We start from the raw sequence: 129,144 nt of genomic DNA, 5'->3' as shown, positions 1-129,144 counted from the left end.
TTGCTAAATAAGAAAGGAAATGGTAACACAAAAACAATGAGGCTATATACAAAGAGTACCAGTACAGAGTCAATGTTCAGGGGTACAGGGAAGTTGAGGTAATACCGTATGTACTTATGGCTAGGGGTAAAAGTGAGTAGGCAGTCAGGATATATAATAAATAGAGTGGCACCAGCAGTGTGTGTGGCATCAACGTGTGTGTGTGTGTTGGAGTCAGTTTAGTATGTGTGAGGGTTTGGGTAGAGTCGAGTGGGTGTGCATAGACCCATTGCAAGAGAGTCAGTGCAAAACAGTTAAGATAAATAAATAATATCAAATCAAATTTATTTATATAGCCCTTCTTACATCAGCTGAATAAAGGTGGTCAATGTAAATAGTCCTGGTAGCCATTTGATGAACTGTTCAGCAGCCTAATGGCTTGGCGGTAGAAGCTGTTCAGGAGCCTTTTGGTCACAGACTTGGCGCTCCGTTACCGCTCGCTGTGAGGTAGCAGATAGAACAGTCTATGGCTTGGGTGGCTGGAGTCATTGACAATTTTTAGGGCCTTCCTCTGACCCCGCCTGATATAGAGGTTCTGGATGGCAGGGAGTTCGGCCCGAGTGCTGTACTGATGTCTGAAGTGAGACTCTGTTTTCTCCAAAAGGTGATGTATCTGAGCATCCAACACGCGTCGTTGCCACGGTCCTAGGAACAGCCAGAAAGGGGTGTATTTAGGGCTTGCCTAGACCCAGTCACTGCTGATCCAGCCACAGGACCCACAACTCACAGCGCCCAGTCCACCTCCACCTGACCCATGGTGGACATAAGCAACATGTCTGGCAGGGACCGCACCAACGAGTTCCAGTCAGTCTGCAGGTCACTACAGGCGAGACAGGTGAGTCAAATGAGCAACATAGAAAGGCCATGTACAGTCGTGGCCAAAAGTTTTGAGAATGACACAAATATAAATTTTCACAAAGTTTGCTGCTTCAGTGACTTTTTTTTGTCAGATGTTACTATGGAATACTGAAGTACAATTACAAGCAATTCATAAGTGTCAATGGCTTTTATTGACAATTACATGAAGTTGATGCAAAGAGTCAATATTTGCAGTGTTGACCCTTCTATTTCAAGACCTCTGCAATCCGCCCTGGCATGCTGTCAATTAACTTCTGGGCCACATTCTGACTGATGGCAGCCCATTCTTGCATAATCAATGCTTGGAGTTTGTCAGAATTTGTGGGTGTTTGTTTGTCCACCCAACTCTTGAGGATTGACCACAAGTTATCAATGGGATTAAGGCCTGGGGAGTTTCCTGGCCATGGACCCAAAATATCCATGTTTTGTTCCCCAAGCCACTTAGTTATCACTTTTGCCTTATGGCAAGGTGCTCCATCATGCTGGAAAAAGCATTGTTCGTCACCAAACTGGTTGGGAGAAGTTGTTCTTGGAGGATGTGTTGGTACCATTCTTTATTCATGTCTGTGTTCTTAGGCAAAATTGTGAGTGAGCCCACTCCCTTGGCTGAGAAGCAACCCCACACATGAATGTTCTCAGGATATTTTACTGTTGGCATGACACAGGACTGATGGTAGCGCTCACCTTGTCTTCTCCGGACAAGCTTTTTTCCGGGTGCCCCAAACAATCGGAAAGGGGATTCATCAGAGAAAATGACTTTACCCCAGTCGTCAGCAGTCCAATCCCTGTACCTTTTGCAGAATATCAGTCTGTCCCTGATGTTTTTCCTGGAGAGAAGTGGCTTCTTTGCTTCCCTGATTGACACCAGGCCATCCTCCAAAAGTCTTCGCCTCACTGTTTTTGCAGATGCACTCAGACCTGCCTGCTGCCATTCCTGAGCAAGCTCTGTACTGGTGATGCCCCAATCCCGCAGCTGAATCAACTTTAGGAGACAGTCCTGGCACTTGCTGGACTTTCTTGGGTGCCCTGAAGCCTTCTTCACAACAATTGAACCGCTCTCCTTGAAGTTCTTGATGACCTGATAAATGGTTGATTTAGGTGCAATCTTACTGGCAGCAATGTCCTTGTTTGTGAAGCCCTTTTTGTGCAAAGCAATGATGACGGCACGTGTTTCCTTGCAGGTAACCATGGTTGACAGAGGAAGAACAATGGTTCCAAGCACCACCCTCCTTTTGAAGCTTCCAGTCTGTTATTTGAACTCAATCAGCATGACAGAATGATCTCCAGCCTTGTCCTAGTCAGCTCTCACACCTGTGTTAACGAGAGAATCACTGACATGATGTCAGCTGGTCCTTTTGTGGCAGGGCTGAAATGCAGTGTAAATGTTTTTGGGGGATTCAGTTCATTTGCATGGCAAAGAGGGACTTTGCAATTAATTGCTATTCATCTGATCACTCTTCATAACATTCTGGAGTATATGCAAATTGCCATCATACAAACTGAGGCAGCAGACTTTGTGAAAATGAATGTGTCATTCTCAAAACCTTTGGCCACGACTGTATGTATGTTCGGAACTGCTATCAAATGTTGAGAATCAAATCATTCTCTAGCTTCCCTACAATGTGTGTGGATGTACTTTACAATTGCATACCACCCAGTTTAATTTCACTGATCAATGTTGATTGAGGTTCCGTTTTCTCCAGGATGGGGTCCATTCCAGTAAGCCAGCCCTCAGTGCAATCAGACAACACAGTGACTTTACCCTCATGGCAAAGTTAGTAGCATTACACTGTGTTATAAACACAAATTAATTATGAGAACAGATACATCTTTTTATATACAGCCCGTCTATCAGTATCCATATAGCCTACTCAACTGTTTGTTTATTTCTATTTAACAGGAGGATTGGGAAGGACTTGAGTAACACTTTTTCCAAACTAGAAAAACTCACAATACGTAAGGAAGCAACCTTTTTAAAGGGATTTTTTGTTGTTGTTGAATGTAATTAGTGTCCACAATATGGTTATGGATATGTAACTTACTGATTCTTATCTTTCCTAGTTGCCAAAAGGAAATCCCTCTTTGATGACAAAGCTGTGGAGGTTGAGGAGTTAACCTACATCGTTAAACAGGTGAGGAGAGACATAGGACTGTATTAGAATCCGTCGTTATGCAATGTTATACTACAGTGTTTATACAGTGTATTCAGAAAGTATTCAGACCCCTTCTCTTTTTCCACATTTTGTTACGTTACAGCCTTATTCTAAAATGTATTTAATTGTTTTTTCCCCTCATCAATCTCCACACGATACCCCATAATGACAAAGCAAAAACAGGTTGACATTTTTGCAAATGTATTACAAATAAAAAACTATCACATTTACATAAGTATTAAGACCCTTTACTCAGGACTTTGTTGAAGCACCTTTGACAGTAATTACAGCCTTGAGTCTTCTTGGGTATGATGCTACAAGCTTGGCACACCTGTATTTGGAGAGTTTCTACCATTCTTCTCTGCAGATCCTCTCAAGCTCTGTCAGGTTTCATGGGGAGTGTCGCTGCACAGCTATTTTCAGGTCTCTCCAGAGATGTTCGATCGGGTTCAAGTCCGGGCTCTGGCTGGACCACTCAAGGACATTCAGAGACTTGTCCCGAAGCCACTCCTGCGTTGTCTTGGGTGTGTGCTTAGGGTCGTCGTCCTGTTGGGAGGTAAACCTTCGCCCCAGTCTGAGGTCCTGAGTGCTTTGGAGCAGGTTTTCATCAAGGATCTCTCTGTACTTTGCTCTGTTCATCTTTCCCATCAATCCTGACTAGTCTGTCAGTTCCTGCTGCTGAAAAACATCCAAACAGCATGATGCTGCCACCACCATGATTCACGGTAGGGATGGTGCCAGGTTTCCTCCAGACGTGACGCTTGGCATTCAGGCCAAAGAGTTCAATCTTGGTTTCATCAGACCAGAGAATCTTGTTTCTCATGGTCTAAGAGTCCTTCAGGTGCTTTTTGGCAAACTCCAAGCAGGCTGTCATGTGTTTTACTGAGGAGTGGCTTCCGTCTGGCCACTCTATCATAAAGGCCTGATTGGTGGAGTGCTGCAGAGATGGTTGTCCTTCTGGCTCTCCCATCTCCACAGAGGAACTCTGGAGCTCTGTCAGAGTGACCATCGGGTTCTTGGTCACCTCCCTGACCAAGGCCCTTCTCCCCCGATTGTTCAGTTTGGCCAGACTATAGAAAGAGTCTAGGTGGTTCCAAACTTCTTCCATTTAAGAATGATGGAGGCCACTGTGTTCTTGGGGACCTTCAATGCTGCAGACATCTTTTGGTACTCTTCCCCAGATCTGTGCCTCGATACAATCCTGTCTTGAAGCTCTATGGACAATTCCTTCGACCTCACGGCTTGGTTTTTGCTCTGACATGCACTGTAAACTGTGGGACCTTTATAAGACAGGTTTGTGCCTTTCCAATTCTTGTCCGATCAATTGAATTTACCACAGGTGGACTCCAATCAAGTTGTATAAACATCTCAAGGATGGAAACAGGATGCACCTGAGCTCAATTTCGAGTCTCATAGCAAAGGTACTGAATACTTATGTAAATAAGGTATTTCTGTTTTTATTTTCAATACATTTGCTTACATTTCTAAAAAACAATTTTCACTTTGTCATTATTGTGTGTAGATTGATGAGGATTTTTATTTATTTAATCCATTTTAGTGTAAGGCTGTAACGTATCAAAATGTGGGAAAAAATCAAGGGGTCTGAATACTTTCCGAAGGCACTGTATTTACAGAATGCTATTCACGCACACTTTATTAAATGCCTTTTGAGATGTAAAAGTAAACTGTCTATTTTTGTTTTCTTTGTACAGGACATAAACAGTTTGAATAAACAGATAGCACAGCTGCAGGGCCTTGTGCGCTCCAGACAAAGTCAGAATGGCAAACATCTACAGACACATTCCAACACCATCATTGTCTCCCTCCAGGTAACTTCCATGCTCTGGCATTCTGATAGGCCACTGGTTTTATCCAATGTCGACTTTTACATGTAGCGTTCCTTTTCTAACAGCCTTTTTCTGTTCTAGTCAAAACTGGCATCAATGTCAAATGACTTTAAGTCCATGCTGGAGGTCAGGACTGAGGTAAGGCATGCTGACACACACACCTCTTTTCACAGTAAATCTTTTGGCCAGACTAGTTTCGATTTACAGTGGGGTACGAAATTATTTACACCCTTGAGAAAGATCAGCGAAAATGACTGTATAAAATTAAAAAATGAAATACTGAGCTACAGGTAACTGCCAAAATAAAGGAAACACACGGGTGTTAAGTTAATTAAGCAATTAACATCCCATCATGCTTAGGGTCGTGTATAATAATGCTGGGCAGGCCATTATTTAGACTACTATGGCTATGCCCCCATAAAATGAAAATGACCTATCCACAGGGCACGAGTGGTCACTGAATGGTTTGCTGAGCATGAAAACAATGTACACCGTATTCCGTAGTCGTCTCAGTAGCCAGGTCTCAACCCAATTAAACACTTATGGGAGATTCTGGTGCAATGCCTGAGACAGCATTTTACAACACCATCACAAAACACCAAATTATGGAATTTATGGCGCCTCCCTCCTATAGAGTTCCAGACGCTTGTAGAATTTATGCCTGGGTGTATTGAAGCTGTTCTGGCTCGTGGTGGCCAACGCCCTATTAAGGCACTATGTTGGAGTTTACTTTAGTTTTCGCAGTTACCTGTATTTTGTATGCAAAAAAAAAGAAGGGAAATGTTATTCTTTTAAACTAGTACAATTGCTCAGAGAAAGAAGTAATAATTTTTATCTCAAAAAGGAAGGGGTCAAAATTATTGACACCCCCGTTTTCAGTACCTTTCAATACCTCACCTTGCGAGGATAATTGCACTGATACTTTTTCTCTAATGTTTTATGATATTGGAGAACACATTGGGAGGGATCTTAGACCATTCCTCCATACAGAATCTTTCCAGATCCTTGATCTCCTTCGTCTGTGCTTATGGACTGCCCTCTTCAATTCAAACCACACATTTTCAATGTGTTTCAAGTTCGGTGACTGAGATGGCCATTGCAAAATGTAGATTTTGATCTAAGCTTGGGGTTGTTGTCTTACTGGAAGAGCCACTTGCGGCCAAGTTTCAGCCTCCTGGCTGAGAGAACCAGGTTTCTGGCTAAAATGTCCTGGTACTAGGTAAAGTTCATGATGCCGTTGACCTTAACAAAGGCCCCAGGACCAGTGGAAATAAAATAGCCCCATAACATCAAAGATCCCCCACCATATCTCACAGTAGATATGGTGTTATTTTCTGCTCATGCATTCTCATTTAAATACCAAACCCACCACTGGTGTATATGGCCAAAGAGCTCTATTTTCATGTCATCTAACAAATGTAAACGCCTGGAGTTTTCTAAACGGCATTGGCACTTGGATTGGAACCGGTGCTATGGTCAGATGACATGAAAATAAAGCTCTTTGGCCACATACACAAGTGGTGGGTTTGACGTTGAAATGAAAACCCCTACCTTTTTGAGAAAACACATTAGTTGTTAAACAGCTTGTTGTTTTATAAGGATGTCAATACTTTTGGACCCCACAGTATATTTGTTGGTTCATAAACGGTTTTAACATTGATTTTCTTCTCGCCCCCACACTCTTTTCCCTTTGTAGAACCTCAAAGAGCAGAAAACTGATCTCTTCTAGTTTTCTCATGCTCCAGCATCCTCCTCCCATCTCCACGCCAGCAACTTCAGTGAGGAAAAACTCGTATCAGCTCTAATGTACAAAACAACAGGAAACAGTACAGCCTGACTTACTACTCTCTCTTGTAGGTAACTCATTGTTCATTCAGGATGACTCTAAAAAGACAGCTGAGGTCTCTGTAGATATGGAATTCCGCGCCAGTCAACAGCTGCAGCTCATCAATGAACAGGTATTACCTCAGCTCCTCTTGACTGTGGCGTTAAAGGGATGGTGACAATAATAACAATTACATTTAAAGCTTGACACACTGTCCGCTTTAAATACAAACGCTTTTATTGACTTGTTCCTGGATTCATGTGTAAATCAATAATACTGGTTGTTGCTAAATTATTGGCATTCATGCATGCTAAGTGGTCTAACTCTTGTGGCGTGTGTTGTACAGGACTCGTACATCCGGAGCCGTTCAGACACCATGCAGAACATAGAGAGCACCATCGAGAGCTGGGCTCTATATTCCAACAGCTGGCCCACATGGTGAAGGAGCAGGAAGAGACTGTGCAGAGGTGAGGAAGAAATGGAAAGATAGACAGAGATTATCAAGCTGCTGGTAGAGATGCTTTGTCCCTGATATGACATAGTTGTTCCGGTGTTTTGTTGAGATCACATATCTAACTGTGATCAGATGGGGTGTGCAGTGGTAAGCAGGCTAGTGGAACCTCTGACACTCATCGTCCTCCCCTTTTCCCATCCTCTTTCCTGCGGAATTGATGCCCACGTGGAGGACAGCCAGCTCAACGTAGATATGGCACATTCAGAGATCCTCATGTACTTTCAGTCTGCCTCATCCAACCACTGGCTCATGGTCAAAATCTTCCTCATCCTCATAGTATTCTTCTTCGTCTTTGTGGTCTTCTTTGCCTGAGGACCAGGAGGCACTTGGGCTAAGAATGATAGGAAGGAGGATGAGAAGGGGAGGAATTGTGCTGGAGGAGAGTAGAGTGGGGAGGAAAGAGATGAAATAGAGAGGATATGTGGGAAACAGAGGAGTAGCTGGATGGGTGGTGTTCCCTCTTTGTTTCTCCTTTGTTTTTCACACTTCCTCTTCTTGTTTTTTAAAGGAAAGACCACTACTAACAAACAATTCTATATGTGTCAGGATGCAGTTATGTTAATAATAGCTGTATGGTAGGTAGAAAGGAGATGAAAAATATTATTATTATCCTCCATTGTATGGAGTAAATAGATGAAGATGACGATGATGATGGCAGGATAGAAGACTATTGCAGTTGGATCTAAACTCTTTTTTTTGTTTTCAAATCAAAATCAAAAATGTATTTTATTTTTATTTCACCATTTATTTAACCAGGTAGGCCCGTTGAGAACAAGTTCTCATTTACAACTGCAACCTGGCCAAGATAAAGCAAAGCAGTGTGACACATACAACAACACAGAGTTACACATAAACAAACTTACAGTCAATAACACAATAGAAAAATCTATGTACAGTGTGTGCAAATGTAGAAGAGTAGGGAGGTAAGGCAATAAATAGGCCATAGAGGCGAAATAATTACAATTTAGCATTAACACTGGAGTGATAGATGTGCAGACGATGATGTGCAAGTAGAGATACTGGGGTGCAAAAGAGCAAGAGGATAAGTAATAATATGGGGATGAGGTAGTTGGGTGTGCTATTTACAGATTGGCTGTGTACAGGTACAATGATCGGTAAGCTACTCTGACAGCTGATGCTTAAAGTTGGAGAGGGATATATAAGACGCCAGCTTCAGTGATTTTTGCAATTCGTTCCAGTCATTGGCTGTAGAGAACTGGAAGGAAAGGTGGCCAAAGGAAGTGTTGGCTTTGGTGATGACCAGTGAAATATACTTGCTGGAGCGTGTGTTACGGGTGGGTGTTGCTATGGTGACCAGTGAGCTGAGGTAAGGCGGGGCTTTACCTAGCATAGACTTGTAGATGACCTGGAGCCAGTGGGTTTGGCGACAAATATGTAATGAGGGCCAGCCAATGAGAGCATACAGGTCGCAGTGGTGGGTAGTATATGGGGCTTTGGTGACAAAACAAATGTGATAGACTACATCCAGTTTGCTGAGTAGAGTGTTGGAGGTTATTTTGTAAATGACATCACCGAAGTCAAGGATCGGTAGGATAGTCAGTTTTACGAGGATATGTTTGGCAGCATGAGTGAAGGAGGCTTTATTGAGAAATAGGAAGCCGATTCTAGATTTAATTTTGGATTGGAGATGCTTGATGTGAGTCTGGAAGGAGAGTTTACAGTCTAACCAGACACCTAGGTATTTGTAGTTGTCCACATATTCATAGTCAGAACCGTCCAGAGTACTGATGCTAGTCGGGCAGGAGGGTGCGGGCAGCGATCGGTTGAAGAGCATGCATTTAGTTTTATTTGCATTTAAGAGCAGTTGAAGGCCATGGAAGGAGTGTTGTATGGCATTGAAGCTCGGTTGGAGGTTTGTTAGCTAAGTGTCCAAAGAAGGGCCAGATGTACACAGAATGGTGTCGTCTGCGTAGAGGTGGATCAAAGAATCACCAGCAGCAAGAGCGACATCATTGATATATACAGAGAAAAGAGTCGGCCTGAGAATTGAACCCTGTGGCACCCCCATAGAGACTGCCAGAGGTCCGGACAGTAATACCTCCTCTAGGAGTTTAGGGCTGATTGACAAGGCCATGTGAACGCCCTTCTCTCCTTTGATGGTTAGAAAAGCTGATGGGAAATGTTTTGGCAACACATAACTTAAACTGTACATGCGTTGTGTTGCACAATGCTGTCACGCACATGAAAGGACATCCATCATGACCGTCATCTTGACGTAGTTGACCTGAGATAAATGAATGTACTGTGTAAGTGAAGCATTGCCAGTATTTCTGACGATGCTTTTATTTTCTCTAGTCAGATCCTGTATGTGCAGAACATGCAGTTAGGAGAGGAGAAAATGTGTGTCTTTTTAAAAATAAAATAAAAATGGTTTGAACGGTGACCTCGGTCATTTGGCTGACCAATAACGTCATCCAAAATTCCATGACCATTGCAGCTCTACCGGTTATTAGAATTATGTTAAATCATGGTCTGCACATAACACCTGATGAGAGATGTTTTACAGATAGTGTTCTCCATTTTCTACCTCCTCCCCCCCACACATCTCTTGAAGAGAAAAAATATATACATTATTTATGGATGTTCAGTAAACAAACTTTCACATGAACATTTTTCAATCTTGGTTGTATCTGTGCCTCTGAGGTATCTGTAAAATGAAATTAATTAACGCTTGAAAAAAAATCTGATTTGTTGTCTCCAGAGCAGAGGATGCTGGTGGGAGGAACTATAGGAGGACGGGGTCATTGTAATGGAATAGGAAAAAATGGAACAGTATCAAACATATGGAAACCACATTCCATTCCAGACATTACAATAAGCCTGTCCTCCTATAGCTCCTTCCACCAGCCTCCACTGCTCTAGAGTCCTTTTTGTTCAAGGCAATGACTCAGAAAGACACTGAAAAAAAATATTCTAATATACAAACTCATCTGCTTAGCTGAAATTATGGAGCCAAGAAACATTGGAAAGGACATTTTCTGGATTTTTCCCACCCAATGTATTTAGCCTGCACTCATTGTACCACTTTTCAGTTACTGTTTTACTAATTTGCTCTGTCTTTGAACATCTTGGAGGAAGTATTGTAGGTCATAGCAAATGTTATTTATACCACTCATTTCTGTATTTTGTCTTTCTGTATTTTAACGGTTTTTTTCATTGTCAATGGTAACTGCCAAAATAATGGAAACACTTGATTAAATGATGGATACAAAGTATATTGAAAGCAGGTGCTTCCAGACAAGTTTGGTTCCTGAGTTAATTAAGCAATTAACATCTCATCATGCTTAGGGTCATGTATAAAAATGCTGGGCAGGTCATTATTCTGGCTACTATGGCTATGACCCATAGGATGACAATACCCCCATCCACAGGGCACAAATGGTCACTGAATGGTTTGATGTGCATAAAAACTATGTAAGCCATATTCGATGGCCGTCTGTCACCAGATCTCATCCCAATTGAACACTTATGGAGATTCTGGAGCGGCGTTTGAGATAGCGTTTTCTACCACCATCAACAAAACACAAAATTATAGAATTTCTCGTGGATGAATGGTCTCATCCCTCCAATAGAGTTCCAGACATTTGAATCCATGCCAAGGTGCAAGAGGAGGAAGGGAAGCGCTACTAAGGTACACAGTAGTACATTTTGGTAGACAGAAGGTGCTCTTTGGTAAAAGGGGTGAATTAGTCATTAAAAAGAAAGGAGGACCAAGGCACTCTTCATATAATTAATTCAAATGCCTTTATTTGTATGGCATGTTCAATAGAAACAAAGTTTTAAAATCCGACGCGTTTCGGCTGCATGGCCTTCGTCAGGGAGTACCAAAGTGCGTTGAAGCTGTTCTGGCTTGTGATGGCCCAACACCCTTTTAAGATACATTATGTTGGTGTTTCCTTTATTTTGGCAGTTACCTGTAGGTTTAGCGTTATCAGGTTTAGGGTTACTTCTAAATTAGTCAGAAACCGTTTGTTTGCATCCTTTGGAAGCTGAATAGTTTATTTACATTTCAGATTTATTTCCAGAGGCATCTATTTCAGAATAATGAAATCTTCCATTAGGAAACATAATATGTAACTGTTGTATAATGGCACTATTATAAGTTGAGTGAAATTTGTCTTGTAGCTCTGATAATGAGGTTTGCTCCCAGTTTGACTTATTGTCTTCTCTCTCCTGTTATTTCTCCATCTGTCCCTCCTCAGCTTTCACCCATCTCCACAGGACATATCTCAAGCCAGCCTGGTCTCATAAACTAGACGTAACATAGTAAATGTAAACCTCGGGACACTCAAATTAGAATGATATGTTAAGTTTGGTATGGTTACAAAAGATAGGTTACTTTAAAAAAAACTAAAGTAGTGTGTTTGGTAGGGCATATAACGCGAACATCTAGCAACTGAAAGGTTGCGTGTTTGAATCCCATCACTTACAACTTAGCATTTTAGTTAATTTCCAACATACCTCTTTTTTTTAGCTACTTTGCAACTACAGTACATAGCATGTTAGCTAATCCTTCCCATAACCTTTACCCTTTTACCAAACTCCTAACTTTAAACCCTAACCCCTAGCCTAGCTAACGTTAGCCACCCAGCTAATGTTAACCACAACAAATTGGAATTGGTAAGATATCATACGTTCTGAAAATGTGCAACATATTGTACGAATTGCAATTATTAACATATCATGCAAATTGTAATTCGTAACATATCATACAAAATGGATGATGGACATCCACAAATTAATACATACCAATACGAAATGTAACATATCAAACTAGTTGGAGGGAACCAGATTTACATTTACTATATTATGTCTACCCCTGAGTCCAGTTTTCTCAAGCATGCTCCTAGACCTCCTGTTGACCTCTATGGCTGCCTCTTCTCTCTCCTCTGGACCACCCTTCCTGTCCTGTGTTCCCCTGGCCTGCTGCCCTGCTCCACATGGGGTCGATGCAATTCTGGAAGGTGATGGAGGAGAGTACCTGCTCCGTTTCAGACTCCAACGGGCGGCCCCTAACTCTCATGTCCTTGTCTCCCTCTACCTTGTCCAGGCAGTCACACAGCACTGAGCAGAAGATACGGGGCACCTCGCCCACCTTTGGCTCCAACTCTGTCACCAGCTTCCTTGTCCTAGACATGACAAAGATTATGTATGGAGAAAAAGAGAGAGAATGGTGAGTTTTATAGTTCATGGCTGTGATGACTGGAACTGACAATGTCTGTCAGGACTGTTTAGAACCTCCTGCTACCTCAGTATGACAGGGCCACACTTGTAGGAAGGGATTTTGGCACAAACGTCCTGGAGCTCCATTAGTTTCCCAGGGGTGAGAGTGTGTGGGCGCGTTCGAGCGGATCAGTATTGTCAAGTCGGTGACCATCGTTGGTGACCATCGCCTTTCAGTGTGTTGCGTTGTGGGTAGAACATTTGTCCGACTTGAGACTGCATGTCGACTGCATGAACTTTACAAAAATCATGTGATCAAAGGTCACGCTGCAGTTGCTTCTCACCAACTGCACCATGCAGCCATCACCTGCATTGTGGGAGGCACTGTACGTCAACCAATCATTAGTGGGGGGTTTAGCTCACGCAAACGTGGACAAAGACATTTGAAACAGGAACCAACTTTACTGTGATTCTAAAGCTACAGGGGATACAAATGAAGGTGATATTTAGGACCGCTCTCTATTCACCAATTAATTATACACACATTATGTTTTCAGTTTGGAAGTGTATCATATGGGGGTATAAAAAGTTTATTTCGACATTTATAAAGAAAAACTTTTATAAACAATCGCAACTGCCATGTTTATCTGAGCCTTGCTGTTGGAAAATCACTACAGTGTCAATTAAAGTGAGAGTTCTTATCTTAAAAATATCCAATGAATACCGTAAATTCCGGACTATAAGCCGCAACTTTTTTCCCAGCTTTGAACCTCGCGGCTTAAACAATGACGCGGCTAATATATGGATTTTTCCCGCTTTCAATTTTTTTTTCTCCAAAAAAACATTCTGTGACGTGCTCAGTTTTTTGGCGGCATGAAGCTTTCATTAGACCAATGAAATTGCCGAACGGGTTAAGGTCAAACAACTTTTTTGTTTACTGTTTAGATTAAATCGAGCGCTCTCAAACTTCCCATCATTCTGATTACGGTAGTCATTTTGGCACGCTCATCATGGCAAAGACACGGAGAAATGCATATGATGCAGCTTTCAAGTTGAAGGCGATTGACCTGGCTGTTGGAAAAGGAAATAGAGCTGCTGCACGGGAGCTTGGTCTTAATGAGTAGATGATAAGACGTTGGAAACAGCAGCGTGAGGAATTGACTCAGTGCAAAAAGACAACTAAAGCTTACTGCAAATTTTTTATTTTTTGTTACAAGCCGTGTTTCGTTAACCTCTCTAGGGTCGGCGGGACGAAATCTTCCCACCTACGTAACAGCCAGTGGAATCCTGTGGCGCGTTATTCAAATACCTTAGAAATGCTATTACTTCAATTTCTCAAACATATGACTATTTTACAGCATTTTAAAGACAAGACTCTCGTTAATCTAACCACACTGTCCGATTTCAAAAAGGCTTTACAACGAAAGCAAAACATTAGATTATGTCAGCAGAGTACCCAGCCAGAAATAATCAGACACCCATTTTTCAAGCTAGCATATGTCACAAAAACCCAAACCACAGCTAAATGCAGCACTAACCTTTGATGATCTTCATCAGATGACACACCTAGGACATTATGTTATACAATGCATGCATGTTTTGTTCAATCAAGTTCATATTTATATCAAAAACCAGCTTTTTACATTAGCATGTGACGTTCAGAACTAGCATACCCCCCACAAACTTCCGGTGAATTTACTAAAAATTTACTAAATTACTCACGATAAACAGTCACAAAAAGCATAACAATTATTTTAAGAATTATAGATACAGAACTCCTCTATGCACTCGATATGTCCGATTTTAAAATAGCTTTTCGGTGAAAGCACATTTTGCAATATTCTGAGTAGATAGCCCGGCATCACAGGGCTAGCTATTTAGACACCCAGCAAGTTTAGCACTCACCAAAGTCAGATTTACTATAAGAAAAATGTTATTACCTTTGGTGTTCTTCGTCAGAATGCACTCCCAGGACTTCTACTTCAATAACAAATGTTGGTTTGGTTATATCCAAATATCCTCTGTTTTGTTTGTGCGTTCAAGACACTATCCGAATGGTAAAGAAGGGTGACGAGCACGACGCATTTCGTGACAAAAAAATTCTAAATATTCCATTACCGTACTTCGAAGCATGTCAACCGCTGTTTAAAATCAATTTTTATGCAATTTTTCTCGTAAAAAAGCGATAATATTCCGACCGGGAATCTGTGTTTAGGATAAAAGACGAAAGAAAATAAAAGCATGGGGTCGACTCGTGCACGCGCCTAAGCACATTGTCCTCTGATAGAGCACTTGCCAAAAGCGCTAGTGTGTTTCAGCCTGGGGATGGAATTACATCATTCAGCCTTTTCCCGCCTTTTGAGAGCCCATGGGAGCCGTAGGAAGTGTCACGTAACAGCAGAGATCCCCTGTTTTGGATAGAGATGATCAAGGAGGGCAAGAAATGGTCAGACAGGCCACTTCCTGTAAGGAATCTTCTCAGGTTTTTGCCTGCCATATGAGTTCTGTTATACTCACAGACACCATTCAAACAGTTTTAGAAACTTTAGGGTGTTTTCTATCCAAAGCCAATAATTATATGCATATTTTAGTTACTGGGCAGGAGTAGTAACCAGATTAAATCGGGTACGTTTTTTATCCGGCCGTGTAAATACTGCCCCCTAGCCCTAACAGGTTAAAGCCTATTTATTTTTGTTACAAGCCGTGTTTCGTTAAAGCCTATTTATTTTTGTTACAAGCCGTGTTTCGTTAAAGCCTGTGTAAAGTTCATTTGTTTCAATGTACCGGTAGGCACCTGCGGCTTATAGACACGTGCAGCTTATTTATGTTCAAAATAATATTTTTTTTTTAAATTCAGTGGGTGCGGCTTATATTCAGGTGCGCTTAATAGTCCGGAAATTACGGTATAATACATCATGAATAATTAGATATCTAATAATTACAATGAAAGATCCAATGGGAGACACTGTACATGATTTATGTAACATGTAATAGCTTCTGTGCCAAGTGAGTAGAAAGGCGGATGTCTAAATTCTAATCTGCTATTAGTACAAGTCTGTGTGAGACCCTTATTGATTGGACCAGCATTTCCCCAGCCAGTGACAAGTCATCTGAGCAGAAGCACAGTCGCCATCTCCGGTCTATTTATTAGGGGGATTTTAGAGTAGAAAGAATTAATGTTAAAGTAGCCAAAACAGTAGGTGCGCATGGTTAAAGACAGATGATTACAACGTAGGCTCTGACTGCTGTCACTACCAAACAATATATCCTCCTGAGCACTACATCTCTCATATGGGGATGCACCTCTTTCTGTCACTACTTTAATCCAATTACGGTTTTACAGAAATAATTACTGTGAATAAAAATGATTAGTATTGTAATGACCTAAGTAAGTAATACATGAAAGAATGTCCAGAACAGAGGATTGAGTTCTCAAAATTAAACTGTTTATTCTCACACAGGCAACTGTATGGCCGTAGCCGACGCTCACTTTTTCAGGACGTAAAGAGGCAGAACAATAGACAGCATGGTCATATTACAGAAGCTACTGTGCCCTGCCCCCCTGCCTAGCCTCCCGCGCCTCCACCAATCACACCAGACATTCCTTTGATTTCCAGACAGCAGGTTGACTGGCATGCTGGACCCCGCGAAACCTTGATTAACTGGTAAATGTGCACTGATAACAGCAGAACTAAGTTCAGCCACAATTCCATTAGGCCATACACTGGACAGACTGGAGTAGTTTGTGAAAAAACATTCTGAAATGTAGTTGATACTGAATAAATGTTTGCCATTGGCAAGCTTCATTTGATAGAAATGGTGAAATGAAGTCTGAGTTTATAATTGTAACCACATTACCACAGGCTACTTCGTTGACAAAGAGGCTACCAATCACCGTTTCAGTTACTCTGTTGTTCCTTTTTTACTAAGCTGCCTTTAAATAATATGAATGATTTTTATAACTAAACCAAGATAGACCACAGCCTGTAGTTTAAAATGGGAACACACGATCCATAGTGGGCAGAACAATCAAGGAGGTGGGCAGAGCCAAGCAGGAGCTAGCGAGATCCTATTGGTGCATTCTAGAATGAATTTGCATATTTCTGTAGGAGAACGCCTGCTCTGTGATGTGTTTATGTGCAAAAACTCAATTCGCCATTGCGTGCCTTCTAAACAAGGCCATTTTTTAAAACTTTGGCAAAGGGTAAAGTCTACAAAACTTTGTCCACTCTATTTGTAACAGCTTGTAGTTTTGGGTACAGAAAATTATATTGAGATGAAATGTTTAATCGATGAGTAAATTAGCAGAAAGTTGGCCAAAATACAGTCGTGGCCAAAAGTTTTGAGAATGACACAAATATTAATTTTCACAAAATCTGCTGCCTCAGTTTGTATGATGGCAATTTGCATATACTCCAGAATGTTATGAAGAGTGATCAGATGAATTGCAGTTAATTGCAAAGTCCCTCTTTGCCATGCAAATGAACTGAATCCCCCAAAAACATTTCCACTACATTTCAGCCCTGCCACAAAAGGACCAGCTGACATCATGTCAGTGATTCTCTCGTTAACACAGGTGTGAGTGTTGACGAGGACAAGGCTGGAGATTACTCTGTCATGCTGATTGAGTTCGAATAACAGACTGGAAGCTTCAAAAGGAGGGTGGTGCTTGGAATCATTGTTCTTCCTCTGTCAACCACGGTTATCTGCAAGGAAACACGTGCCGTCATCATTGCTTTGCACAAAAAGGGCTTCACAGGCAAGGATATTGCTGCCAGTAAGATTGCACCTAAATCAACCATTTATCGGATCATAAAGAACTTCAAGGAGAGCGGTTAATTTGTTGTGAAGAAGGCTTCAGGGCGCCCAAGAAAGTCCAGCAAACGCCAGGACCGTCTCCTAAAGTTGATTCAGCTGCGGGATCGGGGCACCACCAGTACAGAGCTTGCTCAGGAATGGCAGCAGGCAGGTGTGAGTGCATCTGCACACACAGTGAGGTGAAGACTTTTGGAGGATGGCCTGCTGTCAAGAAAGTCAGCAAAGAAGCCACTTCTCTCCAGGAAAAACATCAGGAACAGACTGATATTCTGCGAAAGGTACAGGGTTAGGACTGGGGTAAAAAGCTTGTCCGGAGAAGACAAGGTGAGCGCTACCATCAGTCCTGTGTCATGCCAACAGTAAAGCATCCTGAGACCATTCATGTGTGGGTTTGCTTCTCAGCCAAGGGAGTGGGCTCACTCACAATTTTGCCTAAGAACACAGCCATGAATAAAGAATGGTACCAACACATCCTCCGAGACCAACTTCTCCCAACCATCCAGGAACAGTTTGGTGATGAACAATGCCTTTTTCAGCATGATGGAGCACCTTGCCATGAGGCAAAATATATAACTAAGTGGCTTGGGGAACAAAACATTTATATTTTGGGTCCATGGCCAGGAAACTCCCCAGACCTTAATCCCATTGAGAACTTGTGGTCAATCCTCAAGAGGCGGGTGGACAAACAAAAACCCACAAATTCTGACAAACTCCAAGCATTGATTATGCAAGAATGGGCTGCCATCAGTCAGAATGTGGCCCAGAAGTTAATTGACAGCATGCCAGGGCAGATTGCAGAGGTCTTGAAAAAGAAGGGTCAACACTGCAAATTTAGACTCTTGGCATCAACTTCATGTAATTGTCACTAAAAGCCTTTGACACTTATGAAATGCTTGTAATTATACTTCAGTATTCCATAGTAACATCTGACAAAAATATCTAAAGACACTGAAGCAGCAAACTTTGTGAAAATTTATATTTGTGTCATTCTCAACTTTTGGCCACGACTGTACATCTCATTCCCTTATCACTGCCGGCCACTGGGCTTCCTCTCAGTACCATATTTGGTAGTGAGCGGAAACACCAAGGGGATGCTTCACATTTATACATCCGGTGAAATATCTGTCTCTTTGTTTTATCTGTGGTAATATTTCACTTCTGGTTTTCATGTGTGGCAAGCCCATCTTCGACCAAATGGGACAAAATTGCAGACGTTTGCAAACAAATCCATTTCCAGACCCAGAAGTCCATGCATCATCAGAAATATGGGATAAAGGAGGCTTAGATGCAAAAATGCCCTAATTGAAAACAGTGCTCATGATGGAAGTCAAGTGATCATCCACCTCTTCTTTACTTCTCTTATACCCCCTCCCTTTCCTCCTTTTCTCCCATCACCACCACCCACTCTCTCCTTTTCACATGTAATTGCTGGTCAGGGTTTTCACTCCATCTATTGCCCATCCCTTGTAAATCTTCCCCTCTCTCTCTTCAACTCTCTCTCTCTGAACTCTCTCTGCTTTGTCTCGCTTCTCTTTGTTTAGGTGTCTCTTGGAGAGACAAAGAATACTAAGATACCAACTAGGAGACGAGTAACTGGGAATCTGAGTCCTGCAGTCATCTCTGAGGGAACCGAAGGAAGGACTCTTACATTTTCTTATATTGGCCTTGTAAAAATTATAAGATAAGTTGCGATGGCCTTGATGACATCACAACAACCGTGTTTGACAGTATTGACATGATATTTCAGTTTTTTTTTAATAAAATGGTTTTCTCTTCTAATTCAGTCCTGATTTTCATGCTGATCTCTTGAAATTAATCAGGGGCTGTTTCAAATCCAACAGATTGAAGTGAAATCTTTGACCTTTGATATTCTGTCAGAAATACATCACTATTTTACCCCATCAAATATCTAGAGTTTAATACAGGGTAGGGTGCTTTGATTGGGTGGTCAACTGGCCACTGGTTGGCTCAAATGCATACCACTGCACTTTTATTTCCCTCCTTCCCTCTTCTGTACTTTTCTATTCAAATGTCCAGTCTCCACTCAGACCAGATATTCTGATTCTTGTCAGCAGTATATGGATTATTGTATATTCCTGTTCTTTCTCTGATTAATCGGTTTCTCTTTTATGTTTACTTCAAGATTGTCAGTATATGCAGTATATCTCCTCTATGCCCCTGTCTGTGCTTGGCCCTGATTTACAGGCTCCCAGCCCTCTGAGTAATAAGACTCCTGTTTCATAGCAGTTGGACTCAGTTCAGTTTTTTGGTGAGCAAAGGGAGATCTGCAAGCTCTCACAGATTGAATTGACGAAGCTAAATGTGCATTAAAGTTACTTTGGTGGGTATTTGTACTGTAACTAATCAAATTCTCATTGTCTGCCAGTGTACCATACCAGCAGTACAGTATAGAATAAAGTGCTTTTCAAGATTGGTATAACTTCCAAGGATTTTCTTGATAAAAAGTCTTACCATTTGCATGCAAGCATTATATTTGTGCTAATTCTGCTTAAAACTGGGTTGCATTTTAACATAGTGTACATTGATGACTACAGTATATGCAGTGACAAAGGAAGAGACCACCCTGGGAAGATGATCTGGCCTGTGAGAGAGGGAGAAAGTTTGTGTTTTGCTGTCAAAGCCTTGTTAAACTGAGTAAGCGACTAATATATTTCATACTCACTGACAATGATGGCAATGGGCCCAGAGTTAACAACATGGAGGTACATCAGTTAATTGCAAATTTGACTTTTTAATCTTAGAGACTACTCCGACAACCAGGGCCACTCTGGGGGACACAGTCCACAGTCTCTGAAGGTGTCGCATGCTTCATCCAGGGGTCAACAAAGTGGTATTTTTGGTTAGTGAGACCTAGGTAAGAGTCTATTAGAGAATGTAGGATTTGAATCCTATGAGAACACAGTACAGAAGTCTCCCCTTAAAAGATTTATACAAATTCAATGCTTATACACATCATTACTAACATTTATTTACATTTACATTTAAGTCATTTAGCAGACGCTCTTATCCAGAGCGACTTACAAATTGGTGCATTCACCTTATGATATCCAGTGGAACAACCACTTTACAATAGTGCATCTAAATCTTTTAAGGGGGGGGGGGGGGTAGAAGGATTACTTTATCCTATCCCAGGTATTCCTTAAAGAGGTGGGGTTTCAGGTGTCTCCGGAAGGTGGTGATTGACTCCGCTGTCCTGGCGTCGTGTACATGTATTTAGTTTCTTCAATCATCAGGTCATTGACATCGAGATCGAGAGAGAGATGGCTCCTGAGAGTTGGGGAGAGAGAGAGAGAGACATGGCTCCTGAGAGTTGGGGAGAGAGAGAGAGAGACATGGCTCCTGAGAGTTGGGGAGTGAGGGAGAAAGCAGATGGAGAGAGAGAGAGACATGGCTCCTGAGTTTTTCTGCAAAAAATATAGAATTACAGTTGGCTAAATGTAGATAAACTCAATTTTTTTTTCTCAAAAACTTATACAGGATACTAACCTCAACATTAAAACCTTCAATCCAAAATCAAAATTCCAGACCTAAAACCTTGATTTGGGACAAGATTACCTGAATAGACTATTACTACCAAGGACTATCAAGGAAAAACTTCTAACAAGCCAAAACCTGCAGAAGCAACTCAGAGGAACCTGTAAACACCATCCAACACAAAACTGAGTGAGTAATATTCTGAAGCTACTTCTGAAGCCAAAAAGTAAAAGACAATCTGTAGGTCATTTTGTTATATAAAGCTAAGTAAATAAGTATACTACGCTACCAAGCTGCTAGGACAGAACAGACCTGGTGGCACCTTCAATTAGCACTGATGTGTGAAAACTCTTGAGCCCAACAATGGCAGGAGAGTTTCACAGCCCCCACCCAAATGCAGAGGTCTTTGAAGCCCCAATGGCGTATCCCTGTCCAGAGTCCATTACAATACAGTGTATTAAAAATAACCCTGCAAGGAATAAGTACAAAAAAAAGCTCATCAAGGACAATCCAGAGACACCATTTGCTGACTGCTACAAAGAGGGGGACGTAAACAACTTAATTTTCCACACAGACCATCACAGTGCTATAAGAGTACACTACCCCTATGTCAATAGAGAGGGTATTGGCATAGGGTGTAAACTCAGAATAATAGACATTGAGGAAATTGAAACAACCTCTGTCAACCTCTACAAGTCTTGGACAGTAATGGTGCAGGGCTTCCTCATGCAGTTCCAGCGAGACTTTTACGGGATCAAAGAGAGAGCAGAGCAGGAAAAGCTCTCTCTCTGTGATGACTCCCCCATCCTGAGTGAGTCTGATCACAACTCTTCAAACTGTCCTGCAGACGAGGATAGTCACCCCCCAGCACTGAACACACCCAGGTCCCATAACTGCACTGCTCCTCCATCATTGAGAGGGATAGATTCACAGAGGTGGAGAGAGACATGTTGGAGCTCAGAGAGCTGGTCCACACAATCCAGAACAAACCCACAAAACATACCAGCACAGCAACACCCCCCAAACAAGACCCAGAGGGCAGAAGGTGGAGATGGACGGCTGTCAGAGAGCTGGCTGCTCTATGGACTGAGGGGAGAGAACTTAGAGAGGCACACGTGGCACTGAAGGACGAGGTCAGAAAGCTGAGGTGTGACAGAGAGCAGGACACTCCCCGAGACAAGCCAGCAGAACAGCCCACCTCAGACCCAGACCTAGACCACAACCTCAACACCACAATGGGACAGACAACATAGGACCCACCAACCCAACAGACCCCACCCCCTATTAACAGCCCTCCTGTCAGCTCCCCCGATAGCCCTCTTGACAACCACCCACACATCTTTTTCTAATCCAAGATGGCGTAGCAGTTCAGACGTCTTTGTCTTGTCATGTCCCGTGTATATATCTTTTTATTCCTTTGTATATATTTTGTATTTTTTTTCTTCTATTTTTAACCTCAGTTTCAACAGTTTCAACTCTCCTGCAACCCGCCTCATCCAATGTGGTATGGATCTGCCATTTTCTATACTTTAGAACCGGAACCCCCAACAGAAGCTAGCCAGCTACTAGTCAGTTAGGCACTGCTAGCCGTCATCAGCTAACCTCAACCCGGTCAACTCCTGCCAGTCTGCACAGCGCGATTCAACCCAGAGCATATCGGACTGCTTTTTCTCCACGTCTAGTGTCCTACCATAAGCTCTGAACCTTTTCACCTGGATCATCACAGCTAGCTAGCTGCTATCCGAGTGGCTACCCCCTGGCTAACGTCTCTGTCCCGAAGCAAGCACCAGTGAGCCTGGAACTGCCCATCTCCCGGCTAGCTGAAGAGGTCCATCAGCCACTCCTTGGGCTACAATACATATTTTGCCAAATGGCTTGGAGCCCTTTTGCTGCCGACACGGAGCCCTGCCGATTCCATCACGACTGGTCTACCGACGTAATCCGCCCGAGGGGTTTCAACAGGCTCCTCCGTCGCGATGTCCCCTGAAGGCCCATCCGCTAGCCTGCTAGCCGTGGCCCGCTAGCTGTCTAGAGCATATCGGACTGTTAGCTGAAGAGGACCATCAGCCAATTTCTTGGGCTACAATACATATTTTGCCAAATGGCTTGGAGCCCCTTTGCTGCCGACACGGAGCCCTGCCGATCCAACACGACTGGTCTACCGACATAACCGTCCGAGGGGGCTACAACAGACTTCTTCCGTCGCGACATCCCCCAAGGACCTTCTGCTATCCTGCTAGCCCCGGCCCGCTAGCTGTCTAAATTGCCGTGTCTCCAGCTCGCCTAGCTATCCACTGGTCCCTATGATCACTCGGCTACGCATGCCTCTCCCTAATGTCAATGTGTCTTGTCCATTGCTGTTTTGGTTAGTGATTACTGTCTTGTTTCACTGTAGAGCCTCGAGCCCTGCTCAATATGCCTTAGCTAGCCCTTTTGTTTCACCTCCCACACATGCGGTGACCTCACCTGGTCTCAATGATGTCTCTAGAGACAAAACCTCTCTCATCGTCACTCAATGCCTAGGCTTACCTCCACTGTATTCACATCCTACCATACACTTGTCTGTACATTATGTCTTGAATCTATTCTTCCGCGCCCAGAAACCTGCTCCTTTTATTCTCTGTTCCGAACGCACTAGGCGACCAGTTCTTATAGCCTTTAGCCGTACCCTTATCCTAATCCTCCTCTGTTCCTCTGGTGATGTAGAGGTTAATCCAGGCCCTGCAGCGCCTAGCTCCACTCCCACTCCCCAGGCGCTCTCATTTGTTGACTTCTGTAACCGTAAAAGCCTTGGTTTCATGCATGTTAACATTGGAAGCCTCCTCCCTAAGTTTGTTTCACTCACTGCTTTAGCACACTCTGCCAACCCAGATGTCCTAGCCGTGTCTGAATCCTGGCTTAAGAAGGCCACCGAAAATCCTGAAATTTCCATCCCTAACTAACATTTTCCGACAAGATAGAACTGCCAAAGGGGGCGGAGTTGCAATCTACTGCAGAGATAGCCTGCAGAGTTCTGTCTTACTATCCAGGTCTGTGCCCAAACAATTCGAGCTTCTACTTCTAAAAATCCACCTTTCCAGTGTTGGAATCGGCTAAACTTTGAACATTGAGATATTAAATAAATGATAGAGACAAGGCTGTGAAAAGAAAGAGTTTGTAAAAAGCCAGAAGGCATTGGAATGTTTTTGATGGAGGAGAGGAGAGGAGAGCGATGTGTTGATATAGGGAAGACAGATGGATATCTGGAGGTGAGTGGTGAGGTCAGTTCCCCTTAAGGGAGTAATCAGGGTTGGTATCTGGTTACCTTCTTTCCTGTGGAGCCATAAACTGTAAGGAGGAGGAGTGTCTTAAGTAGGATGCATATAAACTGTGATGTCTGAAATGTTTTTGCTGTCTGAATTCAGCTGTACAGAACCCTTGGGAAGAATAAACTTGGTTAAAGCTTCTCTAGTGTCCGTGGGTTATTTACTCTGAAAAATAAGAACCGAACACCAGAAACAAGTCTCCCACCGTTGCTGCTTGTTATAGATCACCTTCTGCCCCTAGCTGTGCCCTGGACACCATATGTGAATTGATTGCCCCCCATCTATCTTCAGAGCTCGTACTGTTAGGTGACCTAAACTGGGACATGCTTAACACCCCGGCCGTCCTACAATCTAAGCTAGATTCCCTCAATCTCACACAAATTATTAATGAACCTACCAGGTACAACCCCAAATCCGTAAACACGGGCACCCTCATAGATATCATCCTGACCAACCTGCCCTCTAAATACACCTCTGCTGTCTTCAACCAGGATCTCAGCGATCACTGCCTCATTGCCTGCGTCCGTAATGGGTCTGCGGTCAAACGACCACCCCTCATCACTTTCAAACGCTCCCTAAAATACTTCAGCGAGCAGGCCTTTCTAATCGACCTGGCCCGGGTATCCTGGAAGGATATTGACCTCATTCCGTCAGTAGAGGATGCCTGGTTATTCTTTAAAAGTGCTTTCCTCACCATCTTAAATAAGCATGCCCCATTCAAAAAATGTAGAACCAGAAACAGATATAGCCCTTGGTTCACTCCAGGCCTGACTGCCCTTGACCAGCCTGACTCCAGGCCTGACTGCCCTTGCATTAGCATCGAACAGCCCCCGCAATATGCAACTTTTCAGGGAAGTTAGGAACAAATATACACAGACAGTTAGGAAAGCAAAGGCTAGCTTTTTCAAACAGAAATTTGCATCCTGTAGCACAAACTCCAAAAAGTTCTGGGACACTGTAAAGTCCATGGAGAATAAGAGCACTTCCTCCCAGCTGCCCACTGCACTGAGGCTAGGAAACACTGTCACCACCGATAAATCCACGATAATTGAAAATTTCAATAAGCATTTTTCTACGGCTGGCCATGCTTTCCACATGGCTACCCCTACCCCGGTCAACAGCCCTGCATCCCCCACAGCAACTTGCCCAAGCCTCCCCCATTTCTCCTTAACCCAAATCCAGATAGCTGATGTTCTGAAAGAGTTGCAAAATCTGGACCCCTACAAATCAGCTGGGCTAGACAATCTGGACCCTCTCTTTCTAAAATTATCCGCATCAATTGTTGCAACCCCATTACTAGCCTGTTCAACCTCTCTTTTGTATCGTCTGAGATCCCCAAAGATTGGAAAGCTGCTGCGGGCCTCCCCCTCTTCAAAGGGGGGGACACTCTTGACCCAAACTGTTACAGACCTATATCTATCCTACCCTGTCTTTCTAAGGTCTTCGAATGCCAAGTTAACAAACAGATCACCGACCATTTCGAATCCCACCATACCTTCTTCGCTATGCAATCTGGTTTCCGAGCTGGTCATGGGTGCACCTCCGCCACGCTCAAGGTCCTAAACAATATCATAACCGCCATCGATAAAAGACAATACTGTGCAGCCATATTCATCGACCTGGCAAAGGCTTTCGACTCTGTCAATCACCACATTCTTATCAGAAGACTGAACAGCCTTGGTTTCTCAAATGACTGCCTCGCCTAGTTAATCAACTACTTCTCAGACAGCGTTCAGTGTGTCAAATCGGAGGGCCTGTTGTCCGGACCTCGGGCAGTCTCTATGGGGGTGCCACAGTTCAATTCTCGGGCCGACTCTTTTCTCTGTATACATCAATGATGTTGCTCTTGCTGCTGGTGATTCTCTGATCCACCTCTACGCAGACGACACCATTCTGTATACTTCTGACCCTTCTTTAGACACTGTGCTAACTAAACTCCAGACAAGCTTCAATGCCATACAACTCTCCTTCCAAGGCCTCCAACTGCTCTTAAATGCAAGTAAAACTAAATGCATGCTCTTCAACCGATCGCTGCCCGCACCCTCCCGCCCGACTAGCATCAGTACTCTGGATGGTTCTGACTTAGAATACGTGGACAACTACAAATACCTAGGTGTCTGGTTAGACTGTAAACTCTCCTTCCAGACTCACATTAAACATCTCCAATCCAAAATTATATCTAGAATCGGCTTCCTATTTCGCAACAAAGCATCCTTCACTCATGCTGCCAAACATACCCTCGTAAAACTGACTATCCTACCGATCCTCGACTTCGGCGATGTCATTTACAAAATAGCCTCCAACACTCTACTCAGCAAATTGGATTCAGTCTATCACAGTGCCATCCGTTTTGTCACCAAAGCCCCATATACTACCCACCACTGCGACCTGTATGCTCTCGTTGGTCCGCCCTCGCTTCATACTCGTCGCCAAACCCACTGGCTACAGGTTACCTACAAGTCTTTGCTAGGTAAAGCCCCGCTTTATCTCAGCTCACTGGTCACCATAGCAGCACCCACCTGTAGCACGCGTTCCAGCAGGTATATTTCACTGGTCACCCCCAAAGCCTATTCCTCCTTTGGCCACCTTTCCTTCCAGTTCTCTACAGCCAATGACTGGAACAAACTGCAAAAATCACTGAAGCTGGAGTCTCATATCTCCCTCACTAACTTTAAGCATCAGCTGTCAGAGCAGCTCACAGATCATTACACCTGTACATCGCCCATCTGTAAGTAGCCCATCTGTAAATAGCCCATCCAACTACCTCATTCCCATATTGTTATTGTTTTTTCTTCTCCTTTGCACCCAGTATCTCTACTTGCACAGTCATCTTCTGCACATCTATCACTCCAGTGTTAAATTGCTAAATTGTAATTACTTCACCACTACGGCCTATTTATTGCCTTACCTCCCTAATCTTATCTCATTTGCACACACTGTATATAGTTTTTTTTCTATTGTGTTATTGACTGTACTTTTGTTTTCCATGTGTAACTCTTTGTTGTTGTTTGTGTCGCACTGCTTTGCTTTATCTTGGCCAGGTCGCAGTTGTAAATGAGTGCTTGTTCTCAATTGGCCTACCTGGTTAAAGAAAGGTGAAATAAATAAAATAAAATCCACTGAGGACACAATGATCCTCATTGACTCAAATGGCAAATACATTCAAGAGGCTAAACTTTTTCCCAAACACAAAGTGGCTAAACTCTGGTGCCCAATCAATAGGCATGCCATGGAGCTGTTGTCAGAGGACAGATTAGGGTCCCCCAGCCACATCATAATTCACACGGACACAAATGACCTGAGAGCCCTGTAGGAAGGGTAGCAACAGCACTCAAGGGAGTGACTGAAAAAGCTTCTTCCACTTTCCCCAACGCACAAGTGGTTATCTCCACCCTGCTACCACGAAAATACTTTCACCCTGCCACCATACAGCGGGAGAATGGAAGCATTTTGCGAGACTGTGCCTCAAAACCTAATGTCTACCTGGTCTACCACTCCACCCTGGACTTAAACAGCCTTTACGACCAGGTCCACCTCTACAAGGCAGCAATCCCAACTTTTGCCAGGAGCCTGAAGGACGTCACCCTCAACCGTAGCCCCGGCACCTCACACAGGAGCAACAGAGCAACGGACACCCCGCCAAGACCAGCGAGACCCCCTCCCAGACCTGCACTGAGAGAATCCACGCCAAAAGGACCTACACCCAGACCACAGCATCACCAGCCACACCCCTACCAGCTAAGACCACCCCAAGCAAACCCTGGCCACACTCTATATAGCACCCCACCATATCAGACCTATGCCCCTTCTGCCCACCCCATGCCTCCCGCCCCTGCGGCAAGGACCTCAACATGACAGCATATGCTGTCAATATGCCCAGGCCGTGAGCAGAGCAACAGGCCCAACCTGCGACCTAAGAGGTATGTATCAGATGCTCAACATGTTCTGCTCACACCTACTGTGATGGTCTGAGCCTAAACCACACAAAATGGAACACAGTGTTCCACAAAACTATGGAACACAAAGTTTTTACTATCTCATCCTGGAATATACAAGGTCTGAGGTCATCTGCCTTTGTACTAAAAAGCAGGAACCCTGACATACCGACATTGTCATCCTACAAGAAACATGGTATAAAGGAGATGGACCCACTGGTTTCCCTTGTCCCATCCACCAAACTACCAGGTGTGAAACAGGGAATAGACTCAGGGGTTATGCTAATTTAGTATAGAGCATACCTAACCCACTCTATTAAATTAGTCAAAACAGGAACATTTTACATCTGGCTAGAAATTAATAAGGAAATGATCGCAACAGAGAAACATTTCCTCATGTGTGCTACCTATATCCCCCCAATAGAATCCCCATACTTTAACGATGACAGCTTTTCCATCCTAGAGAGGGAGATCAACAATTTCCAGGCTCAGTGACATGTACTAGTCTGTGGCGACCTAAATGCCAGAACTGGATAAGAACCCGACACCCTTAGCACACAGGGGGACAAACACCTGCCTGGAGGTGACAGCATTCCACCCCCCATATGCCCCCCTAGACACAACTACAACAACATAACCCAAAAAACGTGTCACAACTCCTGCAGCTCTGTCACACGCTGGGTATGTACATAGTCAATGATAGGCTTCGAGGGGATTCTTATGGTAGGTACAACTATAGCTCATCTCTTGGCAGTAGTACTGTAGACTACTTTATCACTGACCTCAACCCAGAGTCTCTCAGAGCGTTCACATTCAGCCCACTGACACCCCTTTCAGATCACAGCAAATTCAGTCTCCTTGAACAGAGCAATACTCAATCATGAGGCATCAAAGCCAAAGGAACTGAGTAATATTACGAAATGCTGTAGATGGAGGGAATGTAGTTTGGAAACCTACCAAAAAACAATTAGGCAACAACAAATTCAATCCCTTTTAGACAACTTCCTGGACAAAATGTTCCACTGTAATAGTGAAGGTGTAAACTTGGCAGTAGAAAATCTTAACAGTATATTTGATCTCTCAGCTTCCCTAACAAATCTAAAAATGTCAAATAGAAAACCGAAGAAAATGAACAACAACAAATGGTTTGATGAAGAATGCAAAAATTTAAGAAAGAAATTGTGAAACCTGTCCAACCAAAAACACAGAGACCCAGAAAACCTGAGTCTACGCCTTCACTATGGTGAATCACTAAAACAATACAGAAATACACTACGAAAAAAAAAGGAACAGCACATCAGAAATCAGCTCAATGTAATTGAAGAATCCATAGACTAACCACTTCTAGGAAAATTGGAAAACACTAAACAAACAACAACACGTAGAATTATCTATCCAAAATTGAGATGTATGGGTAAACCACTTCTCCAATCTTTTGGGCTCTATAACAAAGAACAAACAGCAAAAACATATGCATGATCAAATACAAATCTTAGAATCAACTATTGAAAACTACCAGAACCCAATGGATTCTCCAATTACCTTGAATGAACTACAGGGCAAAATAAAAACCCTCCAACCCAAAAAGACCTGTGGTGTTGATGGTATCCTTAATGAAAGGATCAAATATACAGACAACAAATTCCAATTGGCTATACTAAAACTCTTTAACATCATCGTTAGCTCTGGCATCTTCCCCAATATTTGGAACCAAGGACTGATCACCCCAGTCCACAAAAGTGGAGACAAATTTGACCCCAATAACTACTGTGGGATATGCGTCAACAGCAACCTTGGGAAAATCCTCTGCTTCTGTGCACAGGTGTCTTTTGTACAGGTAACAAACTGAGATTAGGAGCACTCCCTTTAAGAGTGCGCTCCTAATCTCAGCTCGTTACCTGAATAAAGGACACCTGGGAGCCAGAAATCTTTCTGATTGAGAGGGGGTCAAATACTTATTTCCCTCATTAAAATGCAAATCAATTTATAACATTTTTGACATGAGTTTGCCTGGATTTTTGTTGTTGTTATTCTTTCTCTAACTGTTGAAATAAACCTACCATTAAAATGATAGACTGATAATTTCTTTGTCAGTGGGCAAACGTACAAAATCAGCAGGGGATCAAATACTTTTTCCCCTGACTGTAAGAGAGAGAGAAATAAAGGAGAAAGAGAGAGAGAGAGACGTACAATAAGAGAGAGAGAAAGAGAGCTACTGGTTATTATAGTGCTTGTCATTGTTGATGTGTTTTTGCTGTCACCGCAGTCTGATTTTCTCATGAATAATGAAACAGCATTGATGCATAGTAATCACATATTTGGTGTTTAATGTTGATCAAGCGTAGGTTTGGTAAATTGCGTCAGTCCCATTCCTGATGCTTCACCCCTCCTTGTGTTTGGAAAATTCCATTAAATTTCACCCATTATTTTTGCTCAGCATTCTGTTTGGTAGTGCTACACCAATCAAATCTATTTGATAGAGCACTGGAAAAAAAATAAGACAGCTATAAAAAGGTAATCTAGTCTACTTAATATGCCACCTGGCACCTGCGTGTGTAGATAGTCCAACTGTAGTACAAAATGCATACCTCATAAACGTATTTCAAAGGTTTCATTAACGGTGTGGATGCAGAAATAGACTGGCACTCCTCCAATTGGGCTTCACAGGAAGATAAAGAGGAGGGGCAGGACAGGGAGGGGGAAAGCAGTGGTATGGAGGAAGAAAGATATACAGGAAAGATAGGAGAGGGGTAAGAATGAAATATTTGATTGGGGAATTCTGGGAGCTCAGTCCCATCAACGGGATACCCCTGGGAAGCATAACCACAACCCTGCTGCTGCACACACACCACACACACACAAACCCACGCACACACACACAAACACACGCACACACACACAAACACACGCACACTGCATATATCAAACACAGCAGCAGCAGTTCCAGGGAGTGGCTGGATTCTTTGGAGGGGGTCTGCTGAGGGTAGCAGAGGGGGAGCTTGCTGCCCATTGCAGAGTCGGCAGTGTACCGCTAGCAGACCTCTAGTAAACTCCACGGAAGGAATTCATCCTGGCACTGTCAGACCGAGACACTGATACTGATAACTGCTCATGCACATGGAGTCACAGAGCTACACTACTACAGTATATTGCACAAGTAGCAATAAGTGTTACAGTGTAAGTCTGAAGAGTGGAAATGCTTACTACCACACTCACATGATGTGGACCACAATGTGGTAATCAGGTTAGTGGGTGCTGCTTAGCATATTCTATATCTTTTTTTACTCTATGCTTATTGCCTTGGAGAAATCAAGCAATCCAAATCAGGGTAGAGGAAACAAAAAAAAATCCCATTCTTGCTCAGTGTATCTGCATTGACCCCTCCCTTCATCTCTCTCACTCCCTTTCTCCCACTCATTCCACTTCTCCCTCTTAATTCACCTCTCTCCCTCTCTTTTCTTAGCGTCAGTTTGATGGAGTATCTTTTCATTTATTTGGTTCTCAGCAACAGCCTATCCCACACGCTTATGCACACTTACTATCCTAGTGTCTGGTGTCTAGTGTTTTGTGTCTAGTGTGTGAAAGAGACCCTGCCTATAGCTGCTGATACCCTGGATTTTTAAGATCGTTCAATTTGAGGTAAGAGATGACCACAGGCTTCACCCCGTTTGTTAGAGACCCCAGAATCCTGCATTCATTGGATGAGATAATTAATGTTTTATTGTTTGATAGATCTTATGGGCCGATGGGGACTTGCTGTTTATTTGTGTTAAGCATTGTAATTGCTTTTGGTTGCAATTGTTTCATTGGAACAGATAATTTACCCCATTTCAACTGCAATCTGTGTGATTTAAGAATGTATTCTCAGGCATTCTGACTGTATTGTGTGTGAAGTATCTATACCTTAAAAGGGCCATGGCTTGGTATCACGTTGAGCATTAAAGCCACTTAACTTCAGTATCTCAAGGATGACATGTTCACACGAGAGTAAGGTACTACATATGTTCATGTACGGTTATGTTAAAATGGAGATTGTAATTAAGAACAATTAAAAGTAAACCTTGTTAAAAGTTTCAAATTATTATTTGGTGGCACTGAAAAGGCCTTTCGACATCTTTGGTAATTGTATAGAAATGTGACTGTCACCCTAATAAGGAAGATGTCAGCTAATGCACATGGCCAAAGGGTTGAAGGGCAGTTATTTTGATCTGTGTACATGTGCAAAATAGCTGCACGTAAGGATGCAGGCTTGTCTGTCTGTGCATTTGTTTGTGTATCCTGAGCAGCTGCTGAATTTGTTTGGCTGGGTAGTGTACATTTCACTGTGTGGGTGACAGACAGCCTATTGGTCTCAGGTTGAATCAGGGCCAGAGGAGCTGCTGACTGCAAAAGCAATGTTACATCTAAAATGAGAAGGAGAGATAGCACAGATGTAATATATTACAAACACACAAATACAATACGTACTGTAGGAAAGGCTTACTACTGCACAATTTCAGTAAAGAAAGTCAGACAGAAGAAAAATATTGCAACTAAATGACACCTACATGTAACTGTACAGTATTAGTGTGCCCCTGGGGTCTTTAACCTGGGCTGACTAGAAATCTAAATGACTAATTTTAATGACTAATTGACCCAACCATTCACCATTAGAGGCGGCTTGGGAATCAGGTTGACGTTTATTGTCATGAATCTTGCCCTGGAAACAGAACTGAGTGTTTTCAGCTAGATGGGTCAGCTACAAATTCAAAATCAGCTATATGGTAAAAATGAATGAAAACAAAAATGTGCTTTTTGATCTAGATTTAGGCTAGGGTTATGTTTAAAATCTGATTTGATGACTTTGTGGCTGTGCCAGCTAGTGACCACTCTGCAGAGCCGCCTCTAGGGCAGGATTCATGACAATAAATACCAATGTGCTCTTGGGAAGGACATTACACTAAATCAACTCTGTCACGTCAGGGTCCTAAGAGTCATGGGGTATTCCTTCTTCACACAGTCTGCTAATAGTGTGGCATGCCTGGTAGAGAACAATATTTCTCCCCTGTGTTAATGGGCAGACATAGCTCCCACACACACACACACACACACACACCTACTTCATGCTCTACCCCACCCTGTTGACGCACACCTCTATTTGTCTTTTTAATGTTTATTGAATGTGCATTTTGTACATTTGTGTATCTTCCCCGTCCACCCTTACAGCGGCTTGATGTTCTTTTCTCTCCTCAATGTGATCCATTAGAGATGGAGCAGATGCATCTTTCATACAGGGTTTTGGTTGACAGCAAGCACCTACACGGGTGTCTTGTTGCAGCGCATTGTCTGTCGTCGGCAACGTTATGTTCACAACGAAGAGCACAATGTACCAGTGGAAGCCCATGTTTTCATTGGCAAACAGTAATGTAGGGAATCTCTTTCATCAATGGAGAACATACAATGAACTATTCTGAACAGGCAATTGTTGTGTTTGTAGTTTGATGATCTAACCTTTAATATGATCTTTGTAATGTTGTCATGGATGAATTGGGAATCTCTTCAGTGCCTGTCAGTCCAGTTACATAATGTTTATTTTGTTCGACACCAGGCTCTGAGTTTAACGGCCACCCCCAGCGGCTACGGGTCCAAAGACTCCATCATCAGGCGCAGCTGGAAGAGGCAGAAAGACAAGTAGAGAGAGAGGTAACCGAGTGGTGAAGAGGAATGGGGTGGATAGTAATGATCATTTACGCAGACACATCTCTGGTAGAGTTCATGTCCATTCCTGGTTTGAATGTATACTACCTCCCTGACGCCACCCGAACAACACTAGGTTTGTCAGGTTCCTTCCTGCTTATTAGACAGTATACAGTAGCCTATACATGTAGTGTAACCATTAGCAACATGTTTATAGGTTTCCGGTCAGTAATATGGTAGGGGATTCAGTCTGCATTATGTTTCGTTTCCCGGTTAATAATTACCTTGCAGTTAAGCTAATGTGGATCTGTTTCCATGAGGTCGCTGTGTTGTCTGTTCTGCAGCTGGGCTCCAGAGCGCACCAGCACTGGCAGCGGGGGGAAGGAGCGTTCTTCTCTGGGGCTGAGCGAAGGTGCGAGCATGCGCTGCTCCACCCTCCTATGTATCCTGGCGGGGGTGCTGCTGTACCTAGTGCTGGGGGCCGTGGTGTTCCAGGCCCTGGAGGCTCCTCGTGAGCAGGACCAGCACACGCAGCTGCAGGACACACGTAGATCGTTCCTGGAGAACTACACCTGCGTCAGCCCAGACATCCTGCAAGCTCTCATAGAGGTACACTACACTAAGAGAACAAATAGATTCATATGACGGGGATATCAGGCTTTCAGGTAGTCATTCCCTCTCACTTTAACTCACTTCCTGACCTGACTATGTCTCCCATCCCAGGAAGTGGCAGATGCCGTGGGAGCGGGGGTGGATCCTAACAGCAACTCCTCTACTTTCACCAGCCAATGGGACTTGGCTAGTGCCTTTTTCTTCTCTGGGACCATCATCACCACCATCGGTAGGTCAGCAGCCTGATCTCCCCTATGTTTACTCGATTGTGACACACTGACTCTACCTATCCCAATCCTAAAGCTCTACAACCCATCATCCTCAGGTTTTGGGAACATCTCCCCGAAGACGGAATGGGGGCAGCTGTTCTGTATCTTCTATGCCCTGGTGGGGATCCCTCTGTTTGGTATCCTGCTGGCTGGAGTTGGAGACCATCTGGGGACTGGGCTGAGGAAGGCCATCCTCAAAATAGAGTTCATCTTAGCGGTGAGACACTCAACAGTAGCTGTTTGGCTGAACGTGTTTCCTCTGTCTTTTTCAGTCTATCAGTATTTCAGTCTCTTAATTTCTTTCATTCCTCTTTTTCATGTTTTCCTCTCTCTCCCTCAGAAATGGAAGGTGAGTCCTACTATTGTTCGTGTCATCTCAGCTGTCCTCTCCATCCTGTTGGGGGTAGCCATTTTTGTTGCTGTGCCAACACTGGTGTTTCAGGAGGTGGAGAAATGGACTCTCCTGGAGGCTTCCTACTTTGTTGTCATCACCCTGACTACAGTGGGCTTTGGAGACTATGTTGCAGGTACTTTCACCACTGCATTTTGGGATTGGGTCAAGGAATCTGTCTCAAAAGGTCAAAACTCTCTTTTCATTGTTGAAACTTTCTTTTCATTGTTGAAACTCTCTTTCATTGTTGAAACTCTTTTCATTGTTGAAACTTTCATTGTTGAAACTCTCTTTCATTGTTGAAACTCTCTTTTCATTGTTGAAACTCTCTTCATTGTTGAAACTCTCTTTTCATTGTTGAAACTCTCTTCATTGTTGAAACTCTCTTTCATTGTTGAAACTCTTTTCATTGTTGAAACTCTCTTTTCATTGTTGAAACTCTCTTTTCATTGTTGAAACTCTCTTCATTGTTGAAACTCTCTTTCATTGTTGAAACTCTTTTCATTGTTGAAACTCTCTTCATTGTTGACTCTCTTTCATTGTTGAAACTCTCTTTTCATTGTTGAAACTCTCTTTCATTGTTGAAACTCTCTTCATTGTTGAAACTCTCTTTTCATTGTTGAAACTCTCTTTTCATTGTTGAAACTCTCTTCATTGTTAAAACTCTTTTCATTTCACAGACACATACATGCCTGCTTCTCCAGATGTAGTTCCCACTGTTTTTATTTTAATTTAACCTTTATTTAACTAGGCAAGTCAGTGTTAGGGCACTAAACAGTCCAGTCAGGAGTGATAAAATACAGTCAGTCAACAAGCTGGACATTTAATTCATTAAATTATTCACAATCGTCCTACGACAGTTGAATTATTAATTGGCTCATCTGTGTGGTTTCATTGCCCCTAGAGTTTTCAGGCAGCGCAGTCTGTAATGTTCATTCTTGTGAGATTAACAGCACGTCTTTCACATGTAAACTAACCTGTAGATGTGTAAAGTTGCTGATTCTCCATTGTCTACACTTATAAACCCCTATCTATCCCTACCCTGTTGTTTATCTCTGTCAGGTGATAGCGGAGATGGTGGTAAAGACCACTGGTACAAGCCCTTGGTGTGGTTCTGGATCCTGCTGGGCCTGGCCTACTTTGCCTCTATCCTGTCCATGATTGCAAACTGGCTTCGGGTCCTGTCCAAGAAGACCAGGGCTGAGGTGGGGGGCCGGAATGGGAGAGTACAACCTTAAAGCAAATGGGCTGCACTATACATTTGATGTCACCTACAGCCACCTGTTTTCTTCTATGAGCCTCCCTTCCTCTCTTATCAACTCTCCTTTTTCTGTTGTGACTTTTATTAAATGCACTTTAAATAAATTGTGACTTCATTTGATCTCTTTCCTCTCTCTCTTCCCAGATGGAGGAGCTCAGAGCCCGTACCACTGACTGGGGTCAGAACATCCAGAACATGTCCGTGGACTTCCGCATGCCAGACGACCCCTTCAAACGACGCAGGCGAAAGCATCGCCATGGTCCTCGCAGCCGGGGCCATGGGGCGGGTCATGTGTCTGGGACCAGGGCCCCTGGGGAGGGGGACAGGGTGACGGGGAATGGCCAGCTGAACAGCCAATCAGAGACTGGGTCGTCCTCATACTCTTACTCCTCCAACGATTCCGAGTCGGGGTCAGGGTCTGAGACAGGGTCAGAGGCCACGCAGTCGGAGCGGGTAGTAGAGGGTAAAGAGAAGGATGTCGATAAGGAGAACGCCTTCCCAGAAGCCCTGTATTCCCAGCCTCTGGACTACTTTGGAGAGAACCTGGCATACATTGATGAGTCCTCAGATGCAGTGAGTGGGAAATTACATTTGGATCCCCTATTGGATCCAGCACAGCCCGTCTCTGCACGCTCACGGAAGCCCAAGAGGAGACGGCCCGGAAGACCACCCCCAGAGAAGATCCCCAAAATCAGCCCTACCAAGCCTGAGAAGAAAGAGCCAAATGGAGACATACCCCCTGAAAATCCCCCGCCCCCTCCACCAAAGGATGGATGAACCAAATGCTCAAGCGTGAGTTTGTATGTCAGGTAAATGAACAGGAAGTCTACTGGTAGCAGCCAAACTCTCCCCTTGGAGAGTTTAACGATCTGACTAACCGGGGGGGGGTGTTTCCAGAGCATGTTGAAAGTGGATGGAAGGGAAGAAAAAGAAGAAGTGTTGTGAGAAGAACTGAACCTGATCGATTATGTTTTATTCACGGCACTGTTCATGTTTTATGAAACATAGTTTGAGTGTATGTATGTCGTATATGCCTGATTCTAATATGGAGTGGGCCTTGATGTAATAGTAGAGTGACTTATTCAAATAATTCTAACAAAACTTAATCACCATCACTGCACTGACCTGAGGTTGCCTTGGTAGGGTTTTAATCATGTTTTAAGTGCCCCTCTCACCCATGTTTGTTTGAGCGCTCCCTACTGGGCAATCATGGAACTGCACAGCCCTGTTTCCTCTGGATAGAATCAGCAGTGAAGTACACCAACACAAAGGGTTTCTAACTCTGAATCAATCCCTATTGCTTTTGTCTTTACGGAAAAAAAGGCCTTACGACAATGACTCTACCATGATGAATTTGCCCCAAATGTCTGCAGACCAAACTTTTGTAAACAAAGCTTTTGGTCTATAATAGGAAAATTCAAGGCAGGAGTAAATCCTGTCTCTGCCAATAACCACATCAGGTCTTGCCTAAGTATTACAGTACTGACTTTATTCATGTGTGCACTGTGTACAGCATATGCCATTGTATAAATTGTTTTGAGTATTATTCTTCAAATGTATTGCACAAAACTGTCATGTAAAATAAACAACTTTTAAAAAATATATTTTAATATTATTTTGTGTGTGCATGCGTGCGTGAGAGATTTTCCGGCATTTTTATTATTTTCCTGAGGAAGACAAATAACAACAGTCATTGAGAATGATATTGCAGACATCCATCTTCTCTCAGTTCCTCAGTTAACTAACTACATACGTGAAATGAGAAAAACATATATTATGTCTTAGCAACCATTTGCACTCATGAACACTTAAAGGGGCAATCTGCAGTTGAAACAATAGCCAAGGGGACCTTCCCGCCTCTGTTTTTGGCAAAAAACAGAGATGCTTGGACAAAACAGAGATGCTTGTTCTAGGTCCCAAGAAACAAAGAGATCTTCTGTTGAATCTGACAATTAATCTGGATGGTTGTACAGTCGTCTCAAATAAAACTGTGAAGGACCTCTGCGTTACTCTGGACCCTGATCTCTCTTTTGAAGAACATATCAAGACTGTTTCAAGGACAGCTTTTTTCCATCTACGTAACATTGCAAAAATCTGAAACTTTCTGTCCAAAAATGACGCAGAAAAATTGATCCAAGCCTTTGTTACTTCTAGGTTAGACTACTGCAATGTTCTACTTTCCGGCTACCCGGATAAAGCACTAAATAAACTTCAGTTAGTGCTAAATACGGCTGCTAGAATCCTGACTAGAACCAAAAAAATTGATCATATTACTCCAGTGCTAGCTTCCCCACACTGGCTTCCTGTTAAGGCAAGGGCTGATTTCAAGGTTTTACTGCTAACCTACAAAGCATTACATGGGCTTGCTCCTACCTATCTTTCCGATTTGGTCCTGCCGTACATACCTACACGTACGCTACGGTCACAAGACGCAGGCCTCCTAATTGTTCCTAGAATTTCTAAGCAAACAGCTGGAGGCAGGGCTTTCTCCTATAGAGCTCCATTTTTATGGAATAGTCTGCCTACCCATGTGAGAGACGCAGACTCAGTCTCAACCTTTAAGTCTTTACTGAAGACACATCTCTTCAGTAGGTCCTATGATTAAGTGTAGTCAGGCCCAGGGGTGTGAAGGTGAATGGAAAGGCTGGAGCAACGAACCGCCCTTGCTGTCTCTGCCTGGCCGGTTTCCCCTCTTTCCACTGGGATTCTCTGCCTCTACCCCTATTACGGGGGCTGAGTCACTGGCTTACTGGTGTTCTTCCATGCTGTCCCTGGGAGGGGTGCGTCACTTGAGTGGGTTGAGTCACTGACGTGGTCTTCCTGTCTGGGTTGGAACCCCCCCTTGGGTTGTGCCGTGGCGGAGATCTTTGTGGGCTATACTCGGCCTTGTCCCGGGATGGTATGTTGGTGCTTGGAGACATCCCTCTAGTGGTGTGGAGGCTGAGCTTTGGCAAAGTGGGTGGGGTTATATCCTACCTGTTTGGCCCTGTCCGGGGGTTTCATCGGATGGGGCCACAATGTCTCCTGACCCCTCCTGTCTCAGCCTCCAGTATTGATGCTGCAGTAGTTTATGTGTTGGGGGCTAGGGTCAGTCTCACATCTGGAGTATTTCTCTTGTCTTTTCCGGTGTCCTGTGTGAATTTAAATATGCTCTCTCTAATTCTCTCTTTCTCTCTTTCTTTCTTTCTCTCTCTCGGAGGACCTGAGCCCTAGGACCATGCCTCAGGACTACCTGGCTTGATGACTCCTTGCTGTCCCCAGTTCACCTGGCTGTGCTGCTGCTCCAGTTCCAACTGTTCTGCCTGCAGCTATGGAACCATGACCTGTTCACCGGACGTGCTACCTGTCCCAGACCTGCTGTCCCAGACCTGCTGGAACCCTGACCTGTTCACCGGACGTGCTACCTGTCCCAGACCTGCTGTTTTCAACTCTCTAGAGACAGCAGGAGCAGTAGAGATACTCTCAAAGATCGGCTATGAAAAAGCCAACTGACACTTACTCTTGTGTTACTGACTTGTTGCACCCTCGACAACTACTATGATTATTATTATTTGACCATGCTGGTCATTTATGAACATTTGAACATCTTGGCCATGTGCTGTTATAATCTCCACCCGGCACAGCCAGAAGAGGACTGGCCACCCCTCATAGCCTGGTTCCTCTCTAGGTTTCTTCCTAGGTTTTGGCCTTTCTAGGGAGTTTTTCCTAGCCACCGTGCTTCTACACCTGCATTGCTTGCTGTTTGGGGTTTTAGGCTGGGTTTCTGTACAGCACTTTGATAAATCATCTGATGTAAGAAGGGCTATATAAATAAATTTGATTTGATTTGGATTTGGATGGGCCTGGAGAAATGTGAGCACTCTCAAATGTATAGACAGAGCTAAGAATGCAAGGACTGACCATCCGAAATATCAAAATTCTAGTTTTCAGCATGTTTTGAGGATATACTATGTTTACATTTACAATGTTCACAAACATTGGAGTAAAATAAGCTTATATTTTGGATTATGATGGGGTATGACAGTTGAATGAAGCTCATGAGGCATTTATAAGTATATTCTTCAAGAATCAATGGGTACATATCATTCATTTCTATGTCCAAAAATGTATGCAACAGGAAATTCAAATTGGGAAGTAAATTGTAAAGAAGATATACATAATTTATCAGACCCCATGTAGTTCATACTCACTGCACTGATATACTGTAGGTTGTTGATCCTCTGGATGTCAGACATATCCTGCCTCTGTCCTATGTTCACAGAGGAGTCAGGAATGAGAAGGGTGTTTTTTTCCCCTTTCTCAATTGAGAAGGCAGTCCTAAAATAGAAAAGAGACAAAGTTGATGTGTACAAAACCTTCAGACATTAACCATTCAAACCCTCTCCCTGGCTCAGACTTAAAAGACAAACTTTGTGACTTCTTACAGCTGAGGTAACCCCCAACCTCAACCTGACCTTACTGTCCAGGGATAGAGGACAATTCCCACCTCTGTTGTTAGGGGTCTTTCTGGAACTCTCTCCAGGCCTGAGCTTGATCAGCTAATTAAAGGCTCTACTAGCGAGCAGCAGAACCCCCACTTTGACTGTGCTTTAGTTGTTCCCAAGAAGGCAGGTTGGGGTCTCTGTAAACTCCTGTCCTCCACTACAACTCACAACCGGACCTCTCACCCATGGACCCTTCTGTCCACCACTCTGGACTTCCCAACTGGTGTTAGTGCATCACTGACCATAAAACCACTATTCACCTTCGATTTCCTTCTTGCACTGTTGTGTGTGCGTGTCTGTCCTGTGTGATGTGGCAATAAACTTGTCACCTTGAGGAATATATTCCCAATTGATCTTGACATACTGGTCTCTGTCGCTCCTGGCGTGTTCGTGGTAGAAGCCCAGTGCGTGGAGGAGCTCATGAGGAATGATGCCGTGGTAGACACAGCCGTACACATCCAGAGAAAGCTCCTGTTATCCTCCATTTCTCCCCAGCAGAGACCAGCGTCTACAAGGGGAGCGAGATCCATTTTGGAGCTCAATAGCATGCTGCAGTCGAGCCTTAGACTGAACGGTTTTTACATCAGTGTACAGCTGGGTTTTGACCTGCACAAGTGGCTCTCAACTCACCCAGTTTTACTTTGAATGTCGATGTAGTCTGACTGGCCACTCCAGGTAACGCAGCGAATGCAGGTTCTAGTGTGAAATGATTTCATGGCCATCAATAATAGCCTTTTCAGAGTCATGTGCGATGAAGAACATCTGTCTCACTTATGTTATTACATCATAACTTCAGGTTATATGTGTTCATGCCTTAACGCGCTTTATAAATACAACTAAATAATGATTTTCCCTTACAGATGTAATAGTCTATGACAGGGGTAGGCAACCCTGGTCCTGGAATGCCGCAGGGGATTCGTTTTTTTTGCTTTAACAGACCTGGAAGAGGTGTGTTGAATTTGGGCATTCACTGAACTGATCAATTAGCTCAGGTGGTCAGGTGGGGAGCCTAGTTGGAACAAAATCCTGCAGTACCTGCAGCACTCCAGGAACAGGGTTTCCTACCACTGGTCTATGATATATGGCACATCCTCCAGTCCAGATGAGGATTTGCTCCATCTGAAGTAGTTCCTCCTGTCCCAAAACGTCATCACGTTTCCGGTCCATCTCCCTCCATTAGCATGTGGCTCATCCCTTGGTGCAAAGAGTTGAGTAGATCACATAACGAAGATATGGCTTGTAGATGCTATCTTAATCAGATACTGACTTGTTAGCTTATGAGTAAATCATATTCGTTTGCCTCAAGGATCTGTGTAGTGATGTCTAATGCGTTTCATTTTTCAGTCGTGACATCTGAACAGGGGTATACGGTTATATATGGCAGCTGAGTCACCGCAGTATTTCAATCTTTCTTGCTAGTTCAGCATTGCATCTAGTGTTTGTAATTTGGACCAATCATATGTAAATGTTCAATATACAGTAGACTTGATTGTTATATAGCACCGAACAGTATGGTACATTTAGAGTGAAGACTTCCTCAATGTGCCATTCCTGGAGGGGAGACAATCTCAGAGTGAGTGAGGGATTCTGAACACAAGAGTGAGTTGAGAGTTAAGATAGGAGCTCAGCAGTGCTGAAGGTTCCAGCTCTTACCAGGGGAGAGTGGGCCTGGGAGAGGCCCAGCAGCAGGGTCGAGATGGCGAAGACGAGGCTCTGGTCCATGTTCCCTCAGTGTGTGGAGATGCTCAGAGAGGATCAGGTGTAAGCAGGTGTGTGAGATAGACGATAGATTTTATACAACCACACAGGGAGTGGGCTTTGGGCCTAAAACAAGCCTTTCAGTAGAGGGATAACTGCAGTAACCTCACTTATCCATTCAGTCACTGACTCAGGATACTTTAGGACAGTGTTTCCCAACTCCAGTCCTCGAGTACCCTCAACATCACACATTGTTGTTGTAGCCCCGGACAAACACACCTGATTCAACTCATTGAGGGCCTGATGATTAGTTGACAAGGTGAATCAGATGTGCTAGGCTGCTGCTGTTGGGGGTACCGCTGTTGGGGATACTGCTGCTGGGGATACTGCTGCTGGGGGTACTGCTGCTTGGGGTACTGCTGCTGGGGGTACTGCTGTTGGGGGTACTGCTGCTGGGGGTACTGCTGTTGGGGGTACTGCTGCTGGGGGTACTGCTGCTGGGGGTACTGCTGCTGGAGGTACTGCTGTTGGGGCTGCTGCTGTTGGGGGTACTGCTGCTGGGGGTACTGCTGCTGGGGGTACTGCTGCTGGGGCTGCTGCTGCTGGGGGTACTGCTGCTGGGGGTACTGCTGCTGGGGCTGCTGCTGTTGGGGCTGCTGCTGCTGGGGGTACTGCTGCTGGGGGTACTGCTGCTGGGGGTACTGCTGCTGGGGGTACTGCTGTTGGGGGTACTGCTGCTGGGGCTGCTGCTGTTGGGGGTACTGCTGCTGTTGGGGGTACTGCTGCTGGGGGTACTGCTGCTGGGGGTACTGCTGCTGGAGGTACTGCTGCTGGGGGTACTGCTGCTGGGGGTACTGCTGCTGGGGCTGCTGCTGTTGGGGGTACTGCTGCTGTTGGGGGTACTGCTGCTGTTGGGGGTACTGCTGCTGGGGGTACTGCTGCTGGGGGTACTGCTGCTGGGGCTGCTGCTGTTGGGGGTACTGCTGCTGGGGGTACTGCTGCTGGGGGTACTGCTGCTGGGGCTGCTGCTGTTGGGGTACTGCTGCTGGGGGTACTGCTGCTGGGGGTACTGCTGCTGGGGCTGCTGCTGCTGGGGGTACTGCTGCTGGGGCTGCTGCTGCTGGGGGTACTGCTGCTGGGGATGCTGCTGCTGGGGCTGCTGCTCCTGGGGGTACTGCTGTTGGGGGTACTGTTGCTGGGGGTACTGCTGCTGGGGCTGCTGCTGTTGGGGTACTGCTGCTGGGGGTACTGCTGCTGGGGGTACTGCTGCTGGGACTGCTGCTGGGGGTACTGCTGCTGGGGGTACTGCTGCTGGGGCTGCTGCAGTTGGGGGTACTGGAGGACACCACCTTGGGAAACACTACTTTAGGATGTATAGTTCTATAAGGACAGGTTGTGGAGTTGTGATAGCTATGTTTTTCTTGAATAGTCTTTAGATGTAATTCATCAGATTACAAACACTAGGCATCTACAATTTCTAAGTAAAGTTGGACATTTAGGAGTAGGAAGTTGGCAAAGCTTTCATTCAGACATTAAAATATTACTTAAAGAAGACACAGCTAATGTGTAGAATCCATTAGTAAATGAACTAAGTGCTGAATATTTTACCTGAATTACGTGCATTAAACATATTAACATAAATCTGAACTGTAAAGCAGCACTTTACTGATTAAAACACCCTAGTCTAGGATTGTAATGTTAGTGTTGGTGAGAGTCATCTTTCCATAGAGGGGTGATAATTGTTTGTACTAATTATTTGTAGGCCAAACCGTTCTACAGACGGTTTAGTGAGAAGACTGATTTTCAGGATGTCACCTTTCACTGCATTCGCATAATAATACAAATCCCCATAATAATCCGTCAATTTAAGCTAGAGATATCTGTTCCTTTGCATTGGATGTGTCTCAATCCACAGCATCTGCCGATGGAGCACTTTCACACCTGTGGTGAAAGATAACAGAGCTAGAGAGTGTTTGTCAGACCATGAGGCAAATAATTGTTTTATATATTTTTGATAGGCTACTTCAAGGGGTCTAAAATTACAAATCAAATAGCAAAATTATCCTTAGTATGACTTTCTTAAAACAATTCCATATAGCTTAGTAGAATCTCCCGTGTTAGACAGGGCTTAGACTGTAATGGGTTAATGGTCCAAACGGTCCAGTTTTCAGCAAGGGAGTACATTGTGGATGTACTGTAACACCCTCCCTATATAAACAATTCCTTCTTTTAACAGTACCACTTTACATTACGGTATAGATAATAAACTATAGATAATATGTAGTTTATTATCGTTAACAACCCGTTTATTGTAAGAGATTTAGCCACAACCTACATTCTTCGTATAGAAAAGAGTTGTAAATAATGTGTTGAAAATCCCTTTCTATAGCTTAATCATGCATCTGACACACTGGGTGTACTGTAGACCCAAAATTTCCTAAGTAATGTTTCACTGTTTCGTAAATAATGTCCTAATATTTTAGTAAATGGCCTTTGTTTTTATCATATCAAAAGTCCCTTTAGAAATGATGAACCAACCTTATTTTATAGGCTAATGCGCTAAATTAAAACTTTGCCCTGACCTGCACCAGAATTGAATTAGCTGCTATCCGAATCTATTCGGTATTCTGGTCTAAAGGTTGCCGACGTGTGGGATATTAGGCTCCACCAAAATGACTGATGAACTCTCGGACTTCGTGGTGGCTCTGATAAACCGTTGAGCCTGCATGCGCAGTAAAGTCTGTGACCTTGCGCTCGACAACACGAACGTAGACGTCACCTCAGACAGGCTGGCACATATATTGGCAATGTAATCAAGATACCACCAGAGAGCGCTGCAATATTAATCAAATCGAATCAAATCAAATTGTATTACTCACATGCGGCGAATACAACAGGTGTACCTTACAGTGAAATGCTTACTTATGAGCCCCTAACCAACAATGCAGTAAAAAAATAAAATAATAATACGAATAAGAACTAAAAGTAACAAGTAATTAAGGAGCAGCAGTAAAATAACAATAGCGAGACTATTTACAGGGGGGTACTGGCAATGTGCGGGTGCACCGATTAGTCGAGGTAATTGCGGTAATATGTACATGTAGGTAGAGTTATTAAAGTGACTACAACTAATAAATACTACAACTAATAAATGCAGCAATTCAGATTCCCCTGACTTTGAAAATCTAAAAATAAATGATCAAATATGTCGGTCTTCTTTTGAAATATATACCATTGATGTAGTTAAAATTGTTGGCACTCAAAATCAATGCTGACTGTAAATTGTGCAATGGTGACAGGTGACAGCAGGTGTCATCTTCCACAATGATCCAATAATAACTAAGACATGTCATGTGACATGCCATGTAAGAGTTATGTGTGTTTGGCTATTGGATGACTAAAATTAAGATTATGCTTTCTCCATCTCGACAGGACAGGGTTGTCTCCTATAGAGAGGTTTTCTGTCTTCAGAGACGCGATGGCATGGAGGAATGGGAATCCTAGGATTGTAATGTTCTGCTTTCCGGTTGAACATTTCCTCAGGCAACAAGGCCTTTTTCAAAACTTGATCACTTTGAGGGTCTCTCTCTTTCACCCGTTTCCCCATTTTAACTATGACCCCTTTCCCCATTTGTTCAGTTCACTCTTGGTTATTTAACCTTAAATGGACAAGAAAAGGCTGAAGACACCCTGCCAATTAAATCAGTAAATAATGAAAGTCCTTTATATCTCTGCACTGGCCTATAACCATTTAGCAGCAGACCCCCAAACACTGACCCACAAAAGCCTCCCTTGGCTATACAATCTCAGGAAAAAGGCTTCCAAAAGGCTTCTTCAGCTGTCACCATAGGAGAAAACTGTTTGGTTCCTGGGAGAACCCTTTTTAGTTCCACATATAATCATTTTGGGTTCCATGTAGAATCCTCTGTGGAAAGGGTCCTACATGGAACCCAAAAGGGATCTTCAAAGGGTTATTCTATTAGGTTCTAGATCGCACCTTGTTTTCTACAAGCGTAGGGGGTGGGGGGGATTAAAAGTATTGACAACAATTGGATGACTGAGCTACAGTAATAAGACACATGAGGTTGACTTAAACATCATGCATCCCTTTTCCAATGTAGCACATGAGGAGTCCATGTATGACCTTGAATCCAAGGTCAGTGGTTTTTTCAATGACATGGGAACACTGTTGCCATCATCCTAAATCTTTCTGCAGTGTCTATAGGTTAACAAAATATCGTCCAAACATACCATATAGGCAACCGTAGTGCTTCTAACACATGAATGTACATTATTATAACGTAATTATTTTATGATTGATGGGTTTGATTAAAACATATTTAATGTCAAATAGGCCTATGTGTTATGATAGGAGACTACCACATATGGTGTTCCTCGTGGTAAGCTATTTTAACAAATACTACTCAATAATTCCAGTTTTCAACTGATCTGTGTTTTAAAAGGAATTTTCCGAGACAGGGGTTTGGCGAAACCATTGCACGAGCCCAGGGAGAACGCGCACCCCTCTCCCTTCCTCTCTGGATGCCAGCTGTTATGGTCATGTTACCAAGCGGATTCGAGACTCCGGTTCTAGCTCTTCTCATCTCCTCACAGTCATCCACTGACCCCCACTTCTTTCGCCTCGATCCAAAAACTCTATGTACCAGTTGACGAGTGGGGCCTGTAGCGGAGTGAGCCGGGTCAGTGTCACAAGAACAAGTTGACTGAGCGTGGCTGCAAACATTTCCCATGCCATCCTAAACGCTGTGCGATTTACTATGGAACATGAATTCCACTGCATTACAGAAAAGTACGAATATAGGCCTAATGAATTTTGTAAATTAGCGTATAACAAACCACTTTAAGCCTATTATTAATTAGGAACTCCGGTATGACAGGACTTGGAAGAGTGCAGAATTGACATTGTGTAGCCTAAGTAAATGCGGATTGCATAATCAAATAGCCACCTCAGAAATGAAGTAGACCTACAAATGATCAAACTGCATAGGCAATCCAAAGAGCAGCCTTTATGGAAGTTTGTTGGCCTAACTACGGGGTAGTTCTAGGCATTATATCGATCCAACTATTAACATTTCAAATGTAGGCTACACATTTACATTTCTATTGAAATCCCTGAAACCTGTTAATTAAACAAATGATGGCATTATTACTGGTTTGCATTGGAGTCTAGAGACAGTATATCATTCAATATTAGATACAAGAATAAACCAGATAATCTTACTGTGCTGTCTCATGTTGGTAGTGACAATGATCTAAATAGCATAGGACCTATATGGCCTGGGTAATGATCACATTTATTTTTTGAATACATGCGTCTTATTAAATAAAACTACACCAGTGAGTCAGGCAGACGCTACATTAGACTACGGTAGGCCTAGGATTTCTAATTGTTGTAACGCCGATTACGTTGATAGAAGGAGGCTGGATTGGAGGGCGTGCACGGACGTAACGGATTACGGAGACACAGCAGACGCAAGCGGAGAGAGGGAGGAGAATGGATAAGGGATATACGTAACTAGAACCTCAATTGTAGCAGCGGAGATCATATAGAACACACAGTAGGCTACAGAAAGTAACATCAATATGCGGGACTAGGCTGGATAAGAGAATAGCCTATGGATTAAATAGCCTACCAAATTGGGTTGACCAATTGTATCACCTGCAATCAGTCTTTCAACGCTGTGTCCCTTGATACATTGTTTTTATTTTCAAGCAATAATTTTGGAAACATTTTGCGCTACGACGACTCATCGCCTCTGAGATTCTGCTATTTAAATATAGGCCTACATAAATGTTCTAGGATTTTTTTTGGGGGGGGGGGGGGGTTCACAATCTGCAGCCACTCTTGTGGCAATGTCGAAAACACCGTGATCTTAACCGTGGCTAAACCGGTCGACATACATCATTGTAGTGGAGTTATCTGTGGTTTCCGTAGCTACGGTACTGCCTGGGTTGAGAACTCTTTCCAGCGATGTTCTCACAAATACAAGTACGTATTTCATAATGGTCAACATTGTAAATCTGTGCACATATAGTTTACTGTATTACTTCTGAATAATTGTCTCGCACGGTTCCTCTGTTCCGCAGCTGATTAACTTTGCGTGACAACGACAATGGTAACCGTGCGTTGCTGTAATAATAAGCTACCGAATGCTTTGGCATGCGTGTTGTGTCTAGGACTTCGTGACTGATCCAATGAGCAAGATCCACCCCTTCTATAACCTATTGTATATAGCCTACATGTACTGTCAGCCTTCAGCACAATTTGGTCACCTACAGATTCCCATGAAGTCTACAGCATGTATCAATCCAACCAGATTGGTATGAAATGGAAGCAAACAAATGTATAAAGTAGCTTTACTTTAGCGATAGTGGATATGGTTTTTGGACTGCAATTGACTACTTCTGGTTTCTGGTCTTTGCCTACCGCATAAAATGATTTTCCAGGTAAAGGCTAGTCCTGACCAATAGTCTTTGATGGCATACTGAGTGACAACCATAATTTGAACAGTCTGATGCTTTACACACTCATGTTAAACACACATACAGTCCAGTTTCTCAACTGCTGTTGAGTTAGTAACCGACATTTAATCTGTGTTCAGAATGCAATTGAATATGCAATGGCGTCAGTCCAGCCAAACCTTGGGTATGGCAAAGCCTACTTTTACATTTTCGGTCTTGAGCTAGGCTTCATATATATACACTAGATGACTGACAGGGGGCACTGTTTTGAAGCCAACGCCGCCTCCTTGGCACTCCCCCAACGTTGTAAAACCTATTTTGGAACCTATAGAAATGCATTTATTAATGTCTACATTTCTTTTTGCCACGTTTATTCACCTAAATTCATACTTTTAAATTATATTGTGTGAGCTAAACATTAAAATAAAATAAAAAATAGAAAGATTTGTCCTTAAAGTATAATTTTGGGAAAGTTATGTTACTGTCCCCACTACAACAACAACATACTTTAAAAACGTTTAATACTGTAGAATTCCACTCATTCCTATGGAGGACTGATTCTTATGGCCGACCGGTGGCATAAAAGCCTCTCATTGCCCAATACATAGCTTAAGCAATCCAGGGTTTATATACATAATTGTACACAACTGACACCCCTGGAATAGTCTCCCAAGGGAATGACCTGTGCAAATGATGGCCCTCCAGGACCTGATTGAGATTCCTGATCCAGTATCCCTGCACATTGTAAACATGGTACTGGAACTGACCCTCTATATAGATAGTATGCTTACTTACTTTATCGTCTTCTTCTTCTTCTTTTTATATCTTGTTTTTTTTCCCTACCTTGTTATTTTTAGTATTACATTGTTATTTATTACTGTATTGTTGGGGTTAGAGCTTGCAAGAAAGGTATTTCACTGTACTTGTGCATGTGACTTGAAACTTAATGGTCTGATGCAGCCGTTTTTATCTCAATATCAAATCATTTCTGGGTAACAATGAAGTACCTTACTGTGATTGTTTTCTTTTTTTTACCATTTTAATTTAAAACAAAAATATTCTTAGCTAAGAGCAATTTCTCAAACAAGAATTTTGCTAGGACTGTCTGGGAATTGTTGGGGAGGGGGAAATTGAAAACTAACTGTTATTGGCAGAGGTTTGGAACTCTTTCTTATTGGTGACCGTGGAAGGCCAAAACTCCCTTCCACCAAAACAGGCTGAAATTTCAGGTGGTCTTTTCAAACAGCTCTCACACTAATGAACATTATAATTTCACAGTATTATTCCAACCTCCTATTGTGGAAATATAGCACATTCGGAAAGTATTTAGACCCCGTCCCTTTTCCACATTTTGTTACGTTATAGCCTTATTCTAAAATGGATTAAATAAAAAAAATGCTTCATCAATCTACACACAATACCCCATCATGACAAAGTGAAAACATGTTTTTCAAAATTTTAGCAAAAATAAATAAATACAACATTTAAATTAAGTTTACATAAGTATTCAAACCCTTTCCAATGAGACTTGAAATTGAGCTCAGGTGCATCCTATTTCCACTGATCATCCTTGAGGGGTTTATATAACTTGGTTGGAGTCCAACTTTTGTAAATTCAATTGATTGGACATGACTTACAGTTGATGTCTGAAGTTTACATACACCTTAGCCAAATACATTTAAACTCAGTTTTTCAAAATTCCTGACATTTAATTCCAGTAAAGATTCCCTGTCTTAGGTCAGTTAGGATCACCACTTTATTTTAAGAATGTGAAATGTCAGAATAATAATAGAGAGAATGATTTATTTCAGCTTTTATTTCTTTCATCACATTCCCAGTGGGTCAGAAGTTTACATACACTCAATTAGTATTTGGTAGCATTGCCTTTAAATTGTAAAAATTGGGTCAAACATTTCAGGTTGCCTTCCACAAGCTTCCCACAATAAGTTGGGTGAATTGTGGCACATTTCTCCTGACAGAGCTGGTGTAACTGAGTCAGGTTTGTAGGTCTCCTTGCTCGCACACACTTTTTCAGTTCTGCCCACAAATTTTCTAAGGGATTGAGGTCAGGGCTTTGTGATGGCCACTCCAATACCTTGACTTTGTTGTCCTTAAGCCATTTTGCCACAACTTTTGAAGTATGCTTTGGGTCATTGTCCATTTGGAAGACCCATTTGCGACCAAGCTTTAACTTCCTGACTGATGTCTTGAGATGTTGCTTCAATATATCCACACAATGTTTCTCCTCATGATGCCATCTATTTTGTGAAGTGCACCAGTCCCTCCTGCAGCAAAGCACCCCCACAACATGAAGCTGCCACCCCCGTGCTTCACGGTTGAGATGGTATTCTTCGGCTTGCAAGCCTCCCTCTTTTTCCTCCAAACATAACGATGGTCATTATGGCCAAACAGTTCTATTTTTGGTTCATCAGACCAGAGGACATTTCTCCAAAAAGTACGATCTTTGTCCCCATGTGCAGTTGCAAACCATAGTCTGGCTTTTTTATGGCGGTTTTGGAGCAGTGGCTTCTTCCTTGCTGAGCGGCCTTTCAGGTTATGTTGATATCGGACTCGTTTTACTGTGGACATAGATACTTTTGTACCTGTTTCCTCCAGCATCTTCACAAGGTCCTTTGCTGTTGTTCTGGGATTGATTAGCACTTTTCGCACCAAAGTACGTTCATCTCTAGGAGACAGAACGCGTCTCCTTCCTGAGCGGTATGACGGCTGTGTGGTCCCATGGTGTTTATACTTGCGTACTATTGTTTGTACAGATGAACGTGGTACCTTCAGGAATTTGGAAATGGCTCCCAAGGATGAACCAAACTTGTGGAGGTCTACCATTTTCTTTCTGAGGTCTTGGCTGATTTCTTTTGATTTTCCCATGAAGTCAAGCAAAGAGGCATTGTTTGAAGGTAGGCCTTGAAATACATCCACAGGCACATCTCCAATTGACTCAAATGATGTCAATTAGCTTATCAGAAGCTTCTAAGGCCATGACATCATTTTCTGGAATTTTCCAAGCTGTTTAAAGGCACAGTCAACTTAGTGTATGTAAACTTCTGACCCACTGGAATTGTGATACAATGAATTATAAGTAAAATAATCTGTCTGTAAACAAATGTTGAAAAAATTGCTTGTGTCATGCACACAGTAGATGTCCTAACCGACTTGCCAAAACTATAGTTTGTTAACAAGAAACTTGTGGAGAAGTTGAAAAACGAGTTTTAATGACTCCAACCTAAGTGTACAGTCGTGGCCAAAAGTTTTGAGAATGACACAAATATTACTTTTCATAAAGTTTGCTGCTTCAGTCTCTTTAGATATTTTTGTCAGATGTTACTATGGAATACTGAAGTATAATTACAAGCATTTCACAAGTGTCAAAGGCTTTTATGGACAACTTCATGAAGTTGTTGCAAAGAGTCAATATTTGTAGTGTTGACCCTTCTATTTCAAGACCTCTGCAATCTGCCCTGGCATGCTGTGAATTAACTTCTGGGCCACATCCTGACTGACGACAGCCCATTCTCGCATAATCAATGCTTGGAGTCTGTCAGAATTTGTGGGTTTTTGTTTGTCCACCTGCCTCTTCAGGATTGATCACAAGTTCTCAATGGGATTAAGGTCTGGGGAGTTTCCTGGCCATGGACCCAAAATATCATTTTTGTTCCCCGAGCCACTTAGTTATCACTTTTTCCTTATGGCAAGGTGTTCTATCATGCTGGAAAAGGAATTGTTCTTCACCAAACTGTTCCTGGATGGTTGAGGGAAGTTGCTCTGGGATGATGTGTTGGTACCATTCTTTATTCATGGCTGTGTTCTTAGGCAAAATTGTGAGTGAGTCCACTCCTTTGGCTGAGAAGCAACCCCACACATGAATGGTCTCAGGATGCTTTACTGTTGGCATGACACAGGACTGATGGTAGCGCTCACCTTGTCTTCTCCGGACAAGCTTTTTTCTGGATGCCCCAAACAATCAGGAAGGGGAATCATCAGAGAAAATGACTTTACCCCAGTCGTCAGCAGTCCAATCCCTGTACCTTTTGCAGAATATCAGTCTGTCCCTGATGTTTTTTCCTGGAGAGAAGTGGCTTCTTTGCTGCCCTTCTTGACACCAGGCCATCCTCCAAAAGTCTTTGCCTCACTGTGCGTGCAGATGCACTCACACCTGCCAACTGCCATTCCTGAGCAAGCTCTTTACTGGTGGTGCCCCGATCCCGCAGCTGAATCAACTTTAGGAGACGGTCCTGGTGCTTGCTGGACTTTCTTGGGCGCCCTGAAGCCTTCTTCACAACAATTGAACCGCTCTCCTTGAAGTTCTTTATGATCCGATAAATGGTTGATTTAGGTGCAATCTTACTGGCAGCAATATCCTTGCCTGTGAAGCCCTTTTTGTGCAAAGCAATGATGACGGCACGTGTTTCCTTGCAGGTAGCCATGGTTGACAGAGGAAAAACAATGATTCCAAGCACCACCCTCCTTTAGAAGCATCCAGTCTGTTATTCGAACTCAATCAGCATGACAGAGTGATCTCCAGCCTTGTCCTCGTCAACACTCACACCTGTGTTAACGAGAGAATCACTGACATGATGTCAGCTGGTCCTTTTGTGGCAGGGCTGAAATGCAGTGGAAATGTTTTTTTGGGATTCAGTTCATTTGCATGGCAAAGAGGGACTTTGCAATTAATTGCAATTCATCTGATTATTCTTCATAACATTCTGGAGTATATGCAAATTGCCATCATACAAACTGAGGCAGCAGACTTTGTGAAAATCTATATTTCTGTCATTCTCAAAACTTTTGGCCACGACTCTATGTAAACATCCGACTTCAACTGTATATAGACACACCTATATAAGGTTCCTCAGTTGACAGTGCATGTCAGAGCAAAAATCAAGTCATGAGGTCAAAGGAATTGTCTGTAGAGCTCCGAGACTGGATTGTGTCGAGGCACATATCTAGGGAAGGGTACCAAAAACATTTTCAGCATTGAAGGTCCCCAAGAACACAGCAGCCTCCATCATTCTTAAATGGAAGAAGTTTGGAACCACCAAGACTCTTCCTAAAGCTGGCTGCCCGGCCAAACTGAGCAATCTGGGGAGAAGGGTCTTGGTCAGGGAGGTGACCAAGAACCCGATGGTCCCTCTGACAGAGCTCCAGAGTTCCTCTGTGGAGAAGAGAAAACCTTCCAGAAGGACAACCATCTCTGCAGCACTCAACCAATCAGGCCTTTATGGTAGAGTGGCCAGACGGAACCCACTCCTCAGTAAAAGGCACATGACAGCCTGCTTGGAGTTTGCCAAAAGGCACGTAAAGGACTCTCAGACCATGAGAAACAAGATTCTCTGGTCTGATGAAATCAAGATTGAACTCTTTGGCCTCAATGCCAAGCGTCACATCTGGAGGAAACCGAGCACCATTGGGCGGCGCACAATTATCCCAGCGTCGTCCGGGTTTGGCCGGTGTAGGCCATCATTGTAAATAAGAATTTTTACTTAACTGACTTGCCTAGTTAAATAAAGGCCACATTTAAAACATTTAAAAATCCCAACGGTGAAGCATGGTGGTGGCAGCATCATGCTGTGCGGATGTTTTTCAGTGGCAGGGACTGGGAGACTAGTCAGGATCGAGGGAAAGATGAACGGAGCAAAGTACAGAGAGATCCTTGATGAAAACTTGCTCCAGAGCACTCAGGACCTGACTGGGGCGAAGGTTCACCTTCCAACAGGACTACAACCCTAAGCACACAGCCAAGACAACGCAGGAGTGGCTTCGGGACAAGTCTTTGAGTGTCCTTGAGTGGCCCAGCCAAAGCCCGGACTTGAACCTGATCTAACATCTCTGGAGACCTGAAAATAGCTGTGCAGCGACGCTCCCCATCCAACTTGACAGAGCTTGAGAGGATCTACAGAGAAGAATGGGAGAAATTTCCCAAATACAGGTGTGCCAAGCTTGTAGTGTCATTCCCAAGAAGACTTGAGGCTGTAATCGCTGCCAAAGGTGCTTCAATAAAGTAAGGGGTCTGAATACTTACGTAAATGTGATATTTCAGTTTTTGCTTTGTCATTATGGGATATTATGTGTAGATTGATGAGGGGAAAAAACTATTTAATCAATTTTAGAATAAAGCTGTAACGTAACAAAGTGGAAAAAGTGATGGGGTCTGAATACTTTCTGAATGCAATGTATATCTAAAACATATGAAAAACATATTTTTGACTGAAATGGGCCTGTAAGAAGCCATAATGTACAGACTATGTAAACATAAATGGTACCATAGATCTTTCAGAATACAAGTGTATGCGTGAGATTGAGATAACAAGTAGCACAAGTTCTGGTGCTTTTGACAATCATGATTTCGCAGGTGTTAGCATCTTTCGAATTTTGGAAGGGGAGGGGACAATTGGCCCATAGACTTGTCTGTAACTTACAAAGAGAGAGGGTGGAGCTCTTCGTTCCGGTTCCGAATCCTCGTTCTATTTCTTATCTTTACACGTATGGACCCAGAACTTAATCGAGCATCTGACCAATTACACATTACTTTAGTTCTGAGTTAACAGAGATTAAAGAAGCAATAATCCCATTTTGCAATTAACCTTTCACCAGTCTGAGATAAGTGGACAAGGCCCACTTCTGCTGTCCTCAATGTCTCCACAGTGTGGCGCATGCAAAGCTTTCATGAACTTTAGATATGTCATACTCCTCAGTCCTCACTTACACAGAACAACAGTTGTGCTGTAATAGTTCTTACTCTGAGATAAGGAACATTTACATACAGTTCCAGTCAAAAGTCTGGACACACCTACTCATTCAAGGGTTTTTCTTTATTTGTACTATTTTCTACATTGTAGAATAGTGATGACATCAAAACGATGAAATAACACAAATGGAATCATGTGGTAACCAAAAAAGTGATAAACATATCAAAATACATTTTATATTTTAGATTCTTCAAAGTAGCCACCCTTTGCCTTCATGACAGTATTGCACACTCTTGGCATTCTCTCAACCAGCTTTACATGGAATGCTTTTCCAACAGACTTGAAGGAGTTCCCACATATACTGAGCACTTGTTGGCTGCTTTCCTTCACTCTGAGGTCCAACTCATTCCAAACCATCTCAATTGGGTTGAGGTCGGGTGATTGTGGAGGCCAGGTCATCTGATGCAGCACCATCACTCTCCTTCTTGGTCAAATAGCCTTTACACAGCCTGGAGGTGTGTTTTGGGTCATTGTCCTGTTGAAAAACAAATGATAGTCCCACTAAGCACAAGCCAGATAGGATTGTGCTTAGTGGGAAGTGACGAGTCCAAATGTGGAATATTTGGTTCCATCTGCCGTGTCTTTGTGAGACACAGAGTAGGTGAATGGATGATCTCCACATGTGTGGTTTCCACTGTGAAGCATGGAGGAGGAGGTGTGATGGTGTGGGGGTGCTTTGCTGGTGACACTATCAGTGATTTATTTAGAATTCAAGGCACACTTAATCAGCATGGCTACCACAGCATTCTGCAGCGATACGCCATCCTATCTGGCTTGTGCTTAGTGGGACTATCATTTGTTTTTCAACAGGACAATGACCCAAAACAAACCTCCAGGCTGTGTAAAGGCTATTTGACCAAGAAGGAGAGTGATGGAGCGCTGCATCAGATGACCTGGCCTCCACAATCACCCGACCTCAACCCAATTGAGATGGTTTGGGATGAGTTGGACCGCAAGATGAAGAAAAAGCAGCCAACAAGTGCTCAGTATATATGGGAACTCCTTCAAGTCTGTTGGAAAATCATTCAGTGTGAAGCTGGTTGAGAGAATGCCAAGAGTGTGCAAAGCTATCATGAAGGCAAAGGGTGGCTACTTTGAAGAATATAAAATATAAAATGTATTTTGATTTGTTTAACACTTTTTTTGGTTACTACATGATTCCATATGTGTTATTTCATAGTTCTGATGTCTTCACTATTATTCTACAATGCAGAAAATGGTAAAAATAAAGAACCCTTGAATGAGTAGGTGTGTCAAAACTTTTGACTGGTACTGTATATAGTTAACTAAAAAAACTAATACCAGACAAAGGAAGTAGAGACAGAAGGGTCTTTTGATGATGCTGTTGGCATTGTGTTTGAAGTGTCAACTGCAAAGATAGGTTTACTGTGCTCAGAGCTCACAATGGTCATTCAAAGCCTTTTTAACCTTTTTATAATGTACTAGATGAGCTATAATCATGAAGAACTTGAGTTACTAAACAGATGACGCTATCTAGAACCTGTTTTAGACTTGTTATTTGTCTGTCGGGTAAACAGGATAGTTTTAAAGCTTCACTTTAGATTCAACTATTGTGACGCGTGTGAACAATAGTTATGGCACTGTGTCATATCCCTAAGACAAGTATTTTTTTTACCTCAAATATGAAAATGTTATACATAGACATGTAAATCAGAGATATTTTATAATTATATATTTTACCCAGTAATATACCCATTTTGTCATCTTATCCCCTAACATTTCTTACAATATTTGTTTTGCCCCCTTCTCTCAAAACTTTGTGAATTATCATCCAATTTAAGCCTTGTGTGTGTGCATGTGTGTGAGAGAGGCAGAATTGCAGTTACTCTATCTGTCCTTCAAGCTTTCCTATGACTTTGACCTTTGGAATGTGTCAGAGGGTGCGAGTAAGGGGGAGGGGTGGTTGGGTGTAGTGTGCAGAAACATGTGCTTGAGTGCTTGTATGGTAATGAGAAAAGGCTACTGCAATGAGCTAAATTGTGCCTGTGAGAAAGTCAAAGCAATGGTTTCGACTTCTGTAAGCAATTTAAACCAAATGGTGTTGATGAAGAGAACAGGACACAGTGTATGATACAGTCACTCAGTTATACCTTACTATTTGGTTTAGAGATAAGGAGTAGCTTAGTAGTTTCACAAAGCTTTTCCCAAATCTCTGTAACTCTCTTTCTCCAACACACACACTTTCTTGGCTATACATTTCCATACCCTAATGATCTTGAAACACCTAGACAGAGTACTTAAAATACGATTGAGCCCTCTATGACAAGGATGAATGCTAGCATCTCCAGGCTTATGTTGGATAAAGCAACCATTATATATAGTGCTGGAGTTGAGATTTCGAAAATATAAAGTCAGAATTGGGAGACCAAGAGTTAATGTGTTATGTCCTTGTCCTGTGATACACTCTTCAGGACACATGTATTTTGAACATGTACATAATAAGACATGGCGTAAGGAGAAATCAGTAAATGTTTTGTCTGCCTTCTTAGGTTTCCTAATAATTGGACTGTTCTACCCAGACCATAGCCACAATTCTAAACCAATAGAAAGTGAGTGGGGTTACCAGCAGAAGAGACCAATAAGGCTTTCCTGCAGCACAGCACACAGGTAATTGCTTTTTCTATGGCCTTTAATCAAATCTGAACCACCAATAATTATGGATGTAAAATAGCCAGTGATCTAAATATTGCTGTTGTGAAGTTAAATGCTGAAACTATTTTGACGATATGGTCAAACTGCTTGATTTTAAGCACTAAGATAAAGTGTTGGCCTATACACTCTCAGCTTGTGGATAAACTTCATAAAAGTTTGAGGAGTTGAATCATTTCACAGATCATAAGGTAGTGTTTTTATTTTTCCCCCCTGCCTTTTGTAATATGCAGCGAACTGTAGTAGCCACTACCCCAGCACTGTGTCACCCTTGTCTGTCATTGAAATATTATTAGCTACTTCCTATCATGCACCAGACCTCCCATCTCTCCAATCCTCCCTGAAAACCAACATTTGAATTCGACACGTTTTTAGAAGAGTTATAGCGCGTTAGCTACGTTGTGTATCCTGTCAACACAAACGCCCGTGATAATATCGCCGAGGGCAACCAGATACTTGGGGAACTCAAGGTACCTTGAGGGAGTTGGCTAGTTAGTTTGGTAACTAACTAGCTAGCTAGCTAGAAGTAAGTTGATGTCACCTGATGAGGAAAGCCAACACATTCTAATGGCATGCTAGCTAGCTACTGCCTGGATATTTTCTTTAGCACTTAAACTTGTGATTAACTAACTTTAGCTACCTAGCTGTTAACTAAATGTACGTTTTCCATTCAGCTAAATACCTGAACATCCACACAGATCTTAGTTAATATTTGCCGAAAGGCTAGTTGTCTTGAGGATGTACAAACGCCACACATGGAACTTCACTTGTTAACGGCTAACTGTGATAACTAGCTGTAACGTTAGCTAATTGTATAGCCGAATTCCTCATAAATTCTAGCAACATAATAGGGATGTGGCATTCATTTTCTTATTATCCTCACTCTTTCCTTTACCTGCTCGGTGGCATTCATTTTGTTATTGTCCTCACTCTTTCCTTTATCTGCTCAACCTGCCTCTTTCACAATCTCACGAATGGCTTTGGCCGGCTTCAAGTATATTCAAATAGCTAGCAAATGTATTGCTGCTAACACCTTTAGCCTTCTACCTAGCTAACTGGGGGGGCGTGAAGACCTCCCGGTATTTGTCAGATCATTTACGTGTCTGTTTTAGCACTTCAAGTCTAAGACATGTTAATTTGTGAAGTCTGGAAAGTATTTTCATCTGTAGCTAGGGATCATCATTATCAGACAATGTTAATTATTGAATATCTTCACAAATGATGGGGAATTAATACATGGGAAATAAATAGTCATCCATGCCAAATGTGGGAGCTACAACAGCCGTACAATCTTTACACTGTAGTAGGGTGGAGTAGTAATATTAACGTTGACATGTTATGTAAAGGCGTAAAGATTACAGGCCAGAGTGTACAGCGTTTGAGAAGCATTGGGCCACTGGACCAACAGAAGTACTATGTCCCACATTTCACCACCTGCTGAGTTGTGGAAAGGAGGAGTCTGGGTAAACCCAGTGGCCTACAGTCTAGAGTTCAGACAGAAATGCTCCGTTTTACACAATCCCTGTCTGTGTGCTGTCATAATCCCAGAATCTCTGTATTTGAAGTTACATTTTTACATTGCATTTTGAAAGTGTTCTCTTTCTTCAATTGTTCAGATGATTAAGTGAATTGAACAATTGCCCTTGCAAAAGTGTCAGCATTCAATAGAACACAGAACTGTCTCGGATGCTGCCTCTAGGTTCTGGTGGGACATAATGGAGAGCATCGTCCATCTCCTTACTGGGAATTTCTTATGTAGCTTTCATCAAGGGATTGCTGCTCTTCTGCTGTGGATTAATTACCCTAATCTGGAGAGGGCAGAGTAGGTTGGAGCTGGGATTATGGTCTCTCTCACAGCCCTTAGCATTTTAGCACAAACATACAGTACTCCCACACGCACAAACACTCTCTCTCACTCGCCCTTCACAATATCCCATTATTGTTATGTCAGATTATTCTTTGCTGGTTTGTAGCAGCGCTTTTTCTTATAAGCTACTTGTTGTTGCGCAGTATATTTATTTATAGGGCGGCAGCAGCAAGTCAGTTAAGAACAAATTCTCATTTACAATGACAACCTAGGAACAGTTGGTTAACTGCCTCGTTCAGGGGAAGAACAACAGATTTCGACCTTGTCAGCTCGGGGATTCGATCTAGCAACCTTTCGGTTACTGGCCCAACGCTCTAACTAGGCTATCTGCCAGGATTGATGATTGTCCTGGTTGTCTAGAGGGGTCTATTGATACTAAAATGTAATGAAAGGTTGGCACATTAGAAGTGGCAGTCTAGACACAGTCTAATACCTCTGTCTCACTTTTTTCCCTCCCTCCCCCTGCCACCTCTCCCTCCATCTGCAGTGATCATGTCTTCCAGGGAGCGTCGGTCAGATCTGTACATCAAGGCAGAGCCCAGCAGTCCAGAGGGAGGTGGTGGGGGCCGGGCCAGCCCAGGGGGAGCCTCCTCAGACTCCTCCCAGAGTGGTGGAGGTGGAAATAGAAGAGACGGGGTTGGGCGCTACTCACCCCCTCTTTACACCCCAGCCCTGCGCTGCCACTTCAAGGAGGAGGGTGGTGATGGGGCGGAGGAGGGATCTACAGGTAGCGGAGGAGGGCGGTGCAAGTATGCCCTGAGCACACTACCCAAGAGACTGTGTTTAGTGTGTGGAGACGTAGCCTCTGGCTACCACTACGGTGTAGCCTCGTGTGAAGCCTGCAAGGCCTTCTTCAAGAGAACCATCCAGGGTAAGGATGCTTGTGGGAGTGAAGTTGAGTGTGTGTCACTATAAGGATTGAAATGGGATAGACCTTGACTGCTTTTACAAAAGTCTCATATCGCTGTTGTTTCTTCCTTCTCGTCTCTCCGTCCTTCTTTCCACCTCCTTGCCTTACCTAAGGTAACATTGAATATAGCTGTCCGGCGTCAAACGAATGTGAGATCACCAAGAGGCGCAGAAAGGCTTGCCAGGCGTGCCGCTTCACCAAGTGCCTCAAAGTGGGCATGCTGAAAGAGGGTGAGTGTATGATCCAGAGCCCTTAACTAGTGGACCGGTCTGGTCTGGAGACACTGTTTGATGCCGTGTGACAAGTAGTTATTTGATTAAGATCTGCCTCTTTATCTCCATACTTCTCCAAGCAAAGGGAGCTTGTTTGTCTCTCTTTCTCTCTCCCCTACTCTCTTTATCACGCTCTCTTCATTGTCGCGGTGTTGTGTGTCGCAGGAGTCCGTCTGGACCGAGTCAGAGGAGGGAGGCAGAAGTATAAAAGACGTCCAGAGGTGGAGAGCGCGACCTATCAGAGTGCCCCTTTACCGCTTAGGAAGGAAGGGGAGAAAGGTAAGGAAGGGACTGAGAAGACCTTGTCAGGTTTTGTCTTGAAAGAACACAACTGTGGGCCTCCTGATTGGCGCAGTGGTCTAGGGCACTGCATTGCAGTGCTAGCTGTGCCACTAGAGATTCTGGGTTCAAGTCCAGGCTCTGTTGCAGCCGGTGGAGACCGGGAGACCCATGGGGTGGCGCACAATTGGCCCAGCGTCGTCCGGGTTAGGGAGGATTTGGCCGGCAGGGATGTCCTTGTCCCATCACACACTAGCAACTCCTGTGGTGGGCCCGGCTCAGTGCACGCCGACACGGTCGCCAGGTGTACGGTGTTTCCTCTGACACATTGGTGCAGCTGGCTTCTGGGTTAAGTGAGCATTGTGTCAAGAAGCAGTGCGTCTTGGTTGGGTTCTGTTTCGGAGGATGCACAGCTATTGACCTTTGCCTCTCCCGAGTCCGTACGGGAGTTGCTGCAATGAGACAAGACTGTAACTATAAATTGGATGCCACAAAATTGGGGTTAAAAAGAAAAAAAAAGAATACAACTGTGCAGTCAAGTTTTCTAAAGAGCCCTCATTTCCCAGCAGAACCATTATATTAACATAGTATCTTTTGTTTTATGGTAAATGTAACAGCTGTTGTGCCATAATGCTTGCTTTCTGTGTGTGTGTGACCCAGGATCCTCCAGCATCATCGTGTCCCACCTCCTGGTGGCAGAGCCAGAGAAACTGTTTGCCATGCCTGACCCCCTGCAGCCTGATACGGCTCAGCGCACACTCACCACCCTGTGTGACCTCGCCGACCGCGAACTGGTCGTCATCATCGGCTGGGCCAAACACATCCCCGGTAAGGGGGGCAGGGAAGAGGGGTGGGTGGGGGAGGGAGATCGGCATGGGAAGAGAATGGAGGAGTGTAGGAATGTAGTATGGGTCTACGGTGAAATAAGTTGGTTGGAACTAGCCCTCAGCACTTATCATTAGCCCTGCAGTGGTTCACTATGTCTTATTCAGGGACTAGAATGCTGTCTTTTTGTATCAGCTGTCTGCCTTGTGATTGATCAGGCCAGTCTGCTCTAACCCTAACCTCCCTCCCCTTCATGTGTCCACCCTTGCAGGCTTCCTGTCGCTGTCCCTGGCAGACCAGATGTCGGTGCTGCAGTCGGTGTGGCTGGAGGTGCTGGTGCTGGGTGTGGCCTTCCGCTCCCTAGGCTGTGAGGATGAGGTAGTGTTCGCTGAGGACTTTGTCCTTGATGAGGAGATGTCCCGCGTGGCTGGACTGACAGAGCTCAACGCAGCCGTCAGCCAGCTGGCCCGACGCTTCCGCTCCCTGCAGCTGGACCGGGAGGAGTTTGTCATGCTCAAAGCCATTGCACTCACCAACTCAGGTAAACTAGCTATACAACAGTATAATCATAGAATATCCATCCAATCAGCATTATGTGGAGGGACATAACATGAAAATGTGATAAAAGCAGTAGGTGAGACTGAAATATCGAACCCTCCATATGTACAATTAGTTACTAATATGACAACATTCTTTATTTGAACCACAACTCTAATTCAGTTTCATTTAGCAGTTTGGTCCAAACAGTTTATTTCAAAGAAAATACACCCAACAAAAAGCGCAGACAGATTAGTAAAGATTTGTCTCAGTCCCATTCTCTGAGGAGATTGTTGAAGTGCATAACTCCAGCCCTGAGGGACTGACAGACGATTGCTGTAAACAACAAATTCACCCCCACTGTCTGCTTAGTGCACAAAGGCACTATTTTTTTGTAATATTTGTCATGTTATGGACCAGTGCGTCCTATTACTTAATCACCTATGTTTACTGCCAAACACAATCTTACAAAACCCTCTGTCCAAAAGACAAAAAGGAAGCTTTTAGAAATACATGCTGACCATGCTCCCTCTCTCCCCTGCCAGACTCTGTGTACATAGAGGACATGGAGGCGGTGCAGAAGCTGAGGGACCTCCTCCACCAGACCCTGTTGGAGCTAGAGTGCCAGCGACGCCCCGAGGACCCCCAGCGGGCGGGGCGTCTCCTCCTCACCCTCCCCCTTCTCCGCCAGACGGCTGGTCGCGCCCTCACCACCTTCTATAGCATCAAGACCCGAGGCGGCGTGCCCATGCACAAACTCTTCCTAGAGATGCTGGAAGCTATGATGGACTCGCCCTAGAGAGAAGGGAGGAAAGCCAAGGAAAGAGGATGCAAGGGCATGAGAAGAAACAGGGAATCTGCAAAGAGTGAATGGCTGGCTGGTGTGAATGGAGAAGTTTTTATTCGATTTTGATAATGAAGAATGTGGAGATTATCTCGAAAGTTTTTTTATCATAGCCTCTTCAGAGATTCAAGTGTGTTTAAAAACAGAGAAAACCCATATACATGTAATAGATGCCCTCTGTGGAGGTTGATGGTGGAATATAACTCCTTAATACATGACCGCCAAACTTTGTTGAAAGACTCCAAGACTCGGTCAGTTCAAATATGGGAATAAACTACATCCAATCAATCTGAATGCCAGAATCATATTAGATGCCCACTATCCCTAACCTTCAGATGATAAACTACTGAAGGACTGCAGTGAGATATCTAAGACCAGACTGTAACCTTGTGGCTTAGACTTTATTGCGAACGATGCAATATCTCCCTCCACACAAAAGCCATAGTAAAAAACAAGAAAAGAAATAGCCATTGACGAAGACTGCAGTATGGGGTCAGACCGACATGCACCCACAAGAGTATTTGTAGATTTGTCTACATACACAGTCTTACAATTCATTCATATGAATTACTTGCAATATGTTTTTAAGCAATACAATACTTTACACACAATTAATTGCAAGAAAAATAATAGTTGTGACTCGTATGGCAATGACTGGCTATACATATAGGCTTAGGTGGCCAGGTGGGTGTGGAAAAACGGCTTTATAAAAGGCTGTGCAATTGATTATTAGTCCAAGAAAAGGGAGTATTATGATTGTCAACAAAATGTTGACTTGTCTCTTTACTTGGAAGTTGTTAGATTGTATTTATACTGTAAGGAGACTCAATAGGTACACAAAAAACAGAATACTGCTCAAGTAGTTGTGTGCGAGACAGAAGGGAAGGTTTGCTGCAGTGTTGGCACCACACTGAAGCAATGAAGGTGCAGTAAAATCGGGGGGAAAGCGACAGTTCTACTTTTTGGAATAATTGATTCTCCAGATCTCTTCGCTAGTCCTCTCCAACCCGTCTGATTCAGATGGAATGTGCTGCTTAAAACCGTTAGTTTGATTAACTGAATTTGCCATTATTAGTGATCAAATTGACTTGGGGCTAAAATTAGGAATTTAAACTGTTATATTTTACATGTTGTGCCAGTGGAACAGATTGCTGCTGCTCTTGCAGCCGCTGAAAGACTGAAGGGACCTCTGTTGTTTTGACCTGGAGGTCCTCTTACTGTGTATGATTTTTGAACCGCAAGCATGTTGGTGCGCAAATGGGGCATTGAATGCAACACATTCAGCCTCATATGGGAAGCTCCAGCCCAGTCTGACTGAGACCATAGCTTTAATCCTTTTCAAACCCACTGAGCACACACTGGTTGAATCAATGTTGTTTCCACGTCATTTCAATGAAACTACATTGAACCAACGTGGAATAGGACGTATTACTAGAAATAACTGAAAACCGTTATGATTGTGTGTTTTCACTGTTAAAGAAAACGTTTGAACATGCCAATGAGAGCTGAAGCCTGTAAATATGGGAGATGGTCCTTGACATGAATGATGGAATAGATTAGACTCATTGCCACTGTTAACTGAAATTCATGCTTGAGTATCTGGATTTTCCACCGTAGTTTTTTCTTGGATTTTAAGGCTATCTTGCATTTACATTGTTACACTTGGCCTCAGGTTTGGTACTGAAATAAAGCAATCCGTTGAGAATGTTGTGATTGTTATGTTTTTCAAATGGATTTTTTTCTTCTGACAATGCATTGAATCTGAAGAAAACCATGTCCTTTAGGAATTGTTACACCGTTACTGAATTGACATACTCCCCTCTTAAGTACCCCACCTATATTATCTGTCAGAGATTTTGCAGTCTGTTAACTCTCCCAAACAAATGTTGTAGTTTTATAATGTACCCATTCATTTCTGTTCTTCACGGCTGTGGATGTTTGCATTTGAGGTTTTGATTTGTGACTATTTTAATTCCGTTTTTTTTTTTCTCCAATTGAACAGTAGCATTAGGTAACAATTGTCTCAACTCTGTTCTATATCTTGCGGTCTGATTTGTGCTTTGTTCTATCATTATTTTTTCAATTTTGTTTCTCAAAGGCGACTTGGAATTTTTGAAAATGTGTAAACAAACATGGATGCCTTGGTCCAGTTTAAGAAAGTTGTAAAAAATGTAAATGTTTGTGTCAATAACTAATATAATAATACAAAGGTAGTGTTTTCAGAAGGATACGCATTATGTAATGTCACTTTGTCTGTCATATATAGGTATGGTTCGGGGGGGGGCATTTAGAGTATCACAATTTAGAGGATGTAAAATCATTGGTGGTTGTTGTAAAATGAGCAATACAAGAAATTACCAAAACTCTGTTTCACATTTCCTTGTATAGTCACAATGTAAATTAAACATAAACAGTAATATTAATAATAATAATGACAATTAATAGTAGTATTAAAGCTTATAACATGGAAAAGTTCAAATCAATATTTGTATTTAAAAGATTAAATTCTATTTTTTACTCAATTTGCTGATATTTGTTGATACTCATTTTATCTTTTGTGTGGGTTTAAGTATAATGGCTGTGAATGTCTGTGTGTGTGTATGTACTGTTTTTCAGTAAGCTACAATGGTTATTTTGATGTGACTGTCTAAACAAAATGTTCATAATTAAATTACTATGAAGAAAAGACAAATGCTACACTGAAGTAAACAAGTGGTAGATTAAAATATTGTAGGTGCTTTGTGTTTTGTAATAAATTAACACACACCATCACATTTCATTGGTCTCGTACGTCTTCTGTCATGATTTGTTTGTTAGAATGTTTGTCTGTCTGCTGCTGTCCTGTTTCCCAGTCATGTTAAACACTGTTTCTTGTCCTGCTCACCAAAGTACATGAGTCAGATATAAACACAGAGATCCTCTTAAATTAGTTCTAATATGCAATTCTATGGATTGTGCCTTCAGAAAGTATTCATACCCCTTGATTTATTCTACTTTTGGTTGTGGTACAGCCTGAATTCAAAATGGTTTACATTCTACACACAATACCTCATAAGTAAAAATATGTTTTTAGAAATGTTTGTGAATTTTAAAATGAAATATAGAAATATCTAAGTATTAACACCCCTGAGTCAATACTTTGTAGAAGCATCTTTGTAAGTGATTACAGCTGTGAGTCTTTCTGGGTAAGTCTCTCAGACTTTTCCACATCTAGAATTGTGTTATGTTTGGGGCAAATCCAATACAACACATCACTGAGTACCACTCTCCATATTTGAATTGCCCTTTCAGCAGGATAATAACCTAAAACACAAAGCCAAATCTACACTGGAGTTGCTTAGTAAGAAAACAGTGAACATTCCTGAGTGGCCGAGTTACAGTTTTTGACTTAAAACTATTTTAAAATCTATGGCAACACCTGAAAATGGTTGTCTGGCAATGATCAATAACCAATTTGACAGAGTTTGAAGAATTCTGAAAATAATAATGGGCAATTGTTGCACAATCCAGGTGTGGAACGCTCTTAGATACATACCCTGACTCACAGATTTAATCACTGCCAAAGGTGCTTCTACAAAGTATTTACTCCGTGTGAATTCTTATTTAATTAGATATTTCTGTATTTCATTGTCAATAAATTTGAAAAAAAATCTAAAAACATGTTTTCACTGTCATTATGGGGCATTGTGTGTAGATTGGTGAGAAAAAATATATTTCATCCATTTTGAATGTGGAATAAGTCAAGGGGTGCACCTGAGTTCAATTTTGAGTCTCATAGCAAGGGTCTGAATGGTTATGTAAATAAGGTAATTCCGTTTTATTTTATTTGATAAATTAACCAAAATTTCCCCAAAACTGTTTTTGCTTTGTCATTATGAGGTATTGTGTGCTGATTGATGAGGATTTTTTATTTATTTAATCAATTCTAGAATAAGGCTGTAGCACAACAAAATGTGGAATAAGTCAAGGGGTATGAATACTTTCTGAAGACACATTTGGAAACTGTTCAGACCCCTTGACTTTTTCAACATTTTGTTACTTTACAGCCTTATTCTAAAATTGATTAAATGTAATTTTGTTCTCATCAACCTACACACAATAACCTATAATGACAAAGCAAAAACATGTTTTTAGAAATGTTTGCAAATGTATTGAAAATAAAAAACTGAAATAATTATTCATCCCCTTTACTCAGTACTTTGTTGAAGCACCTTTGGCAGCGATTACAGCCTCGAGTCTTCTTGGGTATGACGCTACAAGCTTGGCACACCTGTATTTGGAGAGTTTCTCCCATTCTTCTCTGCAGATCCTCTCAAGCTCTGTCAGGTTGGACAGGGAGCGTCGCTCACATCTATTTTCAGGTCTCTCCAGAGATGTTTGATTGGGTTCAAGTCCAGGTTCTGGCTAGGCCAATCAAGGACATTCAGAGACTTGTCCCGAAGCCACTCCTGCGTTGTCTTGGCTGTGTGCTTCAGGTTGTTTTCCTGTTGGAAGGTCAACCTTCGCCCCAGTCTGAGGTCCTGAGCGCTCTGGAGCAGGTTTTCATCAAGGATCTCTCTGTACTTTGCTTCGTTCATCTTGCCATCAATCCTGACTAGTCTCCCAGTCCCTTCCTCTTAAAAATATCCCCACAGCATGATGCTGCCACCACCATGCTTCACCGTAGGGAGGGTAACAGGTTTCCTCCAGATGTGACGCTTGGCATTCAGGCCAAGGAGTTCAATCTTGGTGTCAGCAGACCAGAGAATCTTGTTTCTCATGGGCTGAGAGTCCTTTAGTTGCCTTTCGGCAAACTCCAAGCAGGCTGTCATGTGCCTTTTACTGATGAGTGGCTTCCGTTTGGCCACTCTACCATGATTGGTGGAGTGCTGCAGAGATGGTTGTCCTTCTGGAAGGTTCTCCCATCTCCACAGAAAAACTCTGGAGCTCTGTCACAGAGTGACCATCGGGTTTTGGTCACCTCCCTGACCAAGGCCCTTCTCCCCTGATTGCTCAGTTTGGCCGGGCAGCCAGCACTAGGAAGAGTGTTGGTGGTTCCAAACTTCTTCCATTCAAAAATAACGGAGGCCACTGTGTTCTTGGGGACCTTAAATGCTGCAGAAATGTTTTGGTACTCTTCCCCAGATCTGTGCCTCGACACAATCCTGTCTCGGAGCTCTACGGACAATTCCTTCGACCTCATGGCTTTGTTTTTGCTCTGACATGCACTGTCAAGTGGGACCTTATATAGACAGGTGTGTGCCTTTCCAAATCATGTCTAATCAATTGAATTTACCACAGGTGGACTCCAATCAAGTTGTAGAAACATCTCAAGGATGATCAATGGAAACAGGATGCACCTGACCTCAATTTTGAGTCTCATAGTAAAGGGTCTGATTACTTATGTAAATAATTTCCAAAAATGTGTTTTTGCCTGGTCATTATGGGGTATTGTGTATAGATTGATGAGGAAAATGTTTTATTTAATCAATTTTAGAATAAGGCTGTAACATAACAAAATGTAGGAAAGGTGAAGAGGTCTTAATACTTTCCAAATGCACTGTACATATCTCTGGATCTAGGGCTATACCTCAGCCCATCACCATCTACACTACAGTATGGTGAACATTATCTATGTGGATATTAGAGCAGCGGTAACTCACCAGAACTACCAGCAGTACGACCAAGAATATGACCTCCCTGGAGCAGGGCGGAGGGGTGTGTTTCATGATTAACAACTCATGGTGTAATTCTAGGAACATACAGGAACTCAAGTCCTTTTGTTCACCCGACCTAGAATACCTCACAATCAAATGTGATCTCCCAAGATCCCAAGAGAATTTTCCTCCGTCATTGCCACGGCCGTTTACATCACTCCTCAAACCGATACCACGACGGCCCTCAAAGAACTTCACTGGACTTTATGCAAACTGGAAACCGCATATCCTGAGGTTGCATTAACTGTAGCTGGGATTTTAACCAAGCAAATTTGAGGACCAGGTTGCTGAAGTTCTATCAACATATCGACTGTACTACTCGCGCTGCTAAGACTCTCAACCATTGCTATTCAAATTTCCAGAATGATTACAAGGCCCTCCCCTGCCCTCCTTTCGTCAAATCTGACCACGACTCCATCTTGCTCCTTCCCTCCTATAGGCAGAAACTCAAACAGGAAGTACCCGTGCTAAGGACTATTCAATGCTGGTCTGACCATTCGGAATCCACGCTTCAGGATTATTTTGATCACGTGAACTGGGATACGTTCGGGGAGCTTGCGAAAATAATCTAGGTGCATACACGGATACGGTGACTGAGTTTATAAGGAAGTGTATTGGAGATGTAGTACCCACTGTGACTATTAAAACCTACCCTAACCACGGTAGCATTCGCGCGAAACTGAAAGCGCGAACCACCACATTTAACCATGGCAAGGTGACTGGGAATATGGCAGAATATAAACAGTGTAGTTATTTACTCCGCAAGCTAACAAGCTAAACGTCATTATAGAGATAAAATGGAGTCACAATTCAACGGCTCAGACACGAGACGTATGTGGCAGGAACTACAGATAATCACGGACTACAAAGGGAAAACCAGCCACGTCGCAGAGGCCGACATCTTGCTTCCGGACAGGCTAAACACATTCTTTGCACGCTTTGAGGATAACACAGTGCCACCGACGCGGCCCGCTACCAAGGACTGTGGGCTCTCCTTCTCCGTGGCCGACGTGAGTAACACATTTAAATGTGTTAACCCTCGCAAGGCTACCGGTCCAGACGGCATCCCTAGCCGTGTCTTCAGAGCATGCGCAGACCAGCTGGCTGGTGTGTTTACGGGCATATTCAATCTCTCCCTATCCCAGTCTGCTGTCCCCACATGCTTCAAGATGGCCACGATTGTTTCTGTACCCATGAAGGCAAAGGTAACTAAACTTAATGACTATCGCCCCGTAGCACTCACCTCTGTCATCATGAAGTGCTTTGAGAGACTAGTCAAGGATCATATCACCTCTACCTTACCTGCCACCCTAGACCCACTCCAATTTGCTTACCGCCCCAATAGATCCACAGACGATGCAATCACCATCACTCTGCACACTGCCCTATCCCATCTGGACAAGAGGAATACCTGTAAGAATGCTGTTTATTGACTATAGCTCAGCATTCAACACCATAGTACCCTCCAAGCTCATCATTAAGCTTGAGGCCCTGGGTCTGAACCCCGCCCTGTGTAACTGGATCCTGGACTTCCTGACGGGCCGCCCCCAGGTGGTGAAGGTAGGAAACATCACCTCCACTCCGCTGATCCTCAATACTGGGGCCCTACAAGGGTGCGTGCTCAGACCCCTCCTGTAGTCCCTGTTCACTCATGACTGACTGCGTGGCCAAGCACACCTCCATCTCAATCATCACGTTTTAGACCCAAGACACCCCTATACCCGGACTTTGAACTACTCCCCTTTGGGCGCAGGTTTAGGGCACCCCTCAGCAGGAAAAACAGAACTAGACAATCATTTGTGCCAGGTGTGATATCCTTCCTAAATAGCTCGGGCTAATGTTCCTATCAACTCAGTAAGGCCAGCAGGCTAGTCTTTTTTTAATACATTTTTTATGTTTTATTGGTATGTAACTGTTATGAAAGTTGTATTGTCAATTTTGTTTTGTATTTAAACGCCACTTTAAACGTGTACATGACACTGCAACAAAATTTCCCCATGGGGACAATAAAGTCAGTAAGTACAGTAGTAGGCTTGATTACCAATGATGACGAGACAGCCTACAGGGAGGAGGTGAGGGTTCTGGGGGTGTGGTGCCTGGAAAACAACCTCTCACTCAACGTCAACAAAACAAAGGAGATGATCGTGGACTTCAGGAAACAGCAGAGGGTGCACCCCCCTATCTACATCGATGGGACCGCAGCGGAGAAGGTGGAAAGTTTCAAGTTCCTTGGCATACACATCACTGACAAACTGAAATGGCCCAGCCACACAGACAATGTGGTGAAGAAGACGCAACAGAGCTTCTTCAACCTCAGGAGGCTAAAGAAATGTGGCTTTTCACTTAAAACCCTCACAAACTTTTACAGATGCACATTTGAAAGCATCCTGTCAGGCTGTATCACCGCCTGGTACGGCAGCTGCACCGCCCGCAACCGCAAAGCTCTCCAGGGCGGTGCGGTCTGCACAACGCATTACCGGGGGCAAACTACCCGCCCTCCAGGACACCTACAGTACCCGATGTCACAGGAAGGCCAAAAAGATCATCAAGGACAGCAACCACCTGAGCCACTGCCTGTTCACCCCTCTATCATCCAGAAGGTGAGGTCAGTACAGGTGCATCAAACCTGGGACCGAGAGACTGAAAAACAGCTTCTATCTCAAGGCCATCAGACTGTTAAACAGCCATCACTAACACATTAGAGGCTACTGCCTATAGGCATTGTAATGCGTCTGTGTGTAGCTGGTGTAGATGAGTCAGGCGCAGGACAGCAGATATGAGTAATGTACGCAATTTTACTCAACAATAATCACAATACACGTCAATAAATCCAAGGCCACAATAACGGACTGCAATACAATAAACAATCACTCACAAACAAACATGGGGGTACAGAGGGTTAAATAATGAACAAGTAATTGGGGGATTGAAACCAGGTGTGTAAGAGAAGGACAAAACAAATGGAAAATGAAAAGTGGATCGTCGATGGCTAGAAGGCCGGTGACGTCGACCACCGAACGGCGCCTGAACAAGGAGAGGGACCGACTTCGGCGGAAGTCATGACAGGCATAGACTAGAAACCACTGGCCACTTTAAGGAATGGAACACTAGTCACATTAATAATGTTTACATATCTGGCATTAGTCATCTTACTGTATTCTGTGCTATTCTACGGTATCTTAGTCACTTAATAATGTTTACATATCTTGCATTACTCATCTCATATGTATATAATGTATTCTATACTATTCTACGGTATCCTAGTCCGTTCAGCTCTGACATAGCTCGTCCATATATGGATATAGTCTTATATGTACAGTTGAAGTCTGAAGTTTACATAGACTTGGGTTGGAGCCATTAAAACTCGTTTTTCATCCACTCCACAAATTTCTTGTTAACAAACTATAGTTTTGGCAAGTCAGTTTGGACATCTACCTTGTGCATGACACAAGACATTTTTCTAACAATTGTTTACAGACAGATTATTTCACTTATTAATTTACTGAATCACAATTCCAGTGGGTCAGAAGTTTACATACACTAAGTTGACTGTGCCTTTAAACAGCTTGGAAAATTCCAGAAAATGATGTCATGGCTTTTAGAAGCTTCTGATAGGCTAATTGACATCATTTGAGTCAATTGGAGGTGTACCTGTGGATGTATTTCAAGGCCCACCTTCAAACTCAGTGCCTCTTTGCTTGACATCATGGGAAAATCAAAAGAAATCAGCCAAGACCTCAGAAAAAAAATTGTAGACTTCCACAAGTCTGGTTCATCCTTGGGAGCAATTTCCAAATGCCTGAAGGTACCACGATCATCTGTACAAACAATAGTACGCAAGTATAAACACCATGGGATCACACAGCCGTCATACCGCTCAGGAAGGAGACTCGTTCTGTCTCCTAGAGATGAACGTACTTTGGTGCAAAAAGTGCAAATCAATCCCAGAACAACAGCAAAGGACCTTGTGAAGATGCTGGAGGAAACCGGTACAAAAGTATCTGTATCCACAGTAAAACAAGTCCTATATCGACATAACCTGAAAGGCCGCTCAGCAAGGAAGAAGCCACTGCTCCAAAATCGACATAAAAAAAGCCAGACTACGGTTTGCAACTGCACATGGGGACAAAGATCGTACTTTTGGAGAAATGTCCTCTGGTCTGATGAAACAAAAATAGAACTGTTTGGCCATAATGACCATTGTTATGTTTGAAGGAAAAAGAGGGAGGCTTGCAAGTCGAAGAACACCATCCCAACCGTGAAGCACGGGGGTGGCAGCATCATGTTATGGGAGTGCTTTGCTGCAGGAGGGACTGGTGCACTTCACAAAATAGATGACATCATGAGGAAGGAATATTATGTGGATATATATTGAAGCAACATCTCAAGACATCAGTCAGGAAGTTAAAGCTTGGTTGCAAATGGGTCTTCGAAATGGACAATGACCCCAAGCATACTTCCAAAGTTGTGGCAAAATGGCTTAAGGACAACAAAGTCAAGGTATTGGAGTGACCATCACAAAGCCCTGACCTCAATCCCATAGGAAATGTGTGGGCAGAACTGAAAAAACGTGTGCGAGCAAGGAGGCCTTACAAACCTGACTCAGTTACACCAGCTCTGTCAGGAGGAATGGGACAAAATGCACCCAACTTACTGTGGGAAGCTTGTGGAAGGCTACCCAAAACATTTGACCCAAGTTAAACAATTTAAAGGCAATGCTACCAAATACTAATTGAGTGTATGTAAACATCTGACCCACTGGGAATGTGATGAAAGAAATAAAAGCTGAAATAAATCATTCTCTCTACTATGTTTTCTGACATTTCACATTCTTAAAATAAAGTGGTGATCCTAACTGACCTAAGACAGGGAATTTTTACTTGGATTAAATGTCAGGAATAGTGAAAAACTGAGTTTAAATGTCTTTGGCTAAGGTGTATGTAAACTTCTGACTTCAACTGTATATAGTCTTATATGTATATAGTCTTATGTTGTGTAATTTGTTAGATATTACTTGTTAGATATTACCTCACTGTCGGAGTGTATTAGCCATCTGAGCTAAAAAATCAAGGCATATTTTCACTAACACTAATGAAACCGAAATATGTGTGATGGTTAAGTCTCTCGGGTTTGATTGGTTGGATCAGAGAACCCTGCTGAGACTGTCCTCCCATTGGAACGCTGGAAGAAGTGCAACAGCTTTTGCTTACCCTTTGCAGTGCTTTAATGACATATAGTTCCGCATTTTAAGTATAATGGAAAGAGGATACCTAGTCAGTTGTACAACTGAACACATTCAACTGAGCTGTGTCTTCCGCATTTAACCCAACCCCTCAGAATCAGTATAATTTGTAATGATCCTATAAATATAATATATCAATGTGTTACGTGATTCATATGTAATGTAAGGTTTAGTGTATTTATATGTGTTTGTTTCAATTTCATGAAATAACAATAGTTAAATGGGTAAAACAGTTCATAGCGGTTGGAAAGGCAGTGTCAGGTACCTGCCAGGTGGAGAGGCGGAAGCTTTTAGTAAATCCCTTGCAACCAGACAGACGCTCGAGTTAAACCTGGGGTAATATCGAAGATTTTACCCCATTTTATAACTAAACCAAGATAGACCACAGCCTGTCGTTTCCAATGGGAACAAATGAGTTATAGAGGGCAGAACAATCAATGAGTTTGGCAGAGCCAAGCAAGATCCTATTGGCCCGTTCCAGTGACATCCCGTTAGGGAACGACTACTCTGTGAAGTGCGCGTGTGCAATAACTTAATTCGCTTTTGCACTTCTTCCAAACAACGCGATTTTTTAAAACGTTGACAAAGGGGAAAGTCTACAAAACTCAGTGCACTCTGTTAATAACAGAATTCTCGTTTTGGGAACAGAAAATTGAGATCAAATATTTCATCGATGAGAACATTTGCAGAATATCGGCCAAAATCCATCTCCTTCCATATTCTCCCTCTGCCGGCAACTGGGCTTCCTCTACTACCATATTTGGTAGTGAGTGGAAACGCCAAGCGGATGATTCACATGTATACATCCGGTGAATATCTGTCTCATTGTTCTATCTGTGGTAACATTTGTAAGCCAATTTTTGTGACAGCCACACTGAATTTGCGGCAGCCAGCCAGTCTGTCCTCTGCTACCACTCGAACAACGTTAAAGGGGTTCGTCTCAACATAGGCCAATGATTTCCAGCTCAGCATTTCTCAAAGGGACCCGTGCCGTCCAGTGCTTCAGACCGCTACACACCACACTCATTGCCAACATGCCTATCAAGGTAAGAAATGCCGTCAGAAAAATGTTTGATCTAAAAATAACGCCCCTTCATGACCTTGACTGCAAACTCTTTCTTCATTTTTTTTTTTTAAACACGTGATTCTTCTATTTATTCTCTTTGTTGTCGGTGATGCATACAGCCTCCATGCTCAAGCCGCATTATCTAACGTTACACGATGGCGATAGTGCCCTGATGATTGCTGGGTAAAGCATGATCGACTGGTGCATTCAATCAGTGAGCACGGTTACATGCACACGCAAATGAACTATAATCTGACTAAAACGTTTTACATGCTTTGCAAGAATACATTTTTCCTTAATAATCCTGTTTACATGACACATCTGAAATCAGGCTAAAGTTACATGATGGGACTTTTTAATACATGCAGAAAATCGCCAAGCCAAATAAAAGTTACACTACACAGTGACCATGTTATTTTTGCGAAGTCTTTTTGATTTTGAGTTCGGACATATCGTTTTCACATACACACTTTATATAAGATGCATATACTTTCCGAACTCACTTCACTTGAGCATAATACCCACCAGATGCATGCGTTTTGTTTTGCCAGATGTCTAGCCCGCATTTAACCGTGCTTTTCAACTAGCTAGCAAAGCGGAAGAGTGCGGCCCAAATCTATTTCTCTCCAGCAGGAAGCGTTTTTTTTTTATTTGGCCCACCAAACAGTTTTTGTATGGAGGTCAATGAGTGTCAGTTTGGTTTAAAAAAATTAAAAAATAAACATTTATTGCTTATTTGCTACATGAGGTTTATTTGATCAATATACTTTCATAATGCTTAAGTTAAAAGTGTACTTATATAAGTAGGACACGTGACATCTTGGCAACTTTGAGAGAAAAACACTTTATTGGAGTTGCCTCGAGATGGCTATGCATATTCATAATATGAGGCAAGTAGCATAGCATCTCTCCATTGAATACAGGCGGTTGACGTCAACAACCCTTATCGAATATTCCAAAAATGATTACAGTAATGAGATATATCCACCAATCCAAACCAAGGATAGGGGTGACGCTGTACAGTCTGCCATGCCACTTTGTGGACAACTACTCCCATTGTTAAGTGTCTTGTCAATATATCTATAATCTTTGAAGCTAGCAAGTTGGAGTCTGTGTGTACTTCTGTTAGTGCCACGGTAAAGCCAACACATAACTTGTTGAAAATATTGAACACAAGCAGTACACAGAATGAGGCTTCATGCCTTATGTCCACCAGATGCATCGAACTCTGCGTTCCAGTGGAAGTCATTCATTGTCAATGGAGCAGTCCGCAAAGCTGCGTTGTGGGTGCCGCATTAGGCTGGGGTGTGTTCTGTGTACCTCATGCAATAAAGTGGATATATCTCATTACTGTAATCAATCAACTCCAATAAAGTGTTCCAACTTCAATATTTTCAATTTGTGTGTTGCTTTATTGTGCGGGGGTACAACTGGAAGTACAGACCCCAACTAGCTAGCTTTAAGCTAGTTGAAAAGCGAAGCACATGCTCGTCAAGTATGGAAAATGCGGGCTAGACATCTGGCAAAACAAAACGCAAATGCATCTGGTGGGCATGAGGCTTTAAGCCTCATTCACATTACCACTAAGTGTTCCGTTGCGCTGGATGTCATGCATTTCAATGATGACGTCCACAACGGAGTGTAAACACAACGCCCCTTTGCGGTTGAATGCTCCATTGCGAGACGGATGATGTTGCATACTTTGAAATTGTTCAAATTTTGCATCTTCAGTCCAGCCAGAGTCCGTCGAAGAACTGGAAGTTACCAAAGTACAGAAGAAGAGGAAAATATGTGGTTTTCGGTGATGGGTTTTAATGGGATAGCTAGCAACTTGGAAACAATGACCCATTCCTATAAGTGAGTACTATTTTAATAGTAATGTTAAATAATTCACGTTGGCTGTTAAGCTAATTATATAACTGTTGCCTCCCGTTTAAGTTTATTGTGATGGTAATATCGTTTGTTTTTGATCATTATTAGGTGGAGGTCGCTAGCTACAATGGTATCTTCAGCCTAGCTTTTAGCTAGCTAGCTGCTCTGCAGCGCAAGCAAGCTTGATTTGCTATAAAATAAAAAACAGTTGCGGAAAGGTTACTAAACAAAACATGTTTTATTATCACCTGAAACAATATATTTATCATGTCATGAATGAAAAGGTAATTTGGCAATCTCCCAAAATAATGCTTTCTCTGACGAGAGGCAGTTGCAGTGTGTTCGGTGTGGTGCATACGTTGGATTTATCGAACGTATGCGTCAAACTGTATGCGTAGACGGCTTGACAGAAATGGTAGCAGAAGGTGAATGTTGCATACATATCCAGATGATGCTGCGTACTATTTTGCGCAATGGCGTTCGGTGTGTTCGACGTTTAAGACTCTGAAGATGATGTACGGGCGTATTGAAATGTGTCACGATGTAAACAGGGCATCAGCGGGAGGCTTCCGGTGCTGGGACATGCGCACATCAAATCCCCCGCTGGAACGCCGATTAAAGTGTTTTACATGTCCTAATCGTTTGAATGATTGCTCAGAAAACCAATGTTTTTATCGGTGTAGGGAATCAGATCTGATGTATAATGGCATAAATCAGCTTTTCTATCAAACATATGCTTTCTATTTACCACTTTAGACCCCTGTCCTTAGATTTACCCCAACATGCCATTTTTATTTGTGGTAATATAGCTGAGTCAGTGGTAGACATACCAACACTGCGCATGACTGAGCCAGCTGCTGTTAGTGAGTGCCCCGGAGAGCACTCTGCTTTTGGCTCTACACATTCAGCAAAGTCACGATTCTCCAGTAGTAACTTTAAGGCCATTGTGGTGGCAAAATATCCATAACCACTCCCTGCAGGTCCAATACATTATTAAAATGCTGCTATACAGAGTCAAGTTCCAAATTCAATATCTGTGGCTAATAGAATGGGGGTTGCAGAACAGAATATGATTTTCAGCTTTCATGTATAATTTGATTGACCATTAACAGTGTTTGATTGAATGCTTCACACTCACTAGGTTGGAGAAAAACTTCCAGCAGTGGAGGTTCATGAGAATGAGCCAGGCAATAAGGTGTCGATGGACCAACTCTTCAAGGGGAAGAAGGGAGTTCTCTTTGCTGTGCCAGGGGCTTTTACTCCTGGGTGCTCCAAGGTAACCTCCATTCAGATCATCCTCAATTTCAATTAATTTTCCTGGATGTGCATTCCTTTATTTTTTTTGTTTGTTCACCATGTACTTTCTGCATGCATCATCTGAAACCACTGTTTCACCGCAAGTCCTTTCTTGCTCTTATCCCTCAGACTCACCTTCCAGGGTTTGTGGAGCAGGCAGCAGAGCTGAAGAGCAAGGGTGTGCAGGAGGTCGCCTGCATCTCCGTTAACGACGCATTCGTTATGGCTGCCTGGGGGAAGGAGCATGGAGCAGGCGGCAAGGTGCAGAATGCTGTTTGAAATTAACAAGCTGATACTTTGACCTTCAGCCTTAATTGTCTGTTGTTGTAGTCTACATAGTGCATTCTTCAGTCCTGTGCTGAATATCTCCCTGCTGTTATTCTGGTCTCCAGCACTTGACTTGGTACAAGAAATCTTAGTGATCTGGTTACAAGTCTTTGTCCTAAGTAGTCAATCTGCAGTTGCTACATACATTTTTAGACTTTTAATTGAATTATATGTTCCCAGTGATTATTGAAAAATATAATTTACAAATGCCTCGTGAGCTTATTTCTACTGTCCTATACTATCAGAAACCCAAATATAACCTTGTCGTACTCCATTGTCGATAAACAATGTAATTGTAAACAAACACTGTATAGGCTAAAAACTTGGTTAAAACTATCATTTTGAGCTCATAGATGGCCTTGCATTTATAGCTGTCTAGGAATTTGAATGGTTACATTTCCCAAGCCCCATCGCTCAGCAGTTTACCAAAAACAATGGTGGGGTGTACCGCTTTGACGTTTTAACTGCAGATTGCCTCTTTTTAACATTCATTGGAAATAACTTGTTTCCCAAACAGAGACATTATTACAAGACCATAACTGGTTGAATTACATTACCAGTCAAAAGTTTGGACACACCTACTCATTCAAGGGTTTTTATTTTGACTGTTTTCTACATTGTAGAATAATAGAAGACATCACAACTATGAAATCATGTAGTAACCAAAAAGTGTTAAACAAATCAAAATATATGCACGTATGCTGAGCACTTCTTGGCTGCTTTTCCTTCACTATGCAGTCCAAACCATCTCAATTGGGTTGAAGTCGGGTGATTGTGGAGGCCAGGTTATCTGATGCAGCACTCTATCACTCCTTGGTCAAATAGCCCTTACACAGCCTGGAGGTGTGTTTTGGGTCATTGTCCTGTTGAAAACCAAATGATAGTCCCACTAAGCGCAAACCAGATGGGATGGTGTAGCTTAGTCCCCATGTGCTGTGGTAGCCATGCTGGTTAAGTGTGCCTTGAATTCTAAATCAATCATGACAGGGTCACCAGCAAAGCACCCCCACCTCCATGCTTCACGGTGGGAACCACACATGCGGAGATCTGTTCACCTACTCTGCGTCTCACAAAGACACGGCGGTTGGAACCAAAAATCTCAAATTTGGACTCATCACACCAAAGGACAGTTTTCCACGGTCTAATGTCCATTGCTCGTGTTTCTTGGGGCAAGCAAGTCTCTTCTTATTGGTGTACTTTAGTAGTGGTTTCTTTGCAGCAATTCATGATGTTCAGATGTCTGTTACTTGAACTCTGTGAAGCATTTATTTGGGCTGCAATTTCTGAGGCTGGTAACTCTAATGAACTTATCCTCTCCAGCAGAGAACTCTGGGTCTTACTTTCCTGTGGTGGTCCTCGTGAGAGCCAGTTTCATCATAGCGCTAGACGGTTTTTGCCACTGCACTTAAGAAACTTTCAAATTGTCCGGATTGACTGACCTTCGTGTCATAAGGTAATGGACTGTCGTTTCCCTTTGCTTATTTGAGCTGTTGTTGCCATAATATGAACTTGGCCTTTTACCAAATAGGACAATCTTCTGTATACCACACCTACCATGTCACAACTGATTGGCTCAAATGAATTAAATTCCACAAATGAACACCTTTTAATTGAAATGCATTCCAGGTGACTACCTCTTGAAGCTGGTTGAGAGAATGCCAAGCTGTCAAGGCAAATATTTTGATGTCTTCACTATTATTCTACAATGTAGAACATATTCAAGAGTTTCTTCTTTTTTTACTGTGTAGGTGTCCAAACCTTTCACTGGTGCTGTATATTGAGATCTTTCAGTCTAGACATGTCTGATAGCTGTGGCATTGAGTTCCTGTCACTTACAGGACCTGTTCTTGAACATGTTGCATCTCGAGCGTTAGGCCGGGAATCAATCTGACTTTTTAAAGGCATATTATGTTTGCGAAGATTGTATTCAAGGTAAAAGCTGCAGACGTCAGCTCAATTGGAAATGACCTTTTAATTAAATGTCATGAACGCTACGGCTTGGTTTCGGATTGAATCCCGGCCCTAATCTGCCCAAGAGTGGACATAAGACATTGATTATGTATGCAAGCATGAAATGAATATACCGTGTGTAGTTTAATCATACATATAGCCACAGTCTACCCAACTTATACTTGCGTGTGTACTGTCTACGGCCCATCTTTTGCAGGTGCGAATGCTGGCTGATCCTACTGGTGCATTCACTAAGGTCAGATACATCTTCAAAGCCTTGATTTTATTAGTTTACACTCTGTACATTGTGTGAATGTAACCCCCATTTTATTTACAGGCAGTGGACCTGTTGCTAGACAACGATCAGATTGTTGCTGTGCTTGGAAACAAGCGCTCCCAGAGGTGAGGTCTTTTCTCCTATATCAGTGTTAACTTGCTACAGACTGTAGTGTGTCACAGTTAATATTTGTTTAGTCTCAACATTTGGATTTCACACTGCAAAAAGCATAATCAACCCCAATAAAGTGTCACATTCCTTATGTCTCTCAGGTACGCTATGTTGGTGGAAGATGGCGTTGTGAAGAATATCAATGTGGAGCCTGACGGTACTGGTCTGACATGCAGCCTGGCCTCTAACATGCTCTCTGAGCTGGTGTAGGCCTGTTGGGACTAGCTCACTCCAACCAGACAGAAGTCAAACCTTAAGTTACAATGCACTCTCATACTACTTTACCTGACCCTTGTCACATGCCTGTGAAAATAGATGTGGTTTAATGTACAGACATTGTATGGTTCATAAACTGTGATTAAAGCAAAACATGTAGACGGCAATGATGTTCCTTGTTTTTTTTCCCACCTGGTTGGACTTTCTGGATGATGGCAGGACAGTCCCACTAATTGCCAAATTTAACGTATAAAATTAACTCATCATCCTAGCGGTTTAGATACGCTTTAAAAGGCATGGCAGTTCAGGTTTGTGCAATCAATGCAAAATGACTACAAGCAGACATGAATACGTTCACTTTTAATTATAAGAATGACAGAATGAAATATATGCTCGTTATCTAGTAATCCAGGAGGGGAATTACGAATCAAAAGGGAAGTGACAATTTAAAAAGCTCCACAATCATTCCTATTCACTTTATGAAAGCGACAGCTGGGATCTTTCCATGAGCCTGAGGAGAAACAGAAGTTCAGTATCTGAAGCTTAAAAAGGGTACGAGACATTCAGTCAAACAAAAGCAACACATTGCTCCATTAGATATACTAGGATCAAGTATTTACCTTGAAGTCTGTGAAGACCTGCCTTGCTCGGTTGAAATCCCACTCAGTGTCCTGCAGGCATCTGAAATACATTGATCAAGTAAGTTAAAACCCAACATGAATTCAACTTCATACGAAGCAGTGTTTGTCACTACTTGAGCCCACTTAGAATCTAGGCCGAGGCTGCAGATCCGTAGAGAGAAAACACCCAGTGTCCTACTGCGTTGCAACCTAGCGGTGGTAAAAGTCCTGGTGTGCCCGTGTAAATTACAATAGGCCCTCAAATGTTTTTGGCTTTAAAATTAGTTTGTTCGCTACAAATCGAGATATTTAATTAAATAATGATCCGTGCTGAAACAGATCAATCACAGGCTGGCATGCTATGAGTAGGCTCCGGTTGACTCAGGCAGTATGAAAATGACCATGGCCACTTTCACCATGATCCTTAGTGATTTTTTTTTTGTTGGTTACCATTCAGAAACATGGCACGCTTTACATTCAAATGCTTAATGCACCATCAGGAGTTTTCCATAGGAACAAGTGGATGACGTCAGTGCTACCACCATCTACTGGTTTTAGTGTTTGTCCACCCCCCAGATGCCTTTTCCCCAGAGCTGAAGATCCTAATCACATTCTGCGCATGTTTCTTTATATCTACTTTATACACACACAGTGGTCCCACTGTCAATCATGAATGATGCATATTACAGGTGAAACGTCCATGCAGCATGTGCATACCAACCAATTGATCTCAATCAGTTTCACGGGGAGATGCTTTAGAACTTGAGTTAAACAGTGTGTTTCGAATTATGTACAGTGAGCAACCTTTACAGCAAATGGCGTTAAACTGTAGCATAGCTTACCTGGGTTTAATTTAATCAATGCACATATTTTGCATAGAGGCGCGCTGTTGAGTTCTGGCTACATGATTACAAAAATGTACCATTCGATCATCCTCAAAATGAGGTGTTTTTTTGTCTTACAGTAACATGCTATTAAATTGGGTTCTACTATGTACAATACTATCATTATGTGATCTTGCAGACATTGATTCAGCTTTGATCTAACTTTATTAGACGAGCAGCATTCACCAGAGTAGCCTGTTCTCTATGAGTAGAGCACAGACTGCGTAAGTAGAGAATCATGCGCAGATGCTTCAGGGCCTTCAGCTGTCGGGAAGAGGGTCCAGAAAAGTCAGATCCGCAGCCACTCTGTAAAATCTAATGCAAGGTAACTGTGTGCCACTCACTTCTGGGACCATTCCAGGTTCATGCCGGACATCAGGGAGAAGGCAGAAAGCATCTCTTGCTGGGGAGCTGAGAGGGTGGGGACAGGGCTGCTGGATGGTGTTGGGGCGGGTGCAACAAAGGCCCGCCGGATCTCCTCAGTCGTAGCATTACGGACAAAAAGCTCGTCGTTTACTATGCAAAGACTGTTGAAACAAGATGAACACAAGAAAAGACGACATTACACATTTCCATGATCTTTTATTATACTGAGTTACAGTCAAGACAAACATCTAGCAGAGTTGTCAATACACTACATGACCAAAAGTATGTGGACACCTGTTCGTCAAACATCTCATTCCAAAATCATGGGCATTAATATGGAGTTGGTTCCCCCTTTGCTGCTATAACAGCCTCCACTCTTCTGGGAAGGCTTTCCACTAGATGTTGGAACATTGCTGCGGTGACTTGCTTCCATTCAGCCACACGAACATTAGTGAGGCTGGGCACTGATGTTGGGCGATTAGGCCTGGCTCGCAGTCGGCGTTCCAATTCATCCCAAAGGTGTTCGATGGGGTTGAGGTCAGGGCTCTGTGCAGGCCAGTCAAGTTCTTCCACACCGTCCTCGACAAACCATTTCTGTATGAAACTCGCTTTGTGCACAGGGGCATTGTCATGCAGAAACAGGAATGGTCTTAGCATCGTGGAGGTATTGGAGAGCCTTGAGGTTAGCCTAGCATCGTGGAGGTATTGGACAGCCTCGAGGTTAGCCTAGCATCGTGCGACACCTGGAGAGAATTTCTTGGGGAAGATTAGCCAGTTCATGGGATATCTGTTGCTGCTATGCCTGCAGTACAGGGTTCCCTGTGGCTCAGTTGGTAGAGCATGGTGTTTGCAATGCCAGCATGGTGTGTGCAACGCCAGGGTTGTGGGTTCGATTCAGTACAACATTTTTTTTTTTAAATGCATGAAATGTATGCATTCACTACTGTAAGTCGCTCTGGATAAGAGCGTCTGCTAAATGACTAAAATGTAAACAGTTGCCACAACGTTGGAAGCACAGAATCTAAGGGGCCTAGCCCAAACCATGAAAAACAACCCCAGACCATTATTCCTCCTCCACCAAACTTAACAGTTGGCATTATGGTAGCGTTCTCCTGGCCTTCGCCGAACCCGATTAATCCGTCAGACTGCCAGATGGTGAAGCGTGATTCATCACTCCAAGGAACGAGTTTCCACTGCTCTAGAGTCCAATGGCAGCGAGCTTTACACCACTCCAGCCAATGCTTGGCATTGTGAGCTTAGGCCTGTGTGCAGCTGCCCCGACAAACAGTTCCTGTGCTGACGTCGCTTCCAGAGGCAGGTTGGAACTCTGTAGTGAGTGTTGCAACCGAGGACAGAGCGCTTCAGCACTCGGCGGTCCCGTTCTGTGAGCTTGTGTGGCCTACCACTTCGCGGCTGAGCGTTGTTGCTCCTAGACATTTCCACTTCACAATAACAGCACTTACACTTGACCGGGGCAGCTCTAGCAGGACAGAAATTCGAACCAACTTGTTGGAAAGGTGGCATCTTGTGATGGTGCCACGATGAAGGCCAGTCTACTGCCAATGTTTGTCTATGGCGATTGCATGGTTGTGTGCTCAATATTATATACCTGTCAGCAACGAGTGTGGCTGAAATAGTCGAATCCACTAATTTGAAGGGGTGTCCACATACTTTTGTTTACATAGTATATTGAGGAACCATCTCTATGCTTGTGGTCTGGTATAAATGTCAAGGCCTACCTTGTCCCTCCAGCCGGCACTGTGATGAACACCCGAGAGAAAGCTCTGACAGAGTCTCGGGATTTACCTTCAACTAGGGTAAAAGAGAGAGAAAAAGACATGGTTAATGACTTTTTTGCTAATGAAAATGTATGTGGGAAACAGTATAATTTTGCATTATAATAAGTTCGAAAAGTAAAAAAAAAACAACATACCTTCTTTGAACACTCCAGTGACTGTGAACGACAGTAACGTGTTCTGTAAAAGTGGAGAGAGAGAAGAGATTGAAGCTATGAAATCAAGGATGGTCATGCATGTGAGTTGATGGTTAGAAGTGAATTCTACTCACGGTGAAGGTGTTGACGTCCACATTTAGCGATGCAGTGTCATGGTGCGTTTTGGGAAGTTCGTTCAGGAAAGCCACCACATTCAGACGGGTGTGCTTCAGTAAGCGGAATCGTGTGGCTGAAAGAACAGAGGGCAAGAGGATTTATTTAAGAACAAAATATGTTACTCTCAATGTAGTCTTTTACTTTAAGTGTATATGAGTGACTTTCACAACCAAGAGGTTTACTTTATTCAGAGACTAAATTTGCACTGAAAGAGATGACATAACGACAACCATTACTTCTCAAAACGTTGAACTAGAGAATCAGAAGAGACTCACAGGGATCTTTGAGCTTTTTCAGGTTGCGAGTGTCTTTATGGTAATCTCCGAGACTGCACCTAGAGACAGTGACTGACTATGTTAGAAACAGGTGACAAATACAGTTGAAGTCAGAAGTTTACATACACCTTAGCCAAATACATTTAAACTCAGTTTTTCACAATTCCTGACATTTAATCCTAGTAAAAATTCCCTGTTGTAGGTCAGTTAGAATCACCACTTTATTTTAAGAATGTGGAATGTCAGAATAATAGTAGAGATAATGATTTATTTCAGCTTTTATTTCTTTCATCACATTCCCAGTGGTTCAGAAGTTTACATACACTCAATTAGTATTTGGTAGCATTGCCTTTAAATTGTTTAACTTGGGTCAAATGTTTTGGGTAGCCTTCCACATGCTTCCCACAATAAGTTGGGTGAATTTTGGCCCATTCCTCAGGACAGAGCTGGTGTAAAGAAGTCAGGTTTGTAGGCCTCTTTGCTCGCACACGCTTTTTCAGTTCTGCCCACAAATGTTCTATAGGATTGAGGTCAGGGCTTTGTGATGGCCACTCCAACACCTTGACTTTGTTGTCCTTAAGCCATTTTGCCACAACTTTGGAAGTATGCTTGGGGTCATTGTCCATTTAGAAGACCCATTTGCGACCAAGCTTTAACTTCCTAACTGATGTCTTGAGATGTTGCTTCAATATATCCACAATTTTCCTCCTCATGATGCCATCCATTTTGTGTAGTGCACCAGTCCCTCCTGCAGCAAAGTACCCAAACAACATTATGCTGCCACCCCCGTCCTTCACGGTTGGGATGGTATTCTTCAGCTTGCAAGCCTCTCCCTTTTTCCTCCAAACATAACAATGGACATTATGGCCAAACAGTTCTATTTTTGTTTCATCAGACCAGAGGACATTTCTCCAAAAAGTACGATCTTTGTCCCCTATATGCAGTTGCAAACCGTAGTCTGGCTTTTTTTATGGCGGTTTTGGAGCAGTGGCTTCTTCCTTTTCTCCAGCACCTTCACAAGGTCCTTTGCTGTTGTTCTGGGATTGATTTGCACTTTTCACACCAGAGTACGTTCATCTCTAGGAGACAGAACGCGTCTCCTTCCTGAGCGATGTGACGGCGGCGTGGTCCCATGGTGTTTATACTTGCGTACTATTGTTTGTACAGATTAACCTTCAGGCGTTTGGAAATTGCTCCCAAGGATGAACCAGACTTGTGGTCTACAATTTGTTTTCTGAGGTCTTAGCTGATTTCTTTTGATTTTCCCATGATGTCAAGCAAAGTGGCACTAAGTTTGAAGGTAGGCCTTGAAATACATCCACATCCACCTCCAATTGACTCAAATGATGTCAATTAGCCTATCAGAAGCTTCTAAAGCCAGGACATCATTTTCTGGAATTTTCCAAGCCGTTTAAAGGCACAGTCAACTTAGTGTATGTAAACTTCTGACCCACTGGAATTGTGATTAAGTGAAATAATCTGTCTGTAAACAATTGTTGGAAAAATTACTTCTGTCATGCACAAAGTAGATGTCCTAACCGACTTGCCAAAACTATAGTTTCAAAAAATAATTGTGGAGTGGTTGAAAAACTAGTTTTAATGACTACAACTTAAGTGTATTTAAACTTCCGAGTTCTACTGTATGTGCTGCTGAGTGTGTTTATAATACACTGTTTATGCTGCTGGAGACATTAACAACTAGCCGAGGGGGTACCTGGATGGGTTCTGCATGGTGATGAACATGCTCAAGGAGAAGGTCGCTCCATCATGGTAGGCATCTAACAAAGGTTGTCTGTCCCCGGAGTCATACACACTGTAGTATCTAAAAAAAACACATATACATACATACATACATACATACATACATACATACATACATACATACATACATACATATATTTTTTTTTAAGTTACATCAGAAGAAACATACAACTTACATTTCCAATCAGTACAGACAGATGTTCAACCTATTGCAGATCAATTTATCTTTTAAAGAATAATCCAAATGACATCAAATCATTCTCCCCTTTTCTTATAACCATATGTTTGTGTAGTAGTGAGTCAGTGTTTTGGGTTCAGGCTTAGTGTGTACAGTAATAATCTGTATCTGTGGATTCCTTTGTCTTCCCCTGTTACACATATAAAGAGCTAAGTGCAAACTCACTGTTGTAGGAAGGCAAGGATGGGAGCCTTGATCTCTTCTGAGCAGAAGTAGCTGGCCTGTAACAGCAGTCAGAAGGGGGAGAATTGTAAAGTAAAGACAAATCTCCTATTTTGACAGACGTGGTTACATGCACAGCCACTAATGATAAACAATTGGCTGTATGTATTACCTTGCAGGGTGGAAGGGCAGCAGGAGTCACCTCCACATCAAAGACTATAGGAGGTGGGAGATCATGACCATCCTAGTGAGAGGCAGAGAGAGGTCAAGGAGAGAACTAAAATAACTCATTAAAGAGTTGTAAATCCTTCACAATTAAAATATCAAAAATTTGACTAATGGAAAAGGCTTGAAGGATGAATTTAAAATCCTTACCAGTTTGAGAAGCCTGGGGAACCTCTCTCTCACCGTGCTGTCCGACATTCACAAAAACACAGAAGATACAAGAGACAGGAGTTAGTGCTGCTGACCAAATATAAGAGACTCGGAGTCATCCCCCTGAATACCATTTAACCACACACACACACACACACGTTTTCTCATGCACTCACAGCCTCATCCATGGATAATAATAATCTCTAATAGCTGCCCAAATGTTGATATAATCCCCGTCCAGACAATTAACAAAAATTAGGAGAGGAATTTGGCCAAAGAACAACGGACTTGATTCGTCATTATCAGGGTGGTTTGAACTTCATATTTGATTGTTCAGGATAGACCACACCCATGCCTGATCATGAACTAATCAGCTCTGCATATCAGTGAAGAGGTACTTAATGCTACACGTCCTCATGTACTAATATGAACAGGGATACAGATAATACAGATAAATCAAATGTAAAATAAATCTACGGTGACAGTCCCGATTTCGCCACCCACCCCGGCCCCCTTTCCTGTGGCAATGTACTCACCCCTTTGTGATACTCACCGTCCCCCCTACACGCCGAAACACACTGACACACGCTGTCTTGGAAGGGGTGGTAGGGGTAGGGTAGGGGTGTGAACGTTGGTTGTGAGCGCTCATACCAACAAGAGAAAGATCAGTGCTTTTCACACGCATAGGGGAGTGGACTGGTGATTCAGACGTGTGATGTGGCCAATGTGATTGGTAGAGTCTACAAGGGTGGTACCGTGGTAAAACTAGATGTTGCATGTTTGAGCTGTCCGATACACACGTCATAGAACCAAGAGATAGTGAAATGGAATCTAAAGACTGCAGGGATGAGATGTACAGGTGATGATAGAGACTGTTGGAGATGACTGAATTACATGAAGCAGGGTTATGGAGGGGTTAATTCATTACATTAAGGCTGGTTAAAGTTACACCACGTCGTTTCATGTAGAAAGCAACTACACACTTGCCATCAGTGTATTTCACCAAAGCCATAGCGATATATAGAACATAGAGGGATGGAGGGAAGCGCTAGACTTATGGTAACATAGAACAAGACAGAGTCACCGTATCAAACCAAAACAGCAAAGGGGAGTTCACGAAAAGCTTTGATAGATGATGCAATGTCACTAGGAGTAGAAAACGAGTAAGTTCAGGAGACCATGCACAGCATCCCCTTCAGATGAAGAAAATACACAAATTACACACAAATAGAAATGAAAAGATAAACAAGAGCGATAGAGAACATGAAAGTTGGGCCCTGAGCACCACTACAGACTATTGGAAGTAGCTCTTTGTTTCTAGCATTGATTGACGTTAAGAATGATACTGCATCTCACACAACGTATTTTGTACCAGAATAAATGATAAATTACATTTTGGACCCCACTTCAACTTTAACATTCCGGGGGTGGTTAAAAATAAATAAGGCATTCAAGCAAAGGTGTTTTTGGTTGATATTTTTAGGGAAACATGTTGAGAGCGAAATGAGGACTTGATCAGTGAACATTCTGACATGACTACATGTCTTTATGCCCACAGAAGAAACTTTAAGAATCATATCCTTAAAAGGAAATCAACTTCCTATATTGAAATCCCACTAATTGAGGGTATCTCAATAAATGTATCTGTGTCCCTCATTTTCAAAGCCTCTCTGGCTGTTACATTCTGAGGACGTGTCCACCAACCTGCGAAAAACAAACAAGCCTTGAAGTAAAGGCATGTTAGATTTAAGGGAATTATGAGAAAGCTTGTATTTGGGGACTCTGCTTGGCTTTGTGGAAACCTCTCTCCCTCTCCAACCCCAGGCCTGTAGAGCAAATCTTCACCTTTGTTTTCTTCTTCACTTCAAATGTCTTCTTTGTTCAACATATACTGCATGTACGTGCGTGCGTACGATGTGGCCAGATGCACGGCTGTGCCTGTCTTAGGTTGTCCCGGTATCAAAAGTGGGATCTTACCCGTCATTGGCTAACCAGCCCTCTTCACTGGCCACATTTCAGGACCCATTATAGGGGAGGATGGAAGGAGGTACCATCAGCCCAATCAGCATGTAGCACAAGCAGATAGTAAATACCATGTTTCCCATATGAATATTTAAGGAATCCCTTTCCACAATGCCATTTTATTAATCAAGCTCTTCCCAAAGTATGGGTCTCAATGACTATTAGGGGTCAAAATGCTGTGGTCAGTATTATCCAAGATAAGTGTGTGTGTATGCTCGAACGAATACTTCTTGACATTTAAAAAAAGGAAATCCATATAATTTATGTAAACATTTTATACAGAGGTGTCTGTAGGGGGCACAGGGCCATCTCCACTGCAGAAAACAGATGCAAGGTAAAGATGAGCTTCAGAGTTTCAGAGAGGTAAAGCGAGACAGACAAAGACCACTCAGACAGTTGAACGTGCATCTAGAAGGGGGGAGGGGTGGAGAATAATTCAAGTGATAGATGTAGCCATTATCCTCAAATACACCATGTGTTAAGCTGGTTAATGTTGAGGTATATGGCGTGAAGAGGTTAATGGTTTGATCATGTCAAAACTTCGGCAGGTATGGCATGCATGGACCTTAAATTAAAAGAATCATAAAGGTGGCATTACATTTGAATTCTGGTGCTTCCCCACAAGCATGGAGTAGGGTATTTGTAGGATTCCAACATAAACCAAAAAACAATGTCTAAGAACAGATCCTCTGAAATCTTAACTTCTTCACCACATATGTTGCTGTAGTAAAGTGGGAAGGCTCAGTGAGAGACTCTCTGATAGGATGGTGTTCACTAAGCCACTCCAGTTCTTTCAAATTTGAGCAGTGCGTTACTATTCAGTACTACCAAACATGTCCTTCCTGAATCATATAATCCATAAATAACATGTCATTTCCCGCAGCACGGGAATTTTCTGAATACATTCAAGTTCCCCCCTGAAATACAGGGAATAGAGAGCTAAACTACCCCCCCCATACACCTCACACACTGTCAACATCATACTATTACCCACCCACCCATCCTGAGCACAGACTGACCTTATGTAAGAAGCCTGGTCCTTCAAATAGTCGCAAAGGGGATTCCTCTCCAGCCATAGCTCCACCAGTTTAAGACCCTTGATCCTATCCAGCTCACGCTCTGTTTTTAACTGGAATGGTAGGGACAATACAATCTAATCAAACATTCAGTAGCCTAATTGATACTCTGAAGACCTGACAGAGAGAGAACTCCTAGTCCCCAAGAGCAGTCAATTTATTAAATGAATTATGTGGACAACTGAAAAGCAACGAGACTTTGTGCAGTCCCAGTAAAGATCAGTGTTTGAGTAACAACCCATTGTGCTTCAACCAGACCTGGTCTCCTCACCTCATTATGAGAAAGATTGAGTGTCTTCAAGTTTGGAGCCTTGTTGACCAGCTCTGACAGGTCATCCAGCCTAAACAGCTTGTTGTTGCTGATGTTCAGACAAACAAGCTGTGGAAGGAAACAAGTAGGGATCAGTGGAAAGGAAAGCATAGATATTATTCAGCTACAAGTAAGGACCACATCCATACCTCTGGAATGTTCTCCTCAATTATCTTAATAACAGCGTGCATAGAGTTCTTTCTGTTCAATGTCACATCAATGTTCTGGGAAACCAGGTCTGTGAAAATCAGGGAAGCGTATGAGTGTTAGATGGCACTACCAGAATCCATGTCATATAATGTAAATGTACAGTGAAAAACATTTGATGTGACTAACTGCTCTTGCCGTGTGCTTACCTGGGTCTATCCGGATGTTGTTCAAGTCCAGGGCTTGTTGAGAGCCATCAAAGCGTTTAGCCATGCATTGCTAATGAGGGGAAAAGGGTTTTAATAGACATTCAGCTCATACATAATAATATACTTTATTAAAACCCATCACTACATCTCCTATTTGTTAACAGCTGGTCTCCTTGTCTTACCTTTAGGTGCTCCAGATCAGCTGGCTTTAGTTCAGACTGAAGAAAGGAAGGTGGAGGACACGGATTCATCAGTACAGTCACCTGGAAAAGATGGAAGTTGGAGGAGTGAATGGCATGTCTTCTAATGAGTATCCCCAAGGGGAAATGGTTGTCCTTGAATTCCGATTGGAAGACCTAATCATTAACCACCGCTTGACCCCTTCTCAAGATCCTATTGATGGTCCTATCCTTACTGATTTGCCATCCTCAAACCATTAACCCTGGCCCCAGCTGTTTTTATATCAATATCAAATCATTTCTGAGTAACAATTAAGTACCGTACTGTAATAATCTCCATTAAAATGGGCAAAAATAGCCTTTGAGCGAAAAACTATTTCTCAATAAATAATTTTGCTAGGACTGCCTGGCTGTGGTGTGAGTTGGGAGGGGAAAACTGAAAACTAGCCTTTATTTGGACGTCTTTGTTATTGCTCTAAAAAACAAAATTTACCGCATGGTGATGTCACCATGCAAATCTGCTGATTAGTAGATCCTGTGTTGACCAGCAACTGTCAGGAAATAACACAGATTTTTTTAATCTCACTTTTACAGTGTTAGTTTCATCAGATGTTGATGTACAATATGATAAAACTAGGGCTGTCCTTGACTAAAACAGAAAGTTCTGTTCTTTTGACCAATCGATTGGTCAACAAAAATAAAACTGTATTTCTCCATACACACACCCTGTGTTTCAGTAAAATCGACTATATGTATTGAGCTCGCGGTTTGATGAAACAAGACAAATACCTCGAGGGTGCCAGAGATCTAAATAACCAGAAGGAAAAACTATTTTAACCTGACCCAATTTTTCTCCTCACTCAGACTCTGCCATTACGCTCCTGAAGTTGACAGTAATAAGCTACGCGAGGAGTCGGCGACCTTTCTCATGTGGAATGCCAATTCATCTTACCATTTCTACCGGTCTGCATGCCAGTTATGGTTTTCAGACAATGACTAAATTGACAAAACTCGTAAATGGAATGAAATAAACCAGAACTTGTTTCTCACAAGTGTAGCATACAGTGGCACACCTTGTGTGCTTCCGCAGCATATCATTTCATTCTCAGCCATTTGACCTGTTACTGCAAGTTATTGCTAGTTTGACCACCAGAGGGCATCTTTAAGAAGCATTTCATAGTATTCCGTATTGGCATTACCAGAGAATTTAAAACCTTTTTGTAATAACATAATATATGGGATTGATTTAAAAAAAAATTGGCTTAATTATTTTGATTAATATTATGGTGTTTCTATTCAGAGAAAAACGAAACCCTCAGGGTGGAATGGAAAATATTGCGATGTACAACATGACCGTCGGGAGTAGGCTACAGGATTCTAAATTGTTTGCCTTCATTAGACAACTTTTTTCCAATATTTCTGTAAATCAGTGATATTTATTCCCATAGTAATTTGTTATGCATCCATAACTAAATCAACATCTGCATTTTGAAAGTATTTATCATTATTTTATTAAGGAAATGTGTTTATTAGGCTACTGTGCAGTCTACAATACATACTGTAGTAAATATGGGAAAGTCCCTAATTCCTTACATAAGGAAGAGCAGGCCATGTCTGTAAAACATAATGCAGCACACGCGGGAGACCGGGGTTCAAATCCCTGTTGGGGAGGAAGGAGTAGGCTGTCTTTGTAAATAGGAATTTGTTCTTAACTGACTGTGTGTTATTTCATAGTTGTGATGTCTTCACTATTATTCTACAATGTAGAAAATAGTAAAAATATAGAAAAATCCTGGAATGTGTAGGTGTGTTTAAACTTTTGACGTGTACTTGCTGGAGCGGAAAATGATGGTCGGCAGTACAGTACTGGGCTATTTACGAGGAAGGAGTAGGCTGTCATTGTAAATAAAAATGTGGTCATAACTGACTTGCCTAGTTAAATAAAAGTTACACTAAGAGCATAACATTTCTGCACCCTAATTTTCTAATTCTTGTCTAACCAATACCCAAACGGAGATTAAGTGAAAAATAAACATCCGCATTTGAATGTCCTTTTTTCTCGTTATTTTATTTTATTAACGAAAGCATGAAGAAATACTGTACTGCTGTTTTGAGTTACAAATGTAACACTTTAGAGTACTTAAGCATCGAATACATTGCAAGTTGAGGGATTTTCACAACAGTAGCCGGGCTATAAAAAGTCTATTGTCCTGCTAATAGGAAACATTTGCATGATGGGCTACATTCTTTATTGTAACCACAATGTCACATCATTTGTATCTACCTTTCCAATTACTTTTAGAGTTTGGGAATTACAAATGTGCGCTTTCTTTTTAGTTACACTGTTTTAGTTCGAACGTGCAGACTTTTTTTCTTTAAATGATTGTTTTATGTAGGATGCTACATTTTTGACCAGTTGCAATTGTAAGTAGGCCTAATAAAAAAAAATCCTAATTCTATTAAGACTGTTAAGCCTCATAGCCTACCTCAGCCAGTTAAGTTATTTTATATAGGTCTAGGCTCCGAAGAAATAGACTCCAATTAAGCCCTCTTGTTGTTTGTAAAGTCAAATTCAAAAAGGCACTCGCACATCTGAGCTATCTTTTTTGCAGGTGCATTGCAACAGCCAGATAAGATGGTGAAAAAGAGGAAGGAACCCGCACACTGCTCTTGATCGTATCACTGATCTTTAATAAGCTTTACATATCGGCCTCAGGGCCTTCGTCAGAGCTTTTGTGAGTTTTTTTTAATTAGCACCGTTATGTAGACCTAGCCACACCCACTCCACGCATCGTAAGGGGTTGGAGGCGAAGGAAAAACAAATAAGTGCTACCAAACATAACAATATGCATTTCATAAATATTCAAATAAAGTGTGTACAAAAAACGTATTAAACACGTCTGTAAAACTACAATGGGGACATCGACCTACCAAGCAAGTTTTCATAAATCCTTGGGTACAGTGTAAGAAAAACATCAGAGTAATCTGAAATAGGGGCATAATTCATGTTCAAATTTACAATATAACATACATACAGTTGAAGTCGGAAGTTTACATAAACTAGTTTTAATGACTCCAACCTAAGTGTTTCAACCACGCCACAGATTTCTTGTTAACAAACTATAGTTTGGCAAGTCGGTTAGGACATCTACTTTGTGCATGACAAGTAATTTTTCCAACAATTGTTTACAGACAAGATTATTTCACTGTATCACAATTCCAGTGGGTCAGAAGTTTACATACACTAAGTTGACTGTGCCTTTAAACGGCTTGGAAAATTCCAGAAAATGTCCTGGCTTTAGAAGCTTCTGATTGACTCAAATGATGTCAATTGGCCTATTGGAGGTGTACCTGTGGATGTATTTCAAGGCCTACCTTCAAACTCAGTGCCTCTTTGCTTAATCATGGAAAATCAAAAGAAATCATCCAAGACCTCAGAAAAAAAAATTGTAGACCTCCACAAGTCTAGTTCATCTTTGGGAGCAATTTCCAAACACACTGAAGGTTCATCTGTACAAACAATAGTACGCATGTATAAATACCATGGGACCACGCAGCCGTCACATCGCTCAGGAAGGAGACGCGTTCTGTCTCCTAGAGATGAACGTACTTTGGTGCGAAAAGTGCAAATCAATCCCAGAACAACAGCAAAGGACCTTGTGAAGATGCTGGAGGAAACAGGTACAAAAGTATCTATATCCACAGTAAAATGAGTCCTATATCAACATAACCTGAAAGGCCGCTCAGCAAGGAAGAAGCCACTGCTCCAAAACCGCCATAAAAAAGCCAGACTACGGTTGCAACTGCACATGGGGACAAAGATCGTACTTTTTGGAGGAATGTCTTCTGGTAAGATGAAACAGAAATAAAACTGTTTGGCCATAATGACCATCATTATGTTTGGAGGAAAAAGGGGGACGCTTGCAAGCTGAAGAACACCATCCCAACCGTGCAGCATCATGTTGTGGGGGTGCTTTGCTGCAGGAGGGACTGGTACACTTCACAAAATAGACGGCATCATGAGGAAGTAAAATTATGTGGATATATTGAAGCAACATCTCAAGACATCAGTCAGGAAGTTAAAGCTTGGTCGCAAATGGGTCTTCCAAATGGACAATGACCACAAGCATACTTCCAAAGTTGTGGCAAAATGACTTAAGGACAACAAAGCCAAGGTATTGGAGTGGCCATCACAAAGCCCTGACCTCAATCCTAGTGAAAATGTGTAGGTGGAACTGAAAAAGCGTGTGCGAGCAAGGAGGCCTACAAACCTGACTCAGTTACACCAGCTCTGTCAGGAGGAATGGCCCAAAATTCACCCAACTTATTGTGGGAAGCTTGTGGAAGGCTACCCAAAACGTTTGACCCAAGTTAAACAATTTAAAGGCAATGCTATCAAATTCTAATTGAGTGTATGCAAACTTCTGACCCACTGGGAATGTGATGAAAGAAATAAAAGCTGAAATAAATCCTCTCTACTATTATTCTGACATTCCACATTCTTAAAATAAAGTGGTGATCCTAACTGACCTAAGACAGGGAATTTTTACTAGGATTAAATGTCAGGAATTGTGAAAAACTGAGTTTAAATGTACTTGGCTAAGGTGTACTTCTGACTTCAACTGTAAGCATTTCATCATTAAGACCTCTAGGAAATAATGTCTGGAGGGTGAAAATCCAAAAACATTCTGGCAGATTTTTTTTTTTGTGGCTGGTAGTTGGCATGGACCAATTTATCACATAAATAAAACACGCCAGTGTTTCTTGACCGCATCTCCCACTTTTCACGAATTCAAAGTATATGTAGTTGTGAACATTACAGAGTGTTCTTTAGCGGGTCTTTTTTTGTAGCAGTTCATCTCGTGTTTTCCCCAATGCCAAATTAAGAGCTTCATCCACACATTGTGGAGAATACCCTCTTCTTTGAACCCTATTGCGCATCTCTGCTGCTTTTTCTAGATAGTCCTGAAAATGATTTGATCCAAGTTGGGGAGGAGGTGGGGGGTCCACACCTAGCTCAGCTATTAGACAATTCTTTAGTAAAGGTTGAAGTCTATTGTTCAGCTAATAGCACATCATGCTATGCTTGTGAAAAACTAATAATAATATACTTTCCCCTTTACACGTTAAAGATTCCAATTGATAGTGTTTTTAGCCACAATCGGCCCCAACCCCAATACATTTGGGCACAGTTGATAGCGTGCTGGACTTCAGGCTAGAATGTTGAGGGTTTGAAATCTGCTCCCTGCTTGTTATAATGAATGAGTTTGATACACCTGGTATTGGATATGGCTGAAAAAAACTTTCAAAATGGCGATTTTCGTAAAATAAACTTTATGACAAAAGAATATGCACAATTGTTTGTCTCTACATTAACTAACATATTCCTCTCAATTGTAATTTTTTTGCATGACTCGTTATGACGTTATGTTTTGTCAGCCATCTTTGCTGAAGTCACCAGGGACAGCCTGCGTCAATTCGTCATTGGAACCACTCGATATGATTGGTCATATAAAAACCTTGGGACCCAAATGCATGAGTGCTCTAACTCCCCCTTGTGGTGGTCTGGAGCAATGCAGCCGTGACGCTGGGTACCTCTAAGTCCCGTGGTGTAAGTTCGCAACTTTTAAAGAAGGAACCACTGTAGGTTGTGCACTCTGCCAACAATGTGTCCACTACAACAATGATAACGGGAAGACTGGAATGATAATATTGAATGCATTAACAGAAATTACCGTAATCAAAGTAACAAACGTTGTAGATTAGAAATTATAGGAATTAAAGGTAAATGTACAACTGGTGATATATGTAATGGGGAATTGAATACACTAACAATCAAAACACAAACAATTCACACAATGAAGTTATGAAACAATATATGTGCACAAATTGGCAGGAGAGCGCGCATTCTGGAGATAGAAGTGGTATATCCGACATCTGCATTGGCCGTACAGCATTTACGGCGATACGGCCTCAGCAGAAGTCAGGGCATTCATACTTCTTGAGCTTTGCGGAGCAGTGCAGAGCTGTTGTCAATGAAGTGAGTTTGTGTTTTCTATAGGATGTACCGTCCCCATCTACTGTCAACCAATCATGTCAATGCAGAGTTATACAGAGCCCTCCGCATTGTTACAAAATTTGGGAGGTGCAAGGTGATGGGGTACAGAGCTCGATTTGGCCTCTGCAGACTCCGCAATTGCTTCACACCCTGCATATGGCATATCCGACCACATCTTCAGATCAAACATAAATTGTATTTTAGTCGAGGCCTCCGCAATGGATTAGTTTACTGAGATGGGCGCGCGCGTGTGTGAGATAGATAGATATATATATATATAGATATATATATATATATATATATCTATCTATCTATCTAACAATCGTGGTCGACTAACGGCTAACGGCCTAATGACCAAACAATCGACAAGTTGACTAATTGAAAGAAAGAATACAATTGACTGCACTGGGCCTTTAATTCTGATGACAATGTGTTTTCATGTCTGGTTGCCAGTCTGCCAAAATGTCCCACTTAACACTAATTGATAAAACTGGCAGAGGTCTTGTGGAAGAATTATTATATATATTTTTTAAATAAAAATAGTACCTTGTAGCCGTCTTTGTCTGTGATCTTCCGTGACACCTTTAACAAGGCATTCGCAGTGGCGGAATCGTCAATGTAGAACTGTGCTCGGTTGCCCTCTACTTGGTACTTTGGAAAACAGAGGTGTAGAAAGAATGTAGTTTAGGTTATATTAAAAACAATAAAATGAAACAATTTCAAAGGACATGGGAATTAAACTATTTCTAGACTAGCTTGACTAACCAAAAGAGCCATTAGGCAGTGGTCACTTACATGTACTGGCGTGAAGGGTATGGAGGAGATATTCTGCAGAGCTGTTATGAGCCAGTCTTTGTCATATTCCTTTCCATAGGGGACCTGTAAGAGTCACAATGTAGCATTGGTTAATTACAATCCAATCAATGACAGCTTAGTAGATCAGTAAAGCCACCCAATTCATTCACAATGTTGACTCACAAATATCTTGAACCAGGTATTACGGCCATCTCCACCTCCATCCCCTCCTCTGTTATTACCACGACCCCTGTGACCTCCTCCACCGCCACCTCTGCGGCCACGATCAAAGCGGTCGTCACCACGGCGATTCGGCCTTCCGTAAGGGTTACTGGCAAGGTAAAACCATGAGGGTTAAAAGGATAACTTCCAAGATAAAACTTATAAACATGTTAAATTAAATATTCTCCCAAATTTGCATGACAAACCCACAATCTGTGTTGGGAGGACCCATCTTGGGAGTTGCTGTCTGTCATTGCCACGTCTCCATCCTCATCGTCGAACCTCGCTCTGGGTCCCTGGCCGCCACCGCCTTTTTGGCCACCACGATATCTTGTTCTTGTCCCCGGTGCTCCTGGCCCCTGGTCACTATACATATGGGCCCTAAAAGGGCCCCTGCCTTTGCGGTTGCGAAACGTTTGTCCTCCAACTCTGTCATCGTGATCTGATGGACAAAAATCACCAAAATGAGTTATTTGTTTTTGCTTTCACAGAATAAGTACTTCAACAAGGTTACAGCAAATAGACTGGTAATGGTCCATATTTATTGTCATCGTCGTCTGTTATCATGTATGTTTGGCAGAAGCGCTAGCTAATGCACTCTTACTACGCCAACACGTTCAGACTTGCAGCCACGTTACGATGTAGTTAGCTAGCTAGCTATAAAATTACTCAACGCTGCTGTTGGCTAGCTAACTAGTTACCTAGCGTTACTTCTGTCACACAAGAGGTGTGAATGTTAGCTAGCCAGATATATACGCTGTCAGAGTGAGTATGGGTCCAGTGTAATAAAATAAAAACAATGCTAGCTAACTTATAAGCCACAAATAGCTGGTTGGCTAGCTAGCTACAGTACCTAGCTGCTTTCTGCGGCTAACCCCTAACGTTAGCTGGCTAGCTTGTTTATGTAGCTAGTTAACGTTAGCTACCTGCGTATCAATTGATAATTACTGTCGTATTACATTTAGTATTACGACAAAAACTTTTAGCTGGCAAGGAAGAACATTGCTGTTTACAGGTTTGTTAGCTAACGTTAGTTAGCTAAGCCACAACAGCTAGCTAACGCGTTAGCTAACTGACCTCATCGTACCGTTGTAGTAACGTGAACCGTCGGCTGTTGACATAATCAGGAACCGAACACACACTTAACACGAAGACGTAACTCTAATAATACTGGATATGATCACTTCTATATGTAGATCAATTCGAGTTTATCATCCGTAGCTAGCAAAGACATTCGCTTTGTTCGTAGTATGCACTGTATGACCCCGCAGTCTGAGCATGTGCATTCGATTTGAACTCGTTTTGCTCACAACACGCTCTGATAATGACGTCATGAACACTTATTTCTCTAACATTGTGAAAAGTTCTCACACATGTTCACGATATGTCTTCAATAGAAGTATTATGTGTGTGTGGTCCTCAGATTTTGGATCTCACACTGATCTCAGTGTGTGCATCTTTTAATTTTTTGTTCCATAGTAGGCCTACCTGGGCCCATATTCATAAAGCATTTCAGAGTATGTGCTGGGCTGGCCTAGGATCTGATGCCTAGTTAAATAAATAAACAAATTAAGAATCCGTTTAGCCTTTAGATTATTATGAATGAACAGGGGATACCTGATCCTAGATCAGCACCCCTGAGACGCTTTATGAATACGGCCATGGTCCCAGATCTGTTTGTGCTCTTGCCAACTCCATTGCTCAGTGTCAAACCAAAGCTGAAGAACATGCACACATTCAGGTACTTTCCGCAGGTGCTTGAGTTGTAAGCAAACACATGGAAAACACTGCACACTGCTGCTCATGCTCCCAGGTGATATGTATTAACAACATTTCGACCCTTAGGTCTTCATCAGGCATCCATATCTCAGGTGGGAGTGGAATGTCCTGTATATAGGGGCAGTACTCAGTGACATCACTTCCTGAAACAGGAGGTACATTTTTAAAATGTATAACAGTTTCACAATATTAACATTCAATGTATCAAAATATATGATCATGCACAGGGAATGTGATCAATATTTAGTGATATACATACAATATTCAACTAGGATAAAAAAATATATGTTTTAGACATATTGAAACTATAAAAACGGTTTCATGTCAAACTCCTCATTAAGGCCAAGAGGAGACAGTGTGTTGAGCCTGTGGATCCAGAAAAATTCCCTTTGAAGACGTTTCCTCTCGTTGTCTCCTCCCCTGCGTGACATCTTGACCATTTCTATTCCAATGTATCTCAGAGAACTAATAGGATGTCCAGCTTGTACAAAATGAGCAGCAAGCAGATTTGTCTCACCTGTCCGTATATTAGTCAACGGGTGTACATTATGACCATCAATGGGTTATATGATACTGTAAACCAGACGCTGCGTCTTTCAGTTGTGGAAAAAGTACCCATTTGTCATGCTTGAGTAAAAGGTAAGATAGCTTAATAGGAAATGACTCAAGTAAAAGTGAAAATCCCCCAGTAAAATACTACTTGAGTAAAAGTCTAAAAGTATTTGGCTTTAAATATACTTAAGTATCAAAAGTAAATGTAATTGCAAAAATGTACTTAAGTATCAAAAGTCAAAGTCAAATTATAGTCAAAGTAAAATTATAAATAATTTAAAATTCCATATATTAAGCAAACCAGATGGCACAATTTTTATTTATGAATAGCCAGGGGCACGCTCCAACACTCAGACATCATTCAGAAACAAAGCATTCGTGTTTAGTGAGTCACCAGATCAGAGGCAGTAGAGATGACCAGGGATGTTCTCTTGATAAGTGCGTGAATTGGTCAATTTTTGTCCTGCTAAGCATTCAAAATGTAACGAGTACTTCTGGGTGTCAGGGAAAATGTATGGAGTAAGAAGCACATAATTTTCTTTAGGAATGTAGTGAAGTTAAAGTAAAAGTAGTCAAAAATCTAAATAGTTAAGTAAAGTACAGATACCCCCCAAAACTACTTAAGTAGTACTTTAAAGGATTTTTCTAAAGTACTTTACACCACTGGCTTTTTTCAACATTGGTGTGAACTAGGTACAAAGAAACCCCTGTCATATAAACACATTTCACATCAAAAGCCAGGAAGTTACAGAGCATTACTGTTTTTCATACTGGAACAACAATGCAGACTACCATCCTACTGCTAGGACAAAATTACCTAAAACTACTTCACCAGAAAATAACCTCATTTGTTGTCTATCCTTAACATACACATGTATGTATCAGCTTTATTTTACCTGATTAATAAAGATTGAATGTATTCGTTTTTCATTTTTTAAGTTGGACATTAAAGCTGACCAGTTATATACTGATAAGAATTCACATTATCTTGAAGACATTTCAAATAACAACCTTTTATTCATACTCAAGTCAAAACATATTCCATTCATTGCATTATTACCCTCATTCACATTTGAATTAACCTCACCAATGAAATTTGACACACACACAAACACATATCAGACAATATCTTATTTATTTTCTATAACACTTTTTACCTATACAGATACTTTTCAACAAAACTCCACCAATTGTAACTTAACTTAATGTTTCAAGGAGCAATGAAGGATAAGTGATCTATAACAGAAAAAAATACATGTATTTAAAAGCAAAGTAAAATCGTGGACCACTTTGTAAACAAGTGTTTAATAAATACTTTTAAGTGCTATCCTCTGGGAATACAATGTATATCTTGCTGTATATGTTTCCACCCAAATAAATGAATTTCAATTCCATTCAACACGTGGTGGTCCTTGTAACAGCTCTAAAAAGCATATTTGCTTAAGGTATATCATACAATAATGTATTGCAAAGGTGTAAACATAATGCATGTTATGTTTAAAAATAACAACTATACTGCAAGAAATGGAGAAACATTACATTTGTAACAGTGTAATCTTCAGGGTCAGCATTCTGCAGCTCAGGGCACTCTGATTTATATGGTAACCATAATAAATCAATCAATCAAATGTATTTATAAAGTCATTTTTACATCAGCTGATGTCACAAAGTGCTATACAGAAACCCAGCCTAAAACCCCAAACAGCAATCAATGCAGATGTAGAAGCATGGTAGCTAGGAAAAACTGCCTAGAAAGGCAGGAACCTAGGAAGAAACCTAGAGAGGAACCAGGCTCTGAGGGGTGGCCAGTCCTCTTCTGGCTGTGCCGGGTTGAGGTTATACCAGTACATGGCCAAGATGTTCAAATGTTCATAGAGGACCAGCAGGGTCAAATAATAATAATCATCACAGTGGTTGTAGAGGGTGCAACAGGTCAGCACCTCAGGAGTAAATGTCAGTTGGCTTTTCATAGCCGAGCATTCAGTGTTAGAGACAACAGGTGCGGTAGAGAGAGAGAGAGTCGAAAACAGCAGGTGCGAGAGAGAGAGTCGAAAACAGCAGCTCCCGGACCATAGGCTTCAATCCCAGGCACCAAGACATTCTCAACTATGTTGGTGTACCTGCTCGATCACATTCCTTAAGACTCATAACACATAGACCTACTTGCATATTTGCCAGCTATGCCACTCCTTGCTGTTGTTGAACCATGGGAAATGCATAGGAGTATACTCTCCGTTCCAACCAGAAAAGCCCCAGGTCCTCACCTCAGTGGCAGATTCATCAAGTAATTTGATGTTGAAATACCCACCCCCCGACTGACATATTCAACACCTCCCTGCGTGAAGGAGTGGTTCCACACCAATTGAAGGAGGTAATAGTGGTCCTCCTGCCGAATATTAATCCACCAAGCATTGACCAGATATGGTCCGTCTAGCTCACACCCCTTCTGGCAAAGGTATGAAGGTTTTGTTGCTGAATGGGTGACACAGGATATCCAAAAGAACATCTCCAACCAACAGTTTGGCTGCCTCAATGGATGCTCAACCACACAGTGCCTTGTAAGCATGGCAGACCAGAACAGACCAGAACAGCAGACACCAGAGGCACCTCCAGCACATGGGTCCTGACAGACTACAACAAGGCCTTTGATCTTGTGGATCACACCATTGCAATGAAACACCTTTTGCAATTATCTGTCCGACCAGAGATCGTGCCATGGGTTTGTAACTTCCATTCCGGGTGTAGCAATACAGTACCATGAGACTCTCCTGTGGCTTCCCCCAGGGCACACGGCTAGGTCCAATTGTATTTGTGGCTCACGTCAATGGTGCATCAGAGGGCACCCTATCCAACTCCTGGGCCTTTGTGGATGACCTGAACCTCATCCAATCAAGACCCTTATGTGGTACTTCCACCATACAGCAAGACCTCAACCAACTAGCCGACTGGTCAGATCCAAACAAGATGAAGGGAACTGAAGGTTCTTCATGATAAACCATCTTCACCACTTCCATCTACCGCCGAAGACCTGACAGTCTACACCTGCTTTGTTCGTCCAGTGCTCGATTACGCCGCTCCAGTATGGCACCCAGGTCTCACAACACAACCAACTTAGCAAGATCCAACGACGTGCAACCAAAATCATTATGGGCCCCACCCACAGCTCCTACAACTCTGCATGCAATGACCTGGGATTGCAGTCATTGGAGTACCGCTGCACACATCGCTGCAGATCCTCTGCCCAGAAGCTTGCAAACCCCAAGATTACAAATGGCGAACAGTGGCAGATCTACCCTATCCAGTCACAAACTGAACCTTCCCTCTACTCTGGCTGACAGACACTACAACAGCCCGATGTCATACTTTGTGAGACCGCTTAATGCTACTTAACTGTAATATTGTATACTACATCAATTTTTTTCATTTCATTTACTTGTGCTGCAATTCAGCTATTAGCGGCACATGTGTAAAATTCTAAATAAACCTTAAATATAACAAAGGCTGACCAACTCTGTCATTGCTACAATGATTCAGGCAAGGGAATTAAGTAAGCATTTCAAGACTGGAGTGTCACGTTGGCATAAATGATTCGTGAGACAGACGCAGCAATGCGTAATAGGGTTTTCTATTCAGCCCAAATTACGACGTGCGGTGTAAGGCAACGAAGACCAAACATACACGTAACAAAACGCACAGGGTAGAAACCCAAAACAAAAGAGCGAGGAGTACCTCGAATAAATAACACACGCACAATGATTAACACACAGGACGAGACCCGTAATCTGCGCAATCCACAAGGGCACGAAAGCCCAAAACACACAGCACAGGTACTCACACACAAAGTGCACATAAATACAAGCAGTGGGAATAGGGGCCAGGTGTGCGCAATGAAAGTTCCGGATGGGCCAGTTGTGGTTGCTGAAGTGGCGTTGTCGGACGGCCCAATTGCAGCTGCCCAAGTTGCGGCTGCGCCGGACAGACGAGTCACAGCGTCGGACGGGCCATTCCCGCTGTCTCCCTTAGTGGTCGATTATTATGTCACGTTGGCATGAAGGAACGGGAGACAGATGCAGGAATGCGTAATAGTTTTTGTTATTTAGCCCAAATTACGGTGTGCGGTGTAAAGGCACGGGGACGAAGACCAAAACAAACACGTAACAAAAACACAGGACTGAAACCCAAACAAAAGAGCGTGGAGTGGTGGTGAACATTACGGAGTGTTCGTGGGTCTTTTTTGTACGAGTTAATCTCGTGTTTTCCCCAATGCCAAATTAAGAGCTTCATCCACACATTGTGGAGAGTAACCTCTTCTTAGAAACCTATTGCGCATCTCCGCTGCTTTTTCTAGATTGTTCTCTGTGGAGTGGCATACACCGCGCAGTCTGGAAAAACTGGCTTCACTGAAGTCCTCTTTTTAATGGTTCAGGGTGGAAGCGGTCCCCCTGTAATATACACTGCTCAAAAAAATAAAGGGAACACTTAAACAACACAATGTAACTCCAAGTCAATCACACTTCTGTGAAATCAAACTGTCCACTTAGGAAGCAACACTGATTGACAATACATTTCACATGCTGTTGTGCAAATGGAATAGACAACAGGTGGAAATTATAGGCAATTAGCAAGACACCCCCAATAAAGGAGTGGTTCTGCAGGTGGGGACCACAGACCACTTCTCAGTTCCTATGCTTCCTGGCTGATGTTTTGGTCACTTTTGAATGCTGGCGGTGCTTTCACTCTAGTGGTAGCATGAGACGGAGTCTACAGCCCACACAAGTGGCTCAGGTAGTGCAGCTCATCCAGGATGGCACATCAATGCGAGCTGTGGCAAGAAGGTTTGCTGTGTCTGTCAGCGTAGTGTCCAGAGCATGGAGGCGCTACCAGGAGACAGGCCAGTACATCAGGAGACGTGGAGGAGGCCGTAGGAGGGCAACAACCCAGCAGCAGGACCGCTACCTCCGCCTTTGTGCAAGGAGGAGCAGGAGGAGCATTGCCAGAGCCCTGCAAAATGACCTCCAACAGGCTACAGCAACTATGCTGAACATAAAAACAGTATGGTAACATTCATAGCATGATGTTACACAAAACATAAACACAATCCACAACTACTCTTCAGGTACAAACCCACAACACAACGTGTGGCTAAACTAGTAATCTAACACGTGAGACGAGTCAGTATAAATTAAATCAACATCAGTTTATTTCAAATTTCTGGTTTCTTAAATTCTAATAGTTTGCCTAATTTCAGTGTATGTGATAAAACAAGCATAGAGAAAGTAGAGAACCATCTAAATCACTGAAATATCCCAAAATATTGTATTTCAACAATAATTTTGTTGCCTGTTTTGCCATCAATACGTGTCACATATCAGTTTGCAAATAATGTAATTTATTATATATTTTTTTACATTTATGAGTTAACGAAGCCGCATACAAACATGGTCTCTTTTTCCTTTCTTGAGTAAGGCAGCTCCAGAATGCAGGTGTTTCAGCCTAGCTCAGTGCTTTCTGTGGTGGTGGGGAAAATATAGAGCGTAGGGGTTGCTAATGTTGTCTAGTTGTGTCGTGATTGGCTCAGTGTTCTGTCGCTCATGGGGATACTACGTCGTCACAAAATCTACATAGCTCGAAAATTGAAGCTCCTTGGGTGCTACCACATATTTACATTAGAAGTGCCCATCCAAGAAGGCTCAAGGTCATTGGCTACAGATAAAATGACGTCAAATCACATTATATCTACCGTAGCTTTGATTGGACTGATTCTTTAAAAATCTTAGCTAGCAAGCTAGACTAGCAGTCATCATCATGAATCAAGTCGATCATTTACTCGCAAATCCTTTTCAATCCTTGTCATATGAAGAAAAATTATAGATAAAACGTATCGGTGCTCATCGGCCATTGGACATAAACATTAGACAACAAGTTGGAAATCACAAATTCAACAATGAGTGGTTTGGAAGGAATCAATTGCTAACTGTAAGCGTTGCAAAGCAATCACTAGCCTGCTACTCAGTGGAGAGGGTGTGTGGTCCATGTCTGAGTTTAAGGGTTTCTTTTCCAAGCTTTAAAGGATAAACAATCACATGCAATACAATAGGCCAGAAAAGGTTGAATACATTGGCCATGTTGTCAATCCAGCATGACTTCTGCCGCATCCAAAAAAACTGGAAACTCGGAACTGGGAAATCTCAGACTTCAGTGAGTTCACCTTCCTGTTCAAGTGAGCACAGCACAACAAGGTGAGTCCAAAAATGTCTTGTATGCTACTGCATAAATTAGGTAATATGCTGAGGAGATATGTATACTGTAGCTAAGAAAGTAATACTAAATGTTTGTTGTGTAGTAAGCTGTTGGTAGCCCATGTGCCTTACCCTAATAATTTGGCCCCTTTCCCACTCATAACTTAGACTTCTGTTCTGACATGGTGGTGCACATGTAGCCTATAGCCTGTTGAATATTGTAAGAGCTTTCATTGTCTGCTTATATGCCCCCTTTATTTGTCCTACGGTTCTGACTTGGTGTACAGGGAGAATACTGTAAGAACGACCCATGTTCTGAATTCTGTCGCTGTACATTTAAAAAACGCTGAACAAATAGTTCAATTGACTAAGTTATTCTTAGCTTGCTCATCAATTTCTTAATTGAAATTACGGATTGTCTCTTATCCGCGCATCGTTCCCTTATGCCATAGTTTGTACATCTCAAATGTCAGTAGAAAGCACATTTGTTTAAGCAAGTCAGCAATGTCAGCTATGCTTTTTAAAAAAGCAGTAATTGAGGCTGAATTAACTGTTTTGCTGCCAGACAAGGCTCCGCTGATAGCCCGGTGTAGCAGTGGTAATGATTCAGTCCATGGTGTGGAAAAGAAAGCTCTGCTGTTGGGACAGCTTTATGTAGGCCCTAATAGTTTGTGGGCACCGTTTTTCACCATTATAGTGCAATTAATGTATTGTCTTTGCTGGCATGCAGCAACATTTTTGGGGGGGAGTTTTCCCCACCAAGATTTACATTCTAAAATTGCCACTGCGCACAGAACAGATCTATCGCTTCTTAGACTTTCTTTCACTGAGAATTACAAATCTATAACTCACATTTCTATGTAAATTTGGTCGTTTGCCAAAAAGGTTACATATTGTAGGTTTAATATACTCTTGTGTATACACTTTTATTCACACATTCACACCCTCACCTTTCTGTATTACTGATGCTTCTTGTCTAGGTTCTTCCAACTACTCAGCAACATGATCATTGTCTTTCTGAGGAATTTTAGCTGAAACACATTCAGATTAACCATGTTATGTTTGTTTTACACAATGCGCGTGATGCCTGTTGCAGAGTAGAACTCACTCACTTTGTGAGAAGGACATGCGCTTCCGAGCCTCTTCTCTTCTCCACTGCATGCAAGTTGTGTCTCCCATCATAACCTACAGACAAGAAAAACAAAACAAAGTTGATGTACTGAGGATCACCTCACAGCAGTTATATTTTAATGTAAGGTATATAGATGTACTGCATAGATGGGGAACGTCCTATTACAGAGAAAATGAGACCGCATCTTACCCTGACCTGCTCGGGAGGCCAAAGTCCCCCCCATATAAACTGTAGGTATCCAAAGAGCACAATGACACTGAGGAAGGCCAAGTTGCTGGCCACACCGATCACTGCAGACATCACCGGGAAATTGTACAGGAGGTATCTATTAAGACAAAGGGTTCAGAGATAGGAACAGAGGAGGATGGGGAATAGGAGGAAAACAAAAGAAAGGAAGATACAACAGTAGGTAAGAACATCAATTACATTCCATATATTTGACTTATTGGCCTCAAATAATCTGGATTTGAAACAGAAAAAAATGGATACTATTGGAAGGTCTATACCTGATGCCAGTGAAGGAAGCATGGATCCTGAGCTGAGCTGAATAGACCTGCACCCGCCTAGACTGAATCTCAATGACAGCGCCAACAGTGGGTTGATACTGTAGCGGGAGAAATGTACAGGTAGAGAGAAGCAGAGATCAGTAATAAGAGAGAGAAAAATATTTTGACCTTATTACCTAAAAAGACTAGTCTGAGTTAGCCAGTCTTGCAGCACTGAACAAATGCAAGACTAAGTGGTCTGGCTTGCAAGACAATTCAAAGTCTAATAAAATGGGAAAACTCATTCTTACTTTGAAAGAGGACATTTTATTCCGACAGGCTGTATTTGTCTGGACTTCTTAATAAATGAGGTCTGTCCGAGTACTGTTTAATTGAAAGCACATGAACATCGAATGCTGCTGAAAGGGAAGTATGCTTGGTCAGGGAGGGTTTCACACAAGTAAATCGAATTACATCAAATAAAAATGAAATGGGTTGAGTGGAAAATAAGATAATGTAAAATATACTGTGTCCGTAAAATGTATATAGGTTCAGAACTTGTGTGAAACAGCACAGTTGAAAAAGATATGGCAAATAGGATCACGGCACAAGGCAAGACCCAAATGCAGACACAGGAGGTAGAAGGTTGGAGTCTTACAATGTTTATTCATCCAAAGGGGTAGGCAAGAGAATTCGTCTGTCCATGACCAAAGGTAAAAACCAGATCGGCGTCCAGGAGGTATAGAGTGGCAGACAGGCTCATGCTCAAGGCAGGCAGAATGGTCAGGCAGGTGGGTACAAAGTCCAGAAACAGGCAAGAGTCAAAACCGGGAGGACCAGAAAAAGGAGAATACAAAAAGCAGGCAACCGGGAAAACCACTGGTTGACTTAGAAACATACAAGACAAACTAGCACAGAGAAACAGGAAACACAGGGACAAATACACTGGGGAAAACAAGCGACACCTGACAAATAGAAATCAAAACTGGATGGTGATGGGACAAAAGAGAACTATTGTAAAATACACTGTGTCCGTAAAATGAATATAATATGTATAAGCTGGAAGTAGAAGCCTAAGTGTTGTTGTCCATTAGTTTACTCTAATTGGGGGAGGGGTGGTAGTGTTAGGGGAAAATAATAAAGAAAAAATATACATTTTATATATTTACAAAAAAATATAGATGATGCAGAGAATTACATTGATGGGAGCCACAATCTATCTGCAATATTAAAGCTGATCTACTACCCCCCCTAAAAAAAAAATTATACAGATAACTTACAAAATGGTAATCACAAGATCATGATGATCTGATTCAGTAAGAGGGCACAGTGAACTAAGTGTAAGCTCCGTGGGAGAGGAAAACAGATTTGACATGCACAGGCAACCACAAACAGCACTTACAGAATTGGCCTTGTAGTCTGAGAAGAGCTCAACCTCAAGGAGCTGCTTCTGCTCTGTCATCCCAGTCAGTAGGAGAGGAGAGAACAGTAATGTATTCAAGGTCTGCAGAAGACCAGAGCGGTAGTGCAGCATAGCCTGTTGGAGAAAAGAAAGCAGTCACTGTCAGAGAGCCCCACAATAATCGAATACATCACATTGTGAAGTATGAGAGGATATTTTATGTGGGAGGAAACAGAAGGAACGGACACCTTATGTTCCACCAAGAACAAACTGGCGCTGAAACGCTTAGAGGCTCAATAGTGGGGTTTGGTAGGAAGACAAACAGAATAAACTTGGCACTTTATCACTTACAGAGCGCACCACAGCTGCAACTGTCTGGCCATCGTTGGTGTAGCAAGACATCTTAATCATGAACATGCCAAGCTGTTTGTTGACAAGCGACTCAGGCATTTCCAGCTCTAAAGAGATTCGATATGGCTGACCATAGATCATAACCTAGGAAAGACAATGAGGGATAGAATACTGTGAGAGACAATGAGCATACCTGACTACAGTGATCATTTCTTAGCATATTGTAATTATATTAGCATCTACCTCAGGATAGAGGGGGTGAGGGAAACGATGGTTATGTGTGAAGAGCATACCTGGTCTTTGCCATTCTTCAGCAGTGAGATGTTAGCCACAGGGAAAGAACAGAGGACTGAATTGGTAGCATCACAGTCGGAACTAGAACAAACAGCGGCCAGGAAAAAATGTGTGACGTTATGGGCCTATGCTTTTTACCTTGACATGGTACTAACAGCACAAAATAAAAATCAAGTGCAACAGCATAGAGCATTTTGTTAAGTGTAGCTAAATGCTAATGCAAAAGCAATTATTTGTTTTTAAAATAATCCATTCAAAGTGAGTGAAAGGAGTAGAAAGACTGGATTTTACTTCAATTTGAAGAAAAAAAGGCACCAAACAAACTTTCCATGATGTCTCCCAGTACCTGTAGTGGTAGTGCACTGGTGCAGCGAAGCTGACGGTGGGCATATAGGAGTAGTAGAAGCTACCATAGAGGAAGACAGCCACCCAGACCAGCAGCGCTAAAACGCAGAAGAGGATGGCAGCCTGCAGTAAAGTCCGACGGGCTCTGTGGAGAGTTACCCCCAACCCAACTTGCAGCCACAGGAAAACTGGTCTCGTTACACCACCCATGGTGACCAACCCAGCACTGACTCTTTCCAGACGTTGCACACCACTCGCTGAGATCTCACTGCCTTTTATTCCTGTGGCTCCTGTCAAAAGCCCCTCGCTATCTCTTTCTGTCTCTCTCTCTCTCTCTCTGCTTATTTGGATAATTTGTTTATATTTTGAAGGTTATGGCGCCCTGTTCATTGGAAGACGCCCACTCAACAATGCCAACATTGGCCTGCTCATTTAAGTGAACTGCTGTATGGAATAATATCTATATATTTGTCACATCCCTTAATATGACATTACTTTCTTAGCTAATTTACCTTTTCTTTTTCTACTGCAAGTTTTAAACCTGATAATGTGCTGGCCGGTCTTTAATAATATTTCTGTAGCAAGCTGTAAAATAGAAGAGAATAGCATTGAGACTTTAATGCAGATGGATACGGAATACAAAAGCACCATTCAAATCTACATCACTCGGAAGATATAAATCTTTCTGCTTTAGGAATTTCTAGGAATATAATTTCTAGTGCATCATACAATGAGTTTTAAGACTTTTTTTCTACACGGCCAATGGACATGTGAGAGAGCAATTAGACATACACACACACAAGACAGATATGAAACTGTAAAAGATAAAGGACTAGGGCCTCATTCTATGACAAAATATTAAGTATAGCCTCATAGCTAGCTACACTACATGACCAAAGTATGTGGACACCTGCTCGTCGAATGTCTCATTCCAAAATCATGGGCATTAATATTGAGTTGCCTCCACTCTTCTGGGAAGGCATTCCACTAGATGTTGGAACATTGCTGCGGGAACTTGCTTCCATTCAGCCACAAGAGCAATAGTGAGGTCGGGCACTGATGTTGGGCGATTAGGCCTGGTCGGCGTTACAATTCATCCCAACAGTGTTCGATGGGGTTGAGGTCAGGGTTCTGTGCAGGCCAGTCAAGTTCTTCCACACCGATCTTGACAAACCATTTCTGTATGAACCTCGCTTTGTGCACGGCGGCATTGTCATGCTGAAACAGGAAAGGGCCTTCCCCAAACTGTTGCCACAAAGTTGGAAGCACAGAATCGCTGTGAATGTCATTGTATACTGTAGCGTTAAGACTTCCCTTCACTGGAACTAAGGGGCCTAGCCCAAACCATGAAAAACAGCCCCAGACCATTATTCCTCACCACCAAACTTTACAGTTGGCACTGTGCATTGGGGCAGGTAGCATTCTCCTGGCATCCGCCAAACCCAGATTTTTCCATTGGACTTCCAGATGGTGAAGCGTGATTCATCACTCTAGAGAACGCGTTTCCAGAGGCAGTTTGGAACTCGGTAGTGAGTGTTGCGACCGAGGACAGCTGATTTTGTTGTGCTACGCGGTTCAGCACTCGGCGTTCACGTTCTGTGAGCTTGTGTGGCCTATCACGTCATGGCTGAGCTGTTGTTGCTTCTAGAACTTCTAGGAATATGGTTTCTAGTGCAGCAGCATACAACCCTGCATCCCACTGTTGGCTTGCCTCTGAAGCTAAGCAGAGTTGGTCCTGGATGGGAGACCTGATACTGCTGGAAGTAGTTTTGGATGGCCAGTAGGAGGCACTCTTTCAACTAGTATAAATAAAAAATCCCAGGACAGTGATTGGGGACATTGCCCTGTGTAGGGTGTGGTCTTTTGGATGGGATGTTAAACGAGTGTCCTGACTCTCTCTGGTCATATGGCACTTATCGTATGAGTAGGGGTGTTAACCCCGCTGTCCTGGCTAAATTCCCAACTGGCCCTCATACCATCATGGCCACCTAATCATCCCCAGCTTCCAATTGGCTAATTCCTCTCCCCTGTAACTATTTCCCAAGTTGTTGCTGTAAATGAGAATCTGTTTTCAGTCAACTTACCGGGTAAAAACTATTATAGGCCTATTTCTATTTTGCCCTGTTTATCAAAAGTGTTGGAAAAACTTGTCAATAATCAACTGACTGGCTTTCTTGATGTCTATAGTATTCTCTCTGGTATGCAATCTGGTTTCCGCTCAGGTTATGGATGTGTCACTGCAACCTTAACGGTCCTCAATGATGTCACCATTGCCCTTGATTCTAAGCAATGCTGTGCTGCTATTTTTATTGACGTGGCCAAAGCTTTTGATACGGTAGACCATTCCATTCTTGTGGGCCAGCTACGGAGTATGGGTGTCTCTTAGGGGTCTTTGGCCTGGTTTGCTAACTACCTCTCTCAAAGAGTGCAGTGTATAAAGTCAGAAAATCTGCTGTCTCAGCCACTGCCTGTCACCAAGGGAGTACCCCAAGGCTCGATCCTAGGCCCCACGCTCTTCTCAATTTACATCAACAACATAGCTCAGGCAGTAGGAAGCTCTCTCATCCATTTATATGCAGATGATACAGTCTTATACTCAGCTGGCCCCTCCCCGGATTTTGTGTTAAATACTCCACAACAAAGCTTTCTTGGTGTCCAACAAGCTTGCTCTACCCCTAACACCTCTAAAACAAAAGTCATGTGGTTTGGTAAGAAGAATGTCACCTCATACAAGTACTCAGGAATATGGCTAGACGGTACACGGTCCTTCTCTCAGCACATATCAAAGCTGCAGGCTAAAGTTAAATCTAGACTTGGTTTCCTCTATCGTAATCGCTCTTCTTTCACCCCAGCTGCCAAACTAACACTGATTCAGATGACCATCCTACCCATGCTAGATTACAAAGACATCATTTATAAATCAGCAGGTAAGGGAGCTCTCGAGTGGCTAAATGTTCTTTACCATTCGGCCGTCAGATTTGCCACCAATGCTCCTTATAGGACACATCACTGCACTCTATACTCCTCTGTAAACTGGTCATCTCTGTAAACCCGTCGCAAGACCCACTGGTTGTTGCTTATTTATAAAACCCTCTTAGGCCTCACTCCCCCCTATCTGAAATATCTACTGCAGCTGTCATCCTTCACATAAAACACCCGTTCTGCCAGTCACATTCTGTTAAAGGTCCCCAAAGCACACACATCCCTGTGTCGCTCCTCTTTTCAGTTCACTGCAGCTAGCGACTGGAACGAGCTGCAACAAACACTCAAACTGGACAGTTTTATCTTAATCTCTTCATTCAAAGACTCAATAATCAACACCCGACATTGTTCGGAAGGTAATGGTGGATGGAAGGCAGGGTGGTGCGGCAGGTGCCGCTTCTCAAACGAATGCTGTTATTTTATCTAAAACATCAGGTGTACGCCGACCCCAGCTAAGTAACTCATGCAAAGAGTTAAAGCGCAATGATGTGTTTTATCTCCAGTACTTTGCCATGATTGTCAGTTATGTAGCTGCTCTACTGATAATCTCAGTGCGTCCTTGCTGGGATGACACAATCAATCTACTGCCGGAGAATATCAACACCAAACACATTGGTTCACCGTTCCACGGAAGCGGACAGTACACAGCATACCATAATGTTCTGAATAATGGCCAAGTCTACCTCGCTCCATATTCCACTGAATCGCTTAGGCGTAACAAACACAAGTCCAACATTTATCGGAAACTGTTAAACTACCTGTTCACTACCCTCCTGCTCTCCGGAAATGTGCAACTCAATCCTGGGCCTAACATCACCGAGCCAGCGATACTCACTGGAGTGGAAAGCAGTGGATGGCCTCGTCCACTGATCATCACCGCTGTGGAAGTGGGTGAGTGCTATGGTCCCATGGTTTCTCTCGACTCACCCGGCTCCAGGATAGATTTTGATTCTTCAAACATACCCAAGTCGCTATATGCGATCCCTGACTTTGCTTCTGGTACGCAAGCTGTTTTAATTCGTTCTCCGCATCCAGTGCAAGCGGGAGGGATTGTTAACTGCGCTACCGAACTGCCCCTAATCAAAACGGCCTAAACCCATCCGTCAGAAAACACAGAAAATGTTACTTTTTTCAATGTGTCAATCACTCTTGAGTCATCTGGGACCTACGAGCTAAGCCCAAGGGACTACTAGGGGGGCACTTGAACATTCGTAGTGTCATTCCAAAAAGTGATCAAATTCAACATCTTCTCACAGACTCCAACCTTGACTTCCTCTGCCTCTCAGAGACATGGCTCCATAAAAACTCTCCAAATGCTGCTTTGATTGTGCCTGGCTACAATGTTTTCAGGAGAGACAGGATTGAAGGAAGAGGAGAGGGTCTGATGATTTATATTAAAGAACATATCCGATGTAAACAAATTGAGTGGTCATGTGATAATGAACTAGAATGTATTGGCCTGAACATTACACTGTCTCCCCAAATGTCTTTTACCCTTATTGGAATGTATAGACCACCTTCCACCAAAAGTGTGTTTTTTGATCAGTTTAATAACTTGCTTAGGGAATGTGATTTTGGGAAAGAGGTCATCTTAATGGGAGATTTTAATATTAATTATGAAGACAAGTCTTGTAGGAAAACCCTCAAATGGATCACTAATACCTTTGACCTTACACAGCTAGTTAAAGGGCCAACCTGGGTGACTTGTTGCTCTAAAACACAGATTGATTTGGTGTTCAGTAATAAACCAGAGAGAGTGACGAAATCATTCAGTATGGTTACTGGGCTATCTGATCATAATCTGACACTTATAGCCAAAAAGCTGTTTAAGAGCAGGTTTAACCTCTCTACTGTTAGAAAGTCGGATCAACTAAGAATACCTAAGAGTGAATTAAACTATTTTGAAAACCAATTAATGGAATTAACTGGAGCGATCTCTTGTCCTATACAGACGTGGAAGCTGATAGTCAGGTTTTTCTATCCACAATCCAGGCTACAATAAATGGTTTCCTAAAGAAAATCAAATCCAAACCTGGCCAAAAGAGCACTCTTCCTTGGCTAAATGGAGAAATTTGGAAATTGATGAAAGAACGAGATTATGCTCTAAAAACAGCTACTAAATCCAAAATTAGAGCATGACAGACGTAGGTTTACTTTGTTGAGAAATAAGGTGATGAAAGAAATCAGACAGTCCAAGGCAAACTTTTTTATTAACATAATTGGTGAAGCAAAGGGAAATTCTAAATTGATCTGGGAGAATCTAAAAAGTTAACAGGGAAAGACCATAGTAACACTGCAAAAAGATTAGAAATCATGGTGAATAACAATCTAACACAGGATGCAGTCGAAATAGTAATAGCCTTCAATTCCTACTTTATTGACTCTGTCAGGGTACTGACACAGAACCCCTCCACTGGTTTCTTGGGCTCAGTGCTAGTAAATGACACTCAACCTGTCTTCATCATAAGGGAGGTTTCTGAGTCAAAGGTGAACAAGGTGATTAGCTCACTAAATAACTCTAAAGCCAAAGATGTGTTTGGGCTGGACTCTACCTTTCTTAAAAACTACAAAGAGTCACTCATTGGCCCCATTACTAAGATCACCAACACATCTATTGGTCTGGGGGTGTTTCCAAGGGTATGGAAGTCGACCATAATAACGGCCATCTTTAAATCAGGCGACCCTGCTGACGTGAGTAACTACAGGCTCCTTAGCATACTACCTGTGGTGTCGAAGGTTGTTGAAAAGTGTGTAGCAGAACAACTGATTGCCCACCTCAACAACAGCCCCTTCACATTACACTCCATGCAGTTTGGTTTCAGAGCGAAACACACCACAGAAACGGCCATCTGCTTTCTTCTGGAAAATGTGAAGTCCAAAATGGACAAAGGGGGTATTGTTGGGGCTGTGTTTCTGGACCTAAGGAAGGCTTTTGATACTGTTAACCATGAGATTCTCATCACAAAATTGTCCAAGTTCAACTTTTCCCCCGATGCCTTGAGATGGATGGAATCATACCTTGAAGGCAGAACTCAGTGTGTCAGAGTGAGCAATGAGCTGTCGCCCACTCTTAGCTATGATGTGGGCGTGCCCCAAGGGTCAATACTGGGGCCCCTCCTGTTCAGCCTGTACATTAACGATCTGCCTTCTGTCTGTACTGGGTCTGAAGTTCAAATGTATACAGATGATACAGTGATATATGTGCATGCAAAGAGCAAACAACAAGCTGCACAAGAACTCACTACTGTAATGGTCCAGGTTACAAAGTGGCTCAGTGACTCGTGTTTGCATCTCAATGTGAAAAAAACTGTTTGCATGTTCTTCACAAAGAGGGCAACAGATGCTACTGAGCCAGATGTCTATGTGTCAGGGGAGAAGCTCCAGGTGGTATCTGATTTTAAGTACCTTGGCATCATACTTGATTCCAACCTCTCTTTTAAAAAGCATGTGAAAAAGGTAATACAAATAACCAAATTCAACCTAGCTACTTTCCGATTTATACGAAATTGTTTGACTACAGAGGTAGCAAAACTGTACTTCAAATCTATGATACTCCCCCACTTAACATACTGCTTGACTAGTTGGGCCCAAGCTTGCTGTTCAACATTAAAACCTATTCAGTCTGTCTACAAACAGGCTCTCAAAGTGCTTGATAGGAAGCCCAATAGCCATCATCACTGTTACATCCTCAGAAAGCATGAGCTCCTGAGTTGGGAAAATCTTGTGCAATACACCATGTCTTGTATTCAAGATCCTAAATGGCCTGGCTCCCCCTCCACTCAGTATTTTTGTTAAACAGAAAACCCAAACATATGGCAGCAGATCAACAAGGTCTGCCATGAGAGGTGACTGTATAGTTCCCAACCTCTCTAGGACATGTGGGACGCTAGCCAAATTCAAAACAACAAAAATCTCATAATTCAAATTTCTCACACATACAAGTATTATACACCATTTTAAAGATAATCTTCTCGTTAATCCAACCACAGTGTCCGATTTCAAAAAGGCTTTACGGCGAAAGCATAGCATTAGATTATGTTAGGACAGCACCTAGACAAGAAAAACCACACAGTCATTTTCCAAGCAAGGAGAGGAGTCACAAAAACCAGAAATACAGCTAAAATTAATCACTAACCTTTGATGATCTTCATTAGATGGCACTCATAGGACTTCATGTTACACAATACATGTATGTTTTGCTCGATAAAGTTCATATTTATATCCAAAAACCCCATTTTGCGTGAAATGTTCAGAAATGTTTTGCCTCCAAAACGTTCGGTGAATGAGCACATCAATTTACAGAAATACTCATCATAAACTTTGATAAAAGATACAAGTGTAAGGCACAGAATTATAGATAAACTTCTCCTTAATGCAAACGCTGTGTCAGATTTCAAAAAAGCTTTACGGCGAAAGCAAACTTTGCAATAATCTAAGTATAGCGCTCAGACATCAAAACAAGCCATACAGATACCCGCCATTTTGGAGTCAACAGAAGTCAGAAATAACATTATAAATATTCACTTACCTTTGATGATCTTCATCGGAATGCACTCCCAGGAATCCCAGTTCCACAATAAATGTCCGTTTTGTTCGATAAAGTTCATCTTTATGTCCAAATACCTCCATTTTGTTCGCACGTTTAGTCCAGCACTCCAAATTCACTAAGCGCGCGAGTTTAGTCCAGACGAAAAGTCAAAATAGTTCCATTACAGTTCGTAGAAACATGTCAAACGATGTATAGAATCAATCTTTAGGATGTTTTTATCATAAATCTGCAATAATATTCCAACCAGACAATTCTATTGTCTTTAGAATTGAAAAGAAAGGCAGCTCGCTCTCACGGCCGCGCGCATGTTTGAGGTCATGCCAATTTTCCAGACACATGACTGAATCAGCTCTTATTCTCTTCCCATTCACAGTAGAAGCCTGAAACAAGGTTCTGAAGACTGTTGACATCTAGTGGAAGCCTTAGAAAGTGCAATATGACCCCACAGACACTGTATACCGGACACGCAATCACTTGAAAAACTACAATTTCCCACTTCCTGGTTGGATTTTTTCAGGTTTTTGCCTGCCATATGAGTTCTGTTATACTCACAGACATCATTCAAACAGTTTTAGAAACTTCGGAGTGTTTTCCATCCGAATCTACTAATATATGCATATTCTAGATTTTGTGCCTGAGTAGCAGGCATTTTACTTTGGGCATGTTTTTCATCCAAGCTACTCAATACTGAGTAGAGAAGTTAAGGAAAAGCACCTTTAGTAAATCCGCTTTCTCTGTGAGAGCTTCCCATGTCTGAAATACACTGCCATCAGACACACATAACTGCACCACATACCACACTTTCACAAAATGCATGAAGACATGGCTAAAGGTCAATCAGATTTGTGAACATAATCCCTAGCTGTGTATTGCCGCTTTCCATGTTGTCTGTAGCTTGTGAGGTATGGAAACACTGTTGCTTTTATGGATTTTGTCTTGTTGCTTTTTGTTCTATGTTGCTCTGTCTGTATGCTATATCTTGCTTGTCCTATGTTGTTCTGCGTGTGCTCACTGCTCAATGATTGTCTATATTGTAATTGTTTTTAATAACCTGTCCAGGGACTGCGATTGAAAATTAGCCGGCTGGCTAAAACCGTCCCTTTTACTGAAACGTTGATTAATGTGCACTATCCCTGTAAAAATAAAATAAACTCAACTCTTACTGACAGTTGTGGCTGCTTTACTTTCTTGCCCTTTGTGCTATTGTCTGTGCCCAATTATGTTTGTACCACGTTTTGTGCTGCTACCATGTTGTGTTGCCACCATGTTGTTGTCATGTTATGTTGCTACCATGCTGTGGTGTCATGTGTTGTTGTCTTGCTGTGTTCTTGTCTTAGGTCTCTCTACATGTAGTGTTGTGTTGTCTCTCTTGTCGTGATGTGTGTTTTGTCCTATATTTATATTTTATACATTTTTACATTTTTTATCCTAGCCCCCGTTCCCGCAGAAGGCCTTTTGCGTTTTGGTAGGCCGTCATTGTGAATAAGAATTAGTTGTTATCTGACTTGCCTAGTTAAATAAAGGTTAAATAAAATTACAAATTGTTTTTAAAAACAATGAGTTTTAAGAGTTTTTTCTTTACTGCCAATCGACATGTGAGAAAGCAGTTAGACACAACAAAAACATTAATGCCTCTACTGATCCTACAGCTATTGTAATCATGTGCCTATGAAGCAGAGTTATACTGTTAGCACTGAGGCGGTGTGCCCTAGTAGGAAGTCCACTGTGTGCAGCTCACCCTGCACAAACATAAATAGCATGAATATGTCTACTTCTGCTAAGCTTCCCAGTAAAGCAATGAGAACAATCAAGCATCCCAGAAAAGTGTGAAAAATAGCCCATGTTAACATATGTAGCCTAAGAAACAAGGTTAATGAAATCCATAATTTGTTAGTAACAGATGACATTCATATTCTGACGATCTCTGAAACTCACTTAGATAATACCTTTGATGATACAGTGGTAGCAATACACGGTTATAACATCTACAGAAAATACAGAAATGCCGAAAGTGGAGGTGTTGCTGTTTATATTCAGAACCACATTCCTGTAAAGCATAGAGAGGACCTCATGTTAAATATTGTTGTAGTAATAAGGCTACAGGTTCATCTGCCTCACCTAAAGTCCATTCTGGTGGGAAGCTGCTATAGACCACCTTGTGCTAACAGTCAGTATCTGGATAACATGTGTGAAATGCTTGATAATGTATGTGATATCAACAGAGAGGTATATTTTCTGGGTGATTTAAATATTAACTGGCTTTCATCAGGCTGCCCACTCAAGAGGAAGCTTCAAAATGTAACTACAACCAATGTAACTAAAATGTAACTGCAACCTGGTTCAGGTTATCAGTCAACCTACCAGGGTAGTTACAAACAACGCAGGAATTAAATCATCAACATGTATTGATCACATTTTACTAATGCCGCAGAAATTTGCTTTAAAGCAGTATCCAAATCCATCGGATGTAGGGATCACAAAATAGTAGCCATATCTAAGAATACCAAAGTTCCAAAGGGTGGGCCTAATATAGTGTATAAGAGGTCATAGAATAAGTTTTGTTGTGATTCCTATGTTGTTGATGTAAATAATATTTGTTGGTCTGTGGTGTGTAATGAGGAGCAACCAGACGCTGCACTTGACACATTTATGAAATTGCTTATTCCAGTTACTAACAAGCATGCACCCATTAAGAAAATGACTGTAAAAATTGTTAAATTCTCATGGATTGGTGAGGAAGTGAAAAATGGTATGGTTGAGAGGGATGAGGCAAAATGAATGGCAAATATAGTGCATTCGGAAAGTATTCAGACCCCTTGAGTTTGTCCACATGTTGTTACATTACAGCCTTATTCTAAAATGGATTAAATTAAACAAATGATCATCAATCTACACACAATACCCCATGATGACAAAACAAAATGCTTTTTTTAATGTTAGCAAATGTATAAAAAAACAAAAACAGAAATACCTTATTTACATAAGTATTCAGACCCTTTGCTATGAGACAACAACATTGACGTATACGCTGACTCGGTGAGCGAGTTTATTAGCAAGTGCATCGGTGATGAAGGGCTGATTTCAAGGTTTTACTGCTAACCTACAAAGCATTACATGGGCTTGCTCCTACCTATCTTTACGATTTGGTCCTGCCGTACATACCTACACGTACGCTACGGTCACAAGACGCAGGCCTCCTAATTGTCCCTAGAATTTCTAAGCAAACGGCTGGAGGTAGGGCTTTCTCCTATAGAGCTCCATTTTTATGGAATAGTCTGCCTACCCATATGAGAGACGCAGACTCAGTCTCAACCTTTAAGTCTTTACTGAAGACTTATCTCTTCAGTAGGTCCTATGATTAAGTGTAGTCTGGCCCAGGAGTGTGAAGGTGAACGGAAAGGCTGGAGCAACGAACCGCCCTTGCTGTCTCTGCCTTGCCGGTTCCCCTTTTTCACTGGGATTCTCTGCCTCTAACCCTATTACAGGGGCTGAGTCACTGACTTACTGGTGTTCTTCCATGCCGTCCATGGGAGGGGTGCGTCACTTGAGTGGGTTGAGTCACTGAAGTGGTCTTCCTGTCTGGGTTGGCGCCCCCCTTTGGGTTGTGCCATGGCGGAGATTTTTGTGGGCTATACTCGGCCTTGTCTTCGGACGGTAAGTTGGTGATTGTAGACATCCCTCTAGTGGTGTGGGGGCTGTGCTTTGGCAAAGTGGGTGGGGTTATATCCTGCCTGTTTGGCCGTGTCCGGGGGTATCATCGGATGGGGCCACAGTGTCTTCTGATCCCTCCTGTCTCAGCCTCCAGTATTTATGCTGCAGTAGTTTATGTGCCAGGGGGCTAGGGTCAGTCTGTTTCATCTGGAGTATTCTCTTGTCTTATCCGGTGTCCTGTGTGAATTTAAATATGCTCTCTCTAATTCTCTCTTTCTCTCTTTCTTTCTTTCTCTCGGAGGACCTGAGCCCTAGGACCATGCCTCGGGACTACCTGGCATGATGACTCCTTGCTGTCCCCAGTCCACCTGGCCATGCTGCTGCTCCAGTTTCAACTGTTCTGCCTGCGGCTACGGAACCCTGACCTGTTCACCGGACGTGCTTGTTGCACCCTCGACAACTACAATGATTATTATTATTTGACCATGCTGGTCATTTATGAACATTTTAACATCTTGACCATGTTCTGTTATAATATCCACCCGGCACAGCCAGAAGAGGACTGGCCACCCCTCATAGCCTGGTTCCTCTCTAGGTTTCTTCCTAGGTTTTTGGCCTTTCTAAGGAGTTTTTCCTAGGGAGTTTTTCCTAGCCACCGTGCCTCTTTCACATGCATTGCTTGCTGTTTGGGGTTTTAGGCTGGGTTTCTGTACAGCACTTTGAGATTTCAGCTGATATACGAAGGGCTATATAAATAAATTTGATTTGATGTTGTACCCACTGTGACTATTAAAACCTTCCCTAACCAGAAACCGTGGATTGATGGCAGCATTCGCACAAAACTGAAAGCACGAACCACCACTTTTAATCATGGCAAAGCGACTGGAAACAAGACCGAATACAAACAGTGTAGCTATTCCCTCCTCAAGGCAATCAAACAAGAAAAGCGTCAGTATAGAGACAAAGTAGAGTGGCAATTCAATGGCTCAAACACGAGACGTATGTGGCACGGTCTACAGTCAATCATGGACTACAAAAAGAAAACCAGCCCTGTCGCAGACATCGACGTCTTGCTCCCAGACAAATTAAACAACTTCTTTCTTCTTTGCACGCTTTGAGGACAATACAGTGCCACTGACACAGCCCACTACCAAAGCCTGTGGGCTCTCCTTCTCCATGGCCAACGTGAGTAAAACATTTAAATGTGTTAACCCTCGCAAGGCTGCCGGCCCAGACGGCATCCTTGGCCGCATCCTCAGAGCATGCGCAGACCAGCTGGCTGGTGTGTTTATGGACATATTCAATCAATCCCTATCCCAGTCTGCTGTCCCCACATGCTTCAAGATGACCACCGTTGTTCCTGTTCCCAAGAATGCTAAGGTAACTGAACTAAATGACTACCGCCCGGTAGCTCTCACTTCTGTCATCATGAAGTGCTTTGAGAGACTAATCAAGGATCATATCACCTCCACCCTGCCTGATACCCTAGACCGACTCTAATTTGCTTACCGCCCCAATAAGTCCACAGACGACGCAATCGCCATCACACTGCACACTGCCCTATCCCATCTGGACAAGAGGAATACCTATGTAAGAATGCTGTTTATTGACTACAGCTCAGCATTTAACACCATAGTACCCTCCAAACTCGTCATTAAGCTCGAGACCATGGGTCTCAACCCCGTCCTGTGAAACTGGGTCCTGGACTTCCTGACAGGCCGCCCCCAGGTGGTGAGGGTAGGAAACAACGTCTCCACCCCGCTGATCCTCAACACTGGGGCCCCACAAGGGTGCGTTCTCAGCTCTCTCCTTTACTCCCTGTTCACCCATGACTGCGTGGTCATGCACGCCTCCAACTCAATCATCAAGTTTGCAGACGACACAACAGTGGTAGGCTTGATTACCAACAACGACGAGACGGCCTACAGGGAGGAGGTGAGGGCCCTCGGAGTGTGGTGTCAGGAAAATAACCTCTCACTCAATGTCAACAAAACAAAGGAGATGATCGTGGACTTCAGGAAACAGCAGAGGGAGCATCCCCCCCATCCACATTGACGGGACAGTAGTGGAGAAGGTGGAAAGTTTTAAGTTCCTCGGCGTACACATCACTGACAAACTGAAATGGTCCACCCACACAGACAGCGTGGTGAAGAAGGCGCAACAGCTTTTACAGATGCACAATCGAGAGCATCCAGTCTGGCTGCATCACCGCCTGGTACGGGAACTGCTCCGCCCACAACCGCAAGGCTCTCCAGAGGGTAGTGCGGTCTGTACAACGCATCACCGAGGGCAAACTACCCGCCCTCCAGGACACCTACAGCAGCCGATGTCACAGGAAGACCGAAAGATCATCAAGGACAACAACCACATGAGCCACTGCCTGTTCACCCCTCTACCATCCAGAAGGCGAGGTCAGTACAGGTGCAACAAAGCTGGGACTGAGAGACTAAAAAACAGCTTCTATCTCAAGGCCATCAGACTGTTAAACAGCCATCACAAACATAGAGTGGCTGCTGCCAACATACAGACTCAAATCTCTGGCCACTTTAACCATTTTAATAAATGGATTTAATAAAGGCATCACTAGTCACTTTAAATAACGCCACTTTAATAATGTCTACATATCCTACATTACTCATCTTATATGTATATACTGTATTCTATTCCATCTACTGCATCTTGCCTATGCCGCACAGCCATCGCTCATCCATATATTTATATGTACATATTCTTATTTATCCCTTTACATTTCTGTGTATAAGGTAGTCATTGTGAATTTATTAGATATTACTGCACTGTCGGAACTAGAAGCACAAGCATTTCACTACACTCACATTAACATCTGCTAACCATGTGTGTGTGACCAATAAAATTTGATTTGATTTTGAGACTCTAAATTGTGCTCGGGTGCATCCTGTTTCATTGATCATCCTTGACGTTTCTACAACTTGATTGGAGTCCACCTGTGGTAAATTCAATTGATTAGATATGATTTGGAAAGGTACACACCTATCTACATAAGGTCCAACATTTGACAGTGCATGTGAAAGCAAAAACCAAGCCATGAGGTCAAAGGAATTGTACGTGGAGCTCTGAGACAGGATTGTGTCGAGGCACAGATCTGGATAGGGTACCAAAAAATTACTTACGAAAAGAACTGCAAATTGAGAAATCATTTGACTAAACCGAATAAGAAGAAGAAGAAACTACACTATCAAACAAAGATAGATGACAAAGAAATATTGTAAAAAGCTTTGGAGCACCTTCGATTAAATGTTGGGCAAAAAGGCAAACTCAGCTCCATCATTCATTGAATCAGATGGCTCATTCATCACAAAACCCACTGATATTGCCAATTACTTAAATTATTTTTTAATTGGCAAAATTAGCAAACTTAGGCATGACATGCTTGCAACAAACACTGACACAACCCGTCCAAGTTTAACTTATCAAATTATGAAAGACAAGCATTGGAATTTAGAATTCCGTAAAGTGAGTGTGGAAGAAGTGTGGTGCCCGGCCGCCACAAGGAGTCACTAGAGCGTGATGGGACAAGGACATCCCAGCTGGCCAAACCCTCCCCCAAACCAAACGACGCTGGGCCAATTGTGCGTCGCCTCATGGGTCTCCTGGTCACGGCCGGCGGCGACACAGCCCGGGATCGAACCCAGACTGCGCCACTCGTGAGGCCCACTGCAACACTTAACAAAGAGCTGCAGTTAGTTTCAGAATGGGTGGCAAAGAATCAATTAGTCCCAAATATTTCAAAAACTAAGAGCATTGTATTTGGAACAAATCATTCACTAAACCCTAAACCTCAACTGAATCTTGTAATAAATAATGTGGAAATTGAGTAAGTTGAGGTGACTAAACTGCTTAGAGTAACCCTGGATTGTAAACTGTCATGGTCAAAACATGCTGATACAACAGCAGCTAAGATGGGGAGAAGTCTGTCCATAATAAAGCGTTGCTCTGCCTTTTTAAAGACAGTATCAACAAGCCAGGTCCTACAGGCCCTAGTTTTGTCACACCTGGACTACTGTTCAGTCGTGTGGTCAAGTGCCACAAAGAGGGACCTCAGAAAATTACATTTGGCTCAGAACAGGGCAGCACAGCTGGCCCTTAAACGTACACAGAGAGCTAACATTAATAACATGTATGTAAGTCTCTCATGGCTCAAAGTGGATGAGAGATTGACTTCATCACTACTTGTTTTTGTAAGAATTGTTGACATGCTGAATGCACCCAGCTGTCTGTTTAAACTACTAGCACACAGCTCGGACACTCATGCATATCCAACAAGACATACCACCAGAGGTCTCTTCACAGTCCCCAAGTCAAGAACAGACTATGGGAGGCGCAAAGTACTACATAGAGCCATGACTACATGGAACTCTATTCCACATCAGGTAACTGATGCAAGTACTAGAAATGGATTTAAACAGATACAGAAATACACCTTATGGAACAGCAGGGACCGTAAAAAGACACACACAGGCACAAACACACATACACATGATAAGATACGCACTCTACACACATGTACACATGGATGTTGCATGGTAAATATGTGACAGTGGAGTAGTGGCCTGAGGGAATACACTAAATGTATTGGGTAAAGGGTTCAGAAATGTTATTTTTTAAACTGTATATAACTGTCTTAATGTTGCTGGGCAGCAGCTAATGGAGATCCTTAAATGGGGATCCTTACAAGTACAGAATACAAATATATTTGTTACATCCCTTAATATGACATTAATTTCTAGCTAATTTACTTTTTCTTTGTCTACTGCAAGTTTAAAACCTGATAATGTGCTGGCCGGTCTTTAATAATATTTCTGTAGCAAGCAGTAAAATAGAAGAGAATAGCATTGAGACTTTAATGCAGATGGATACGGAACACAAAAGCACCATTCAAATCTACAACACTCGGAAGATATAAATCTTTCTGCTTTAGGAATTTCTAGGAATATAATTTCTAGTGCATCATACAATGAGTTTTAAGACTTTTTTCTACACGGCCAATGGACATGTGAGAGAGTAATTAGACATACACACACACAAGACAGATATGAAACTGTAAAAGATAAAGGACTAGGGACTCATTCTATGAATCCATTGAAATGACAAAATATTAAGTATAGCCTCATAGCTAGCTACACTACATGACCAAAAGTATGTGGACAACTGCTCGTCAAAAATCTCATTCCAAAACCATGGGCATTAATATGAAGTTGGTCCCACCTTTCCTGCTATAACAGCCTCCACTATTCTGGGAAGGCTTTCCACTATATGTTGGAACATTGCTGTGGGGACATGCTTCCATTCAGACACAAAAGCATTAGTGAAGTCGGGCACTGATGTTGGGCGATTACTGTAAGTCGCTCTGGATAAGAGCGTCTGCTAAATGACTAAAATGTAAAATCCCAAATGTGTTCGATGGGGTTGAGGTCAGGGCTCTGTGCAGGCCAGTCAAGTTCTTCCACACCAATCTCAACAAACCATTTCTATATGGACCTTGCTTTGAGCACAGGGGCATTGTCATGCTGAAAAAGGGCCTTCCCCAAACTGTTGCCACAAAGTTGGAAGCACAGAATCGTCTAGAATGTCATTGTATGCTGTAGCGTTAAGATTTCCCTTTGCTGG

At 42.5% G+C, this 129,144-nt stretch overlaps 6 protein-coding genes and 2 pseudogenes across 14 annotated transcripts; 4 read left to right on the top strand and 4 right to left on the bottom strand.

The window, feature by feature from the left end:
• Positions 1 to 659: 659 nt before the first annotated feature.
• Positions 660 to 7,822, top strand: LOC115154681 (syntaxin-5-like; annotated as a pseudogene).
• Positions 7,823 to 30,944: 23,122 nt separating this feature from the next.
• On the top strand, positions 30,945 to 37,784 carry LOC115154680 (potassium channel subfamily K member 4). 4 transcript variants are annotated; one of them, XM_029701160.1, is made up of 8 exons: positions 30,945 to 31,217; positions 33,561 to 33,655; positions 33,994 to 34,258; positions 34,373 to 34,490; positions 34,587 to 34,747; positions 34,871 to 35,057; positions 35,984 to 36,126; positions 36,327 to 37,784. In XM_029701160.1, exons 3-8 carry the CDS (start codon positions 34,070 to 34,072, stop codon positions 36,957 to 36,959), a joined length of 1,431 nt encoding a protein of 476 aa, XP_029557020.1. In that variant the 5' UTR covers positions 30,945 to 31,217; positions 33,561 to 33,655; positions 33,994 to 34,069; the 3' UTR covers positions 36,960 to 37,784. The 4 variants fall into 4 exon arrangements, with proteins under 4 accessions (XP_029557020.1, XP_029557019.1, XP_029557021.1 ...); XM_029701159.1 differs by lacking the exon at positions 30,945 to 31,217 and adding an exon at positions 31,321 to 31,612; XM_029701161.1 differs by lacking the exon at positions 30,945 to 31,217 and having other exon boundaries at positions 32,874 to 33,655.
• Positions 37,785 to 40,268: 2,484 nt separating this feature from the next.
• LOC115153763 (high choriolytic enzyme 1-like) lies at positions 40,269 to 42,417 on the bottom strand (annotated as a pseudogene).
• Positions 42,418 to 42,671: 254 nt separating this feature from the next.
• LOC115153762 (putative protein TPRXL) lies at positions 42,672 to 45,971 on the bottom strand. Its single transcript, XM_029699342.1, has 4 exons — positions 45,960 to 45,971; positions 43,495 to 43,699; positions 43,268 to 43,406; positions 42,672 to 43,083 (listed from the first exon to the last, which is right to left on the bottom strand). Exons 1-4 carry the CDS (start codon positions 45,969 to 45,971, stop codon positions 42,672 to 42,674), a joined length of 768 nt encoding a protein of 255 aa, XP_029555202.1.
• Positions 45,972 to 47,865: 1,894 nt separating this feature from the next.
• On the top strand, positions 47,866 to 66,589 carry LOC115154679 (steroid hormone receptor ERR1). 4 transcript variants are annotated; one of them, XM_029701156.1, is made up of 8 exons: positions 47,866 to 48,374; positions 58,122 to 58,239; positions 60,636 to 61,019; positions 61,172 to 61,288; positions 61,496 to 61,609; positions 62,270 to 62,437; positions 62,706 to 62,975; positions 63,517 to 66,589. In XM_029701156.1, exons 3-8 carry the CDS (start codon positions 60,641 to 60,643, stop codon positions 63,768 to 63,770), a joined length of 1,302 nt encoding a protein of 433 aa, XP_029557016.1. In that variant the 5' UTR covers positions 47,866 to 48,374; positions 58,122 to 58,239; positions 60,636 to 60,640; the 3' UTR covers positions 63,771 to 66,589. The 4 variants fall into 4 exon arrangements, with proteins under 4 accessions (XP_029557016.1, XP_029557015.1, XP_029557017.1 ...); XM_029701155.1 differs by lacking the exon at positions 58,122 to 58,239; XM_029701157.1 differs by lacking the exons at positions 47,866 to 48,374; positions 58,122 to 58,239 and adding an exon at positions 58,568 to 58,751.
• An 8,995-nt stretch (positions 66,590 to 75,584) lies between these two features.
• LOC115154678 (peroxiredoxin-5, mitochondrial) lies at positions 75,585 to 82,095 on the top strand. The gene is made up of 6 exons (XM_029701153.1): positions 75,585 to 75,799; positions 78,833 to 78,967; positions 79,117 to 79,248; positions 81,482 to 81,520; positions 81,602 to 81,666; positions 81,814 to 82,095. Exons 1-6 carry the CDS (start codon positions 75,707 to 75,709, stop codon positions 81,920 to 81,922), a joined length of 573 nt encoding a protein of 190 aa, XP_029557013.1. The 5' UTR covers positions 75,585 to 75,706; the 3' UTR covers positions 81,923 to 82,095.
• A 174-nt stretch (positions 82,096 to 82,269) lies between these two features.
• LOC115154677 (nuclear RNA export factor 1) lies at positions 82,270 to 101,036 on the bottom strand. 2 transcript variants are annotated; one of them, XM_029701151.1, is made up of 21 exons: positions 100,825 to 101,036; positions 99,948 to 100,179; positions 99,699 to 99,846; positions 99,516 to 99,599; positions 99,267 to 99,371; positions 92,666 to 92,746; positions 92,484 to 92,553; positions 92,277 to 92,365; positions 92,089 to 92,196; positions 91,761 to 91,870; positions 88,720 to 88,756; positions 88,517 to 88,588; positions 88,348 to 88,403; positions 87,898 to 88,005; positions 86,184 to 86,242; positions 85,866 to 85,981; positions 85,732 to 85,774; positions 85,538 to 85,610; positions 83,777 to 83,959; positions 82,549 to 82,609; positions 82,270 to 82,439 (listed from the first exon to the last, which is right to left on the bottom strand). In XM_029701151.1, exons 1-21 carry the CDS (start codon positions 100,856 to 100,858, stop codon positions 82,401 to 82,403), a joined length of 1,908 nt encoding a protein of 635 aa, XP_029557011.1. In that variant the 5' UTR covers positions 100,859 to 101,036; the 3' UTR covers positions 82,270 to 82,400. The 2 variants fall into 2 exon arrangements, with proteins under 2 accessions (XP_029557011.1, XP_029557012.1); XM_029701152.1 differs by having other exon boundaries at positions 100,815 to 100,832.
• Positions 101,037 to 108,126: 7,090 nt separating this feature from the next.
• bscl2 (BSCL2 lipid droplet biogenesis associated, seipin) lies at positions 108,127 to 112,869 on the bottom strand. Of its 2 annotated transcripts, none has more exons than XM_029701150.1 (9): positions 112,318 to 112,869; positions 111,971 to 112,052; positions 111,678 to 111,821; positions 111,327 to 111,461; positions 109,946 to 110,043; positions 109,635 to 109,764; positions 109,420 to 109,492; positions 109,258 to 109,338; positions 108,127 to 108,280 (listed from the first exon to the last, which is right to left on the bottom strand). In XM_029701150.1, the coding sequence occupies exons 1-8, from the start codon at positions 112,524 to 112,526 to the stop codon at positions 109,298 to 109,300; spliced, it is 912 nt and encodes a 303-aa protein (XP_029557010.1). In that variant the 5' UTR covers positions 112,527 to 112,869; the 3' UTR covers positions 108,127 to 108,280; positions 109,258 to 109,297. The 2 variants fall into 2 exon arrangements, with proteins under 2 accessions (XP_029557010.1, XP_029557009.1); XM_029701149.1 differs by having other exon boundaries at positions 109,629 to 109,764; positions 112,318 to 112,856.
• Between the last annotated feature and the right edge of the window lie 16,275 nt (positions 112,870 to 129,144).

Source organism: Salmo trutta, chromosome 19 (assembly GCF_901001165.1).
Source record: "Salmo trutta chromosome 19, fSalTru1.1, whole genome shotgun sequence".
NCBI classification, from domain to species: domain Eukaryota; kingdom Metazoa; phylum Chordata; class Actinopteri; order Salmoniformes; family Salmonidae; genus Salmo; species Salmo trutta.
This window is presented reverse-complemented; position numbering and strand designations above follow the sequence as displayed.

What these genes read in the sequence shown, in the direction of transcription:
- LOC115154678 (XM_029701153.1), top strand. Translation starts at nt 75,707, where the DNA reads ATGATTTCCAGCTCAGCATTTCTCAAAGGGACCCGTGCCGTCCAGTGC. An exon ending in TTACTCCTGGGTGCTCCAAG is followed by an intron (nt 78,968 to 79,116) that starts GTAACCTCCATT and finishes CTTATCCCTCAG; the next exon opens with ACTCACCTTCCAGGGTTTGT. An exon ending in CTACTGGTGCATTCACTAAG is followed by an intron (nt 81,521 to 81,601) that starts GTCAGATACATC and finishes TTTTATTTACAG; the next exon opens with GCAGTGGACCTGTTGCTAGA.
- LOC115154679 (XM_029701155.1), top strand. An exon ending in AGTGGGCATGCTGAAAGAGG is followed by an intron (nt 61,289 to 61,495) that starts GTGAGTGTATGA and finishes TGTGTGTCGCAG; the next exon opens with GAGTCCGTCTGGACCGAGTC. An exon ending in CATTGCACTCACCAACTCAG is followed by an intron (nt 62,976 to 63,516) that starts GTAAACTAGCTA and finishes CTCCCCTGCCAG; the next exon opens with ACTCTGTGTACATAGAGGAC.
- LOC115154677 (XM_029701151.1), bottom strand. Translation starts at nt 100,858, where the DNA reads ATGTCAACAGCCGACGGTTCACGTTACTACAACG. An exon ending in GGGTCCTCCCAACACAGATT is followed by an intron (nt 99,847 to 99,947) that starts GTGGGTTTGTCA and finishes TTACCTTGCCAG; the next exon opens with TAACCCTTACGGAAGGCCGA. An exon ending in GACCAGGCTTCTTACATAAG is followed by an intron (nt 88,757 to 91,760) that starts GTCAGTCTGTGC and finishes AATGTCGGACAG; the next exon opens with CACGGTGAGAGAGAGGTTCC.
- LOC115153762 (XM_029699342.1), bottom strand. An exon ending in CAGCAGCATCCCCAGCAGCA is followed by an intron (nt 43,407 to 43,494) that starts GTACCCCCAGCA and finishes TACCCCCAGCAG; the next exon opens with CAGTACCCCAACAGCAGCAG. An exon ending in CAGTACCCCCAACAGCAGCA is followed by an intron (nt 43,084 to 43,267) that starts GTACCCCCAACA and finishes TACCCCCAACAG; the next exon opens with CAGTACCCCCAGCAGCAGTA.
- bscl2 (XM_029701149.1), bottom strand. Translation starts at nt 112,526, where the DNA reads ATGGGTGGTGTAACGAGACCAGTTTTCCTGTGGCTGCAAGTTGGGTTG. An exon ending in CAGACTACAAGGCCAATTCT is followed by an intron (nt 110,044 to 111,326) that starts GTAAGTGCTGTT and finishes CTCCCGCTACAG; the next exon opens with TATCAACCCACTGTTGGCGC. An exon ending in GGCCTCCCGAGCAGGTCAGG is followed by an intron (nt 109,493 to 109,628) that starts GTAAGATGCGGT and finishes TCTTGTCTGTAG; the next exon opens with GTTATGATGGGAGACACAAC.
- LOC115154680 (XM_029701158.1), top strand. Translation starts at nt 33,965, where the DNA reads ATGAGGTCGCTGTGTTGTCTGTTCTGCAGCTGGGCTCCAGAGCGCACC. An exon ending in AAATAGAGTTCATCTTAGCG is followed by an intron (nt 34,748 to 34,870) that starts GTGAGACACTCA and finishes TCTCTCCCTCAG; the next exon opens with AAATGGAAGGTGAGTCCTAC. An exon ending in CTTTGGAGACTATGTTGCAG is followed by an intron (nt 35,058 to 35,983) that starts GTACTTTCACCA and finishes TATCTCTGTCAG; the next exon opens with GTGATAGCGGAGATGGTGGT.